Source organism: Arvicanthis niloticus, chromosome 11 (genome assembly GCF_011762505.2).
Source record: "Arvicanthis niloticus isolate mArvNil1 chromosome 11, mArvNil1.pat.X, whole genome shotgun sequence".
Classification (NCBI taxonomy): Eukaryota; Metazoa; Chordata; class Mammalia; order Rodentia; family Muridae; genus Arvicanthis; species Arvicanthis niloticus.
The window spans coordinates 64,033,634-64,177,812 of record NC_047668.1 but is presented as its reverse complement, the minus strand read 5'-3'; the positions used below and the strand labels follow the sequence as shown (position 1 = coordinate 64,177,812).

The window sequence follows — 144,179 nt, the reverse complement described above, 5'->3', positions numbered from 1 at the left end:
ATGTATGTATATTTTATAAATATATATTATATATATTATAGGGATATATATAATATATAGACTATATATATCTATCTAAACCATGGGTGCATTTTACTGTTTGTGTCTTCACTTTGGGAGGTAGTATACTCATAAGTTGATGAGTCCGACGAGTGTTGTGCTGTTTGCTTTTACAGTATAATATATAGTTCCAAGTGTTTAAATACTGTATATACTATATTCATCATAGGCTAGCATGCTTGTTTTAAAGACTGTCATTCTAGTTTATTAAAATCTGAATGTAAGAAAACCTGGCTATTCAAATGTGAATTGAAAAAATTCCATTATCAGAACTGAACTATTTCCATTGAACATTCAAGCTTTTTAACAAAATGTGTCATTGAGAAGGCAATAGCTAGAAAGTGAGAGGTGCCTTTTAAAAATTCCTACAAATGCAGCCTTACAGTGAGGGTGAAGATTGAATCTGTGTCAAGGGGTGGGAGGGGGAAGAGACAGTGTGAGAGAGAGTGTGTGTGTGTGTGTGTGTGTGTGTGTGTGTGTTTGCCAACCTGTGAAGATCCTGATTTGTGATTGTCAGTGTCATTTAATGTATCGATTCTACTTCCAGGACTTGAGGGGGCATTTCTGCATAGTCGCTGTGCTCCTGGGAGCACTTGCTGTGCTGTCCAAAAGATTTGAATGTGAACTCCTAGAAAATTCAGTAAAGAATAAATAGCTGTTTTTTTTTTTTTTTCATTAAAATCAATTTCAGGTAACAAATTATTGGTTCCCCAGAACTATGGGATCCTTGTTGATATTGTAATTTTTTAAAGCTTGACTTTTTAGTGCTCCATGTGTTTCCCCTGTTCACAAGATGATGAGGATTGAACTAGTAAAACTCGCTTTTAGATGAAACACTTGAACTAACTAAACTCCACCTAACAGTAGTCTTGAGTTGAAATGGCCTCACTCATATCTACCTCACTGTCATTGCCGCCATTCTAAGTAGAACAGCCCTGTCTGGCATTAAAGATGATGGTTGATGCAACTTAAACATCTGTCTGTCGGTGCTTTCCTCGGGCGCTGTCATCTCTTGTATGTCACAAGCAGCCTGTAACATGCAGGGTTAGCTTTAGGGTTTTTTGCTTGTTTACTTCTTTTCTTTGTTTTCCTAAGTATGGCTTTAAAATACCATCAGTGTTCCTTTTTGGAGGGGGTTGGTTCCCAGTTGTTATGTCTGTATGATATTTTTAACCCAGAATCAAATTGTTACTGAATTTACCTGAAACTCCAGGCATAGTGGCACTCTCTTATGTAATCATCACAAGTTCGAGATCATCCTCAGCTGTATAAGGAGTTCAAGGCCAACCTGGGCTGCATGAGCTCTTTCTTGTCTCAATACAACAACAAAAAGTTTACCTGGAAAGAAAAGTATAATTTTATTTGACTTACTTTATTCTTTGAAAAGTATTTCAACACTCCTAGGTATATAATTATTCACTTTATTGACTTAAAAAATGCCTGTATAAGTATGTTACTACTTTGTTTATATTGCAGTACTTAGAATGTTTGACACTGGGATTCTGGTTGCACAAAAGTAGTATCTGATGAATAGTGTGTGTGTGATTGCGTGTGTGTGTGTGTGTATGTGTGAGTGTGTGAGAGTGTGATTGTGAGTGTGTGTGTGTGTGTATGTGTGTATGTGTCTGTGTGTGTATGAGAAATGTATTATTTCTTAAAGTCCATTTCAGTGGAAGGTCAGAAAACATTTAGCAGGTAAACATTTTGAATCAGTTTTGCATTTGCCTCTGAAACCTTTGTCCATATCAGGCATGCAGTTAGGTCTCCATGTCCGTGGAAGGGACTCCACATTGACCAAGTGTTTAACAGAACCTTTACATCAGTTTTATTGTTATGTGTTTAGTTTTGAAAAGGTTATGTTAGACCAAAAGAGATCTTTAGATCTCACTGTTTATTCTAACAATGTTTCTGAAGTGGTGCTGAGGATTTTTTTTTTTTTCTGGATTTTTCTGGATCTTGGCTAGTCAAGCTTTAGATTTCATTTACCTGGGACCACACGCTCATCATCCTTCTGGTGCAAATTAGAAAGTTCATGTTAATTTAGATTAACTTTAATGTCTGCCTGGGTTTTTACCAGGCTGTGAACCAGTGAGTGCCTTGTTAGTGTAGAATGATTTTACCCGCTGTATGTTAGGTCTCTCTGAGAGGGTCTCAGAGACTACATTGAGTTGACTGGCGAGCTGCTGAGGTTGGTTATACAGCATTAGGAAGTCTTGGTCTGCCATGTCCACTCTCCCTGCTTTCTCTTCATTGCTTGGCTGGTGTTGGCCCCTTGTGAGAAAACAAATGAAGCCCCCTTTACACTTTTTTTTATTCCCACTTAAGGAGTGTTCCCCCATTCCCACCCCAGCTATACGATCCAATGCCTGTTTTAGGAAGAACCACTTCTTTGTAATACTAAAATCTACCACTTATTTTATGTCTTCTCAGTATCAGTTTACTGGAGTGGATCTCAGGGTATCATCAGTTCAGATTCCTAAATAACCCTTTCTCTTCAACCCAAACCCCAACTGGTGAGCCCTGGGCCAGATTGTTTGATATTCAGGTATCTTAAACTTTAGTTATAATATCAATTAATGTAAATCCAAATGCGAATTTGTGTGGTGCAAGAAGTTTCTTTTGTAAATTCAGGGTATGGATAAGCTAATAATGATATCCAGTTTTGGTGGCTCTAAGTGTATTATTTGTTTTTAAATAAAGTGTACAAATATAGTTAATGTGTTCCTAGGTGTGTCGTGAATTGAACTGTGTGAACATTGAAATCTAGCCATAACTTTGCAGTGAGTCAGTTACAGTACATTAATACCCAAGGCTTTTGTTAGAGGGTGTATGGAGGATGCAGAGAAACTGAAGAGTACTAGACAAAGGATGCATGTGCAAAGTGACAAAGCATTCTCAGGTACACACTGAGAGAAGGCTGGAAAAACTCATTATTATGAATACTTTGGACCTGCGGAAAGCAGGTAAAATTCAAATACCTCATGAGATTAGTTCAGTACTACTTTCAGGGACGTGTGACATGTATACTTACCTAGAATTTCATATTTTCAAGTGCTGAGATAATTGCCTTAAATTGTAGACACATGTAAATTTAATCTTCTTCCCCTTGTTGGACTACTTACCAACCAAGGATCATTTATATCCTCTGACTCACAAGTCAACATTCCTTCTCAAGGCCTTCCTGTCCAGGACTCAAGATGTCTTTGTTACAATCTGAATTCACAATACGGTATAGAGTCTAAAAGAGGCCTCTCCCAGCACCATGGAGTCTTTTCTGTTATATATTGGCATGGTAATGGGGAGTATATCTCTGATGTGTACATAGCTGTTCAGTACTGTCAGAAATTCCCATTTTTTTTTTAAATAGGAACATGATTTTCTGAGACATGATTTGCTGGAATCATTTTGGAATAGTCTACCTTGGAAGGTCAAGAGTCACAGGGGAATTGCTGAGCACCCAGGGGTCCGTCTAGCATCAGCGTAATAGTAGGCCCTGTACTGGGTTTCCTAAGACCACTGAGGGTTTGAGAGACTCCAGCCTTGTCCTGAACTTAAGGTATTCTCAGAGACACCTGGGAGTCTGGTATTCCCTTTAATGCCAGTGCTACAGTCATGGAGCATGTCTCTTATTACAAACTTCTCAGTTTCCATGTGCTAGGACACTCCGTCTTGTAAAGCAATGATGCATGAGGCGCTGAAAATTTTGAATCCTTATTTTTTTTGGGACAGTTTTGGGGGAGTGCGGGAGGGTAGGTGGTGGGGGTGGTAGTTTTTATATATGTTTCAGTGCTAAGCTTTAAAACCAAACCAGTGTTTCATGTGTACTAGTCCAGCACTGTCACTGAACTGTATCTTTAATACTTCAAAACCTTAACACAGCTCCAGTAAAAGAGAACAATGTCGAAGCCCACAAAGTCCTAAGGCTGCCGGTGTCTTCCATTGATTCTAGATTAATTAAGGGTCATGGTAGCTGTAGTTAGGCCTGAATAAAGATCTGGTGATTGTAGTGAGAACAGTGTGCAGTACCTCACAGGAAGGTCTGTTTCTTTCTTGTTTCATGGACAGTTCTTTTCCTCAGTTGGCCTTAGTCATTCAGCTTCCATAGAGAGTGGTCCAGATGCTCACTCCACCTTCTCTTATCCAGAAGACTAGTTAGCCCAATGATGGAAAGAGCTCACAGCAAGATGTTTGCTACACAGCACTCAGAATGTTCTCCGTGTGCCATAGCATATGTGTTCCAGGTTCCCAATCTCAAATACTTACAAACATCGGCAGCCAGATATTTCCATAACAGCATAATCAAATTAAGGATTGTGTTAGAAAGCCCCGCCACACTCCCGAGTGAGAAAGTTCCCAGAGAGCACACTTGTGTGCCACTGGTGAGTTAGAGAAAGACAGCTTGTGCCTTTGCAGGCAGTGTGTGGAATCCTAACACATACTGTGATCTTCCTCCTTCCTGTCTAAGTGTGACCACGAAACCTTTCTTGTACATAAGCAAACTTGAGTTAGAGCTAAAGCAATGTCAGCAGCAGTTTGTTTAGAGAGTAACTTGGATGGTAACAGGAAGAAAAGAACTGCCACAACAAGAAAGAAGAGCTGCCAGCCCGTGATATGGGCATTGTGCCTTCTAGTCCTTCTTAAAGGGCTGAAAGATACCTCTTTTTATCTCCCCCCTCCCTCCCCCCCCAAAAAAGGCTCTAATTTTGTCTTAACATTTTTTCTTTCTTTTTTTTTTTTTTTAAATTACACCAAGAGGTTCTAAAAACCTGGCTAGTAAAGTACCAGCCATGTGAGTGCTGGGAATCAAACCTGGGTCCTGTGGAAGAGCAGTCAGTCCTCTTAACACTGAGTCACCTTCCAAGCTTGAACTCTTCCAGTTTACATTTGTGCATATTTATGAAGCACAATTTGTGTTTTGATTCATTTTTCCATCTAATAGTTATCAAGGTAAGTACATACCTGTCACCTTAAACATACACACACATCTGTGTGTGTGTGTATGTGTGTGTGTATGTATAGATGTATATACACACACACATATTCTTGAGATACATTATTGTTAATTCACCCTGATGTTCTTTAGAAACATCAGAATTTCTCACTATTTTCAGAGTCTGATAACAGCTTTGAGGTGCTTCCATGTTGCAGATGACAGGATGTCATGCCTTTTTAATGACTGGATACAAACCCATTGTGCTGGCAAGGACGTGGAGAAAGAAGTAAATGAAATTCAGTACTATTGGTGGGATTAGTATACAACCCTTGTGCATTAATTAAAACAAGGCAAAACCAAGTTCCAGGAATCCTAGTACTGGGTAAACAGCCAAAGGAAATCTCTGTGTTGACCCCAGTAGTGAGCATTTTAAACAAAGCCGTGAGCTCTTTTATTTCTGTAGACTGCTTAGGAATGCACACCTGGTTACAGGTGTTTTAGTTTTGTATTTGAATTTGATTATGGTCCCAAGCAGTGTTGTGCTCTCAGTGTACAGTTTATACACACTTTGTCTCTGCTGATGAGCGCATTAAATTTTTGTATATCTTAAAATTTATTTTGAAAGTACAAAATTAACAAGTAATTGATGACAAAAATTTGTGTATCGTCTTTAGAAAGCATTCAGAACTTTCTGCAGCATTGTAAGTAAGTGCCCACCATGAAAGTATTTAGTACAATGTCTTGGTTCTCCTCTATCCTCTGCTCACATTTTTGTATGTTACCAGCTGCTCATTTGTCACCTAACAAGATAAAACAAGGATTTGCTTCTGTCTCTAAGCTACATAGAGCATAGGCCATGTTTGTTTTCCCTATATTTCTCCTTTGCACTTTGCTTAGTGATGTATTAGCTAGAAAGGATTCAGTTATTTGTTGGCCAGATAAGTAAAAAACCTATTGCAAAATTCCAAGTCTGCATTAATCATCAAAACCCTTTAGGGGCTAGAGAGAAAGCTCAGAAGAGTACTTACCACTCCTGCAGAGGACCCTAGTGTGGTTCTCGGCACCCATGTCATCCACTCAAAACCACCTGTCCAGCTCAAGGATGGTCTGATGCCTTTGGCCACATAAAGCCAGCGCCCCCCCCCCCCCCGCCGCAAGCCTGGAGACCTGAATTCCATCCCCAAACCCAAATATAAAATGTTAGGATGTGGTCCTGGGGAGGCAGAGACAGGTTGATGGGGGAGGGAGCCTTGCTGGCAGCCATTCTACAAAACTTGGCAATCTAGCCTAGTGAGAATCCCTGTTCCAAGATAGCTCCTAGAGAACAGCAACTGGGGTTGGCCGGCCTTCACATGTATGCCCATGGACGCATTCCCCACCAGTCATGTGATAATCTTCATATGTATGTGCATGGACACATACCCTGCCAGTCATGTGATAATCTTCACATGTATGGGCATGGACACATACCCTGCCAGTCATGTGATAATGCTCAGATGTATTTAAGTATGTGGGTGTGACCCTAAGATTGAGGTCTCTGCCCTGACTTGGGAAGAATTTGAATCTTAGTTCCCAAATAGCAACAAACTACTCAAGGAAACTCTCTTTCTCCTCATCCTGTCCATCTTGGGCTGGACCATGCATATGGGAGAGGAGTTGTCTCTAATCCTGTCGAGGACATCCCTTCATTCCACACTCCCCTGTAGTAAATGCCTGCTGTTTGTCATTCTGGAAGCCTGACAGTGACCAGGCAAAATCTTTTCCTGACACACCATATGTACCTGCCAGAGACACAAATGATAAATAAAATACACGGAATATAGAGCTGGAGAGATGGCTCAGTGGTTAAGAGCACTGACTGTTCTTCCAGAGGTCCCGAGTTCCATTCCCAGCACCCACATGGTGGCTCACAACTATCTGTAATGAGGTCTGGTGCCCTCTGTTGGCATGCAGGCATATATGCAGGCAGAGCACTGTAAATAATAAATCTTTAAACAAAATACATGGAATATTACAGGAAAGTACTGGAAGAAAGTCATATTTGATGTATCTCTGACTAAATGTGACACAAATAGTCCACATAATTAACAAACTATTAAATGAATGCTTTTTTAAGATGTGCATTCAAAATTAATCCTCTTCAGCCATGCTCCTTCACTCCTGCCTTCCTGACAGGGCTCTAAAGTCTTTACATATGTGGATTATTTCTAAATGTCTTTGTGTTATTTGCTTATTTAATTTCTTTGCTTTTTCAAAGACAGGTTTTTAATAGTAGCAGTGGCGGTCCTGGAACTCACTGTGTAGACCAGGCTAACTTCGAATTCACAGAGCTCCTCCTGCCTGTTTCCCAAATGCTGGGATTAAAGGTGCCCAACTCCAAGACTCTTAACATGCATGTGTAGCCTTTTATAAGTAAAATGAAAAGATCTTTTGGTAAGCCAGTTTGCTTTAAGTGAAATCAAGTATTCTGTGCATCTTACTTTTTTTTTTTTACCCAGTAACAGGTGGGAATCCTTTTATGCCCCGCAGTTTTTTATTCTTTTAATGACTGTCTTATTCTCTGCTGTTGACATGCTATCATTTAGTAACCCTCTTCCTATATTGGTGGATAATTGCCTTGTTATATTTACTACTATAATAAACGTTCCTGTGTGTATATTTTTGATTTTGATGGCTTTATTTCTATGAATAGGTTCCCTGGAGTGCATTGATGCACAGAAAGATGTATGTACTTAATTTTTTTCATTGATATTGACAGATTGTGCCCAAAAGAGGCTGGAATAACTTATATTTCTATCATAAGTGTGTAGAAACACTTCTTTATTCCCACTGACAAGAGATGCTATAACAGGGAGGAAGGGAGGGAGGGAGAAACAGAGGGAAGAGAGAGAGAGAGACAGAGAGAGAGAGAGAGAGAGAGAGAGAGAGAGAGAGAGAGAGAGAGAGAGAGAGCACATAGTAGTAGTGGTGATTTTCTTTGTTAATTTCCAGTTAACTGACTTCTATATCTCTGGACATCACTTCTTGAATTTTTTGATGGTTTGAGTTGCCTCATGTGGATAGTGATTTGTATAAACAAATTACCACAAATTTAATAGCTTAAATATCTATTTATTATTTCATAGGTCAGTATGTTATAATTCTAAGCTGACTCCAGTGGATTCTTAGCTCAGGGCCTGAGAGGCCTAAAGAGGCATCCTCAGAAGCATTCACCTGAGTGTTGCAGAGTCAGGGGAGGGTCAACATCTCACTGGTCATTAATTCCCATGCTTGCTGTCATTGTGTGGTTTTCTTGGTGTCATCTCTGGCCAGAGTCATAGCGCTCCCCGTCCTCTGACATCGCTCTCTTTGTTCTGCTCTACTTTAAAAGCATTTGTGACTTGTGGGGTACACTCAGAAATCTCTAGAAAGGTCAGCTGGTGAATCTCAGCTTCTGCATCATGAGGACAGCTGCAGGGCAAAGTTCTGTGCCTCAGATTCCCACTACAGCAAAAGTTTATAGCTACACTTTTCAGTTAGCTTTCCTTTTGTATTTCTAACCAAATTTCTGTTCTGATGGCCTATTTATTTAACTGATTTATAGTGTTTCCCATGGTTGGAAATACATTTCTCTAATCCCCTTGCCTCTTGATCACATACAAGGGCCCATTTCTCAGGAAACTTAGCCGCTTGAGTTTCACCTCAAGCTCTATTGCATTTTCAATGTCACATCTCAAATCTCTATTTTTTTAGTAATCTAATTTATGAACAAAAAATGTTGGCCTTATTTCTAACATCTCTTTAAAATTTTAAGTTCTCCTTTCATATTATGTATCTTTTTACTTACATGTTTTGCTCAGTCTGTGATATTTCTGTTGATATTTATACCCTTCTGCCATTCGAAACATTAGATTAAGATATGAATACATATGTATAAACATATATATGTTTTCAAAACAAGATCCCATTGTGTAGCCTTGGCTGTCCTGGAATTCGATTTGTAGACCAGGCTGGCCTTGAACTCACAGAACTGCATCTGCCTTTGTGTCCCGAGTGCTGGGATTAAAAGCATGCACCAACACTGTCTTACAGGATATGAATATATTATTTTATGAAATGCAGACATTTTGAAAAAAGTCCATAAAAATTAGCACTTATTCAATCCTTTATTGATGCACACATGTCTCAGCACTTCTGTGGAGGTCAGGGTGTAACCTTTAGGAGCCATCCTCTTCTTCAGCCTGTGGGGTTTGGGGATTGAACTTGGGTTGTCAGCTTGGCAGCAAGCACCTTTACCCACTGAGCCATCTCATTAGCCCCACACTTGTAAGAAGTTTGTATACTTAAGGCTGTCATCTCCTATCTCATCCAAAGAATGCCCTCTATTTTAGGTAGTTGGGTTGAAGCTTTTTCTTTTACATTTAATAATTTAAATATTTAAAAATTTATTTTAAATTACATGTGCATTGTGGGAGAGGTGATATCTCTGTCAGTGTCCATGCTTAGGGTCAGAACTGGTTTCTCCCTACAGCTGGAATTACAGGCAGTTTGTGAGCTTTCAGTGTGGGTGATGGGAACCAAACTCAGGTGACCCTACAAGATGGTTCATACTGAGCCATCTCTCCAGCTCCCTACACTGGATTGTGAAATTCATTTAAACTTTATAAAGAATGAAAGTAGTTTATCAATTTTCCAAGTTATGGGTCCAGTACCCCCTTGTTAAATAAGGTTTTCTCAATGAATTAAAATGCCAGCATGATGAAGTTTTTATAGATAATGGCATTTCTCAGTGTGCTGTTATTCTTACTTTTATTTCTCTGTATAAGTGGCAACAAATGGATTTAATTACAGTAGCTTTATATTTATTTACAGTGTTATATAGTACAGCACAGCATAGTTTACCCCACATTTTACACCCCTGTTCTTTTTGGTAAGTTTTTGCATATTCTTAGGAATTTGAAATTTGTTATTTACTCTAATTTTATCTTATTAATGGTTCAAAGTATTTTGGAAATTTTGACATAGGATACCCTTTTTTCAGCTAAGAAAAACATTTTGCTTCTATCTTATTAATAACTTTAATAAGATTTGAGGTTTTTTAAAAACCTTTTATTGGTCATTATGAGCAATGAATTTCCTCATTTCTATTTTTAAAGTTTTATAACAAAACAATTGTTTCTACATAAATATATATTGTTTAGAATAAAACATATATATTAAATTTTATTAATTCTGATAGTTTTTTCCCTAGAGTACCTTGGCGGTTTAGAAATAATACTTGGTAAGAACACTCTGCTATTTTTCAGTGTTTGACGGGTTTCCTTTACTGCAGTCTTAACCACCCGGGACTCCCGTCCAGTGTTAAGTAATGAAGACAGGAGGCACCATCTGCTACCAGCTCTAGCGGAGATGGCTTCAGCACGGCATTGGAGATGTCTGTGCTGCTAGTCATTCAGTCTCCATAAAGCATTCATGAAGATAGCTCCGATTTTATTCAGAGTAGATGCTGATCTCATCAGATGCCTTCATAGCATCTTCTGATATGATGGTGGGCTACTTCCCTGCTGAAGTGGGGCCTCACACTGCTCTTGCAGAAGATTCAAGGTAGGTTTGCAGCACTCACATGTGGCTGCTCATGACTGCCTGTAACCCCAGCTCCGGGGAATCTGTTCCCTCCTGAGGCACCTGCATTCACATGCTTGCACCTACACATAAACACACAATTAAAAGTGAAAATCTTAAAACAAAGGTTGTTGGCAAGCTTGATTATATGTGTGTAAAGTTCTGACACTAGAGTACCCCTTGGAATAAAGCCCTTAAGCACAATGTGTTTTCCTAAAGAATAATCTATGTTTTAGTTGTTAATCTTTTAGTTACAGCTTCAAAGCTTTCCTCAGATTTGCTTTTCATATATAAGTGTTTTTGCCTGCATGTGCACCAAGTACATGCTTGGTGTGTGCTCAGAAGAAAGCATCAGATCCCTGGAATGGGAGCTAAGGATGGTTGTAAGCATACATATGGGTATTGGAACTCGAACACAGATCTACAGGAGTGATAAGTGCTCTTAACCGCAGTTACATTGGCTTGCCCTTTCCTGAGGACTGGGGCTATAGCCAGTATCAATATGTGTAATACTCACGAGGTCCTGGTTCTGTTCTGAGACTCATGTTTCTCTCACTCTTCCGCCCCTTCTTGCAATCTCCCCCCACCCCCAGTTTAGTAGGAGTAACCAGAGGGTTCAAATCATTTGGCATAATCGACTAAAGCTTCCATAGTCTCACATGGGATCTAGAAATTCTGCTTCTGGTGTACACCCTATAAAAAGCATTCATACATTTACTAGGAGAGATGTTCTGGAATGGCACCAGTCTTCAGCTCAAGCCAAAGACTGCTCATGTGTTCATCTGTAGAATGAACAATAATACCTTTGTCTGTTCAACATGAAACACCCAGCAGCAAGAATGAACACTCTATTTATATGAACAGTGGTGCATCTCACAATCTACACCAAGCAGGAGAAGAAACACATTGGATGCTTCTGCTTCTGCTTCTGCTTCTAAATGGATGGAAATGGACCAGTGTGCTATTGTGAATCCCGGGGGGTCTGTTCTGGTAGCTTCGGCATCTGGGGAGGAGGCGACCAGGTTAGAACAATGCCTCCTCCCACCCAGGAAGAACCTGGTGCTGATGAGAAGTGCCTAGCCCTTCCCTAGGTGCTGGGAGCAGTCTGCTTCCAGAACCAAAGAAAATCAAACATTCTTCAGTGAGTAAAGAACCCCAGGCTTCTCCCTCCTTCCAGGAAAGTTCTTTTTAATTAGTGATTTGGCAATACTTTGTAATGGACTGTGAAATCTGTTTCATATTTTCTACCCTTCAAAGCTAACTAAGTAAGATCACTCTTAAGCTCGTTTCACACTCTGCTAATCAGGATGTATAAATTAACACTCAGAACATTGTTTTATTTTGTTCTGTAACTTTTTAGATTATTTATTAAAGAAAGGGGAACAGACATTTTTCTTAAGATATTGGTAAATGATTTTTACTGTCTTCACTGTTAACATACTTGGTCTGAGGAAATGCCTACATGTGAATTCTTGGTGTCTGTATCTCTCTCCTTCCTGCCTAATATCTGACCACGATGTAGCTAGAAGTTTCTGTGACTCAGTTCTGGCTCTTAGGGCCATGTGATTCTCAAACTGTACTTCATTCAATTAAACATTGCTAAGTTTGTTGGTTTTTTTCCCCCCACAGTAATTAATAATTCTTGAGATGAATTTGGTTTTGAATCTAATATTTAACAAATATGTGTCCCTGGGAAAGTTACATGACCTTTCTAAGTCTCTATTTTTTATTACTGCTGGGAGCATCAGCATGGGAATTAATTGGGGTAATATATGTGAGAGTGGTTGAGAGGTTCCCAGGCATCTGAACACTGCGCAGGAGGGGCTGACCCCTAGGGTTCTTTTTTCTGGCCTTGACCACTGAAGCCCAGGACGGTTGTTAACGGGCTGGCCCTGGGTGAGAAACTTAACTGAGGAGTCTCAACCAGCAGATCGAAAGCTACACTTACAAAGACTCCTTAGTTCAGAGACACTCATAATCTGACTATTTCCAGGTGATTTATTTAGATACCTCCCTGGAAAAGAAATCAAACCAAAGGCAAACTAAGTTTTTCCATTCCTAGTATTTTTCCAGAAAATGAATAGGGTTTATGGACAGTGCCTTATTCAGGAAAAGCTAAGAAAGCTGTTTTTTTAATCCCTGAGCACATTTCTTTAATCCATAAGACCGTAGAAATGGGTAAACAGGGACTTTGAGGGCTGGCTCATAGACCACGTCCCATCTCTTCTTCTCACAGCAAGCTGTGTCCTTGGAATCTTGGCTTGGTCCTTCAGAATCTCTGACGCTTTGATCTCTTAAGGTTAACATTTTCTATAGTCCCAGACCAAGGTGTGTGTGAGAGGGCACCCCTAATATGAGGAAGTAAGTGTGGTTGGCAAGTCATAGGTTGAAGGAGAGACTTTAAATGTATATGGCCACTCACTGGCAGGTCACCTGCTGTTGATGTGGGTGAAGCACTATAGGATTGGAAGCCTTTAGAGACCATGTAGCAGCCAGCACTTCCTAGGGCAACTGAAACAACAGTGGCTGTTGTGTGACCAAGCTCACTGTCACTGGGTGGCTTGCCATGCTGCTGTAGGCTAGGTAGGTTCAGATACAGTGCACCCAAGGGCCCTCAGATAGTTTCTTCCTTTCATAGTAAGCATGCCAGCTCCATGTCCCATGGGAAAACACACAAAAGGAGTCAAGTGACAGGCAAAGGAGTGGTGGCTCACCAGTTGGAGAGGGCAGAGAATCCATCTGTAAGCCCACAGCTGTCTGTTGAGAAGGAGTATGGGAGAAGTCCTAGGTGTCATGGAAACCAGGGACACTGAAGGTAATGTGCTTGGTGAGATCTTTGTTAGGCAGAAGGGATTGTGGAACAGCTCTTCACAGACTGCCTCTCCTGCTGGGCTCCACAGACCATCTCTGCTGGCCCCCTAAGGCTAGGGTCAGAGGGCAGCTGCTCCTATGGCCTGAGTAGAGGTGCAGAGTTTCCGGGATTCTGAGGCAGAACCATTCCCCCCACCCCCCCTCATACTGTATGGAGGGAGCTGGGAATGGGAAGGTCCCTGAGAATCCTGGTTGTCTGAAGGAAACTAGCCATAGATCCTGCTAAGAGTTAGTGTCAATTAAAACAAAATACTCCTCAGAGCTACCTGTTTCTAATATGGCTTGTTCTTGAAAATGTTCAGAGTCTCTTGAAATTTAAAGACATTTATTCATTAATGAGATAAGTCTTCTTTAAAGTGATGAGAAGCCCTCTGAGTGAGGACTCCTGCTTTTCCTTTTCCTCGGCCACTCAGAGCACACACAGTCACTGGCAGTTACTCTGTGAACAACTTTAAAAGGAGGAGGAGGAGGAGGAGACACATGGAGATATGTGTGTGGAGCTGAGGAGATGTTGGGAGGGAAAGGGGCAGGGAGTGGGGTGTGGTGACTGTCAGTGAGGGAAAAGGAGACAGCTGCAGTGGGCAGGACAGAGCACTGTAATCAAGCAGCACTGAACCTGCAGTCAGGAAATGTGGACTCTTGGAAGCTTTCCTTCCTACCTGTGTGAGCTCAGGCAACTCCCTCTCTGTGTCTCACTGTCCTCCTGAGAAAGCAAGGAATACTCATGGAATATATGATGATCTATGGAAATATATTTGTCCCATGGTAGACTCCCAGCTGTGGTTAATGTTAAGGTCTAGGTAAAATAGTAAGGCCTAGATGGAATATTAAGGCTTAGGTAACTTACCTGTCTAGCCTGACATCTTGTGCTGTTACTAATATTATAAGGAAACTTTCTCATATGTTGTTTCTGCTGTTACTAGGAAACTTTCTCATTAAATATATAATATATTAATATATAAGCTGATTATATATTCTGTTACATCCTGTGCTCTTAGAAATCAGTCACTATTGAAGTCACTAGAACTGCTTTTATAGAATTAGCCACAGTAAGTTTGGACCTGAACCAAGCACCCAGCAGCACTTCCTGCACCTGTGTATAAGCTTTTATGGTATTTGCTTTTATAAGCTGCCCCTTGGAGGGACCCAACATAAGAGAGATACCTGCACCAATATAGAAAACTATTTGAAGTTAGACTTCCATTTTGAGTAAGGGTCAAGTAAAGTTTAAGTTCCCAAGACCTCCCTGGGAACTGACATCCTTGTTGGCAGGTTAAGACATGAATGGTAGACAAGTGCCCTGCCAGTTGAATACCCCAGCAATGGGAGCAGGATAAGTATACAACAAAGACATGTTTCTAAGGAAACCCCCATCCCTAAACCCTGATTGGTGAAATAACTTGGCAGAGATGTTGGTAGATCTCAGACTTTAAAAGCCCTGTAGGATCTTGACTTAATGTCAAGTCAGCTCCTTAGTCTGACCTGTGGCCCTGATTGATCAGTTGGAGTATGGCATTCAGTAAACCATCCCTGTTTGACTAAGATAGGTGTCTGGGTGGTTTGTGTGGCCATTCCTGGACCCCAACAGTTGATAGACAAGCAAAATCCATCTCTTCTAGAAAAAGCTTGCAAGGCCGGGCGGTGGTGGCGCACGTCTATAATCCCAGCACTTGGGAGGCAGAGGCAGGCGGATTTCTGAGTTCGAGGCCAGCCTGGTCTACAGAGTGAGTTCCAGGACAGCCAGGGCTACACAGAGAAACCCTGTCTCAAAAAACCAAAAAAAAAAAGAAAAAAAGAAAAAAAAAAAAAAAAGAAAAAAAAAAAAAAAGAAAGAAAAAAAAAGAAAGAAAGAAAAAAGAAAAAGCTTGCAAGAAAGATGGTTTTGAAAAGCATTTCTTCAGCAGCAGGGATGTTGAGTGGGTCCAATGACATGATGAGGATAAATCCACTTGTTTGTCCCACAACTGTAAGTGATGTCAATGATTAGATGCCAGTGTCACCAAACTGTCCCTAGGCCTCTCCAGCCTGTGGATGTGAAGTCACATGGATGGTAACCACTCAGTGGTGTTGGCTTGCACTAGTACACTGCAGCATCCAGGCATGCTCCGGATCTGCTTGTGAACAACCCAGTTGAACCTTCTCGGGCAGTCTTGGCTGCTGCCTTCATGGGCAGCTTCCCAGAAACTGACACTACACCTCCAGTGTTTTCCTGGAAGTTCTCCTTGCTGACTTCTGAGGTCTCTAGGAGGACAGGTAGCTTTTCCATGGCAGGAAAGTGCACTCCAAAAACACAAATAAGAATGTGTATGTTCCCTTGGGCCGAAGGGCTGGGAAGCCACCCCCTTGAATTCCATGTTGCAGTTGTCCTCCGGGGTCAAGGGGCTGTTTTCTGTTTTTGTTTTGTTTTGTTTTTTGTTTTTGTTTTTTGGGTTTTTTTGGAGAAAACAAATCACCCTACCACTTTGCCCTTTAGAAAACTGCTTGCTTATTTTGCCTGGTACATGTCTTTCCCTGTTGTTACCACAGCAGTTTGAAACCTTTTGGCTTCTTTCCTCTTTGGTTTAAAAAATGTGGCACAACTCTCCTATTGAGGTAGGAAAGAAATTCCCTTTCATCAGCTCCAAGGGGAACAAAGGCAATGGATAAAAATCAATAGGGTGATGTCAGGATACAGGTTTACAGATGTCCCAGGATGTCAGCGGGACAACAATTAAATTGATCTCAGGTCTTGTTACAGCATCTGTGTGGTTTTTATGGCTTTTGGCCCCTATGGGTATATGTACTCAGGGCAGTCGTGTAAAAGCTCTTTGTAGGGAGCCCAGATTTCAATTTACGTTAACCTGAATACACTCCACTCACCTCAAGAAAGTGTGAGGCTGGAGGGGGTCACAGAAGGGAGCTGTTAAGCAGGGATGTATTTGTTAGCAGAGTCTTCGCTGCCAAATCAAGTACAGTATTTGCTTGCTCAGGCAGCTTCCGCTGACAGGCCCTGTTTGTGTCAGGGAGAGCAAGGAGAAAGCTCAGCTCAGTATTTTTCAATTAGAACATAGACAGAGAGACAGGAATAAAGGAAAGAAAGAAGGATATTTTGCCTTGAAATTGTAATCTTTTGACCTTATTTATTCTGTGTGCTGGTGGCTTAGTAATTTTCCTTTTCTTTTTCTTTTAACATATGAATCTGTTTAATTAGGTTGTAAGCAATTTAGAACACCAGTTTGTGAGGATACATCCCGTTTGTCAAGGAGAACTGAGATCGCAGGTAGCCCTGGAGCTGAGGAACAGCTTTAATCTTTGGCAAAATCTGAGTCCATAGCTTGCTTGCTTGCTTTTTTTTTTTCCCCCTTTGGTTTTTCGAGACAGGGTTTCTGTGTAGCCCTGGCTGCCCTGGAACTCACTCTGTAGACCAGGCTGGCCTCGAACTTAGAAATCTGCCTGCCGCTGCCTCCCAAGTGCTGGGATTAAAGGCGTGCGCCACCACTGTCCGGTGAGTCCACAGCTTTCTGATCAGCCTTTCGCTGCTCTGTAATCTCGTATTTCTCCTCTGTGTCGAAGATTTCGCCCTCCTGATGCCTGGGCTTGCGCAGCTGCTTCTTCTTAAAGTAAGCGTCAGGTGTTTGGGGATTTTAACCTCGCTGCTATCAACTTTTGTAGAGGTGGCAATGACAAACTTCTGGTGCGTTCTGCGCAGAGGAACTCTGTTGATAGCCAGAGGTCCAGTCACAAGAAGCAAGCCACTGCCCAGCTGCTTCAGGAAAACCACTCTCTTGCCTCTGTGGCGCCGGGTGAGGATGATCAGGACAGTCCCGGGGGTGATACTGGAACGCAGCCTCCTCACGTGCTGGCTGAAGGGCTTTTTGTTGTGGCTCAGCAGCTTACAAGGCACATACCTAGGCATTTTCCGAAGCTTCACCACCCTTCACCACCCGGGTACCACCATTCTTGTCCCCACCAACTGTTTTTGTGACAGTAGCAAGGACCTTCTCCTTTTTCTTCTTCTTTTCAATCTTGGTCTTGGCAGCTGAATATTTCCTTTTGTACAGGGCCTTTCTGGAATACATAGCTGATCGGGAGTACCTGCCAATTCCTCTAACCAGGACAGGGTTCAGGCTGCAATGGGGCTTCGCCTTCTTGAGTTTTTTACCCCTAGGTTTACCCTTTTTAGCTGCACCAGCGGCACGAGGATCAGAGGCAGCAGCCTTCTTGGCCGCAGGTTTCTTCCTTCTCCTTTTTATTGGGCTTCTCCGCCTTTTCATCCGCCATTTTGCAAGTCGGGAAAAACTAGTAACTTTCCTTTAGTGGGGCCCTCCTAGAGAAAGAAATGGGTCCTAGAACCATGATGTCTGTCTCCCTGGGCATATGAAGGAAGAGCTTTGCAGCAGTCAATAATATACAACAAGCAGGAGTTTGTCATCATAGGGACTAAGGGGAGTGACATGCAGTTTTAGACAGACATTGGTTTTCCTGATTAATACACAAGGCAGAACAAGACTCAGCCTGCTTTTAGATGTTGAACACACTAGCATTCAGCCTGATGCTTCATGGACTCCTAAAGCTTATTAATGAAGCTGGGTCTGCTGGCACATGCCTGTAGGCTGAGCACTTGGAAGGTTGAGGCAGGAGAATCATACATTTGAGGCCAACGTGGACTACATAATGAGACCATCTCGAAGTCAATAAAATAGAATTATTAAATTACAATGGTCACTGGGTTGGTCGCTTTGCTTTTATTTAATTCCAGCGCCTGGGAGACAGAGGCAGGCAGATCTCTGTGAGTTCAAGACTAGCGTGGTCTCCATAGGAGTTCTAGATCAACCAGACATGCATTGTGAGATCATGTCTCAAGTGAATAAGTACAAAATTATGGTTATATAAAATGAGCACCAGCTAGGAGAACTGGGTGGCCATGTTGGGGGCCTGAATCTTGAGGTTGGTCCCTTAGTAGACAGAAGCGTTCCTGTTGTCTCTCAGCAGAGCTGTGAGTCTATTTCCAGATGTTGTAGAGAGAGGTATGGCAAGCTCCTGTCACATTAGCTAAGACATGTCTGTGTGTCCGAGCATCTCTCACTTGACCCTGTAAGCTCCTGTGGACAAGGACTAGGTCTCATTCCTCTTTTTACCCTAATGCTGAGTCTATTGTCTGGCATGTAATGGGAGCTTAGCAATGTCTATTAAATGAAAGTTAAATCTGAACACACACACAAAATAAAGATCCTCGAGGGAATGAAAACAAAAGGGAGGGACCAGTGTAGCCCTGAGGTAGAGCCCCACTAAGGACGTTGGCCTTAGAAATACAGCGAGGGTGCCATGCAGGAAGGGACCTGAGAAAGACATGAGGACAATGGAGGAAAACAACTAGGGTAGAATTGGACTCTCGCATTCATCCTGTTTCTTCTAGAAACATCTGCCTCTCATTCTACTGTGCCACTGGGTTGGGTACCATCATCAGATGTTTCTATCAGGTGACTTGAACACAAATATTTCACTTCCTGGATTCTGTGACCATGGTAATGTGTGTGTCCACTGACAAGAGAGGACCACAGGAGTCTGTGGAGAATAGGCAGGTCAGGAGAGAGCCTTCATCTCTCTGAGCAAGTAGAGGAAGCTCTAAAGGGGAGCCTGCATGCTCAAGGACTTCATGGGACTGGGGACAGCAGATTAGTGTTGTCCACTTGAAGTGAGAGCAAGGTGGCCAGTCAGAAAACCAGGGAGAGTGGTGGAGAAAGTGGTGTTTGTATCAGCCATTGCACACTCTTCTCAGTGTCCATGTAATAGTCCGGAGAGTGTACTTGATGACATTATAGGGATATTTCGAGTTTCCAAGCTTACTAGAGAATGTCTGATGCAGCCACTTCATTCATCTTATGTCACTGTCATTAGAAGCATGCTGGGCTAGAGTCTTAGTTACTAGATGTTCTTTATTTCCTAACTTCAGAGGTTTCAGCCAATAGTCACTCATTTCTCCTGTCTCTGGGCTGTGGTGAGGCTGAGCACCACGACACAAGAGTATAGGGGAACCTAGGAAGTAAAGAAACAGAGAGAGGCTGGGAACATGACATCCTCCATCCTCTCAAGGCATACCCCATGACCGACTTATGCCAGTTAGGCCCCACTTCCCAACAATGACATCAGATTATAAATCCATCATTGAATTAGCCTACTGAACAGTTCAGAGCCCTTGTGATCCAATCATCTTTCCTTGATTGGAGCCACGAGCTGGGGACCAAGCATCTCACACAGGAGGCCTTGGTGGGAACTGTTCATACCCAAACCATATTATCATGTACTGAGTCCATGGCTTTGGCCATCACTGTGGGAAAGAAATCTCGTGGGCAGGGGGAGGGAGTCTGGCGGCAGGGTCCCAGGCGGTCCGGCATCAGGGTCCCAGGCGGGCTTCCCGAGCTGCCAGCAGAGGATCCCACATTCATGCAGCTGTCGGTGGGTGGGCCGGCGGCTGCATCGGCAAGGTTCCAGGGTTCCAAAAGCTGGGAATCAGGCAGAGAGACCATGGACACCGGTTTTCCGGTTTTCCAAAGCTTTTATTGTTCATGGCATGGTGAATGGACACAACTGGTACGTGCTTCCCCCCCGCCAAAAGCCAGGGGAGACCAGTCTTATAGGGAAGGGAGAAAGGGGAGGGAATAACTTAATTAGCTACGCCCCTGGCCTTTTGATAATTCATTAATATTTAAATCTCTGGAGGTGGAGACTTGTTAGTCACACCCTCTACCTGTCCTACGTGACTGAAGGTAGCAGGTTAAATGGAGTTACCTAGTCCAAGGCCCAACACATCACCATGCCTTAAAGCAGTGGTTCTCAACCTGTGGGTCAAGACCCCTTTGGGGGACACATATCACATACCCTACATATCAGATATTTACATTATGATTCATAACAGTAGCAAAATGACAGTTATGAACTAGCAATGAAAATAATTTTATGGTTGGGGGTCACAACAACATGAGGAACCGTACATAGTAAAGGGTCACAGCATTTGGAAGGTTCAGAGCCACTGCCTTAGAGGAATGGTCTGTGAATCCCAAGTAAGAAGACTTCCCCAGCAAATGGTAGTGGAAAGTTCATGTGTGCAGCCTTCACGCAAAGCTTAGTTTATGACAGTCACTATTGGGCATAACTACAATTTTATTTCTCATGAGACTGTTTGTAAGCTAGTCATGCATTCAAGACATAACCCCATGGTAGTAATTATAGATTTCTAATTCATTTGTCTGTGCTTAACCATTGGACTACAAATTCCCCAAAGACATTGGCTGAATAAATGTCTTTTTCCAAAGCAATTTAACTTGTCCTTTCAAGAAGAATATTTCCTACTTACCCATGTAATCTAGTGGGAGACCTTCTTGGGACTTGGACTGGAAAATAGCATTTGAAAACTCCTTTTAAGCTGAAAAAAAAATGTCTTTGAACACAGGGAGATTGTCTTTTTTGTAAACTCACACTGGTCCCTGAGACAGCAGCTGGGGAAGAAGGACTTGCCCTGTTCAAAAAGGGTTATTTAAAGAGCTAAGAGGAACAAGAAATATCTGAACTTTTCAGTGTCACTCAATTTTCTTTTTTTTTTCAGATTCTTGCTGCAAAGCTTTCAGCCAAAAGTAGCCAACCAACTTCTACCAGGGGTTGTCAGTTTCTCAGAAGTCAGAAAATTAGCTTGAGCGGAGTTGAGGTGGCATGGGTACCAGAGAAGCTTGGTTGATGCTCCTGTCTATCTGTGCTGATTTCTCTGAGAGAAAAGGGCAGGGAAGATATACATACATAAATATGTGCATGCATGCACACACAGACACACACAGACACACACACACTTTCTATTAAGGACACATTATGAAAGGCAGAGTTGGTTGCTTTACGAGATTGGCTGGAGACCCTGGGGCCTCTAGAGAGTAAGACCAAATGTAGACCAGAGCGTCAGGAGTGTGCAGGTCTTAACTCCCAGCAAAGCATGGCTGAATGAGCGACCCTGACGTGACTGTCTCTCTGTATCTGCACAATTTGCTGGCTTGGCTCTGACTGCGTCTGGATGACTGTTTCTTGGGTTTTCACAGTCATCCTGTTTTTACAGCACTGGGTGTGGCTTAGGTTGCCACGGTGGCATTGCAGCCAATCCCACCCCCATCCCCACCCCTTGCCCATGTAATTCCATCATCTCCAAGATCTGGATCTCCCAAGTACTCTGTGCGCACTCAACGGCACTCCCCATCAGCTCCTCCTGGGTCAAGCTGGCGGAGGACATGGCTCTCACTTCATTTGTCACCACTGCCTCTTCCAAACTGTCATCTCCTTTAGTTCTGTGTGTGCTGTCCCCTGCGTGCCTCCCAGTCACCTTCTCTCAATGACTGGAAATACCATAGCTTCTCTCACTATTTTTCTTTCAACCTGACTCCTGTCATCATTTCTGCTGAGTTGCACATATGCACAGATAAATCTGATGACATCACGGCTTCATAGTGCCTCCACTATCTGAGGTTCTTCCCTCTATCCAGCACACACACATAATTGTTGGCACCATTGGAAGAGATGCCATTTCCCCATGTATATACATAGGACTATGCACATATATACACCTGTCACTCAGGTGACTGTCATGGTTCATCTTTATTATCATCTCACTGTACTTGGAGTCACCTAGAAGGTGGCACCCTTTGATGTATTACTTCCAGAGGGGTTTAAGTCGGAGGGATGACAGACCATGAGGATGCATGGTATCCTCCCTTAGCTTGGGGTCCCAGACTGACCCCAAGTGAAAAATGAGGAAGTGAATTATGGCAAAATTTCTTCTCCCTGCATCCTTTCTAAGGACACAGTGTGACTAGCCACCTTACACTCCTGGAGCCATGCTTTCCCACCACAGTGGACCACATACCCTTTGATTAACCATGAACCAAACTGAACCTTTCTTTTTTTAAATGCAAAGAAGCTGTTGTCAGGCATTTTATCATAGCAATAAGGAAAGTAATATTGATGATTGTCTCAGTTAGGGTTTCCATTACTGTAAAAGAGATACCACCATGACCAAGGCAACACTTATAAGGACAACATTTAATTGGGGCTGGCTTACAAGTTCAGAGGTTCAGTCAATTACCATTAAGGCCAGAAGCATGGCAGCATGTAGGCAGACATGGTGCTGGAGAAGGAGCTGAGAGTTCTTCATCTTGATCCAACTGCAAACTGGCTTCCAGGCAGCTAGGAGGAAGGTCTTTCAAAGCCCACCCCGACAATGACACACTTCATCCAACAAGGCCACAATTCTTAACAGTGCCACTCCCTGGGCCAAGCAGATTTAAACCATGACAAGGATCATCTAATTTCTAAGCTGGGATAAATTTTTTTTCTGCATGAAAGTATGCACCAAAACAAGATTACATTATTTTTTTTAAAAAATGTTTGTTTACCGGTGACAATGTTTTTATTAAGACCCCTAGAAAATAATTGGCATTCCATATCCACGGATTCAATCAGTCTTGGATAAGAATATTTTTAAAAAATCTGTCAGCACTGAATATTTGCAAGACTTGTAATTTTCTCCAACAATACAATGATGAATAGTTTAAAATTTTATGTTTTGTGCATATGTATGTGTATTCACATGTGTAGGGTATGTATGGGGCGGGGAGTGCATGCACATGTGTGTGCAGAGACCAGAGGCTGATGTGGAATGTCTTCCTTAATTGTACTACACCTTATACATTGAAGTAGAGTCTCTCATTTGGACCTAGAACTCACCGACTCAGTTAGAGTAGCTATCCTGCTTGTTACAGGTGTCCTGCCTCCACAGCCTGTGTCCTGGGATTAGAAACCTGTCACCACACTCGCCTGGCATTCATGTCAGTACTGGGGATTTGAACTCTGGTCTTCATGCTTGTGTGGCAAGTGCTTTACCCACTGAGCCATCTCCTCAGCCCCATGAAATATGTATTTACATCATATTAGGTATTATAAGAAATCTAGATATAATATGTATGGGAGAGAGGATGTGCAGAAATTATATGCAAATACTATACTGTTTTATATAAAAGGCCTTAAACTTCTGAGGATTTGGAACTCACGGTGGGGGCGGGGCACTGGATACAAAGCACAACTGTAATTATATAGAACATCTTCCAAAACACAATTTAAAGAAAATTAAAAACCATATTTACAAACATCAAAGCAACACTGAAGACAAGCCTTTATGTATAGTATCTCGTCACAGACAGGCAGAGTGATTGCGCCCTTGTCCTTCTGTGTAGTTTAATTAGCCTCTGCCCCTTATAGAGCGTCCCTGGTACTTCATGAGGAAACCGCTCTGTAAAAACCGTTTTCATATTTTGAAATTTGGAAGCAAAAAATGTTTTCAATTGTCTTCAAAATAAATTTTATGGTTAGAAAACTTGAAATTGCTGGTAACTTTTAATTGATTCTTTACTGTGAACCAGAAGTGTGTGTCTGTCTGTGGACTGACTATGTGCTCAGTCATGTAGGCACATTTAGAAGCCAGAAATTGGTATCAGAATGTTTCCTCAGTGGCTTTGCCAACTTATATTATCGAGATTGTCTCCACCCAAATATGGAGCTGTTTTGGCTAGAACGGCAGGTTAGTGAGCCCTTAGGATCTGCCTGTTTCTCCCCTCTGTTGTTAAGGGTAGAGATGTGTTGTATCCATTCATTTTTTTAAAGGGTTTCTGGGAAGCCAAACTCAGGTCCTCGAACTTGCACAGCAAGTACCTTCTCCACTGAGCCATCTCCCAGCCCAGACCACAGTAGTTTTAATTGGTGCTGTATTGTTTATGGGCGTTAAGATATTTGGTAAGCTTAGTGTTGAAGTAGTTGGTTAATCTGCTCTAAACTCTCCAGTGGGTATGCCCAAATGTTTTGGATTCATGAATGCACACGCACACACGCACACGCACACACACACACACACAGCTTATTTTTAATATCCTCTAAGTAGCTCAACAGCTGGGCCACTCCCAAACTTCCATGCTGCTGTTGCCTCCTCTCTGATATTCCTGAATTATTACTTACTAAAATCTATATTTTATCTCTGCTACCCCAGACCCAATCAGGGTAGTGGACCCTGGGGCCACTCTTCCTCAATTCTAATGTGGTTGTTTGCTTTCTCTCCTGAAGCTCTCAGGCTTCTCAGCCCAGGACAACCCCCCTCAACCTTTCCCCTTCTACCCCCCTCCCTTCTTCTCCCTTCCCCTCCCTTACCCAACCCCCCCCCACCCCATAATGGCAGTTCTCTTTTTCCCTTGTGTTCCTTGCCCAGGAACCTCAAAGTCTCACCTTTGTCTCCCTCCCACCCAATAGCCACTGGCAACTTTATTTACCTATTAGAACCTATTAGTGGGCAGGAACCATGAGTGTCTCATGAGCAGAAGTGTGAATTCTCTTGTAATTTCGGAACCTAATTAACATAATATAAGCAATAAACTGAGTCTGCAACATAAGTTCTGCTCACTGGATAATAGCCTCAAATTATAAAATGAAAACATCACACACCAAAATCAACCAGACCCAATGTCTGATGTGATGTTTTTATTTATTTGCAAGATTTTTTACTTTAAAGTTTATAAAAATTTAAAAATTAGAAAATATTAACGTAAACTTTTGGCCCAGGTATTAACATGGGAATTGTTTTCTTGCCTCTAACCAGAGCATTATTCGACATATTTTTAAAAAAATATTCCTTTATTTTTATTTTATATGTACAGATATTTTGCCGGCATGCATGTCTGTTTACCATACATAGGTCTGATACCCTTGGAGGTCGGAGAGGACAGTAAACCCACTGCAGGTATTGGAGTTACAGATGGTTGTGAGTGGCCTTAGAGGTACTGGCAGTGGGACCCAGGACATCTGCAAGGGTGCTTAGTACTCACAATGGCGGAGCCATCTCTCCAGACCAATACATATTTTCATAAAATAAAATAAAACTTTAATAAACGGTCATCTTTTTTTTAGGAATCCTTTGAACGTTTTTTAAGTTCTGAGGTTAAGACCAAGCACCCTCTGCATGTTGGTCAAGCACTCTACCACAGAGCCACACCCTACTCTTTTTTGTTTGTATGTTTATTCTATATTGAGACAGAGTCTCATTACGTTGCCTAGTCAGGGCATGAACCTGTGATCCTCCTGTCCCAGCCTCGAGTAGCTGGGATTATAGGAATTCATTCCCCTGTCCATCTCTGCATCCTCCTGTGCATATACTACGTGTGTATTTTGCAAGCTAATAGATGTGTCCTTGGGTGAGGACATGCAGCTCGGCCAGGCCCCTCCCACTTCACTTTAGTGCACACCCACATGTAGTAGTGGTTTTTGTTTTGTTTTGCAAGAAAAGGAATGGTAAAATATGGCCTCATGACAAACGGAGAGACTTCTCATCACACCATTAGAAAATGTCCATGTGATTCTTTGAAACATTTATTTAAGCAATTCCTACATTCTCATGACAAAAAAAGAAAAGAGAAAAAAAAGGAAGAAAACAATAAAAAGAAACTTACAGACAATTACAGAGTTCTAATGAGAAATATAAACAAACTTCTCATAAACGCCCACTTCTGTCCCGTCATAGGAGCTGCACTTGCCTCTGGTGTCACCAGAGCCGTACTCTCCTCTGGATATGAATTTGAAAACAAAATGTGGGCTCTTCAGTACACGCAAAGCAATGCAGTGTTTGAACCCAACCTGAGAGCTGATAGCCAGCTTTTTAACCGGTAGGTTTTGAAGCATTTACACCGCCAATGGCAAAGAATAGTAACACGGAATGCATTTTCCCAAGCTCTGTCAGAGCCCTCCCCCCCACCCCATCCCCCCAGATAGGGACAATGCTGTCGATAGTCCCAAGGACCAGTAAGACATCAGCAGTTGCCATGCTCTGTCTGCTCACAACTCAGTTTCGAGGCTGTGAGTTGAACTCTGTACAAATATTCTGGATGATCCTGGGGACGAATTTGTAGAGGTTGTCAAACTCATCCACAAAGAAGGAATGGTCCCTGGCAGGGTGAGTGGCAATTACCTCCAGCTCGTCCTGAGCAGCCCATGCGATGCCTATTGCGTAGGTGATCACCCCTGTGGAGACAAAGATGGGATGAAGCAAATGTCCCCAAGCAAAGGCGCTGACAATGAATATTTTTTTTCCGGGTTCCCCAAATCAGAAGTGTGCCAAAGAAAACAAATGAGAGCATCCCAGTGAGTTCTCTAGTTTCTAGAAACAGTGTGACTAGCTATTCAACAAACACTTTGGATATCCACACTATGGCAACAGCAGCAAAATTAATATAGCTGATGTCCTAAGAGTTTATAGTCTTTTGATCTTATTTTAACCTGGGGTCTTTTACAGCCTTAATGAAGAAATAGGTGCCAATGGGGCCATCCTGGAGTAGCATGGACTCCCAATTCAATACTACTAGGTCCTCAGAAGCTCAAGAAAGGCCTAGTGTTTCAGTCTTTTTCTGCCGCCTGTGTATCAAGATGTAGGTCTCTAAGCCCCTCCAGCACCCTGTCTGCCTGCACACCGCCATGCTTCCCACCATGATGATAACAGACTAAACTTCTGAAACTGTAAGCCAGCCTCAATTAAATGTTGTTCTTTATAAGAGTTGCCGTGGTCATGGTGTCTGTTCTCAGCAATAGAAACCCTAAGACAGAAGTCATTGACAAAAATAGTATTTTTCATCTAAGCATTGTGGATTGTACTTATAATCCCAGCACATGGGAAGCTGAGGCTGGAGGATTCTGTGTTTGAGGCATGGCTGAGTCATATAGAAAAAAGCTCCCTGAAAAAAACAAAATCAAAAACAAAAATCAAAACAAAAAATGAGTATTCACTTTCAATATTACATTTTTAAAAGCATTACTGTTCTATAAAAGTTATGAGCACAGTTTGGAGTTAATAAAGCTAGAGGTTTGGCATCTTTCATAAAGCGATAAATCAACTTCCCCCTTGCTGCTTTCTGCCCATATGGAAGGAGCTTTAGGTCACAGCGTGTTAAAGAAAGGGTTACTGTTCCATCACTTGAGGCTCTGGATACTCGAGGAATACTTGAGAAACCACTAAGCAGAATCCTTTCGATCCTGTGTCTTCTCAGAGATCCTATGCTGTTTTTCCCTACCACTTCTCCCTGTGGTTATGAACAAGAAGGAGGAGGAGGAGGAGGAGGAGGAGGAGGAGGAGGAGGAGGAGGAGGAGGAGGAGGAGGAGGAGGAGGAGAAGGAGAAGGAGAAGGAAGAAGAAGGAGGAGGAGGAGAAGGAGGAGGAGGAAGAGGAGGAAGAGGAGGAGGAGGATAAGAAGAAGAAGAAGAGGAGGAGGAAGAGGAGGAGGAGGAGGAGGAGGAGGAAGAAGAAAAGGAGGAGGAGGAGGAGGAGGAGGAGGAGGAGGAGGAGGAGGAGGAGGAGAAAGAAAGATCTGTTTATGTGCACGAGTGTTTTGACTATACGTGCAATGTGTAATGCATATATGCATGTAAGGTGCCCACAGAGATCAGAAGAGGGTACAAAATCCCCTGGAACTGGAGTTTCAGATGGTTGTGAGTCACCATGTGGTGCTGGGAATGGAAACCAGGTTCTCTACAAGAACAGCAAGAGTTTCTAACCAATGAGCTACCCCTCTGGTTCCCTGTGGATATTTTCTTAAGTCATAGACAGAAACAATACATGAAAGGGCAGATCCTCCCTGTGCACCAAGGACACTGGTCCTCTACCCATTCGAGAGATGCCTCTGGTCCCACGTTTATAGTAGAAGTGCTCACCCTTCTGGTAGGCAGCCATGGCTGGGATCCGCACATCGTCGTAAGACCTGCCGTCAGTGATAAGGATCATTACCTTCCTCTTGTTGGGTTTGGACTTCTTAAAGAGCTGTTCGAGGGCGTACTGGATGGCAGCCCCTGTGCTGGTGCCTCCGCTCCAGTACCCCACCCTCCTGATGGCACTGAGGATGTCGGGTTTGCTGTTATACTTGTCGAACCCAAATTCCAGCCGCTGTTCATAGGTGTACTGCACAGCCCCGATGCGCGTGTCGGTGTCTGAGATCTCAAACTCCTTGCTGAGGTTGGCCACGAACTGCAGGACTGTGCGGAAGTTGCTTGTCCCCACGCTGCTCGAGCCATCAATGACAAAGCCTATGTCCGCAGAGTTGAAACAAGTCTTGCTGCAGGCCAGGCGGTCCGTGTCACAGACTCGCTTCACCAGGGGCTGCACGGTCTTGTGGAGGCTGAGCCAGCTCTGAACGTTGAAGGAGTAGAAGCCATTTGTTCTGCACACTGCCTGGAAGAGAGAAAGGATCTAGTCCAGATCAGAAAGTCAAGTCCTTTAGCCTGCCACCAAGACCCTTGAGCACCCGACAGGCTTTTCAGAGTCCTACTTCCGATATTAGACTTCAGAGTACACTTTTCTCTATTCCAGTTTCCTGGCTGGATACCACTGAGGTCCAGACCCCTCCAGTAACATCTGGACTCACTCCCTGCCTCCCTCCTCAGCCTGGGTCCTTGTCTCAGTGGAAAATGGTCCAATGAACACATTCACAGGGAGATGTGCAGTGCTGGCTTTTAGCTTTTATATTTATATCCTCAACTCATCTGTGCTGGAAACCAGCCGTGTTGCGGCTTTGTGGGTACCAACCATCACAGGGGATGGCTAAATAAAGCTATTGTTCTGATACACAAACAGGGATATTTCCACGGCAGCCCTGTACTCTTCTAGAAGGGATTCAGACTCGCTGAGGCGACACACATGTTGGAGTCACACTTGATGCCCCTACAGTCTCTTATTTGGTTCCCACTCTCATTCTGCAACATGAGCCCCTCATCACAGAAGTAAGGGCCAGCTGTGAAGGGACATCTCTGAGTCCCTGAGAACTGGAACGCCAGCTTTATCTGCCAGTAACCTCCAAGCTCTGCCTGCCACACAACCCTGCTGCTAGGCAAATGAGTGTTTGCCCAAGCTTGTTCCAGGAAAAAAAAAAAAATGGAAAGAAATGGCAAATAACCCTGAGTAAGTTGGTTAGATGTTCTTAGAAGTGATTAGGCTCCTGTCCCAAGAGTGGGTCGTCACTTCTCCATCTTACTAACCTCTGGGGATCTGACAAGGTCAGACCTGATGGCCACAAATAAACTTGTATAATGACAAAATTACTTTAAGCAAGAAGTAACTTAAGTTTTTCCTAGGAAATCTTTTTTTTATTGATTTATAAACACCTACATGGTTCGTGAAACTTTCCACAGCCTAGGTAGATGAATGCTGAGACAGAGCTGAGTTCTGGCTAGTGAGTAGAGAGAAGGAGTCCCACAGAGAGTCTGTGTAAAGTCATAGCAGGAGACAGTGGTGGTGCTGACTGTGGATGGAACACAGTGTGTATGCGGAGGTCAGTGTCAGCTGACCAGGAAGGGAGGTTGGCCCTCATTGCAGGCGCCTCAGCTGTAACAGGTAATGGTGAAGGATTTAGATTAAGAATCCCAGAGAACTGGCAGGGTGCTTCAGAGTAAACTGGGGAGACTCAGCAAGGGAACGGTCCCGTGACATGGTGCTATCTTAGGCCTTGGGGTGGTTTAGGCCTGGATAGTAGTGGAGGGCAAGAGCTGTGATGTCAGTGTCCAGGAATAATTCTGGGATGCCACTGCCTTTGGGCCTTCCAGGAGTGGCAGCAGAGCTGGCTGATCTGGGAAATGTAGAATTCCTTTGTTTCGTTTGTCAGATGGATTCTCTTGTAGCATATGTGTGAGTGACAGCATGTGCATGTGTATGTGTATGTGTGTGTGCGTGTGTGTGTAGTGTGCATATATGTAAGTCCATGTGTGTGTATAGAACATGTATACATATATGCAAGCACATGTGTGTATAGTGTGCATATACATATATGTAAGCCCATATGTGTATGTGTGTGTCTATAGGATATATATGTGTGTATATATATGCAAGTCTGTGTGTGTGTGTAGTGTGCATATATGTAAGTCCATGTGTGTATATGTGTGTGTATAAAATATATATACATATATGCAAGAGTACGTGTGTGTATGTGTGTGTGTATAAAGTCTACCTGTCTGTTTGGGGTCCTCTGATGCTGTGAGAGGAACATAGGAAGGTTTAAGTAACAGTTTGGTGACACTTCTCTTGCCCTCTGCTTGCAAGTTGCTGGCTCTGCAGTGAGAATAAAGTTTGACTTTGAAAGGACAAATCCAGGTTCCCCAGGGGAGGCCCTACTACGTGCTTATGAGTTTCGTGAACATTTCAAGGTCCTAGAAAGTAGCTCTGAGGTCACGAGAATGTTTCAGGGCACAGCGGCTTCTGCGCTGGAGTGGCTCTGCGGACACCCCCATAAATGTACCTTGCTGGCAAAACTGGGTTCCACCACATGCTGCTTCTCCCTTTCAGCAGCGCCTTCAACAGTGACAAAGAAGACGTTGATCCCCGACTCTCTTGCAACTCGTGACACCTCTTCCACTTTGTCTGTGGGCCAGCCATCCACCATGACCACAGCCACATTGGGAGCCCCACCCCTGTTTCCATTTGCTTTGGAAAAGAAGTTCTTGGTTACAAAGGAGATGGCACGACCTGGAAGTAGAAGAAAATTTGCTTGAAATGATAGTGGTAATATGAATGAATATAAGAACAGATCACAGCCACCCAAAGAGGCCTAGAAAAGCATACTCATTCAGTCCCAAGGTGTGTGTGTGTGTGTGTATGTGTGTGTGTATGTGTGTGTGTATATATATATACATACACATATATATCACTTTAACTATTTTTATGCATATAATGTAGCAGCAATAAACATATTCACAATGCTGTACGACCATCACAATTTCTCCTCAGTCTTATTTTTTAAACCCAGAACTTGTCTCTTGTTTAAAAAGAAAAGGTTTTAGGGTCCAACAAGCAGAGGAGAAAGACTTCCATGAGATCAAAAGGGCCCCTTCCTGCCTGGGTATTAGACTCTTATCAGGCCCCTAAACAGGCCCACGCTGTGTGTGAGAACAGGGGTGGGAGGGACTGGTTTGGAGTGACGTTAGTCTCCTCCTGGCCTTTCACAGCCCAAGTGGGCCCAGTGCTCCAGCTGTTGAGGGAGAGGCTGTTTCCCACAACTAGTGATGCCCTTTCTCTAGTCCCAGACCAAGAACACAGGTCTGGCTGGCTGTGGGTGGGATGTATCTCCTAGAAACGAACAGGCTGGGTTCAAAGCCCTAGTGGTGACAGGTCAGCTCTATAGGTCACTCATGGTCCTGGGGCCTGGAGTTCCAGACCAACAGTCTCCTCCATCTGAGTCTGAGTGCCACAGTCCATGAGTCATACTGGAGTCTCTGCATGCTTTTCTCATGTGTGTTTTTCACACTGTACAACAGTCTCGGGATAACTAGCTCAGCCTACTGCTCCAGTTTCAAAGACCTTTCTTAGTTTTCTTGTTGAATGTCCTGGGTCCTCCTGAGCACACGGAAATGACTGGCTGCTTTTGAGCTAGCATGGCTGGCATAGCTCTTAACTTAGAGTCTGTGGATTCGTGTGTGTGTGTGTGTATGTGTGTGTCTGTACACATGCACACCCACGCACATCCCCTGAAGGGAGTTTTTGTCTATATGAATATGTAAAAGGTCAAAGTTTCTAGGAGATTCCCAAATGGGTTCTCATTTCATTTACAGTTCAATTTGCCTTGTTTAGACTTTAGACTTTAGAATGAACACAGTTTCACTCAGTGCTCTTCTGGGTTTGGCAGCATCCTGGCTCCCCTGGCTGTTTCGCTTGTCAATTGAAGCCAACAGGTGGTTACATTCAAAGCTGCTGGAGAAGCATCTCAGACAAGCACATGGACTGGCTGCAGAGACCCTGTTGTTAATGGAAAACCATGGCTGCTGAGAACTCAAGGCCCAAAGTCCCCAGCAGTCTCTCCAGTGTAGTATTAAGTACACGTAGCAAAGTGTGTAAGTTGTAAGAAGCCATGAGATTTCACACGACCCGATCAATCTTAAATATGGAGGCCAGAGTGAATCAGTGCTTAGCACACATTCCATTTACCTACCCATAGTCCTTAGTGCCTTACGCATCCAGCTTCATCTTAGTTCCCTCAGCTGATGTGTTTGATTCCTCAGCTGATGTGTTTGATTCAGGCTTAGAAGATGAAAGCCAAGCATGGATTGTGACTTGTTTCTGCTACTTCTGCTGATCAGACTGTCTTGTAGTTGGCTTCTCTGCACTGGGATTTCTTGGTAGTTTTGATGGTGTTTTTGTTGTTGTTGTTGTTTTTTTTTTTTTTTTTTTTTTTTTTTTGATGAGAATGGGGAATGTAGGGCGTGGTGCTGGAGCTGTGAGCTGTCACACAGCAGCACTCTGGATGGAGCAGGTTCATGAAAAGGCCTTGTTGACAGAATTTGAGAACTGGTTTTCTGGTCTTAGAAGAGGTAGCAGTTCCCTTAACTGTCCCCTGTTCAGCACAGTGCCTTGAGAAGTCATTGTGAAAGCTCCAGCTACATTTGCTTGGTCAGTCCTTTCTGTGCTCCTCCACAGACTAAATCCCCATGTGCCTCAGTTACACAGACTATGTTCACTGAACTCCGGCATGATGCAGAGGCAGAGTGAGAACATAGCACTCTCTGAAAATGTATACCAACTGGGTTAGGACTCCTCTCTGTCCTCATCAGGGGAACTGAATCCTTGCCAGGTTTTTCTCATTGAAATTTTGCTTGTGTAAGTGATAAATTGGACACAAATATGAAATCTCTTCTATCATGCTTATGATGCAGCTAATGTGGATTTACAGACATGAATATGGTGACTTGGCTAGTGGTTATTCAGCATTGCACTGAGGTGAAGGATTCTGCATTTGCCAAATACTAATGTTCTGGTCACTACAGAGATAACGAGAGGAGGGAACTAATTATTCAGACTCTCTACAACTCCAAGGATGCTCTGTGGAATTTAGTACCGCTCACTGCTTCACTCCACACAAACTACTGTAGCTTGCACTTGAATTTCTTTGGCCTTAAACAGTTGGGAGTTCTGGGAAGCACAACTAGCCTTCCTTCCAGTCTTTGGGCATGGTTGGTGTGGAAACATTCCATCTTGTCCAGCTTCCCCTGGGTAAACAGGTAAAATGGAACTTTTGGAGCTGTCCCACTGAGGACTAGATTTTGGAGTTCTAGTGGCATCCACCCCTCTTAAGGTTCAGACACTATAGGAGACTCATTTTCAAACACGGGACCCACCTCTCTGCAAAGTCACCACTACGACAACTTTGATGGGAACAAGACCCCCCCTAAAGGACCTCCTGGGTGGAACTGGTGACAAAATTTAGTACTAACTGGTTGGTAGCTTATAGGCCAGCCACAAAGTAGTCACAACAGCTGTCCTGCTAGGCCTGAGGAATTTGGCAGCAACTAGAGAACCAGATGGGTAGGAAGTCGGAGTCACTTCCCATCGGAGTCATGAGTGTTCTGACCATTTTGTACCTGAATCTATGGTAATACATTAGGGAAGATACAGAGGCTGGGTGTCATTCCTTGATGGGTTATTTTTTCCACCTCCTCCAATATAGAATATTATAAGACAGCCACATAGAAGGTGCACCATGGTAACAAGGAAGAATTACTCAAAATCTGGGTCACATACCTACATTAGAAAGGCCTCCTCTCTGGGTAATTTTCTCTATAGCTGTCTTCAGATCTTGAGAATTCATGTGAGTTTTGAGGTTAAACTGGGTAGCAGGGCTGTCTCTAAAGAGAACAAGAAATGAAAGTTAGCTGGAAAGTTACTCCCTCTGGAGGAAGGTAGATATCACAGTGGGCTTCTTCATGTACAAACAGAATGGATGCTGTGACAACACCTGACACAGTGTTCATGAAGTGCTCCATGGAGGACAAGGTGATGAGACAAGGGAGCCTGGGGTCCTCCACAGGGAATGCAGGAACAGCAGGCTGCTGGGGACAGGCTTGGAAGGTTGAGTTCTACTTTTAACTATGCCACGTCATGGCTCTGTGATCTTTTCATTTCTTCTCAGAGCAGGAAGAAAACTTTCTTTAGTTTATTTCCTTGGTGATGGACTTGCCTTTACTTTTCTTGACTTTGTGCTTGACAACATCTTACATGTATATGTTCTTATGATGTGTTCTCACCATCTTCCCTCCTCAAGCCTCTTATCTCCCTCCCATCCCCCTCACTGCCACCCACACCCCCATCCAACCTTTACTGCTACATACTCAGATTAATGACTTTTGGTTTGGTTTTGTGACCCATTTGGCTTAACTAGGGCCACTGTGCGAGCATTGGATTGGAAATGCATAATAGCTTGGTGGGGTCATCAGAGAGTATACAAGTCAAGACAGTGATTTCTCCATTCTCAGGATCTGTCAGTCTAGCTGTGTAATCTTGAGGAATCATTTAAATCTTTGGGTTCCAGCTTCTTTACAGAGAAAAAAAGCATCATCAAAACAGTGCCATTGCTAATGTCCGGTGGGATTCTACCATAGGGAGAGGAGCAGTGAGTTCTCAATGTCTCTTGACTAGACCCTCTGCAGGAAGGGTCTCAGCTCTTAGCCATGCCCTGGATGGTCCCTAGCACTGGAACCAATAATGGTGCCAGGAAGACCACTGTACCCATCTTGTGACTCCCGCAAGTAGGTGACAGGCATAAAATATCACCAGAAGGTCAATGTCATCTTCCTGAAGGCTGAAGAGAGACAGCTAGGACAGATCTGCAGTGATTTCACCCGTGAGACAGAATAAGGACCCTTCCCTAGAGATGAGTTATGCATGCGTGGGAGAGCAACGAGAACAGGTTTGAAACTGTCAAGCAGAGGGTGTGGAGGACTACCAGAGGGGTGAAGTTGGTGCCAGGTGTGTGTGCACCCCCAGTCATGGTGCAGCAAGGATATGTCTCTAGAGACAGAGGCAGAGCAGATCCCCTTGGTGCGCATCCTGTGAAGTCACACAGGGCTGCAAGCTTCCAAAGAGCCCTGGCTCGGTTCAAACATGCTGTCTGTCATCGTGAAACTCTTAGCTTCTGAACCAGGGAGCCTGCACATCACAGAGCCAGGGCAGGCTGTGGGAGCAAGTCCTCAGGAGCTGGGAGGTCTTTTGAAAACTTTTCCAGCACCAAGTGCTGCTTGGACAGTTTGGGGTGAGAACTCTAAGGTGTGTTCTTAGCATGATCTTGGGACTGCATTGTGGTCCACAGGGGACTAACTAGTCCTCAGGACTTCAGCAAAGGAGGCCTTCTCTGACTCCTTCCCATCCCTCTTCCTTTCCTAGTTCCAACCTTCTTCACTGTCTCAAGCTGATACTAGCTAGGCCCAGAAGGTGCGCTTATCCAAGTGGCAAGCATTATCCATCTCAAGGGTCTGCTAACTTCAGAGCCATTCTGTTTGTGCCTCTAGCCACTGACCTCAAACCCGGTACTTGTTCACATGCTGCTCCCACGTCCCCATCCACCATGTCCCAGCAGTTCTGCCTGCCTCAACTTTTATTCCTAAATCTATTACGAAATTCTATTAGCTATGGCAGTGCAGGCAATAGCACTGCCATATCTGCCAGAGGGCCCTTCCTCCTGTTCTAACTCTGCCTGTAAGACTTCTCTCTTTGAAAATCCTCAGGGGCTCTGGATGTAGAACAGGGGAAGAGAATGTGCTTAGCAAGTGCAAAGCTCAGGGTTTGATCCCCAGCATCAAAGTTAGCTCATGCCTGGTTAGCATGTGTCAGGCTCTGGCTTCAATCCCCAGCATCAAGAATGAATTAATGAATGAATGAATGGATGGATGGATGGATGGATGGATGGATGAACCAAGCCCCTTGCTGTACTTTGAGTATTATTTTGGGTTTGTATCTTGGGAGGTTAGTCCCTAAGGTGGCAGGCAGTAGTAATCGACTGTGAGACCTTGATGAGTATAGGTCTGGTGAGATATGCTGAAGTTACTTGAGGTCACTTGGAAGGGATTGTGGTGACCATGGTGACCATGGTGACCATGGTGGGAACCTTGAACTCCTGTGCATCATCACAAGAGTGACGTCGAACTTTGAATTGCTCTCTGGCATGCTGATTGGCAATGTGATGGCCCCACCGATTTGTACTCTTGCTATCTTCTGAGAGATCCTACCAGACCTGAGTTGCTGCTGCTGTCCCTGCCCTTGAACCCCAGAACTATGAGATATTTGCTTCAAAAATGAATTGTTTTATCATTGTAAGAAAAAAAAAATGTACTCCCACTGTTTGACTTCATATTTTGGTTTTCAAAGCATTCGTGATTAAGTTACAACTTACCAATTAACTCTCATCTTCTTTCTTTTATTTATTTACACATCCATTTTAGGATTTCCTACATTCTAGTGAGTAGTCTTTCTGTCTTCTAGTTTTGTGGTTTTTATTCTTCCTTCACCCCCAGCCCTAGCTGACTCAACTCTCTAATTCATAGCATATCACATAGTGCATGGTACATAAAGGTCCCTATGAATAGGACCAACTAAACAACATTTCTTGTCCCATTTCTGAGCATCTCTATTCTGGGTTTCCTGGGTGCTCCCATCTGGGACACCTTCTCAGCTTGTCAATAGCGGTCAGTACACGCTGGCAAGTTCCCTCTCCTGAACCTCAGGTATACATGCAATGGCTCTCACGCATCGCCATCAGAAGGTACTCAGATTTGGTAGTTCCCAAACTGAAGGTGTTTCTCCTCCTGGTCTGCTCTGCTCAACTCCACTCTTCTGTCTTCCTTTCTCCCTGAGCCATCCAGTACTTAGCATTCTCCTCACCAAACGCCAATCCAGTCAGACCTACCTCGTACCCATCTTTCATAGCACTTCTATCCTTCCTAGTCCCAGCTTTAGACTTTGGTCTCACTGATTGAATTAGGTTCTATTTGGATCTGGACTGTCTCTCAAAGGCTCACGGGTTGAGACTGGCGTTATTAGGAGGTGGTCAAACTCTGAGGCAGAGGGAGGAATGAGGTCACTGGGAGTGTGTCTTTGAAGGGAGTGTGATAAATAAAATAGTAGCTAAAAATGTTGAGCATCTCCTCATGATGTGACTTCTTTGACTTTTAGCCTCACAGCAAGGCAGACCATGAATCTTTTCTCTTCTGTAGTGGACTCAGACTGTATGCATGCATTGTAAAAACTCAACTGTTGACTTGATACAACCTAGAAGAGCCTGGGAAGAGAGGCTCAGTGAAGGTTGTCTACATCGGGTTGGCCTATGAGTATGTCTATGTGGGATTGTCTTGGTTGCCTTAATTGACGTGGAAAAGCTCAGTCTAAAAGTGAAGGGCACCACACCCTGGTTTGGGGCTCTGTACCTTTAAGAGTAGGGAAGGTTAGCCAAGTACTGGGTCTGCTTCCATCTATTGTCTCCATGCTTTCGGCTGTGTTGAGCTGACCTGAACTCTTGCCTTGACTTCTCCTCAATATGGTACTTTTACCAGGAATTACAGGATGAAGTAGATCCTTTTTCTCTTGAGTTGCTTTTTGCCAGAGTATTCTGTCACAGCCACAGAAATGACACTAGAACTAGTGCCCCCCACTCACCCACAGCCCATTCCCTTTTCTAGTTCTTTTTTTTTGTTTTTGGATAGTGTCTCACACCATGTAGCCCAAGCTAGTCCAAAACTCTCTATGTAGACCAGACTGGCCTTGAGCTCACTGGGATTCACCCTCCTAGCTCTGCTTCCCAAGGTTTATGATTTAAGGTGTGTGCCACCACCCCCATACCTTCTGTTTCTTTGCAATCAGCTCCTCTCTCATGAGTCTATGGACTCCGGCTTGTTTCTAGATCACACCTTTATTACACGGTAGGCGTTTCTTCAGTACTTTCTGGAATACAGTCACCTCCAGATTGGCACATTTCCTCTCCTTTTCTTAAAGGACCAAACTACTGACTCATGAACATTGAGTCCACAACCAACATCAACTGTTACTCTTGCCCACCTGTGCTTACCTGCAGGTGACTCATGTCTACCTATTCTTAACTGTAGGTAAATTATGCTCACCTGTGCTTACTCACCTATGCAACTCATGCCCACCTGTATTTAACATAGGTGACTCATTCCCACCTGTGCTTCCCGGCAGGTGACTTCTACCCACATGTGCTTACCTGGCAAAGATGTTTCTCTGAGCCACATATTAGCTTTCTTTTTACTTTTAAAATAGTCTCAAAGCAAAACGTGCAAGTATACACACACACACACACACACACACACACACACACACACACACACACACACACACCACAGCTGTAAATTAACCATTAAAATGACTCTAGGAAAGAGCAGAGAGAGTAAGGCCATCTGTTACCTCGTTCAACTGTGTCTAGTCAGGTAACTAAATATTTTCCCCCACCTCCACATATTACCAGAAATGACTGTGAAAACCTATTAATGTGGTTTTAAAATGAATGTGCATTTTAGTGAGTCAGCCAATTTGCAGATAAGTAGATACACAAATCCTGAGGCTCAGCTGTAACCCAAGAGCAGGTGAACTTCCTGACTTTGGATCCCTAGTGCTCAGCACACAGGAGGGACCACATACAGGGGAACACACCCATAAGAGGAGAAAGGCCCAGCTGTCTTCTTCCTTGGCTCACTGTGTAGTTGAGCACTCTGCCTCAGAGCTCCACCCCAGTCTCCACCTTCCTGCATTACATCATGCGTTTGCACATCACACACAGATTAGTCCTTAGAGGCACATAGTCCAGCTATTCATACACTTGATGAAAGATGATTTTCATTTTATTTAATGTCATCTCTTTAAAAATATTGCCTCCTTAACTAGATTGTGGAGTCCTAAAGAGAAGAAACTCTATCACATATCTTTATTATCTTAATGGGTTAAAAGGTTGTACATGGGACCTCTGAATAGTTCCCAATAGTTGAATTGATGGTGATTATGATTATGGGCAAAGGCATGGAATTGGTCCACCAAGGGTCTTCCTGGAACATGTAATCAAACTACTTAGATAAATCTTATATCGATATTTCTTTTCAGTGGCACAGGGAAGAATGGCTTATTACGTGGTAAACAGTAATGCTTACCAAATTTTGTTCTGATTAAATCAAGGGAATGAGTGGATTGTTAACCTGTAAGCTTATGGTGGCTCTTAGGATAGAACGTAGGCATGCATGGGTGTGTTTGTTCTTTTCCAGGATGGATAGGCTGGCTACCTGACATAGTTACCTGCTTCTTCTTCAGACGGGGCTGCTTTGGCTTAGATGCTGCTTCTGAACAGTTGATGTGTTGGGGGCTTGGTCTTCAGAGTTATGGTGTTGACATGGCAGAATCTCTATGATAGGTAGGTGTCAGACGTGACCCTAGTGGAGGGTATCTATGTACTAAAAAAAACTATCTTTGGAAGGAATTACTGCAGACCTTTAAGGACCGGATTGGTTCTCACAAGAATGGGTTGTTATGCGGAAGCTGGCATCTCCTCATAGTTCTTCAGAATGTGTCTCATGTGTCCCTCTGGCCCTTATTAACACCCTCCACAAGCTCCTCACCAGAGTTAGGCAAAAGTTGGTGACAAACTCAAACCTCTGGAAATATGAGCTAAATAAAATTATCTTCCTTATAAATTAACAACCATCAGGTATTTTGTTATGAAAACAGAAAACAGGAACAATAACACTTAAAAGATTATGTCCATAATATTTTTTTGTGTAGGCAATCTTTGAATTTTTAATTTTATTACAAGTTCTCATGAGATGAAACTACCTTTTTCTGCCTCAGCAGGATCAGAGATGTACTTTGAAAACTAGAGAGGTTTATAGTTTAAGGACTAAATATAAAATTGTTCTACATTTGGAAAAAGAGCTAGGCCTAATGTAAAGAAAGTAACACAGAGAGACAAGACATATTCTGTGTATACAAAGGGCAGATTTGCTCGCTAGCAAATGGCTATTGGGAGTAGGTTTTGGAAGCAAGGGCACCTGACAAAGGTGAGTACCAGTGGTTTCTCTGAAGGCTTTGGGTCAGGGAGCAGGTAGGTTGAGTCCTACCGCCTTGATGCTAAAACTCACTAGGTGCATTTGTTAAACCGCGTGGGTTACTTGATGTATCTTCCCGAAGAAAATCAAACACTTGCCTGGGAGTTTCTAAAGTAAAGAATCTAGTGATTCATTCTCAAGGAGATTCAGGAGGCCCTAGACTTTGGAAGACTTCTGTTAGGTCTTAACCCTTTTGTTGATCTCCCAGAGTCTACTGGTCTACCTTCGAACGCTGTCAACAAATGGATGAACTTCTCAAAATAATTTGTTTTGCCTGTAGAGAAATATTAGCCAAGCATATTTCCTCTAGTAAGGCCCTTTTAAAACGGTTTTCTCTAATTAGGATCTAACTGTTTCCTCCAGAAGCAACTGGTACCTGCAGATTATTATGAAATAATCTATATTTAGCCATTTAATTTTCATCGAGGGCTGAAACAGGGATGGTGTGGACTTGGTCAATGAAACGAAGCATGGCCGTGAGAAACGAAGCATGGCCGTGAGAAACGAAGCATGGCCGTGAGATGTTACAGGGAACGTGCTGCTGGGTGCAGGGAAGGTGACAGACTTACCCCTGGAGGACTCATATTGAAAATGATCCTGGCTCCAACCCCTCAGCAGCTCTGAGCTTCACTAGAGAAGCTACTGCCAGCCTTAGTGCATATGGCCTGGGCCAACAGGCTGAGGGACCTTGTACAGCAATGGACACTGGTCTTTTGATTTTGTAGCAGCAGAAAGGGTGGAATAGAGTTGTCCAAAATTGAATTTTTTTGTAATTAATAGCAGTATTATCCAAAGAGAAGAAAATAAACCCATCTTAAACACTCTCTGCTGGAGTGTTTGGAAAGTGCTGCTAACATTGAAGTCTGACGTCACTCGACAGCCCTGAGCTTGGTGCAAAATGGCAGACTCCTTCCCTCAGTAGGGTTTCTCCTTCTCTGGAGGATCCTGGACCCCACCTGAGGAATGCCACCTAGTCCTGCACATGAGATTCCTGGAATGCCTTCCCATGCTAATGAGGCATCTCAGTACCTTAGCTTTCAGCCAATGACCTTTGTCTACCCTGGATATGTTCACCCACTTCCCCCAAACTATATAACCCTTTGTTTGCCCCAAATAAAGTGTATCCATGTAAGCCTACCTTAATAATAAAGGTATATGCACAAGCTAAGATCGTGTCAAAGAGCTAACTCATTGAAGAGCAGCAGAGAACCCCACCACACACACACTAGGATCCTTCCAGCCCAGTGTGCAGCAGCATCTGGACATCCTGAGAGGGAGAAAGAGGAGGATATGGAACCACACTGGAGAAAATGGGACATTCCATCTGATGACTTGGGAGTCCCTCCAGAAGCAACTGGCACAGCAGATGTTAATCTGGAACCACTCCGGGGGGCCTCCCCAGGTGAGTGCTGGAATATCTAGGCAGCATAGCTTCCTAAGCTCACATGACTCTGGTCACCTTGGATCCCGTTGAAATGTAGGTTTGCTTCGGGAGGAGGAGCATGAGGTCTGAGGTTGTGTCTATGTGGATCACTAAGTAGCAGAGTCTTAGTGGATGCTTTACAAATCCAAAAGAGAAGCAGCAAGGTTGCCAGTGATGAAGAAGGGAGAAGAGTGAACAGAAGTCTAGAGAAGGGGAGCTGGAGGTATGTCTAGTAGTGGAGAGGGTGCATCGCTCTTGCAGAGGACCAGAATTCCGTTCCCAGGGCTCCTGTCCACACCTGTAACAGGCTTTGACAACCTCTTCTGGCCTCCATGGGCAACTATACACACACTCACATAGCCCCACATAAATACATGCGTACACACAATTAAAAATAAAACTAAGTCTTAAAAGAGAGAAATCTAGAGAAGGGAAGAGAAAGACAGTGAGGAATGGGATGGAGCCCCACAGCCCTGTGATTGGTCAGAGGAGGAGCCCTGTGGTCAGTAACAGGACTCACATGATGGCGGCACAGGCTGTAGGAATCATCATACGTTCCCCCTCTGGCAGCATGAATTATTACCTGAGAAGCTAGTGATGTCTTGGCTCCACATGTAGAAATTATGATTTCGTAGAACTGATGCTTGGCAAGGACATCAGAATTTTTAATGACTCTCTGAATGGTTCCAATGTGAACCAAGATGGCTGTCCACTTTTCAAGAGGGAGGATAGTCTCAGAGGATCCTGTGAGAGGAGCTCACAGATATCACTGGCAAAGCCAAGTGTGGCTGTTTTGTATGTGCCTCAAGAGAACTGCACAAGAGAGTATTAGGGTTATCTAAAGGAACAGAACTGATAGAATGAATATATATTATGTATAATATAGTAATATATATATATATATATATATATATATATATATATATACACACTATATGGCCTGGTCTAATAAATCCCCTTTTAATATATAACACATAATATATAATATACAATATACTATATATCTATATAGTAGATACAATATAATTCTGTCAAATATATTAAAAAGTATATATCATATTATATATATGATATATTATATATACAATATAATACATATTTAAATATATATCACATATATAAATATATATAAATCTCATATATATGTTTGTGTAATATATATGTGTATATACATAAACATATGTATACATACACACATATATATATATATATATGAGATTTATTAGACTGGCTAACAAGATGTGGTCTAGGTAGTCTACAATGGGTGTCTAAAAATAGAAAGGCTGAGAATCTGGAATGAGGCTGGATTTTCAGTAGCTGTAATATGGTGTCAGAGTCCTGGAGATTCCTGGAGAGCTTCTGGTCTTCAGTCTTCATTGACATCCTGAAGAACATGGTTAACACCAGTCACAGCAACAGGGTAGATGAACTTGCCAGCATGAATGAGGGTAAGCAGGCAAAGTGCAAAGTTTCCTTCTTCCGTGTTGTTTTATTTGGGGTTGCCACCGGAAGGTATAGCGTAGGTTTTAAGATGAGTCTTCCTACTTCTAATAATCTTATTAAGACAATGTCTCACCAGAGCACCCAGTAGCTTTGGTCCCAGTTAATTTTCAGTGTAGGCAAGTTGACAATTAAGATTAGACCTCACAGAGAGAGAAGAAAACACTCAAGATTGTTTTTAAAAATGTCCTCTCTCTGTATCATGTATGTGTGTGTTATATGATAGATGTATATGGGATTTGTATGTGCATGTGTTTAAGTATGGGTAAGCATGTACCATGGAACATGTGTAGATGTCAGAGGACAACCTCTCCTGTCAGTCTTGGCCTTCCACGTTGTTTTGAGGCACAGAGTAATTTTTGTACTGCACATGTCAGGCTCCAGCTGGCCCAGAAGTTTCTTGTATTGCCTTTTCTGTTTCCCATCTCCTTGTGGATGTACCATCATTGCAAATTCATGATGCAGTGTCTAGATTTTTACATGGGTTCTGAGGATAGGAACCAGGGTTTTCATTTTTGTGTGACAACACTTTTACCCTATGAACCATCCCCCAGCCTCCAATATTCCTTTGGGCATTGTGTTTTCAGGTCGATAAGCTTGAAGACTCTGTCTTTCTAAGGACCAGAGCTTACCCGACTTGTCTGCCTGTCTGTCCGAGAATGTCTGGGTGGGGTCTTTTCAAGAGGCACAGAGTCAGCTCGGGGAGGTGACAGGCAGTTGGCTGTGTTAGTTCCTGGAAGCTTGGGTGCTCCAGGACTTCAATGCTGCACTTGGGAAATGAGGCAGCACTTTCACCCCAACCTTGGGGCATCAACGCTTCTCACACTGGTCACAGATCAAGTTCACAGGAACAAGAGGTTAAAGGATCCATTTCAAGTCCTTATTCTCTTGTCTCATTCTGTTCTGCAAATCTAGGAGCGTACCTACCACAGCCTGGGAGGAAGTAAGAAGTATTTCTTAGAAGCAGTCTGAGTGATGCTAAAGTAAACTTAGAGCCTAGGCTGCTGCTTCTCACTCAGGAAGGTGCACATGTGCACGGTGTTTGTGTGCTTGCATGCGTGTGCCGTGACTCACATCTGCCAGCCACAGCCCTGCTGTACTGCATGCCCAGTCCCTCCCACTCCTTGCTTTGGCACAGACACAGACCATGTGGCAAGGGGAATACATTGCCAGCTGTATTTATTTCTTATCGCTGCTGTTGCAAATGCATGGCCTAAACAGTACACGTCAGGCTCACAGTTCCCAAGGTCTGGAGCCCAGAACTGAAGGTGTTGCCACCGGTGCACACCTTCAGCTGAATAACTGTGCACCTTGCTCATGACCTCCTCTGTCCTTAAAGCCTGCAGTTAGCATCTCTCTAGTCTCCTAGTGGGTGTCCTTGGTGGACAACAGCTAGAAAAGGTCGTCTGCTTTCACAGACTTGTTATATTGGGTTAGCTAGGTGGCCATCTCTCTCTAATTATGTCAGCAAGGTCTCTTTGGTTTAGAGCCTCCAGACATTTGTGTGTGGATAGCTGTTAAGGCCATTATTCTACCACACTTGCAATGCAGCCTTTACCTCCTTCCTCCACTCTGACTGTCAGCCGATAGATGGCGCCACTGATCCACAGACGGCTCCAGCATGCCTACTGCTTCACTGTATGTGACTGCAAGTCTTTAGTTCAAGGCTGAAAATCTCGGGGATGAAAAAGTAAGAAAATATAGGAGTTGTAGCACAAGGCACAGCCTACAAAGGAGATAGACGATGTAAACCCAAGGGCAAAGGAACCAATTTTCTTATTTTGATGTCCTGGAGGTGGTAATGAAGTCCAAGAGAAGATAGACAATTCTCTTCCATTTATAGGACTGAAATGAAAAAAGAAATCTGAAGTCTAGAGGGCAGTTAGCATCTGTAGATGTTCTAGGGGCAGTTAACACCTGTGGATGTTCTAGGGGCAGTTAGACCTGTGGATGTGGGCTGAGCTACAAGACAAGCCTGTATGCTCGTGGCAGTCACCCTGCCTGCTACAGTTTACCTAATAACAACAAACTCTGGCTGTGTTTTCCTCTGTGTACCCCTTGGTATGCAGTCACACGCCTGTTGATTGCATAATTTTAATTTTAATTTTAATGCGTGTGCAAGATGGAGGCCTTGATCCATGACCTTGGGTTCCAGCACCGAGTCTCTGCCTTTGCACTGGTGGGAAGCATCAACTGTAAAGTGCCTTTCTACTGGATGAGCAATAGTCTGCTTTTGAAGTCAATTTTGTTTGACATTTGAGGGATTAACGTGACTGATAGATAACTTTCTTCCCCTGGTTGGGCATTTAGTAGGTGTTCTTAGGAAAGCTGTGTGGTGCTTCTGAGTCTGCACCAAATGCCACCTGTGCTGACCGTGGGAGGCAGCCACGGTGGCTGACAGGATGTCATGATTATGGGTATAAGTTGTGCAGGGAGGAAAGAGGGGAGAGAGACCTGGTAGTGAATGCCAATCTCTAAGAGGAGAATAGAACAGGCAAGGAAAGAGCCCAAGAGACACTCAGAGAGTGACCAGTGACTCCTCAGTCTTGTGAACACACCTCAACAATCAGTTCTCGTCACTAGGCTACCTGTGGGCCTGTTCTTTGTCCCCATAGGCTCTTTCGGTTAGGGTTCCTGAAGAATCCAATGTGTTACATTTCACAGCTTTATACATTTTGAGTTTCTCTTATTTCCTGTTACTACTTGGCACAGGACTTTGAAGTTCTTAATTGAATTCTTGTAGTCTAAACTTCAAAGTCTGAATTCTGACTCAGCTGTCCCGAGGAGCTCCTCGGGAAAGCTGTGTGGGGCGGCAACAGTGCAAATGAAGGTGGGCGCCTGAGAGGTGGGTGATTTGTCACCGGGTCTCTTCAACCTCCGCTCCGTCCTCTGTAGCTGTTCTTCATGGGGGTAGGCATCTCTTGGCAGAGCCTGGAGACCTCACCACAGCAAGGTAAAGCGAGGAGTCTTTAGGCTTCATGATTCTAAGGCGAAGGGATGATTTTATCTTCATGTGGGGGGCACAGATACCTAGCAATAGGCTTGGCATATGTCCAGGTGCATCTCGAGAGACAGTGCATCTAGAGAATTTTGGTACGTGGGTATAAACAGACTGAGGAAGAGCCACCCAGGGTGTGAATGTTACTGTTGGCGTTAGTCAGTCTGGGGGCTGGGAAGGAATAGAAGAGCAGAGAAACGGAGGCACAATTTCTAGATACGTAAAGGTTGCTCGCTGTGCAAGTCTGGCAACCAGGATTTGGTCCTTAGGGCCGTGGTGGGGAGGGCCACCTCTTGCAAGTCGTCTTTTGACTTCCACACGTGTGTGTGTGTGTGTGTGGCATGTGTGTAGCTACATATTCTCTCTCTTTCACACACAGACATAAATAATAAATGAATAATAAATATTTAAAGCGGGAGGAGGGGGCTGGTGCCCACATCATCATGAGCTGCTCGCATTATTCTGCTGCTGCCTGTGGATGGCTGCTTCTTCAGTGTTTGCTGTGGACTCAAACCAGCAGTTCTCTGCAAAGCAAGCATTTGGCCTCAGATGGAGTTTCAAACTATCATTGTTTTCTCTTACTCTGAGGCTGCAGCTTCCTGGCCTGGGTAGCTACTGACTTCTTTGGCTCATCAGTGTGCAGGCGGCTTCTGTGGGACTGTCCCCAGCTCTAATTGTGTAAACCAATCAAATCAACCCATTCATTTCCTATTGGTTCTGTTCCTCTGGAGAACCCCGACTCACACAGAAGGCAACTGGATCTGGTGAGAACCCCAAGGCTGTGAGTGGAGTCAGATTCCCACCTGATGAGCTTTCCCCCCCCCCCCTGGCGCAGCTCCGCAGACCTAAGCCCAGCAGCCGGCACCTTGCCCAGTCTCACCCACCCACTCTGCTCCTCTGCCGGAGCTCATTCCATTTAGTGATGAAAGGACCGAAGAGATGGGAGGTGGGACCACTGTGCATCTTCAATAGAGAGTAATTTCAGCTAGATAGCTTGACTCGTTTTGGCCTTGTCAGGCCACCCTCCAATCTGGGGTTGTGAGCAAGAGGAAGCAGCTTGCTGGCCTGTTAGCCTAACATCCATTTATTGGCTTTCTCCGGAGCCAGCCATTGAATTATACAATGCCAGGGCTGGCGGAGCCCTAATAAATCATCAGTTGACCCCATATTTTACAGGTGTCAGCACTTACACGGAGAGGTTAAGTGATTGCATAAGGTCCTCCAGCAGGGCTAAGGTCAGAACTCAGATCCCCTGTCAGCCGATTCACAATGCTTCCCTCCCCACCCTGCTACTGGCAAGGTGAAGATGACAGATTAGTTTCTATGAGCATGAAACAGAGGGACAGACACACATTTGCCCTAAATGCTTTAAATTAAATTAATACAGTTGGAGAAAAGGCAGACACTGGAGCATATTTAGAAAGTGAATTGGAAAGCAAGGGTACGGAGGCTTTCTTCCAAATGGTGATCACGCCCGCCCGGAAAAGAGAGGAGCGAGTTGGGGGAGGGGCGGTGCTCCTTTCGTGTCACCTTATGAGAATGCTACAGGTGGGGTATTTCATTCAGAAAATTAATTTTATTCCTTATGTTTCTGGAGGTTGAAGACATCATTTCTGGGGAGGGTTTAGTGCTATGCCATCCCTCGGCAGATGGTGGAGGGTAAGAGACAGCAAAGGCAAGAAGAGACAAAGACATTTTCCTAACAAACCTACCTTCTTGATAGCTAAGCTGGTTCGTTGATTACAGCATGTGTCTATGGCTAAGTACCCCTGGCCATCTCCAGTGTGTCCATCACTAAGTACCCCTGGCCATCCCCAGTGTGTCCATTGCTAAGTACCCCTGGCCATCCCCAGTGTGTCCATTGCTAAGTACCCCTGGCCATCCCCAGTGTGTCCATTGCTAAGTACACCTGGCCATCTCCAGTGTGTCCATTGCTAAGTACCCCTGGCCATCTCCAGTGTGTCCATCGCTAAGTACCCCTGGCCATCCCCAGTGTCCATTGCTAAGTACCCCTGGCCATCCCCAGTGTGTCCATTGCTAAGTACACCTGGCCATCTCCAGTGTGTCCATCACTAAGTACCCCTGGCCATCCCCAGTGTCCATTGCTAAGTACCCCTGGCCATCCCCAGTGTGTCCATTGCTAAGTACCCCTGGCCATCCCCACTGTGTCCATCACTAAGTACCCCTGGCCATCCCCAGTGTGTCCATTGCTAAGTACCCCTGGCCATCCCCAGTGTGTCCATTGCTAAGTACCCCTGGCCATCCCCAGTGTGTCCATCGCTAAGCACCCCTGGCCATCCCCAGTGTGTCCATTGCTAAGTACCCCTGGCCATCCCCAGTGTGTCCATTGCTAAGTACCCCTGGCCATCCCCAGTGTGTCCATCACTAAGTACCCCTGGCCATCCCCAGTGTGTCCATCACTAAGTACCCCTGGTCATCCCCAGTGTGTCCATTGCTAAGTACCCCTGGCCATCTCCAGTGTGTCCATCACTAAGTACCCCTGGCCATCCCCAGTGTGTCCATTGCTAAGTACCCCTGGCCATCCCCACTGTGTCCATCACTAAGTACCCCTGGCCATCTCCAGTGTGTCCATTGCTAAGTACCCCTGGCCATCCCCACTGTGTCCATCACTAAGTACCCCTGGCCATCCCCAGTGTGTCCATTGCTAAGTACCCCTGGCCATCCCCAGTGTGTCCATTGCTAAGTACCCCTGGCCATCCCCAGTGTGTCCATTGCTAAGTACACCTGGCCATCTCCAGTGTGTCCATTGCTAAGTACCCCTGGCCATCTCCAGTGTGTCCATCGCTAAGTACCCCTGGCCATCCCCAGTGTCCATTGCTAAGTACCCCTGGCCATCCCCAGTGTGTCCATTGCTAAGTACCCCTGGCCATCTCCAGTGTGTCCATTGCTAAGTACCCCTGGCCATCTCCAGTGTGTCCATTGCTAAGTACCCCTGGTCATCCCCAGTGTCCATTGCTAAGTACCCCTGGCCATCCCCACTGTGTCCATCACTAAGTACCCCTGGCCATCCCCAGTGTGTCCATCACTAAGTACCCCTGGCTATCCCCAGTGTGTCCATTGCTAAGTACCCCTGGCCATCCCCAGTGTGTCCATCGCTAAGTACCCCTGGCCATCCCCAGTGTGTCCATTGCTAAGTACCCCTGGCCATCCCCAGTGTGTCCATCGCTAAGTACCCCTGGCCATCCCCAGTGTGTCCATCACTAAGTAAGCCTGGTCATCCCCAGTGTGTCCATCACTAAGTACCCCTGGCCATCTCCAGTGTGTCCATCGCTAAGTACCCCTGGTCATCCCCAGTGTGTCCATTGCTAAGTACCCCTGGCCATCTCCAGTGTGTCCATTGCTAAGTACCCCTGGTCATCTCCAGTGTCCATTGCTAAGTACCCCTGGCCATCCCCAGTGTCCATCGCTAAGTACCCCTGGCCATCCCCAGTGTGTCCATCACTAAGTACCCCTGGCCATCCCCAGTGTGTCCATTGCTAAGTACCCCTGGCCATCCCCAGTGTCCATCGCTAAGTACTCCTGGCCATCCCCAGTGTGTCCATTGCTAAGTACACCTGGCCATCTCCAGTGTGTCCATTGCTAAGTACCCCTGGCCATCTCCAGTGTGTCCATTGCTAAGTACCCCTGGTCATCCCCAGTGTCCATCGCTAAGTACCCCTGGCCATCCCCAGTGTCCATCGCTAAGTACCCCTGGCCATCCCCAGTGTGTCCATTGCTAAGTACGCCTGGCCATCTCCAGTGTGTCCATTGCTAAGTACCCCTGGCCATCCCCAGTGTCCATCGCTAAGTACCCCTGGCCATCCCCAGTGTCCATCGCTAAGTACCCCTGGTCATCCCCAGTGTGTCCATCACTAAGTACCCCTGGTCATCCCCAGTGTGTCCATTGCTAAGTACCCCTGGCCATCTCCAGTGTGTCCATTGCTAAGTACTCCTGGTCATCCCCAGTGTCCATTGCTAAGTACCCCTGGCCATCCCCAGTGTCCATCGCTAAGTACCCCTGGCCATCCCCAGTGTGTCCATCACTAAGTACCCCTGGCCATCCCCAGTGTGTCCATCGCTAAGTACCCCTGGCCATCCCCAGTGTGTCCATTGCTAAGTACCCCTGGCCACCCCCAGTGTGTCCATCGCTAAGTACCCCTGGCCATCCCCAGTGTCCATCGCTAAGTACCCCTGGCCATCCCCAGTGTCCATCGCTAAGTACACCTGGCCATCTCCAGTGTGTCCATTGCTAAGTACCCCTGGCCATCTCCAGTGTGTCCATTGCTAAGTACCCCTGGTCATCCCCAGTGTCCATCGCTAAGTACCCCTGGCCATCCCCAGTGTCCATCGCTAAGTACCCCTGGCCATCCCCAGTGTGTCCATCACTAAGTACCCCTGGCCATCCCCAGTGTGTCCATTGCTAAGTACCCCTGGCCATCCCCAGTGTCCATCGCTAAGTACCCCTGGCCATCCCCAGTGTGTCCATTGCTAAGTACACCTGGCCATCTCCAGTGTGTCCATTGCTAAGTACCCCTGGCCATCCCCAGTGTGTCCATTGCTAAGTACACCTGGCCATCTCCAGTGTGTCCATTGCTAAGTACCCCTGGCCATCTCCAGTGTGTCCATTGCTAAGTACCCCTGGTCATCCCCAGTGTCCATCGCTAAGTACCCCTGGCCATCCCCAGTGTCCATCGCTAAGTACCCCTGGCCATCCCCAGTGTGTCCATTGCTAAGTACCCCTGGCCATCCCCAGTGTGTCCATTGCTAAGTACACCTGGCCATCCCCAGTGTGTCCATCACTAAGTACCCCTGGCCATCCCCAGTGTGTCCATCGCTAAGTACCCCTGGCCATCCCCAGTGTGTCCATTGCTAAGTACCCCTGGCCACCCCCAGTGTGTCCATTGCTAAGTACCCCTGGCCATCCCCAGTGTGTCCATTGCTAAGTACGCCTGGTCATCCCCAGTGTGTCCATTGATAAGTACCCCTGGCCATCTCCAGTGTGTCCATTGCTAAGTACCCCTGGTCATCCCCAGTGTGTCCATTGCTAAGTACCCCTGGCCATCCCCAGTGTCCATCGCTAAGTACCCCTGGCCATCCCCAGTGTGTCCATCACTAAGTACCCCTGGCCATCCCCAGTGTGTCCATTGCTAAGTACCCCTGGCCATCCCCAGTGTGTCCATTGCTAAGTACCCCTGGCCATCCCCAGTGTCCATCGCTAAGTACCCCTGGCCATCCCCAGTGTGTCCATCGCTAAGTACCCCTGGCCATCCCCAGTGTGTCCATCACTAAGTACCCCTGGCCATCCCCAGTGTGTCCATCACTAAGTACCCCTGGCCATCCCCAGTGTCCATTGCTAAGTACCCCTGGCCATCCCCAGTGTGTCCATTGCTAAGTACACCTGGCCATCTCCAGTGTGTCCATTGCTAAGTACCCCTGGCCATCTCCAGTGTGTCCATTGCTAAGTACCCCTGGTCATCCCCAGTGTCCATTGCTAAGTACCCCTGGCCATCCCCAGTGTCCATTGCTAAGTACCCCTGGCCATCTCCAGTGTGTCCATCACTAAGTACCCCTGGCCATCCCCAGTGTCCATTGCTAAGTACCCCTGGCCATCCCCAGTGTCCATTGCTAAGTACCCCTGGCCATCCCCAGTGTGTCCATCACTAAGTACCCCTGGCCATCCCCAGTGTGTCCATTGCTAAGTACCCCTGGCCATCCCCTGTGTGTCCATCGCTAAGTACCCCTGGCCATCCCCAGTGTGTCCATTGATAAGTACCCCTGGCCATCCCCAGTGTGTCCATTGCTAAGTACCCCTGGCCATCCCCAGTGTGTCCATCACTAAGTACCCCTGGCCATACCCAGTGTGTCCATTGCTAAGTACCCCTGGCCATCCCCAGTGTCCATCGCTAAGTACCCCTGGTCATCCCCAGTGTGTCCATCACTAAGTACCCCTGGCCATCCCCAGTGTGTCCATTGCTAAGTACCCCTGGCCATCCCCAGTGTGTCCATCACTAAGTACCCCTGGCCATCCCCAGTGTGTCCATCGCTAAGTACCCCTGGCCATCCCCAGTGTCCATCGCTAAGTACCCCTGGTCATCCCCAGTGTGTCCATCACTAAGTACCCCTGGCCATCCCCAGTGTGTCCATTGCTAAGTACCCCTGGCCATCCCCAGTGTGTCCATTGCTAAGTACCCCTGGCCATCCCCAGTGTGTCCATCACTAAGTACCCCTGGCCATCCCCAGTGTCCATTGCTAAGTACCCCTGGCCATCCCCAGTGTGTCCATTGCTAAGTACACCTGGCCATCTCCAGTGTGTCCATTGCTAAGTACCCCTGGCCATCTCCAGTGTGTCCGTTGCTAAGTACCCCTGGTCATCCCCAGTGTCCATTGCTAAGTACCCCTGGCCATCCCCAGTGTCCATTGCTAAGTACCCCTGGCCATCCCCAGTGTGTCCATCACTAAGTACCTCTGGCCATCCCCAGTGTGTCCATTGCTAAGTACCCCTGGCCATCCCCAGTGTGTCCATCGCTAAGTACCCCTGGCCATCCCCAGTGTGTCCATTGCTAAGTACCCCTGGCCATCCCCAGTGTGTCCATTGCTAAGTACCCCTGGCCATCCCCAGTGTGTCCATCACTAAGTATGCCTGGTCATCCCCAGTGTGTCCATCGCTAAGTACCCCTGGCCATCCCCAGTGTGTCCATCGCTAAGTACCCCTGGCCATCCCCAGTGTGTCCATCACTAAGTACGCCTGGCCATCCCCAGTGTGTCCATCACTAAGTACCCCTGGCCATCCCCAGTGTGTCCATCGCTAAGTACCCCTGGCCATCCCCAGTGTGTCCATCACTAAGTACCCCTGGCCATCCCCAGTGTGTCCATCACTAAGTACCCCTGGCCATCCCCAGTGTGTCCTTCACTAAGTACCCCTGGCCATCCCCAGTGTCCATCGCTAAGTACCCCTGGCCATCCCCAGTGTGTCCATCGCTAAGTACCCCTGGCCATCCCCAGTGTGTCCATCACTAAGTACCCCTGGCCATCCCCAGTGTGTCCATTGCTAAGTACCCCTGGCCATCCCCAGTGTGTCCATCGCTAAGTACCCCTGGCCATCCCCAGTGTGTCCATCGCTAAGTACCCCTGGCCATCCCCAGTGTGTCCATCGCTAAGTACGCCTGGCTGTGGCCCCCTTGCATCACCATTGCTCTGAGAGTTAAGTTGCTGGCACATAAACTCAGAGGCCCCATCCACACCGCCGTCTATAGCTTTAGCTTCCCTTCCATATCTATTATTTAATCCTCATTTTTGTCGGCACACAACACTTCTTCGGTCATTCTTCTTTTCCCTCGACATATTCATCACCTTATTTTCCCACCACACCAGAAACCCAGGTACACACAAGCTTTTAAATCAGCTATTTTTGATGCAAGCTAACACAGCAAAGCTTTGACTCCTCCAATAAAACTGACTAGGACATCTGGCACTAAATACTTATATGTGCTCTTTATAGGAAGGCTTGCGCTGTGTTTGTTATCTTAAAAAAATAACAGAATGAAAATGGGTTGACATTTGGAGAACAAGAAAATGCTAACCCAAAAAGCCACCTTTTCTTTTTTTTTTTCTTCCAGATTCCAAGTCAAAACCACACAATAGGTCACACACACTGATTGGTGGCATTTGCAGCGTTTGGTTATTTATAATTGACTCTTAACTATTTATAAGTGCCAGTTAGCCAAGCTACTAATTTTTCCTGACAGGAATAAGAAGAGAGGAACAAATGGATTCAAATTTAATTCTGGAAATACACAGGTTATAAGTTATTTGACAAAGAAAGCATTTTCACTTATTTTTTTTTCATAACTCACAGTAGAGTAACTAGCATGTTTCTAGCAACCCAAACACCTGCTAAGGTCTTTGTACCACAACCTAACTAACGCACTGCTCCGGGTCGCCCCCGGGATGCTTGCCAGCTGGCGACAATATACAGGTTGGAGCACTGGGATGCTTATTTTTATTCAGAAGGAATGGCACTGCTGTCACTGAAGCTTTAGAGCAAGGGCGCTGAGCTCTGTCTTGCTTTCCAATTCCAAGGGCTAAACGACAGGTATGTGAGGAGAGGAGCATCATGGGTAACCAACTCCCCTTTATGGCTAGCATATATAGCTGTTGATCAGTCAGCCCGTTTGAAATGTGCGTACAGATGGAGATTTATGTGTGTTTTGTTCTTTTGGTTATGATCTGTCATGTCTGGGCTCTGAGGTAGGGAGAAACACATTTATATTTGAACTAAGATTGATTTATTATTCCGAATTAGAGAAAAGAAGCTCAGGTTTGGAGCGTTGCTATGGCCCCTTACGCCCTCCCCTTCATGAAATAACAAGATGGATGAGGATCAGTCAGCCCAGTGCTCAGCCAACTGGTGGAGCCCCCTCTCTGTGCCCAGGGATTCCTTGTCACCTGGTGGACTTTATCAATACAGTGTGGAAAGCCAAAGGTTGTTTGGAGGGAAGAGAAAATACAACCTAAAGCAAGCACCGTGGCTGCTAGCATCTTATCTAGGTTGTAGCCTGTCAAACAAATGTCTTCATAGTCAAGGCTAAAGGGAATTTAGCTTTCTTTGTTTAGAGATAAAGAAACTGGTGATAGCCTAACCGGTTTATTCATGGCTTGCACCTGTACTCTTAATCCCTACAAACGAATACTGTCTACACCAATCACGAGCATGTATTATTAACCTTTTCTTCCCTGTGGGAAGGCTCATATTTCCTCAGTGGCAGCTGGATTGCTTCCATTTGTTTTTTTTTTTTTTTTTTTTTTTTTTAAATATTACATTAGAGAAGAGAATGTGTCAGTGCTTCAGGACACATTGTGGCTTGACGTTAGGGGTGCGGCGATAGCCAGGCTCAGCATGAGTTACACTTACCCGTACTGAACAACACCCACGAGAGGACCGGCAGGGCCGATGTCAAGAGCCTGGACGACGTCCACTAGGAACTGCTTCTGGATCCGGAAGCGGCGCTTGCCGATGCTGGTGCTCCCATCAATTAAGAATGACAAGTCAATTTTGCAGTCTGAGGGATAGAAAAGGATGCTGTGATTCCGCTTGGCTCTCAGTGCTCCTACCTACGCCTCTTGACTCTCAGTGCTCCCTCTCAGTGCTCCCTCTCAGGGAAAGATAGAGAAAATATGAATTAAATGATATAATTTAGTAGTTTTCACATATATATGGGCAATATTTAGACATACACTCACTGGTATGAATTAAACTATATATATGAATGTATATTACATAAGTTATACTATGTATAGCATATATATACATATATACATATATATAATTTAATTTATAAGTTACACACACCAACAGACTGACAATAAATAATAACAAAGCAGAATGATTATGGCAGTATACTATAATAAAAACTAATAAAACTTTGGGGGAGGTTACTTTTTTGTTGTTGTTGGTTTTTTTGTTTTGTTTTTTTTTGAGACAGGGTTTTTCTGTGTAGCCCTGGCTGTCCTGGAACTCACTCTGTAGATCAGGCTAGCCTCAAACTCAGAAATCCACCTGCCTCTGCCTCCCAAGTACTGGGATTAAAGGCGTGGGGCACCACTGCCCAGCGGGTTATTTATTTCTAGAATTTTCCATTTATTGTTTTTAGATCTCAGTTGATGACGAGCAGTCAAAACTGTGGAAAAGTAAAACCAGGGGTAAAGTGGTTTAGCTGTGTAGGAAGCCAATGAGAGTTGTAGGAGGCATGGCAGGCAGAAGGCCAGCTTCAACCTTTCAACAAAGGCTACACGGCTAGCAAATCCATGTTTGATATCCTCCTCTGAGTGGCACTGACTCAGTATGATAAAACTGACTGTTCATTGCTGAGCTGAAGCCCTTACTGGAGTTCATATAGCCTTAAGATTAATTTCAAAATGAAGAATGGATTATTGAACTAATGCACTTGGGAGACAAGAATATTTCAGAAACACTTCCAAGGGAGACAGGAGAATAAAGAATTTTGATCTACAGCATCCAAGAACACCCAATGGCCCGCACCCCCTTGTGGGCGGGGGAAGAAACTGCACATGTCCTAAATTGTGCATGGCTTCCTTGGGGCTGGCGTTGCCTGTCCTCCATTAACAAAAGTGGTATAGGTAAATGCTTCTGAGCTGACGAAGTTTGAAACAAAATTGGTTAGAAATGATTACTGATGCGTCATGATGCAAATTCGAGGGTGGAAAGTTGAACCTGAGAACGTGCTGAAACGGCTATTGAAACCAGAGGAGGTTTTGAGGAGACCTCAGAGATGCTTGTCTGCCTCTACTCCATCTATTTTGTGTCTTAGCTCTTCAGCAAATCTCGGAACTTTTTGCCCCAGTCTATGGGTGCCTTTTAGCCTTCCCTGTCCAGCTGGTGTCTCCCATGGTGCCTACACCTACGCATAACCCCTGAGATGAAGATTTCAGGAAACAAAGGAAATCCAAATGTGGCTTAAAGACACTAAAGACAGAGATGAAGCAGAAGACAGAGAACTGCTATAAGGCTTCTTTCTGATGGTCAACGCATGTTTGTCTAGGCCTTGCTTTGCAATGTGTATTATAGCCAGCAGGTGGCAGTAATGGTCTTCAGGGGTTTCAGTTTACCAACGCCAACAGGATATGGGAAATATGGATTCACGGGAACCACTCAAATGTAGAGAATCAGATTTGCCTTTAAATATGACCCCTAAGTTTGAGAAACACTCCTGAACAAAGGTTTTCCTTCTAGATGCCAGGAGATTAGTTCGATATTGCCTTTTAAGATAGAGGAAAATCGATTCTAGGAGGGGACAATGGGGTTTCCCCTCTTCATTTATTTTCCGCGATAACAGTACATGGATTTGGTAGCATCCGTTTGGGTTCCTCAAGGACATTTTGCTCATTTTTTACATCTTGAACTATGTTCAGGAACAATGTGTTCAGTTTTGAAGCAAGCAATTTATCCACTAGTTCTTCTGGCTCTCTGGCCTGATTGTTGATGGCAGACACAGAAGTCTCCTTTGTTACCCTTCCCAGGATTTTTTTTTTTTTTTTTCATCACTGGGACCAAACGCAAGGCCTTGTTGCACTTTCTAGGCCAATATTCTATTACTGAGTAAAAGCCCCTGCCTCTAAACTTAATATCTTAATGACTAGGCTTCTATCCCATGGCATATGCAGGCTAAGACCCAGCGGGTTTCTTCTGTGGAAAGACAGCAGGCTGATGTGAGATTGACGTCAGTATTAATGGGTGGAATTGTGCCAGGAGGTGTTCAGTATTGCTGTCTTATTTAAGGCTACAGGAAAGGTTTCGGATGAGGATGGAAGGTCACGTGTGGTGTCTCAAGGAATCAATGCACCAATTTTCCTAATTCTGTGATACATTGCTACTTTGGTGCAATTCTATAGATGAAATCATGCTTTGGGCTATATAATACACCATGTTTTGTGACTTTGGGTGATATCTATCAGAGGCCTGCACAGGTCACAGGTGTTACGACTTCCCACAAGATAACCTGCGAGCCCCTCTCAAGGACCGCTGGTGACTTTGGCTGCAGACTCAGTCAGTGGGTCTGGGATGGAGGCTCTGGCTCTACCTTTGCTTCAGAGTCTCAGGGTGACTTGCTGATGCTGTTGGTCCTCTGATCATATGGAAAGTCACAAGGTGGAGCGAGAGTGTGACACGATGGGTATGAGGCAAGAGATGGTCATCTGTGGTCTCAAAACATCTTCAGGTGTTTCTTATGAACAGCAGAGGTGAGACGGCCCACTGGCGGCGGCTTTAGGAGGATTTGTAAGTGCTATCTTTTGGTATATTGGAAGGGACTACACTTCTCCTTGTCCCTTGTCTCCCCAGACCCTCCTTTGTGATACTCCCTTGTATTTTCTGCCCTGCCTACCGAGGCTCATGGTGTGTCCTCTGTATGTTTCAACCTTACCTACAGCCCAGGTAACAGCTACATAATCGAGTCTCTGCTTTGAACCACAGTTCATCTTGCAACACTAAATTTTTTTTTTTTTTGAGGAATTTATTACCCATTTAACATTCTTTTTTCTCTTTAACTTGATGAAGAATGACAGAATATGTATATTCACTGTCATCTTCTTCCCTCACTCTGAATCTGACTGAGTCGTCCCATCTCGAGTATTTACCTCTTGTTACTGGACTGAATATCTCGGCCAATGGCAGAAATAGACAGCCTTCTTGTCCCCAACTCTGGTCCAACCTGTGTTCCTCACCACAGGACATTTATCCAGTTGCACAAGGGTCATTCTTTTACAATATGAATTAGACCTATGTGTTTACCGAGTGCGTGTGGGAGAGCATACGTACGCTGGCAGTGTGTAGCTCAGAGGATGACTCCTGGGAGCAGCTTCTCTCCACCATGGACAGAACCCAGGCTGTTAGGCTTTGCAACAAATGCCTTTGCCAGCTGAGTGACTGGTCCCCGGAGTCCTGCAGATGTCATTTTTAATTGTCCTGTCTCTCGCCCCACCCCAACCCTATAGATTCTTCTTTTTCTATATCTCTTGACTCTGCCAATTTCTCTAATTTCTGGCTAACTCCAAAGCTCATCTTCCATTACTCCGTGGTACCCCACCCCTGCCGATCAGCGTGTCAATTCTTTTCATCCACCCTTGCCCCCATCCCTTCCCATTCTTTGCCCCGTTGTCATAGTGACTGAAAAAAAACCCTTGATCCTCTCCCCCTCATGCATATACTTGAAATCCTTCAAAAAGCTCTCCATTCTCCTTAGAACAAAGTGTCAGAAGACAGAAGCTAAACAGATCTGTGGTAGGAGAGAGGTGGGTCTGAAAGGAAGTCAGTGCGCAGGGTCTGAACGGAAGTCAGTGCGCAGAGGCGAGAGATGTTAAAACCACCCCCGGGCTTCCCACTCTCAGTGAACTCACTCGGGTCTCCCTGCGACACCGGCTCCAAAGACTGTGTGCTGAGTTCTTCTTTTGGCACCAACCCTGGAAAAGAAGTAAAAGCTGTTGTGATTTCCAAGCAGAGGAAGCACCTGGCCTTACCCCAGAGAATGGGACAGAGCAGACATTCATACCCAACCCTGGAGCTTGGCTTAGAGCTGCTTCTTCTCTGCACCAGGCCCATCCTGAGAAAAATAAGTCCCGACAGCCTGCCCAAGGGTGCTCTGTTGGGTATTCAGGGGGCCTGTTCTGCTTTCATTTTAACTAGTTCTTTCTGAGTCCTGGTTTATTTATGTGAAAACATTACGAATGTGTTGGTATAGATTATCATTCTTTAAAATTCTGAAAAATTTGAGGTAAAAAAACAAAAAACAAAAATGAGTCCGGCTCATCCAAAGCTTTCCTATGCTCGGTACATATGGGTCCTTGGCCAAATTTTGGTGACAGAGGCATTGAACAAAGATGAGTTAGACATGTGAGGGCAATCTGGAAAAGGTTGTGTGTGTACCGGAGGGGAATACAGTTCAAATAAAAGGGGAGGGAAGACAGCCTCTCACCCCCCCACCCCCCGACCTTCAGGCTGGAGGCAGAGATGCAGTACGCTCATGTTTAGAGAGGTTGTGTGAGGGTGAGGTTCAGCTAGGTAGGGGTAGGATGGCTTATTAGGGCTGTGGACACAGAGGGTGACAATAAGCCACAAACACAGTACACATGGATCTCTTAGGATGGCTGTGACCAGTGGGTTTCTCAGAGGCAGCAACCATGTGCAGGAAGCAGGTCTCCCAGTTTTCAGGATGCCTAGTTCTGGAAGTTTCCTGCTGAGGGGGCAGGTGTGGAGGTCTGTTTCTGCTCTTAATTGCAGTGAGCTCTCTCTCTCTCTCTCTCTCTCTCTCTCTCTCTCTCTCTCTCTCTCTCTCTCTCTCTCTCTCTCTGTGTGTTCAAAGCACATGATTTCATCTTCCTGTTAAAGGTCAGCCAGCTTGCCTCACCTCCTCACATCATTTGGAAATACTGTTCTGGGTGTTCAACAGGATTTCTCAGCCAGATGCTTTGCAGGGACATGTCTCAATGCTCTACATTGTGTGTGTGTGTGTGTGTGTGTGTGTGTGTGTGTGTGTGTGTGTGTTAAGTTCAGAGGTTGGGCCCTTCATATCCCTGTCTCACCTTGCCAGTAAAATCTTGCTTCTTACCAAGAACTGGAAGGCTTTGTTAGAGGGTCAAATATTTAATGTGGTATTCAGTGAATCATACACACATCCACACACCCTCCCCCACACATTGATGAAAATGGAAAACCTCATACTATTTTCCTTTTTCTTTCTTTTAAAAATTTTTTATTTTATTTTATTTTTAAAGACAAGATCTTACTATGTAGCCTTGGTTGGTCTGGAGCTCACTATATAGACCAGACTGGACGCAAACTGCATCAGCCACCTGAATGCCAGGACTAAAGGCATGCACCACCAGCAGGCAGCCCTTCTGAATACCATTTTCCCAGAGCAGACTGAAATAAAGAACTACAGTGTGTGCTGCCAGAAGAAGTGAGGGTCTAAACCCATCTTGCAGTGAAATCACTTACTCCAGCCTTTGTCTTCATGCCTTCTCTCTCCCTTTTGGAAAAGCAATACTGCCCAGGCATCCCTAGGAAAGTTTGGTAGCCCCATCCCTGGACCTGAAAGTCCCTGGAGAAACTCTTTACTTTGGCTGGGCTGGACCACCTGAACTACCAGGTGAGCTGTTAGGCCCTCCAGATGCTGTGTTTCTGGTCTGAATGGTGTGAAGAGGTCAGATGGAGCTTACCTGAATCTAAAAGGACTGGTCCAGACTTCCACGAGTCCATCTCTTCTGAATTTCAATAAAAGGAAACAAAGTTACTAAAACCAAACCAGCATAAGCTCCTCAGCGAAATTCCTATGGTGTGGCTTCCCAGTCCAGGCAGAAGCTGCACTGGTGGAAGATGGGGCTCAGATTCTGGAGGAAGCAGTGTGAAATTCTTGGGATTGTTTCTCCCACAAGGCAATCTTAAAACCAAAGGTATGTACTTCATTCCCTCTGTACTGAGAGGTGTGACTATTCCCAAAAGGCTCATCTTGTCCAATGCACCTAGCATACTGTCATACAGTCCCTACCACATTAGCGGCTGGCTGGTACTTATTGCTTCTGGAGACCAGGAGTCACCATCTACTCAAACAAAGTAGAGTGTGCTAACCTTGTCTTATACTACTGAGAACCTGGAATTCTTTTCCTTGTAACTGTCTGAAGTATTCTGAGCTAATGCTTGACCGGTCCACTGGCTCAGTCATTTTCCCACCCACTGGTCCATACTTACTAACCATTCAGTATGTGACTGATGTTATGTTAATTACACTGTTCCGCCTGTGTGGATTTTTTTTTTCCAGAGCCGACCCCTTCCATCAGTTTCTGAGTTTCCTCTTACTGTGTGCTTCAATCGAGTGTGCTGACTGGTTTTTGTCAACTTGACACAAGCTAGAGTTATCTGAAAGGAGGGAACCTCCTTTGAGAAAATGACTCCATGAGATCTAGCTGTAAGGCATTTTCTTAATTAGCGATGACAGGGGAGGAGCCAGCCCTCCTGTTGTGAACGGTGGTCCTGGGGTCTATAAGAAAGCAGGCTGAGGAAGCCACAGGGAGCAAGCCAGTAAGCTGCACCCTCCATGGTCTCTGCATCAGCTCCTGCCTCCAGATTCCTGCCCTTAAGCAGGTTAAATCCAGGTCCTACCACTAAAGCTGGACATACAAGAGTGTGCTAACCTTTTCAAATTTCCCTGGCCTCTTTGTATACAGAAAAAAAAAAAAAAAAAAAAAAAAAAAAAAAAAAGACTCCTTTTGAGTGATTTAGTAGTTCCAAGCCCAGCAGGACAAACGTCCTTTAGGAGACAAAAGCTCTTCATGCCTTTGAGCTTCTGGGGAGAGCACAGGTAAGGATAGAAAAGACCAGTCATCTTTTGTTGGGTGAGATAGTCTCCTGCCATGGAGTCCTTCATTATGATCTTTAAACATTGTTATTTTACCCTTATTGCTCTACTGCCACCTGCTGGTGAAAATCAACAATGTGTTATTTTCCTTTTTAAAAAGATGCTGCCCAAAACTTTGGGTTTTGCCCAAAGTTCTTAAAATGTTGTTTTAAATTTTCCTCAGCATAAAGGCTACCATGCTGAGTATATTATTATTACTTTGGTGACCCCAGCTTCTTACTGTTGTCCCAAAGCCTCTTTCATCCTGTTGGGTGACATATCTGAACAAATTCATATTCATTTAATGACCTGTCCTGAAAAATATTTGGACAGCTGAGATTCGGTGTATTTTGGACTTTGTGGTAAGGAGAAGTAAATGTGTAAAAGGGCCTTTGTGTTCAGGTGTCAAAGAGGGACAGGGCGGTATGGGAAGGAGTCAGTCAGAAGACTATTCTGAGGCTGCCAAAAATAAGCAGGTGTGCCACACCCACCTAGTCTACGGCCCACCTATGGCCTTCTCCTATGGAAGGCTGAGGTTGGGACTTACCCTGCCCCGACTCACACAGCAGAGACTTGGAAGAGGGATGTGTGCACATAGTCACCCTGAACGTGTCACTCAACAAAACATGGAATTATTTCAGTGACAATGTTTGGTTGGCCATCTCACAGATGAGTTAGATCTGAGGAACGTATTGTGTTCAGGGCAATTTCCAGTGTGAAGAACATCCAGGAACTGTCATTTACCTAGTGCGTGTTCATTGTCAGCCAGAACCATCTTGAGCACAGTAAGTCACTCTGAGCCTGAATTAGGTAAAGCTGTGATCCCATTGTGCACTTGAGGAAACTGGGGCACGAACATTTGCTTTAGTTGTAGTTTGAGCACAGGTCAGCAGGCTCCAGAGATTGAGCCTGGTCTCCATCCATCCATCCATCCATCCATCCATCCAATCATCCACACACCTATATATCCATCCATCCATCCATCCATCCAATCATCCACACACCTATATATCCATCCATCCATCGCACACACACACACACACACACACACACACACACACACACACACACACGGACCACTATTATTCCAGCATCTCAGGGTACTTGATTGCACCACAGAAATCTTGGCCTGGCACTATTACCTAACACTCCCACTAATGTGGTTAAAGTCTTCAAAAGGACCTAAGATGATGGTCCCTGCCCCTCTGACATGTCAAATGTGATACTGAGGCAGGTCTCAGTTCTCTCTGTTTTCTTGCACATCTGGAAATCACTAGCATGGGACCCAAGAGGGAGCTGCAACATATAGCCATCATGACTATAAAGTTTTATGGGCCTGAAGCCCAGGTGGCCTGACAGGACCCAAGTTCCTCCCTGGTGAGTCCCTGGGGTGGAGTTTGGAGGAGGAAATGGAAGTTTGATGGTGCAGCAGGTCTCTAGAGCTAAGGGATGCTAGCAGCCTCCTGTCTCCTTTCCTGGTTGTGTGTCCCTAGGGCAAGAGGGCAGCATGTTTCCCTAAGACTTCCTCTTGTTGTACTCACACAGGAAGTGCTAAGAGAATACAGGCCCAAGGTATTGGTTTGCCAGTAGCCTGTTGCACAGGCACTTTTAGGTACCACTGGGGACATTTTCTATCCCTGGTTGTGAGTTCCTGCCAGGGAATCATCAATAGCCCCAGGTTTACAAACGGGATATCCTCCAATACACACTGTGGGATATTTATTTGGGACCTGGAAAATGTTTTTCATGGAAACACTAATTCCATGCTTAGATTTTCCAGGCCAGAGAAACTTATTTGACTCAAACAGAGCCCATGGGGCCACGATTGATATTCTGACCTGGGCACACACACTCAGGTATTCGTAGACAGGACTCAGGTGGCCTGCTGATTCTAGAAGCAGTAGAACAGAACGATTCCAGGGACTTGAGTTGTTGCAGGCTCAGTAGGAGAGGAGCCAGTTGTGAGGCAGTTTGCCCAGTTGGAGCCTGCACTGTTTACAAAGGAGCAGTAATTCTCAGACACAGCGTTGTGTTCTGCTCTGGGTGCAGGGCTCTGCCACACACTGCCAGTCACGGAAGGATTCATTGGAGGAGAAATCTACTCCAGAAATGACAAGATGTTAAGTTGAGGCTGATAGATTTGAAATTGTCTCTTGAATTGAAAGTCATTCAGAATCTCAGACTTCCTCTGGAAGTCTAAGGATGATTTGGTTATTGAAGGCCTCAGAGAGGTTTTGTTTCCGTGGGGATTAATTTTTGGGTAGGGAGTTAGTCCAGGTGCATTTTATAGAATTCTTTGAAATTTCAGGATCTTACAGTTTTAGCGTTGAGGAACTGGGCAACTTGCTTGACATGTATGACATGCATGGCATGTATGAAATGTATGACATGTGTGGCATGTATGACATCTATGACATGTGTGGCATGTATGACATATGTGGCATGTGTCACATATAACATATATGACATCTACAACATGTGTGACATATGTGGCATGTGTGACATGTGCAACAGGTATGACATGTGTGGCATGTATGACACATATGACATGTGTGGCATGTATGACACATATGACATGTGTGGCATGTATGACACATATGACATGTGTGGCATGTATGACACATGCAACATGTATGACCTATGTGATATGTATGGCATGTATGACATGTTGATGTGTGACATGTATGACAAGTATGACATTTGTGACATGTATGACATGGTAAGAGCTGACTGGAGATTTGCAGCCCCAGATGTACTTACCCGCCTTGACTCAGAGTGTATAGATAGTTTGTCCCCTCTGCAGGGACCTTTGTGAGATTCCATTTCTGCACATCTTTGGGCTGGCATAGTAACCCCGGGCAAGGACATGCTGAGAATTATGGGAAGGTCTGTGGTTCAGGGCAGTTGTGTGGATGATGGCCTTCTAATTTCCTTTCTGTTGCTGTAATACAGTGCTCTGAGCAAAACCAACTGGGAGGAAAGGGATTTGTTTGTCTCACACTTTCACGTTATAGTTTGTCATGGAGAGAAGTCAGGGAAGGATTTCAGATAGGAACTCAAAGGCAGGAACCATGAAGGACTGATGCTTGCTGGCTTGCTTCCAGATTCAGGCTTAGCTAGCATTCTTATGGCTTTACAAGGACTACAAGACTGGGGAATGGTGCTGCCTATGGTGGACAAAGAACTCCTACATCAATTAAAAATCAAGATGACTCCCTAAAGACAAGTTCACAGGCTATTGTGATCTGGGCACTCCTTCCATCGCGAGTCTCAGGTGAGTCTAGGGTGGGTCAAACTGACCGTGAAGCCTAACTAGGATAATTAGTGAGATGGAAAAGAGCTGTATTAAATGAACAAGATCTAGGTAAAGGGAACTAAGAACAGTTTTGTAGGTTCAAGTATTAGAAACATAAAGGAGACTGAAGAGGAAGCAGAGCCTCAGACGACAAAAGAACTGGAAGATGATTTGGTTAGAAAAAGGCAATGGGCCCAGATGCATTCAATAGAACAAGCCCTCAAATCAATCTGAAGGTGGTCAGGCTGCCAACAAAAGGGAGTTGGAGACTGGAAGTGCGGCCTGGCTTCCACCTACTCCTGTTGCATGTCTGATTCACAGGCTGCAGCTTGGTATTTGCACTTTATCCCAGAAACCAGCCTGGAGATTGCTTAGGTGGGAAATCTCTGGAGGGGACATAAGGTAATACAAATCCCTAGGCCTCTGGCTTGATCATGGCCTCCTCTTTGTCTTACTGAGAACAGACAAACCAAAGATATTTCCTGAAGGCGGAAATGACTTGGCGTGCCCTGAAACTCTGTTGACCTAGAGTTGAGCTGGAGAAACCAAGGACCACAATGGAAGTACATTAGTACATTTTTAGGATACAAGACTAGAAGGAGTAAGCAGTTTCTCCAGGCTGATAACCTGCTCCTGTAGACTTCCATAAGAAGCCTCTGGAACTTTGCCTTTGGGAACCTGTGGGGATTCTACAGGCTCAGCAGATCTACATACAGCCAGTGACTGCTTTTTTTCTCTTATTTTGTCCCCAGCTGAGAGTGGCTCTGGTCCAGATAGCATTTGGAGTCAGCTGAGTTATCTGTGGTTGGTGCCACCATTGGGGGCTACAGAGAAGGCAGACATCTTGGTCAGGGGAACAAGAGGCGCGAATAGCCCGTGGCTTGGGCAGTTCTGGTTCTGAAGCTAAAATGACAGTATATATAGGCAAAGTGTTGTTGTGCAGCTTATGAAAACCCGTTAATCCCGATGGAGGTTGGGGGTGGGGGTGGGTGGGACGGGGGATGGATCTTATTTTCTTCTCTTGTGTCAAATAAGACAGAAACTATGGAGCTGGAGAGGCAGCTTGATGGCACTTGTTCTTGCAGAAGATGAGGCGGGAGGAGCTTAGATTGCCAGCGTCCACATGGTGGCCCACAACCATCCCCAACTCCAGTTCCAGCAGATGCAATGCCCTCTTCTGACCTCTGTAGGCACCAGGCACACATGTGGCGCACATACACACACATGGGTAAAACACCCACACACATACAATTACATAAATAAGCAAAGAATAAACAGTGGGGGTGGGGGCAGGAGATACAAATACCTCTTCATGGCAGTCCTGGCCTCTATTCCTCATGCCCCATGGCTCAATGGGAATAACATAGTTTTAACCAGCCACTCAGCTCTCAGAGCAGGCCTGATGGGAACTTGTGGGAAGCGAGTGTCCTGTTCTGCTCTCTGTGAGCTTCGGCAGAGCTGCAGAACCCTGCTGCAGCCTCTGTTGCAGCCCCAAGTCATTAAAGGCTGCGGGAAGTGAAGAGAGGCGAGCCCCATGTGTTGTGACTCACAGGCATGCTCCTGGGAGAGAACATGTTTCTTTCTCTGAAGCACAACAGATATCCCCAAGCAAGATGCACTCTGCCCTTTCTTGGGAGATGATAAAATTTTCCCTTGGTCTTTTAAGTGAGTTTCCCCAAGCATGGGCCCCAGAGAGTATCTCTTTTTAGGCTTCTAAGATCCTGGTTATTGAATCCTTAGGAATTGCCATCACAACTGTACGAAATCGCCTCTGGGAAGGGAGATCAGGCTTACTTAATGTCTTCTTTGCTTTCCTTACCGGTTTATTCACAGGTCTAGACCTGAGGGCAGAGCATTCTCCTGGCCCAACTAGTTTAAGGCTCTATTAACTCAAAATCAAATGGTGAGGATTCGGGTTGGTGGAAACACGCAGGGCAGCAGCGAGGAAGACAGTTAAAGCTCTCACCTGGACTGGCACCAGGGCTGTGTGGGCTGCTCGTGTAGGTGGTGGGGGACCACAGACCTGGAAGCACAGTTGGACTGGTCAGAGCATGAACGTGTATCTAGCTAGTTCTCATTCTTTCCATGAGCCAACCTAGCAAGTCTAGACGAGGGTCAGAACCAAGGCAGAACCTTTATGAAGTTTGAACCGGCCCTGGAGGAGGTGTTGGAATGGAAAATAAATAAACGGACAGATGGATAGATAGAATGATAAATAGATAAATAAATAAATAAATAGATAAATAAATAAATAAATAAATAAATAGGACTGAATTTAGTCCAGCCACTAAACACCCTTATGACTGGCAAAGTAAGTCCCTTATTCATAGGAGCCATATTTCTTAATTTTCCTTGTTCTCAAAAACAATTCCCCCTCAGCTGTGCCACTTGTTAAGAGAGGTTAAGGCAATCCCCCAACAGAAACATCGCCTAACATCTAGCCATCTGCCTAAGCTGCGTAAACACGGAGTTGATACGAATCATTAGCTCTTGGCTGTTTTCTAGAAGCATCCACCGGGTTAGCCTTGATCACTCTGGGAGAGAGTCAGCTGCATTTCCTTGCTTCCTGGGCAGCGTCTCTGAAGGAAGGCTTTACAAGGGGAAGGGAGGAGCTTGCTAAGAGAAACACAGAGTCCTTGGGAGGGAGAAGTCAAGGGAGAGAAGGGAAAGGGAACGAGGAGATTCTAGTTTCTTTCAGGGCTGCTTGTGGCGGATTTTTTTTTCCTCCTTTTGACTTTGCTTTGGACATGTGACATGAACCTCAAAGCGGCTTTATTATCTGTACAAGTCATAAAAACAACATAGGCGCACTGTAGGCAGTTATCTCCACATACTGTGCATGACAAGGAGCCACCCCTGGTTGTCTATCTGGCAGTTGCTGGCCTCTGATTTTGGTATGTAGCAATACAACCCTTGCTCTGTACACATGTTCTCACGTACAACATACACACATGCAGGACCAGGCTGGAAGCCCGTGTTGTACCTCACTTCTTTACGACAGGCCAGTCTCACGCCAGACAGTGCTCATGCATCCCAGCCTTTTAAAGGTTAGCATTGGCAGTCGTAGGTTTAGTTATAGCGTTTTATAGTTTTATATATACGTATCATTATTGCTGTTACTCCCCCCCCCCCGTCCTCATGTCCTTCTCTTCTTGGGGCCCCTTTCCTTAATTGTAGCCTCGGCTAATCCCCCCATCCTGATGTCACACACATCCTGCCACCCTCTCACCTTCTTGGTTCTGTTGTCTGTCTACCTTCCTTCTTTCAGACTATCCTCTCCCAGCCTATCTTCTACTGGTGTCTCTCTCTGTCCCTCTCCCAATCTGGAGTCCACATGCGGGAGAATATGCAGGATATTTCACTTTTGGGCTCTGTTTTATTTTGCTGAAAATGATGAGTCCCCCTATTCTCCTCTCCATTTTTCTTGAAAATGCCGTAGCTGCATTTTTCTTTATGGCTGAATAGCATTTACCAAATACATGTCGCTCATTTTCTTCTACAGTTCACCCGAGCAGCTGTAACTTTAGCTGCATTTCTAATGATGGGCGAGTAAATCTTCATTTCCCTCCCCGTGAACACATCCCATGATCCTTCTTCTCACCCTCGGATAATACTTACCTTACCCTTCTTTCTTGGAAGCGTGAATTCTGTGCCCAAACTGTGTATTTCAGTTTGCAGTATGAATTCTCTCTGTCTCTCTGTCTCTCTCTGTGACTTTTTTTTCTGTTTAAATGGCATGTATTTGATTCCTGATGCAGTTGCATATATTTTAAAGAATATATTTATTGGCCATTTGTAGTTCTGGTATAGCTTGCCTGGTCATGGTTTTTCTCCATTTTTTTTCTTTAAGAATGCTTGTCTTTTTTAAAAGATTGGGTTCTAAGCAAAAATTTTCTCCAGACACTTTATGGAAAGAAAGCTTTCACAGGTGGCAGAGGTATCAGCTAGGAGGGAGAGTGTGTGAAGGGGCTCACTGACAGACACTGGTCTCCTGCCTGTCCTCCACCTCCTTTTCTTCCTTGTCATTTCTATGCCTTGTCACTAGGCGGCGCTCTCTACCCCATGGTATATTTGTATCATGCATACATTTCTGATACTAATCCGTAGTGGCCACCCAAGTGAACCTGACCGGGAAAACAATACTACAAACAACCACTCCTCTGCTCTATAAATCTGAGATATCCAGTTGACCTGACAGATCGTCTCTCTTTGCAGACATCTTTTCTAACTATTGAGGTGGGTGGATCTGACTCTCTGGGTGGCTCTCTCTGGCGCTGGGTGCTCCTGGGGGCCTGGAACCACCTCAGCCTCTCCTATGAAGACAGCCTTATTCTTGTCCCGTGAGCCGGCTCTGTCTCTTTGGCTCTTGGCTTAGTACTCCTACCCTTGGCTTATATATTCATGGGTCAGTGAAAAGACCCCAATGCTCAGCCTCCTCTTCCTGGAAGTCCTGTCACACCGGAGCCTTTGTTCACATGCTGAGAGAACTCCTATCTTTCCTAAGTATTTACTTTTTTTGTCAACTGCCTGCTAAGGCAATGGTTCTCAACCTGTGGGTCACGACCCCTGGGTATGAGATATCAGATATCAGATATCTCATATATCATATACATATATTTATATTATAATTCATAGCAGTAGCATAGTTATAGTTATGAAGTGGCAGCAAAAAATAAATTTCTGATGGGGGGGGGGTCACCACAACATGAGGAACCAACCGTAGCAAGTTTTGCAGCATTAGGAAGGTTTGGAAGCACTTGGAGTCTAAGGTGTGGTGTTCTGTCTAAGGAGAAGCTTTCGACCTCAGTGTAGAACAAAGATGACTCTCAGGCCTCAAACACACATAACCCCTGTTCCAGCTACACACACATGTCAGGTGTCCTGAGCTGAAAGGATTAGCTATGGATCTTTCTGTGTTGAGGTGGGGTATTCACTGAGATAGCCCAAGATCCTAGAACGATTTCTGATGCATAATAGCCGTTCAAAATAATTCTTAAACGAATTAGGCTCTGCTTGAGCATGTCAGTTACATTGACTTCTAGAATCTTTCCGTTTCAGTCACACATATAAAAGGGAAAAATACAGTAACAACTGACTTGTTGGTTAATACTATAAGGAGTGTTTTCTTATCCCTGGCAGACTATTTTAGCTTTTTAGAATTAAAACATAGTTATTTATCTACTAAATATTATTTAATGTGGTTGGGTTAAAATGTCACAGCAAGTATGCATAGCTATGCTTCAAGAAGACATCTGTAACATTGGGACTGGAACCTGGGGATCTCACGTTAAGTATGTATTAGATTTTATAAAAGGAGAGAAGACCACTTAAATCATCATTCATGATCAAGCTTCCTGGTACTACTGAGCAATGACACACGGTAGAGGGGGTAGGTTGCAACAGGATGCAGGACCCACAAGGTTCACATTGAAAACTACAGACCCAAAGTACAAAGTGAAATTCTCATGCTTATATAAGTTTTTCTTTTTTAAGAGAGTCAGTCCTAAAAGTAGATAGATGTTTATCTAGGACGGTGTTTCTCAGCCTTCCTATTGCCGTGACCCTTTACGACAGGTCCTCATGTTGTGGTGACCCCGGCCAGAGCATCATTCTCATGGCTACTTTAGAACTGTACTTCTGCTACTGTCATGACTTGTAATGCAAATATCTCTATTTTCTGATGGTCTTAGGCGACCCCTGTGAAAGGGTCATTGGGTCGCAACCCAGGTGTTAAAGACTGCTGATCCAAGACCAAGCAGGAAGTGGCTCAGGTTCTGGTTCATAGGAATGAGGTTTCTTTGGGAGTTACGATGCTGTTCTAGAATTTGATTGTAGCGATGGCCGTGTAACTGTAGGGATAAGAGCTCTAAGTGGGCGGACTACATGGGATGTGAGCAGCATCTCAGTACAACTGTCCCACTGTTCCTTTAAATGAGCAAATGCATTTGGACATCCCCATCTACTTTTTTTTTTTTTTTGGATTCGGAATGCCTTTGAGTGGACAATGCCACGTTTGAGAAGTCCTCCGTCCCTGCCTACTCAGGCTCCTGTCTTAACAGCTGTGGTGCCTGCTGCACAGAGGCCCCTCTCTCTCCAAGGACTGGCCCAGCAGTGTGTGGGTCGCAGAGAAGCGGGCACTGTGTGAGCATGGACAGAGAACACTGGCGGGCTGGGAGGTTGCTGTCCAAAGCCCCCTGTCCCAAAGCCAGGAGTAACAAGGCTCTGCCAGGTTGGGACTCACTACTTCAGGTTTTTTTGAGGGGGTTTCAGCCAAATTGGCATCAAGACTTCCAAGCTGCCAGTATAGCCAAGAAAACAAGCCACATACTCACTGTGCTGTTACATAAGACGCCCTCTGGGAGAGACAGCTACTGATTCAGATATTCGAATGTATTTGAAAGAATGGGGGACTCAAAAGCCAAGCACTGAAGATGTAATAGAGAAAAATCTCTGCTTCCAGGGACTCCTGCAAGCCCTGGTTACCCAGCACCCCAGAATATTTCTCTTTTGCTGCCAGGTATCAATAACTTGTGTTTATATTAATGTAATAGAAATAAAGAGAATAGGATGGGTTGGAGAGCATGTCTGATGCGTTTCAAACCTTAGAAAATTATTTTTATGATTCTCTGATTTGGGACCTTTAGGTCACAACTTCCAGGAGGCAGCTATGAAATGTTTACAGTGGAATCACTGATAAGAATATGATAAGGTGTGTGATGTACCTGGCCTATGGACTGCATGTGTGGTGTGCATCCGGACAGTTACTATTATTTACTAAATATTAAATTAAAATAGGGCAGCCCAGCAGCCTCCAGTCTTGCTTGCCACTTTGTCCTGGTCCATGTGTGGTCCTCCCCAGCTCCGATGGTACTGATGTGTTTGCTCATGGCAGGGATTCCAGGTTGGAGTCCTGCTCTGCTTACTCATCAGTGTGACCTCGGGCTCTTTCTCTTACCGCCTTCATCCCCAGTTTAGTCACCATAACAATGAATTTGTTCAAGTTAGAAGTCATATAGCTCTGCTCCGTGGAGTTCTTAAGACCCAGTAAACTAATATGTGGGAGTTACTCAGAAAAACTCGGGGTGCGTTGAAAGTGCAACTTCTCCTGTGGAAAATCAAAGGATGGGTAGATAGACGCTGGGAAGGGGAGGGTCAGGCTGCATGGCAGTGATGATTGAAAACTGGACCAGGCTGAAAAAAGTAAGCCCTGGGAACTTCCTCCCAGAAGGAAAATGTGTCAGCAGACAGGAGCTCCTCAGAGAAACCTTCTGAGATAATAGCGAGCCCATCGCATAACTTCCCTTCCCCTTCCTCCCCTCCCCCACCAGAAGTCTATTTGAACTGACACAGGTGCTTTTTATCTCTGGGTGGTGAAGACAGAAGCCTGTGAATGTGACCAGCAGATACAGGCTACCTGACCTCCTAAAGGGAGACTTTTGGTTTTATTCTTAACATCTAAAGACTTGTGGGTGCGGGGCATTTATTGTTTAAGGAAACGAAATCCAGAGCACAATAATGGTCGGAGTGCAGCCTGCTGTCTTTTTCAAATGAGCTTTTGAAGGAATGGTGATGTTTGTAATGGGCATGCTATATCTTCTAGAGTATGACAATGATAATTGTGTTTTGAGCCTGGAAGACAGAACCTGCTGCCTCCCACCCTGGTGAAGGTCTCACACACTCCTGAGTCACTAACTGAAGTGGTCATAGCTGGGCACTGCATACCCAGATTCCTCAATAGCTGTTCCTCTAAGGATATACCATTCCGCTCTTGTGGTACAGAGATACATGGCCAATCTACTCACCCATCTCCTGACTCCTGTGGCCCACAGGCTGGGGTCTGGGGCTGCTGGTGATAGATGCTGCAAATGGCTTTGAGGTGGCTCTGTGGGTGGCTTCAGCTACTGGAATAGCTAGAGCCTGTGTCAGGGTGACAGGCTGTGTGGTTGTCCCTGGAATAGATGGCTTCTCATAGGCTTTTGTGGTCTCACCTGTAAGAAACAGAATTGCATTGGTGCCCACAGAACCGTCTGTGGGACTCAGAGGACCAGAAGTCAAATAAACGTTCACTGAAAACCACTGGCTTCTAGCAGAGACGTGTACTAGCCGCAGTGGAGGGTGGAGTCTATATAAACAGCCTGTACAATCTCAGAGCAATAAGCCAATCAACAAAGATTAAACAACACATTTAGGTTACAGTTCAAAACCATAGCAACATAGAAAAAGTGGAACCTGATTAGTTGCCAGATTCCTTCGCCAGGCCCCATGAAGCAATGGTTTGTTTTTCTTTCTAACATCTATTTCTCTTTCTCCCCTTTCTATAACCTTGCTATCTCAGTTATAATTGGCCTATGGATACACAGTACTTCCAGCACCCCCGCTATGGCTCACTCTTACGGAATGCATGTTGGTTTAAGTTGGTTCCTGAGCAGTCAGCTGACTTCTGGCCTCAGATGTCTTGACAATAACTGGGATGATGGAACTAACTCAATGGTGAGGACAGTCTAGGCTCTCCTAAATCATGAAGGTTTAGCTTGTGTCTGGCCGTTATCCTTTAACCTCTCACATGTGTACACTGATGTTCCATCACTCTCTCATTGTCTCCCTGCCCTGGAGCCCCTTTTCCCAACAAGTCCCCTCCTACTTTGATGTCCTATATTTGAGTCACTGAGTTTGGTTTTGGCTGCTTGCATGAGTATGAGTTGGAGGCTGTTATTTTAAGATTTATTTGAATTCTTAATTATGTATATGTGTACATACATATATAATTATGTATATTATGTAATGCATTTGAGTGTAGTGTCAGGGAAGGCCTCAAGAGGGAGTCAGATTCCATCCCTTAGAGCTAGAGTTGATTATGAGTTGCCTACATGGGTACTGAGAATTGAACCCAGGTCCTCTGAAAAAGCAGCAAGTTCTTTTAACCACTGAGCCGTCTCTGAGTCTGAGTGGAAGGTCATTTTCCAGAATGTGGGGAGCTGACCCAAGGCTCTAGATGCAAAGCAAGCCTCAGTTTGGAGACCTTGGACCAGGGCCATAAAGAGACATAATGTGTCCCCTTATGATCAGCCCCCTCAGCTCTGGGTCTAGTGCCAGTGGTGATTGGGCACCAAGTGGAATATGTCACCTTCTATAACTGGGAATCTGGTGTCCTGGTGTTGCTGTAATACACTGCCCTAAACTCGGAGGCTTAAAGCTACAGGGTTCCATTTTTTTCTTATGGTTCTGGACCCAATTTCAAAATAAAGAGTACTGGGCCAAGCTTAATGAATCAGCAGCACTGAACTTCCTCAAGGAAGATAGATGTGTTCCGGCCTCAGCGGAGTTCGTCTGGATTGCTTTGTGGCTGGCTTTTAAGGATAGCATCCTCAATCCCTATTGTAACATGATGTCCTCTTTGCAGGGTCTGTCTGAAGGAGGAGATGCATGTGATCGTATTAGGGCCTACCCAGATAATCCAGGAAAATATCCAGTGCCAAGACCCTTAATCATGTTAGCGATGTGCCCCTCTCCATTTAAGGGCACACTCAGGTCCCCGCTCAGTGATAGGGATTTCAGTATCTTTTGGAGGGGACTTTCTCAGCTCGCTGTAGCATCCTGGCTCTGGTTGTTCCTCTCTGTTTGGGATTGCTACATTTTAGATGTGTGGAAAAGCAGGCCAAGGGGGTAATGCCTGAGGGCAAAAGATGCCTCTTTCCCCATCCTATTTGCTCCTTGATGTCATGTGACAGCATGTGACAGCATCCTAGGAGAGTGTCAGAGCTACAGCCCTGCAGACAACATTTGACAACAAGGGGTATTCCAACCCACTGCCCGGCACTGGCACCCGCTCCCTTCCACACCCTGACACTGTCACCTCCTAGAGGCGAAGTCAGCACTAATTCTGGAGAGTGGGCCAAATGAAAAGCAAACCCAGGATTGGGATTCAATTCAGCCATTCTGTCTGCTCTTGTGGGTAGGAAGCACGTTTCTCATTTTCATTTACCCTGTTGCTTGCCAACAGTTGGCCATCTTTAACTCAGTCAGGAGACTGGGCCAGACAATCATTAAAGAGCCATGGAGGGCTTCTGGGCTTCAGCCAGCATCTGCACCATCCTGGGGCAGAGCCAAGTCTGCCTAATGTACGACATTTCTTTTACTTTGAATGATAGCCATTCATAATAAGTCTTAGAGAAGTGTTTAATTTCTCGGGAGGGATCCTCTGCCTTATGCTGACTTGAGACGGCCTCTTGAGGGAGATGTGGGCCTGCCTTTGGGATGCTTCATCTAGGGAGGGGGTACCAAGTAGAACGGCTTGTAGATTTCAATGGACAGGATCCAAGTATTTATTTCGAGAGGCTGATATAAACCACCATGCAAGTATAGTTTTACTTTCAAATCATTAATTCATCCACAGTGCAACAAAGTAAAGCTTTTACTAGAACATCTTCCTATCATAAACTTTCTATAGTCCAAAAATCAATTATCTTTTTCTTACTCCATTGGTGAGATCCTAGGCTCCTGACTACCCCAGTCATCTCTGAATACCCATTTTCAAGAGAGCCAGAGATTAACTATCACAAGGGTAGGCAATGATCCTGGACACAGCTGCTTTCAGATGCTTGGTCAGTTTACTCAAGAGAAACATGTCTCTATGTTTTTGTTCATTCTCTGTTGCTAATTAGAACCATCTTTAGTATGGAGGAAGAGGATGCTACTGTTCTGATCCTAATTCGCCCAGTTCCTTACTGAATATGGAACTCTTGCTTCATTATGGGCAATCTGACATAATACTCTGTCAAATGGTTTCTGTAGGTGGTGTCAGATATATGGAAGTATTTTTTTTCTCCTTTCAAAATCTTTCACAGAAAGCTCTCAATGCATTGCTCTTCTGGGCACGGCCAAGATCAGCTTCCCCAGCAGCTACTTCTCCACGGCAGCAGGTGGAGCCCCAGGCCTCCCAACACCTGACAGGCCCATGGAGTTGAGCTCGAGGGGTTACTAATGTAGCCTCCAGGTATTGCTCCCCGAGAAGCTGTGTCAGATGGGCAGTGGAATTTTTGATATAAGATCTGCAGCCCAGGCCGGACAGAGCTCCTAGCCCTACCCTTGCCAGCCTTGCTTGTAAAACTAACTGAACCTGTCTTTTATGAATGGAAACAGCCATGCCTACTTGTCAGCGCTGCTGCCGTAATTTGGGAGAAATGTATAAGTCCCCCACACTGTGCATTGCACATGTAGGAAACCAATAAGTGGCAGGAGTTGACACTTGACATCGTGCCATGTATGCCTCTTCCTCTGCAACAAACGTCACTGTGCCTTGTAGCTGTGACAGGACAGAGCCAAGATGCCCATAGGTCTGAGTGTTGGCTCTTCTCACAACTAGCTTATTCTGAGCCTTAGGGCTGTACACTAGGGCAGGAGGTCTAAGATCCGCTGCCTATCTACGGCTGTATGCTGCCGCTTTGGAGGATTTTCATGTAAACATTCCTGGTGAAGATGGTCACAGTCCTTCCTGGAAGTGGACACAAATATTCCTGTTAAGATAAGGGACAGGCTTTTTCCGAGATCAAGAAGCATCCCCACTTACAAGGATAAACAGAAGTAGAGACAAGGTTTGAATTCAAGGGTGGTTGACTCTAAACCCACACTCTTTGTCCACAAGAAGGGAAGAAAGTGAAAGATGAACCTTGGTCATGTGAGAATTCCTGAATGTATCTCAAGGTCTCTGGAGATCTCAAAGCTTACTGACAGAAGTGGTGACAGTGTGTGTGTGTTGTAGTGGAATGGGCATTGAGGACAGGAGATACCTGGGAGGTGAAACTTACAGTGTAAGACCCAGCCTTGCCTCCTCCAGGGCTTAGCAAACAGTCCAGGGGAGGCAGGAGGGTGCTTTCCTGGCATTCTCTCCTAGCAGATTTCCTCAGCCTTCTTTGACACCAGCAATGTGCCTCCCCGGTTTTTTCCGTGCATTTATGCAAATCAACACTTACCTGTTTTTATTTGCTCAGAGCAAATAGAGGCTGTAGCCTAGTAGCAGCTGCCTGCTTAAAGGATGCTAACTGCCTGGGAGCGACAACCTTTACACTTCAGGTAATATCTGTCCCCAGCGTGAGCCCTGCTAGGCAAATCAGATTCTTTCCAGGGTTCAAGTGAGATAATTTGCCACTGAAGACCTTGGCTGTGCTTTTGGGGGTCATCCTAACCTGATTACCCATTAACTCATTCTTTGAGAGCCTGGTAAACAAGGTATGCAGCGTGCTGTGACCTGAGCCATAGCTGGCCTTGAATCTACTTTTCTGTTTTGCCCACTAAAGGATTTTTTTTTTTTAACTTAGCAATGAGGCCATTCTTTCATAGTTCTCACTGGAATATTTTATTTAAATTAGTAAGAACTCGTCCCATGTGGGCACATCCTTTTAAAGACAGAATGAGACACTAAGCGTCCCTTTGATTTGGCAGACTCATCATTTAGAGTGGGTCTGGCACACAGAAGGTACTCAGCGCATCTGAACGGATGGATGGATGAAGAGGGGATGTGCTCCTTGGGATATGGACAAGTGTGAATGGTCTAGAAATAAGGAACAGACCATAATACCTGCTGATATGCTCCAGAGGGTTGAAGTGGTAACGGGAACAGGTGACACCAGCAATGGTTGTGTTTTAACACTGTGACTTTTGCATACTTCATAGACTTATATAGAAGTGGGAGGGGCAAAAGCCCTGTGACTCACCAAGATACTGGATACTTCAAAGATGCTACATAAGCATGCAGACAAGGGCTTGGTGTGTGGAGACAGATCTCTACTACCTGGGGCTTCAAAACCAAATGGATCCCAAAATCTAAGGCAGCATCTCTTACCTGTACCAGTTCCCTGCTCTCTCCTCACTACTGTTACCTGCTCTAGGATGCTGCAACCCATCAGTCTCTAAGGAACCAGTTACTGTCAATCACACCCTTGGGCAAATTGCTAACCTCTTCTTTGGCCAGCTTCTTTATCTGAAGCAGGGAAGATACTGGCTTTCTTTGCCTCAGGCTCTGGTAGTTCAGGGATCTGGCACAGAGAGAGCTCGGAGCTATGGTCACTGGATGTTTGTGGGGCTTCTCCCCCTTTTCAGGTTTGAATTGAGGGCTGAAGCCAAAGGACCTAAACACTACTTTCTATACCAGGGAATTTGTCCCTGCGATTTCCATGCTTGTGACCTTTCCAGGTTAGTCTGCACAGTCACCAGACCTAAGTCTCCCCACATAGTGAGCAGAAGAAAAGGACCAAGAAAAATATAGGGAGGGGCCAGGAGCCATGCTGAGTAGGGGTGTTTAGATGGGAGTGTGCTTCTTTCCTTCCTGTGGGCTCTCCAAGCCTAAAGAACAGGTGAAGGTGGCTGACCCATTTCCTGCCAGTCTTTCTGAGGTAGAGCAGTCACAGGCACACCCTTGACCCCTTGGGGAAGCTTTTGCAGAGGCACTAGGGGAATATTCTGGAAGGCTAGAAGCACTCTTCCATCAGAGTAAAAAGGGAGAGGGTCTTGACACATATATCTGAAGTCAGGGGCTTACCTGGCTATGATAACTCTCTCTACACTTGAGATCTCTGAGGTCATCAGTGCCATTAGCACATCCTGGCCAAAGACCCTCAACAGCTACAGTCTGTGAGAAAGAGGATAACCTCACCTCAAAGCAACTCAGGCCTCGAGGCAGTCCAGAGAGAAAAAACTCAGGGTTCTGAGTGCAGGGACTACCAGTTTCTGGGACGGTAAGCCAGGAATGGCAGAAAGGGGTGGGGACTGGATGAGAGTAGACTCGATAAAACAGAAGCCAGTTATCTACACAATTCACCTATTCAGGAATCACGATAGGAGCAGAGGCAGTAAACTTGGCCGAAACAGAAACTACCAGGAAGCTCTGTCACTCCTTCCTTGTGTCCTCACCAAAAGAAGACAGGGCTGGTTCTTAAGGTATCTCCCACTGAGAGGAACCGGGACAGCTATGTGCCGGGGAGAGCTATGTGCTTGCAACTCAATAAATATGTCACAATCATGTCTGTGATCAAAATGTCACTGAAGGTATAGGTGAGGCAGTGACAAGCTGAAAGACTGTCAACCTCTGGTATATTTGTAAAGGCTCATCAGATGTAACATTGTGACTTAGAGAGTGGTGTTTGGAGCCACACTGTCTGCATTTGACGCTTGACTTTGCTACTTCCTTGCTGTTTGTCACCAGAAATCTACACAACTTCTCTCAAGCTGTGTTTTCTGTAAAACTGTGCCTTAGGGCTAAGAATGGGGGCATCTTGGTAGTAATTTGGGCTGACTAAAAACTACCTGGGAAAGATCTTGTCACAATGCCTCGCACACACCAAGTATTCAAGAAACACCAGCTCTTGAAATTCCAGAGCCATGTCCAGCTTACATCATGAGCAGAGCGTGAACCAAATCCACTCACTGCCATGCTTTTGGAATGCCAAGTGCCATGAGAGAGCAACTGTGTGAGAAATCAAAGCACCTCTCAAGAGACCACCATGGACTGCACTGTTCTGGATTTAGCATGGAAACTCAGGAAGAGGAATTTCTTAGTCTCTGCCCTCCTGAGGAGGCTGACTTGGCTAAGCCCCAGGGACCTGTGCTTTGCACTGATTCAGACTCATTGTTTGGGTTGCTTGCTGTTAGTGGATTAGGCCTCTCCTGCCCTTTGCTTTATGGCCAAGTAGAGGCAGCCTTTTCCCTTTTAGTTGCCAGGAAACACTTCTAGGCATAAGGTCTGATCACGGTCTAAAGTAACAGTACAATAAAATTTAGGGCCATAGTCATTCTGAATGAAAATGACACAAATGTAGACAATATCGAATCGTGAGAGCAACAACAAAAAACCATTCCACTCCAAGCCATGTTGTCTGATGGCATTGATTTCGGTGCCAGGTTCCCGGCATCGATTAAAGCGTCATGAAGGTCAGCAGAGCTTGACTGGGTAAGATGTTAATTTCCATACCATCTTCTAGAACACAACACTGTGTGTTTATGTGCTCAGCTTGGAGGAAATAACACATGAACACTTGCCTGCTTTGGCAGCTGCAGTTTTGGATGATGAATATGTAAGGGTCGATGGATAGGTTACACCCTTTTGAGGCTTACTTTCTGTAAAAGAATAAATAAATAAATAAATAAATAAATAAATAAATTTATTTCTGGGGTGGGTTTTCAAATCTCTCAGTGGTAGTAAGTAGAATATCTCTAACTTATCACTCTTGAGTTCAGTAACATCTGTCACCCTTGCACGGAGTTGCCGATTACCATAAGAAAGTCAAGTGGCTTTTTGTTCTTCCTGTAGAACATTTGTTTTTATTAATAATAGAACGGAAGTAATAAAAGCCCCACGACTCAGAGTTGCTTAACATTCACAGTTTCTTATTTTGCTCCTGAAGATATGACATGGAAGCTGAGTAGTTTTCATTCGCACGGCGTTGAATGATCGATTACGATGGTAGACGGATGAGAAGCACTGTATTCATGCTCCTTTTAGGTCTTGGACTGGCTGTCTGTGGGTGGATGGCTACCTCTCACTTCCTCAAACCCCATGTGACCCATTTGAATCCAGAGCATCACAAAAGCTTGAAAGTAGGTGTATGTAGGTCCTCCTTGAAAATAACCATCGGTGGTCACTTGGGGAGAGACATTAGATGAAAGGCAAGGAAAAAGAGCAGTCTTATCTAACAAGGACACAATAGAAGACCAGAGCTGGATCATCAATGATCCGGCAGAGTAGTAGGTAGTAGTCAGTCCTGGGATGACTAAAATTGCTCTGGAAGGGTATTTTCTGTGAATCCATCTAATTTCCAAGAGGTGTCCCACACTGGACTTTGTTCTACAATTACATTGGAAATGCCAATGCACTGCAGATAGTCTCCCTGACCCATGACAAGTCTTTGCATAGCAAAGTCTTTGCATAGCTGTGAAGATCTCAGGGCAATGAACAGTGTTTCATGTAGTTATGACACGAGAAAATAGCTTTAAAGATCCCCCCTCTCTGTGTGTTTAGAGGCCAGAAGAAGTTTTGGATCTCCTGGAGCTAAAGTCGCAGGCATTATTGAGCCCCTTCATGGGTTACGGGGAACCCAAACACCAGTTCTTTGCAAGAGCATCAAGTGTGCTTAACCACTGAATGCATTTCTCCAGCCCCATGAGGGATAGATCAGCGCTTAGCCCCTTGCCACAATCCCTATGCTCTAGCTGTGGGGAGGTGGCAGCATGGCTTGCTGTCATTTATATAAAAGCATTAATCTCTCAACACAAGGAAATACTTCGAGAGAATGATAAAGGGTGGTGTCATGTGGAGAACAGAGTGAGGGGACAGAGGACAGCCTAAGAATGTGCCAATCATCCTAGGGCACAAAGGTTGTGAGGCCTCAAGGAGCACCAGAGACTAAGAAAAACTAGGTTTCTATTTCTATTTTATGTTTTCTTTTCTTTTTGTTTTTTATGGTCCCAGGAAGCAACCCCGTGGCTTTGTGCATGGTAGGTGAATACTCTACCACTGAACTACACCCCAGCCCTTATTTTTACTTTTAATCAGCTGCTAGAATCTTCAAGACTCTATTTTTTTTTTCATTGAGAAAATATAAATAATGACATGGCGTCTACAAAGTTACCAAAAATGTAATGAAAAACGAAATTAAAACATGTTTGGAGCTGCACATGTCCACAAAGATGCAAAACTTTATTCAGACATTACCTGTAAGTGCCACTCAGAGGCGGAAGTGAGGCAACACTCTGGCTTACAGGTGCCTCTTACATCACTGCATTAAAATCATCTGGGAGCAGAATGGGTCATTTCCAAGTCTTCAGCCATGTGGGGGCCTATGCTGAGCAGATCCAGGGTGAAGCTGTTTGGACCCCATGAGGGGCCTCCTGGCTGTGGGCCACACTGAGTTTGCAGAGAGGGAGGCAGAGGTATCCCTCCACTGGCTTACTATTCTTATGACGGAAATTAGGTAGTTCTTTGTGTTTCTGTTCAGAAGGCAAGTGAGCATTGGCTCAGCTGTCTGACGTGAATCAGAGGACAGCGGCAGTTATTAGGCGACCTTCCGTGTTCTCTCACAAGCCTGCACTGTCCCAGGATGGTGCAGACCAGAACCACACACCTCATCTCTCCCTGACAGCTCCCAGATCCCCAAAGTAGATTAATTAAAGAAGCAAAGTGACCTATAAAAATTAGAAGTAAAACCCCAGAGAAAGGTCACACTGGCACCTGAGCCTTCTGAGGAGGGTTCTGACCCAATCTAGTTATGTTTGTTGGCTGTGAACTTCTGAATCCCAGGGTGTCCTTGGCTACAACCTTATGAGACGGTGCCCTCCCTACATCTGCTTGAGAGAGGACTGTGCACACACATGTGCTTATTATCTTTGGCCACAGTCATTTTCTGTAAAATGTCACAAGGTAGAATGAGGGGCGGAGGAAGTTGAGATTCATGGAGAGAGTATATCTAGTAAGCTGCTTTTAGTGCAAAAACAAAGAGCAAATGACAACATCAAAAATCCCCAGTACTCACTGACTCTCATTTCTAGGGATAAAGTCTTTCTTTAAAGTCCTGTGTGGTGCCTGGATTGCAGGCTGAACTGTGACTTTGAGAGCTCTTCCTTAGGCAGGAGATGCTCGCATACTCCTGTGTGGAAGCTGTATTTCTCTCCGCTCAGCTAGACATTGACTTTGGTCTCTGCCTGGGAAAATTCTTTGTCACGAGGCTTTGTGACAACTTACTCTGTGGTTGATGGCCTTCCATGATCTGATAAAGAAACCAAGCTCATTTGTGTCATGTAACGGGCTCAGAGATGTCCCAATTTGAGAAGAACCCTAAAAGGTCTGTTTTCACTTTTGTCAATTCTGAGGTGGAGGAAATATGGGTTTGGAGCCTAAGATGTCTAATGGAGGCCAATCTAGAAGAGCCAGGGTGTGTCGAGACCTTTCTCTTTACACGGGGGCGGGGGGAGGGGGTGGGGTGGGGTGGGGGGGGGTGGAGGGATGTTGGGGGATTCCTCCTTAGGATAATCTCATCGAATTCAATCTTGCTGGGAGGTCAGAGAAAATAGGAGACTAGGGTCTTGGACAACAGAAGGGTAAGCTGAGCATAGGATGTTAGCTTGTGCTCCAAATCAAATGTGACACAAGGAATGCCCTCAGGAGACATGAAATAAAAAAAAAAAAGTCCATAATGATTTGTCGTCTGTGGTAGATAATAACATACTATATTTAAAAGAAAAAGTCCTGAGTGAGTCCATAGTCTATATTAAAAACAACATCGTGTGGGGGTGTTGGGGGAGAGAAGTTAGCCACTAATGTGAAAGGAATGACATAATTAGGAAAATTATAATTTTGTGGTTACAGTTTGCCTTGTTTCTGTAGTATCCAAATTTGTGATTCAACTAATCTGCAATTAAAATAACTTGGAAACAATTTGTAGCAGCATAGAGCTTGTCTGTGACTATTTTCTTGTCATTATTTCCTAAACAGTGGAGTGGAATAGCTACTTACATAGCATCCACCGTGTTAGATACTGAGTGAATCTAGAGACGACATCATGCTTGGAGAAGATGTGCAGAGGTTATGCAGACACTGTAGCACTGTACAGAAGCCACTTGTGCAAACTGCAGACTTGGCACCGCGAGGAGATACTGGAGAACTACAGATTAATAGTGTCTTATTTGTGAAGCTAGGATGGGCAACAGGTGTTAAAACTGCTGAGAAAATGTAACTAGGTAATAAGTTACGCAAGTATCACTCGGCTTGGTAATTAAATACACATATCTTGGCCATGGAGAAGTATATTATACTAGCCAAGAAATCAAATTTGGTATCAGCAACAACTAAAGAAACTGGCAGTATAGTCCTTAGACAAGGCCACTGTACCACGACACCAGGGAGATTTGACCATATAATCTATCCTTTTCAAAATATCCAAGTTGAAGGGCTGGAGTGATGGCTCAGAGGTTAAGAGCATTTGCTGCTCTTGCAGAGGACCTGAGGTGGGTTTCCAGTATCCACATGATGGTTCACAACTGTCCATAAGTCCAGTTCCAGGGGTTCTGACACCCTCTTCTGACCTCCCTAAGCATACACACATGCAAGCAAAACATTCATGTGCATAAAATAAAAACAAACAAATATATCTTTAAAATATGTATTGAAGTTGAATCCAATGACAAAAAAAACAACCGGCCCAGTTTTTGGTCCACAGTGTAGGGCATACCACTACACATCATAGATGTCCTTACTGTTCGCTGGTGACAAGATGACATGTGGTAAAGTTAAAGGAGACTGAAGAGGCAGCTAAACACTAGGCAGAATTTTTGATCATGTTACAGATCCAAAAAAGAGAATAAACTATTATGAGGGATATTTTGGATATTTGGAGGTGTGACTAAGAACTCTTTATCAGACAGTGTGGCATTTACATTAGTTTTCAGCTGCGGCACCACCACAGTTACTCAGGAAAATATTTGCGTTCGTAGAGACAGGTGGGGAAGTATTTTCAGATGACATGTTGGAGACTCTATTGTAGAGTCTCTCAGATAAGGGTTCTTTAAACGACAGATGCGTGAGTACGTAAAGCATCAGGACAAAATACTAACAAGTAAGGAGTCTGGGTGAAAGAAAGACGGGTATTCATTAGACTATCTTTTACATTTTCTGTAAGTTTAAATATTTTCCAAATAAAAGACTGGGCTGGAGAAATAGCCAAAAATGAAGAAGCAGGCCCGATGGCTCTGAGAGAGCTTTTCGTTGTGAAACTAGACTATTGGATCACTCGTATTATCTTTGTGAGAGGAGAGAAAGAGTAAAAATTATTACTTGTAAGACTTCAGTGGAGCTAGGAAGCTGAGCTGACTTAGTAGTAAGGCAATTAATTGAACAAAAATTCAAAATAATCTAAAATAGAATTGTGGCTCAATAACCCTCCAAACCTCTGCTTCCATCTACCCACCTCCTAGAGAGCTCAAGGAAGAACATTCTAGGTATGGGGTACATTAGTCACCTGAAGGACTAGGGTTTCAAAAACCCAACTTGCTAGATGTATTTCACTTTAATCCAAGTTTAATTGGACTTGCAGACAGCTGTGATGCATAAGCAACTGATGTGTTTAGTATTTCCAGGTTTGACTTGGTGCTCTGTTTCATAATTCTCGTTTTTAGACTAATGCTTGATATATTTCTGAAATGAGTAGGTTATAGCCAAAAAAAGTAACAGCAATCGAAAGATCACACTTCATCCTGGTGTCACCTCGAAGGCCTGTAGCCAGCAGTGACCTCAGGGTGTGGCATACCTGAGATGATAAAGGACTCTCTCCATCTGGGTAAGGATAAAGACTGAACCCCATTCGAGTAGCTTCCTTTGTAACCGGACTGCCCGGCGACTTTCCGAACAAGGATTTTTCCTCCTGAATTATCCAGCACGCCGCTATGAAAAGAAAACAAACAAAACGATGACAACAAAAATCCCACAAAAAACTTAGATGAAAGTATAGAACTATGGCCCAGCCTGACAACAACATACCAACCAGTCTCCATCTTTACCCAGACACTCAGAAGCAGTGAGGTTAACGGAACGTTTGCTCTGGTTTGCAGTCAATCCCCATGTGTACTGTTTAGCTGAGCATGGTGGCACACGCCTTTAATACCAGCATTCGAGAGGCAGAGGCAGTCGGATCTCTGTAAGTTTGAGGTCAGCCTCGTCTACAAAGTGAGTTCCAGGATAGCCAGCACTACACAGAGAAACTCTGTCTCAAAAAACAAAGATGGGCTAACTTCTATTTTCCTTCTCCTGTTGTTGTTGTATCCCAGGCTAGTCTCAAAGCTTGCTATGTAAACCAGGCTGTTCTTGAATTCCCAATCTTCTTCCCTAGCTCGCCATGCCTGGCTTACTAATGAGTTTCCTTTCTCTTGTTGCTTCTGTATTTGTAGGTCTTACTATGTGGCTCAGGTTGGCTTTGGACTCCTGAACTCAACCCATCCCCCTGTCTCAGCCTCTGGAGTGCCTAGGACTACGACATGTGCCACTAGATTAAGCTTCCCACTAGCTATTTGAAATGAAAACTTTGTACCTGAAAATTTCTAATTTGGCTTCGGGATATCACAGGACGAATTCAGTCACTTTAAGGAGCAGGATAAAATTGTTAGAAGTACATGGTTCTTTGATTTAGGATTAGAGAGGGAAAATATGCAGCTAAATTAAACTCATTTAAAAAGAATACTCAGGGCCGAGGATGTAGCTCAGTGTTAGGGAGCCTGCCTAGCATGTGTGAGGCCCTGGGCTCCGCTCTTAGCACTGCAATAAGAAAAAAAAAAAAAAAAAAAAAAAAAAAAAAAAACGGAGAAAGGAGGAGGAAGAAGAAGAGGAGGAAGAGGAAGAAGAGGTGGAGGGAGAGGAGAAGGGAGGGAGACCAGGAGGGAGGGAAAGGAGGAGGGAGGGAGAGGAGGAAGAAGAGAGGGAGGGAGAGGAAGGGGAGGAGAGGGAGGGAGAGGAGGAGGAAGAGAAGAAAAGAGAAGAGGAGGAAGAGAAGGAGGAGGAAAAAAGAAGAGGAGGGAAAGGAAGAAGAGGAGGAAGAAGAGAGGAGGAGGGAGAGGAGGAGGGAGAGGAGAAGAAGGAAGAGGAGGAATAAGAGAAGAAAAAAGAACAGGAGGAGAAGAAGGAAGAGGAGGAGGAGGAAAAAGAGAGAAGAAAAGGATCCCTTGATGATTGAAAATGATTCCTTAATGTCCTGATGTCTTGGGACTGGTATATCTGTTAGGCAGGAGGCCCACCCCAGGTCCTAAGTAGCACATTTAGTGTCATTACCTTGCTCCAGAGTCTCCCATGGCTCCTCTGAGTATCTATATTTTATGGCATATGAATAAAAAGTAGGAGGATTTGTTCCCATCAACACATTTTTTCCCTCTAGGGGTGAGGCTGCCATTTCCTTGCCCTCCCAACTCCACAGTGACTCAACAACTTTCAACACTCAGATTCCCGAAGGCCTCAGACAGCGTGATGATAACATTTGATGTGTAAAAACACTTAATGGCTCTAAAACCACCTCACTCAGGTCTCACTGTGCCCTCCCAGCAAACCTCAGAGGTACCCAGTGGGGTGGAGGGAATGTTGTGCTTCCCTGTTCCATAGAAACAGGTGGCTTCAAGAGTGAGTCACCCAAGGTTTGTAATGCATGCCTTGCAATAGCTATTTGGATGCAGGCAGCTCTCACTGATCTCAAATTGACCCTGTTGGTTCTGGTACTTCCTTAGGGTTCACAAGCACAAATGCCTCCCCTATCAATTACTTGTCACTCTGTAGCCTTCACTGCTCCACCATGATGTCTAGCTAGCCTCTGCTGCTGACCAACATCCATTTCATTCACATGGCTAACTCTGTGCTGCTGTCTTCTCTGGGCCCCTCTCTTGCCATGTCCTTCCTCACAGAGAGCCTGACGCCATCTTGCTTCTGCAGTCCTCTTTGATTTTTGCTCTCATAACATACTTGGTGATTTACTGTCTTGTACTACCTCTAATGATTTCTGGAATTAATTTGGTTTCTTAAATAAATAATTACTTATTTAATTAAATTATTTTTATGTGTGTAGGTATTTTGCCTGTATACATATATGTGCACATGCATGCCTGGTGCCCACAGAGGCCAGAAGAGGGCATCTAATCCCCCTGGAACTGGAGGTACAGATGTTTGTGAGCCCCTGTGTTGGTTCTGGAAACCAAACATGGGTCTTTTGGAAGAGCAACCAGTGTTCTTAACCAGTGAGCCGTCTCCACAGCTCCTGGTAAAATTCCCATGGAAAGGATAATATTTTAGTTTTCTGTGTAAGGATACTTCTCAGTGGGCTGGGCAAGGAGTTCTTATACCAGCCTTGGGAGCCAGTTGTTAACCTTGCAGGATTTCATGACCCAGTTGACTTGACATTGGGGGGTCTGAGGTCAGTCATTTTAAGAATGTCTATATGTGGAAATACACTAATGGGACCTGTCTCCTCTCTGACACCTTTGTAGAGAATTTATCTCTAAACTCTGCACAGACATGTGCATGGCCTTAAAGTTCACCTCCCTCCTGATCCTGGTGCCTCGGGTCTGAGATAAACTTAGGGCCAGTTTCCCAGCTTGGAGAGGGAGGTTAAACCACCGAGCCAGCTGTTGAATGGCAGCTGTTCTGAGGTTAGGCACACACTTAGAAATCTTCAGAAAGAGGGCCTTGCACAGACATGGTCTCTTCATTGATCCCTCTTAGGTAGAGCTCTCTTTTTTACCAAGTGCTTGCTTCTCTACCTTTACATATTTGGGTTAAGAACTGCTAGACGCTTAGTGTATAAAAGCGGTTGCCAACTGTGAGGAGATTTTCCTTTCCTTTTTCCTTTCTCCTTTCCTTTCTCCCTTCCTTGCTCCCTCCCTCCCTCCCTCCCTCCCTCCCTCCCTCCCTCCCTTCCTTCCTTCCGTCTTTCTTTCCTTCCTTCCTCCTTCCCTTCCTCCCTCCCTCCCTTCCTAGGTAGTTGGCCCAGCAAGGACTCATATTTCATGAGCATTTCCTGACCGCTTTGCATGAATTAACCAATCATGCCAGACCCCAAAGTCAAGCTTCACGGGTGGGATAGGATGCAGTCACAAGACATGTCAGGAATAAAATACTGGAGCCGTGTTGGCCCCAGTGTGTAACTAGCCCGGTTTGGGTTATTTCTGAAACCAACCAACCCCAATGGCCTGAGATAGAGCCCAGAACCCATGTAAGGAAAAGCTGTGAGAAGTGGCATGCATTTGTAATGAGGACTTCTACTGGAGGTGGTAGGAGGCAGGGACTGTAGAGTGAGTGACCTTCAAAGTAGCTCATGGGTCAGCTAGCCTGAAGCATACAGGATGGCAGAACCAAGAGACCCTGCCTCAATAAGGTAAAAGGAATAGAACTCCTCCAAATTGTCTTCTGGGCTCCACACACAGGATATGGTGTGTGTATCTCATGGTGTGTATAAATAGATAAATAAATGAATAAAGATTCGACTGAGCCCAGATATGATGTCTCAGTGTGACAAATATCTCTTTGTTTAGAAAGAATAAATGTCTCATGAGAAAACATCTGTACATGATATGGTGTATGCATATTAACTCCTTTAATTCAAATTAACTTGAGTTTTTGAACCCTAGTCTGTTCTTGCCCATCTCCTGTTCTGACTCTGGCAGGTTAGGGACTGATGTCCCCAGTGCATGCTCTCTTCATGGCATCTCTCAAATCCTGCTTCCTGAAAAACAGATTGTCTCTGTTTGTGGACAATAAAGCTAATCACACCCCAAATTCCTGCTTGTCCCTTCAGACCTCTACTCATCCTCCAGATGCATAGTGATACCTCTTCCTGAATAGCTTCTACTGTCTCAGACACTGGTCCAAGGAATACATAGAAGCCTTTGGTTGCTCAAAGCAAGCAGTGAGTCTTGTTTTTGCCTTATCTGTATTCTTTTCACAGACTTACACACACTCTGCACACAGGCTTACAGAGCCCTGTTCCCCTGAACACCCTTCTCGATTCTCTCTCTCTCTCTCTCTCTCTCTCTCTCTCTCTCTCTCTCTCTCTCTCATTTTGTTTTTTTGAGACAGGGTTTCTCTGTGTAGCCCTGGCTGCCCTGGAACTCACTCTGTAGACCAGGCTGGCCTTGAACTCGATTTTCTCTTTAGGCCTTTTCTGGCCAAGACGCCTGCAACAAATTCATACACCTCCCTCACTCCACACACTGAGTAGGGCTGAGCCTTTTATGTTCTTATGTAAACTGTGACCTGGGCTCTGGGCTAAAAGTCCGAGACACAGAGGAGCTCTGATCTTCACTGTGTAAGTGGCTAGCAATTATATTAACTTTTTTCTTTTCTTTTTTTCCTTCCTTCCTTCCCCTCTTCCTTTATTCCTCCCTCCCTTATTTTTTCCTTCTCTTTCTTTCCCTCTCTCCCTCTCTTTCCCTCCTTCCTTCCTTCTCCCCTCCCTTCCTTCCTTTTCTTCTTCTTTCCTTTTTTCTCTTTCCTTCCCTCTCTCCCTCCCTCCCTCCCTCCTTCTCCCCCCACCCCCGTTTTTTCCAAGGTAGTTAGCCAAGCAAAGACTCATACTTCATGAGCCTTCCCTGTCCCCTATGCATGGTTTAGCCAATCACGCCAGATTCCTTTTCTGACTAATGAGAACACTAGCAGTACCGTTGAAATGAAGGATTGAAACAAAGCAGGAAGGAACAAATCAGAGCGTCAAAAGGTCACTTGCTTTTGTTTGAATGGTGTCAGTGGTGAGGTCAAATGTACTCGTGTGGTCTGTTCCACTTAAGAAAAACAACAGATGAGCGATCTCAGTACTGTCCCACCTTATTCCCTCCCATCATTCTGGACAAAGAAGAAGCATGTCTAATGCAGTCTACTGGTAATTCTTAATCTGCATCTTATGCACAATGTTTCCTTGTTGTCTTTGTTTTCTGTCTGCTTCCTCCAATCTTCAGAGTGTAGTAACCAGCTACCTTCAAAGGGGGTTTTACCACCACCTCCTCTCATTCAACAGAACAGCCACAGCCAATTAACACAAAGAAAAGCAAAAGGATAAAAGAAGCCTGAATAATTCAGACATTATATAGCATCAAGCCCCTGTATCCAAGGCTGTATCAGCAGTAGTTTGAGCAGTCATATGTAGCTAGATCTGGGTCACAATACCTCACTCTGATGTTTGACAATGGAGCTTTAGGAGAGCTATCCAGACTATATCCATCTGCTGTCTTATTGTGTGTTCGTTTTTGTTTTTGAAGACAGGCTTTCATGTAGCTCAGGCTGGCCTTGGATTCTATGCAACAGAAGATAACCTAGGACGGCAGGTTCTCCTGCCTCCCAAATGCTGGGTTTCAGGTTCACACAACCACAGCTGGTATCTTGAAGATGTGTCTAATAACAACAGCTACTTCACAGGGGAATTGTGGTGAATAAGTATGGTATCCGGGAAAGTGTTTGCCACATGCATGTTAAACTTGGTCACCAAAGACATTAAACAAACACACATCTCCCTGTGTTTGGCTCTCAGTCTGAGGAAGAGAGGTCTGAGGATCCTGTGAAGGCCACTTTGCTGTTCGTTCTTCATTTGAGCTGTGACTGAGTTCAAAGCATGCCATGCCTTCTGTCATCCTCCTCCAATCCCAAAGTGACAACTGGGCAAGCGGTACCACCTGTCACCCCTTTCTGTCTCTGGTCCATCACCACAATTCTGATAGATATTTCCCCTTCCAAACTCTGGGTCATTCCTAACATTTTTTTTTTTTTTTTTTTTTTTTTGCACGTAGTAAAAAAAAAAGTGTTACAAAGGATCAAGAACTTTATTTTCTTTGCCCCGATTATGAAGGAATAAAATTCCTCCTTCCTCACCAAGGGGAAGGGGGAAGCTTAGCTTTATGTTCATTTCTATAACTCACATTTATTATCTGCCTCAAATTCTAATATTTAGCCTTTCCTGTTTTCTTCTCTACATGTTATGTTGGACCCACGTGTCCAGATATTATTGGCTGGATTCAGACTATGAAGTCTCATTTTGGGTGGTGGATATGGGGATATATTCAACAGTGAGAGTATAGAATTCGATATGAGGCTTCACGGTTCTACTCCACATGACTCTTCTCACTGTACAGATGCTTACAGAACTGTCAAGTTTTGGGATCTGGCGAATTTTGGTATGCAATTTTGCTCTTTTATTTACAATTTTTTTTAAAAAAATAAAATTTAGAATAAAAACGTGTGTGTGGGGGTGATAAGTCAGTCAGTTTTTCTAAGAGTGCTAGGAAAGGAGACACAGGGTCACGAATGACTTCTGGGACAAATTTGCAAATGGAATGCGGGAGGCTCAACTAGATTTGTACATGTTTGCTTGCTAATTACAGCAACCCTGCACCAGAAGTTCCCAGAAGTGCTTTGATCACTGGGTGCTGAATAGGTCATAGCCACCCACCTGTGGATCGCGGCGCCACACACGCTGGAGTAAGACGCATAGACGCCAGTGCCGTAAACGTGGTATTTGGGGTCTTGGCAACCCGCTGGACATTTCACCATGAACTCAGGATTGATGATCTTTCCAGCTTTGACATCACAGTTGATCTGAGGCACAGCTGGGAATACAGAATGAGGTCAAAATTACCCCTGCTGTGTCAATTTACAGATGAGGTGACACCACAGGTCAAGTCGTATGTATTCATTTACTTAATCTGTAAAAGTCTGAACTGAATTGGCCCCGTGTCCCTTCCATATAATGAGGGTAAAGACGTAGCAAGGACATTCCTCAGACCTTAAGAATAATGACATCTATTGCATTTAACATGCTAAAAGGGGGGAAAAAATATAAAGGCTGACTCCTGTTCTTGTTTGAAAAATTAATTGAAAATAATTCTGAGAAAAAGGTCCAGATCAAGATTCCAAGATGTGATCTGGAATCAGTGGGAGGAGGAGATGGCAGATGCTCTGTGATTACGACAGGAAGAGAAAACTCCCAAGGGAAGCAGGGAAGACAAACAAGTGGAGACTGGGCTGGTAAGCCTCAGATAACTGAGATTTGATGTCCTTGTAGGAAGAGGAAGTTATATTCAAGGCCACCTTTTTGTTTTCATCCCAGAGGATTTCTTTGGCCTAGATGTTGAGTCACAATAGGGCCCATCATTTGCCTCTACGCTTGAAAAGATTGGTACAGCATTGAGCATTCAGGAGAGTGCATCCATTCTGTTCTTGTCTCCTGCCTCTTCCTCCTTGTCACAGCTACAGGGAGGCTTTCTGGAGCAGAAACCTTGCCCGAGGATAAGGCGAAAAAAACATATTTTGCAGACAATATCTGAAAAAGAGTCGGATCCTTCCTTTCTGCAAATATTTTCCTCCCTCAAAAAAAGAAAGCCCCCCCGCCCCCAAGTGTCAATTCCTTAAGCTGTGGGTTACACAGTTTTGTGAGTTCAAGGATAATCTGTTTTACACCGTGAGATATCCTCTCAAAAAACCAAAAGAGAGAAAGAACATGAAGTTGTGTGGTAGGGAGAAAAAGTAGATAAAAGTTTTATTTTATTTATATGTGCATGCAGGAAATCACATGTCTATGTATGTGTATATGCACACATGTTTTCAAATGTCTGAGGAGATCAGAAGAGGGTATTAGGTCCCTTGCAGTTGAAGTTTAGAGGTGGCTGTGAGACGCTCGGTGGATGTGCTGGGAACCAAACTCAGGTCCCCTTGATTGAGCAGCTGGGACCCTCAATTGCCAAATCATCTCTCCAAGCCTCAGGACTGCATGTTTACATGAAACAGAGCTCTCAGTATGGGTGATTTAAAATTCAAATGTTGATCAACTCCTCAAAATATTGAAGGTTCTCTACAGTATCAAATATTTAGCTACGATTTAATTTTTTAAGTGTAAAAATTAAATAAGCATATCCCTCTAATTAACATGTAAATTTGCTTAATAAATGATAGTTATATGAATACCAAAGAATGTCCCTAAGATAATTTTTATGAATATTAGTAAGTATATTATGTATATATCTATTTTATACGTCAGTATACTCAAGTGGCATGAAAATTTCTGACCCCAAAGGTTTGTGCGTGGGAGTTTAAGAAGCTCACTCCAAAGGTGTGTTGTGTTGGTTCACTCCTTTAATCAGGAGGCAGAGACAAGCGGATCCTTCAACCTCCTTAATCTACATAAGAAGTGCCAGGCTAGCCAAGGCTACCTAGTGAGACTCTGTCACAAGTAAGCAACATGCAAGCCTGCCTCAGGTGACTGTGTAGGTAGCTAGGAATGTGTTCAGTTCTGGGACCAGCTCTTTAGAAAGATTCCAAACATGATTATAAAACACAGTTCAGCACCGGCAGGTTCACATGGATGCTGGAAAATACTAACTGGGAGTCAAGATGGACAAGAGAGGGTCATTTAGCCACTAGAAGGGAAAACTCAGAGGCCATTGTCTCTATAAGCAGCGCTGTCATAAACACCAGAGGGCTGAGCTGCAAGGGTGAACTTTCTATAGAGGTAAATTTGCCAAGAACTTTCTAGGAATTGATGCTTGGACTGTTCACATGAAGTGATGAACAGGCCTTTGGTGGAAGTGTGGGAACAGAACAGTTGTAAGGGGTTTCTGTCCTGGGTGGGAGGTGGAACTTAAACCCCTCCCAGTGCTAAGAGCTGGTGATTACACTCAGATCCAGGAGCTTTTCCAGGCCACCCACTGTTGAGGCCCACACTGCTTCACGCTTGGGCTAAGTGCTCTGGTCCAAGGGGATCAGACAACAGGGTCTAGCAAGAGAGAGAGAGTGGGGATGGAGGGGCAAGAAACTGGAAGAATGGAGACAAGACAGGGTGTTATCTAGTCTCTAGTCTCCTCTATTGAAAGGAAACCTGGGGTATTTCCTCTATTGAAAGGAAACCTGGGGTATTTATACGATTTGCCACGCGCCTTGTAGTCGTGGATACCACGGGCTTCTTGTGGGTGTGGATATCATGTGCACCTTGCAGCTGGGGGCACTAAACAGCAAAACAAGATATGTGGGATAAACAAGATGTTTATCAGAGTGTGCTCAGCTGTTGTAGGCTGCTGAAAACAGGTCTCTTGTCAGGGTATATGGCTTGAGATGGTTGCAAAGCTGATAGCCGCTTTCTGCTACGAGTCGGCTCCTAACAACCCACCCTCTGAGTTACTGAGATACTCACGGAGTTGTTAATGGTTTCCATCTGTATCCGAAAGCAGGCAAACTCCCCCGTCCCTCCCCTTAACCCTAATGTAACCCAATGAGCAGTTACATTTCATTCAAGTTGGAGAGAGAACGGAAGTTGAGCCCCCGCCTTTTCCCCACACACCCCTCCCATAAGCTTTGCCACTCAGGGCTAGGCCAGCATGGCGCTCCTCCTGGGAGCTTGATCACAGGCTTAAGCAATTTGTGGTCTACGTTAAGAACAGGAGCTCTATGCTTAAAACTTTTAGTTCCATCCTCCCCACCAAAGTTACTTCTTTTTAACCTTTTGTTCTTTACACTCTGATACCCAAGGTTGTGCTTACTCCTTTGAGTCTTAGAGTGTATAATCTTTAAAAGGCAATTTGGGGACAGAAGATACCAGCTTAGTCTCTTCTCAGATTAGCTAGTTGCTGGATCCCTGGGTGTAAACGGTATGTTCAACTCCCATTCCCGCCCCCCCCCCCCCCCAGATTACTCCCAAATGCACTCCTTTAGAAGTGAAGAAAAGAACAGACTTCTTGGCCTTAGTTATTTGAAATAGGAAATAGCAAACCCAGTGGGATTACATTCTGATGACACCTTGACACTCTGAGATTTTGGATCTTCTGGATCCAAGGAATAGGTGAAGCCAAATCTGGAGAGTTATTGGATGAGTGTTCAGGGTGTGTGTTCAGGGTGTGCACAGTACAGTGCTGCAGGATCTTTCATGAAATCTATAGCTTGAAACACAAATGGAAATGCCCCGTGGGAGTGTTTTACATCCTGCAAATCAATTTTTTCTTTGAGGTACATTTGGTTTCTTTCTCCTTCTCCCTCCCTCTCCCTCTCCCTCTCCCTCTCCCTCTCCCTCTCCCTCTCCCTCTCCCTCTCCCTCTCCCTCTCCCTCTCCCTCTCCCTCTCCCTCTCCCTCTCCCTCTCCCTCTCCCTCTCCCTCTCCCTCTCCCTCTCCCTCTCCCTCTCCCTCTCCCTCTCTCTCTCTCTCTCTCTCTCTCTCTCTCTCGCCTAGGAAGTATTTCAAACACAGTGTCTTGTCTGTACAGAACCTGCTTAGCTGAAGTCATTTTGTCCCAGAGGATGAAACAAATGAGGTGCAGATGCTCACATGCTGCTCAGAAACAAGGAGCAATGGCGAAGTGTGGCTAAAGGTCAAATAGTTGTTACATTTATACAGAAAATTAAGCCAGAGAAAGTGAGCTAATTAAATTTTGCCAAGAGTAATTGCCAAGATCATTGGAAAGTGTGGTCAGTGTCCAGCCAGGAAAAAGCAAGCCATTTTATATATTTTTTTCTGACAGCAATTCTTTGAGTATATGAACATCATGTTGTTGTTTTTTTTAATTTTTAATTTCTTCATAATATTTCTTCTGGTTTGCTTGTGCAGAGATGTCTTCTTGTAACCATCAGTGAATCCTCCCTGTCTGTACTTGGGGACAGATGAAATGTCTTATCTTTGCATTGTGAGTTTTACCATCACAATACATTATTTACATTGTTTTTATACTTTCTTATTCACAACTCTGGAGTTTATCCACAAAATACCTGGTGTAGATTTCTTTAAAGGGAAGAAAAATTGAATGAGGCAAACCCAGCAGTCTCCTGCTCAGGTGGGAGGGATCGTCAGACTTTGTGGACAAGGTTACTCTGCAGTTTACCCCATGCATTTACTTACAAGTTCTAGAAAGGATTCTTCCCAAGGGGGGGAAAAAAAAAGCAAGACAAAAGCTTCTTCCACCTTGCTAGTGGGGGAAGCCAGGGAGACAAAGGGTGGAAGTCACAGAAGTCTGGGTGAAGCCACCGAGGTCTGAAGCATCCAGAGATGATTCAGCTGCACCGTGGTCTTGAAGCAGGCGTGGCCATACACTCAGCTTCTGTGCTCCTTTTCTCCCCAGCTCCTTCTGATGGGTCCTTACAGCTACCTTGCTTCTAGTCGCTACCATCACTTCCATACCATAGCATCTCAGTGCCAGCTGAGAATTACTTCCCAGAAGCCTTTGGAATCAGTCATGGGGAAAAAAGGACAGAGTGCAAACCAAGTGGGTATCGCTGTCAGGTTCCTTTCAAGTGGGTTTCCTGTCAGGTTCAGTGGTTCTCAACCTTCCTAATGCTATAACCTTTTAATACATGTTCTACATGTTCTGGTGACCCCCTAACCATAAAATTGTTTTGTTGCTACTTCATAACTATAATTTTGCTATTGTTATGAATCATAATATAAAAAATCTGATATACATATTATCTGGTATGAACTCCCAATGGGGTCATAACCCACAGGTTGAGAACCACTGCTTCATATGATTTATGAGGCCTGTATGTCACCAGTTTTATCATAGATGTCCCATTTCAGAACAGAAAACCGATGGTCTGAGCCAGTAGTTTAAAGTGTGATTTCCACCTTAGCAGAGGAAGCCTGGCATGGTGGTGCACACCTGGAACCCCAGCACTCAGGAGGCAGGGATAAGAAGATCGCATGGGAGAGGCCAGCCTAAAGTACCCAGGGAGACCCTATCTCAAAAGCAAAGCAAAACAAACCAAAAATCTTTAGAGAGAGCGCTGCAAGTGTTCATGCTGTGTATGGGCCGCCCGCCTGTTCTGATAATGGTAGGCTTTGACAGGTGCCATACCCAATGAGCCAGGTGTGTGGCAGGCCAAACCAGAGCACACATAGGCTTCTTAGTCACCGCTCATCTTTTCCATAATCCCGGAAAAACCACGCTACTGCCTGGATAAAATTCCTTATTAATTACGGAAAGCCTTGGTAAGCTTGCTTCATGCTGTTAATGAGGAAGAATTACTACAACATAAAAGGGCTTACGCATGAAAAGTTTTAACAGCAGGCTTTGCTTTATTGAACTGCAGTATTCAACCAGTTTAAAACTGTACTTTAAAGAAAATTACACAAAAATGTATTAGTTTAATGAAATAAAAGGGACATCAAGTTGAAGACAAGAGTGTGTCCTTCTTGGTCCTGTCCCCCAGTGAACAGGTCATGCATATATTTTTCTTCGGGGAAGACTTCTTTTGAAAATTTTTCTTTTAATTGTCTTAAACAGTTTTTGATTGTGTTGAATCTGCCCAAAAATTATCAGTCATTTTTTTTGTTGCCTTTAAGGAAAAGTTAAAGATCATTGAGGCCTTTTTACAATCTCTTCTAAAGGAACCCTGGGCTGGCCAATGCTGGACTTCACTTTTCTAATTCGAGCAATCTTGAAGTCACTGCCCACACCTGAACTCCACCCATCTGTTTACCACTATCATAGTTTTCAAGGTTTTAGTTCTAGAATATAAACTTCAAGAGGGCAGGGATTTTTCTTTCTCTTCTGATTCTTCTATTTCTCTCTATACCAACCCTGGTTCAAGATGCATTTCATGTCTGGACTGCTAACTTAATTGCCCTTGCATTTTTTTTTTCTTGTGCTAGCCCTACCCTTTATCCCAATCCTTTCTTCATGAACAGCTTGGTGAGATCTTAAAAAAAAAAAAATACAATCAGATTTTACCATTTTCCTGTTCAACATTCCTCAGTGACTTCCTCCGGCCCTTGGACTAGTGTCCAGACTCCTGAGCTGCAAGGGATTGAGGGATTTAATCCCCGCCCTTCTGCTTAACCTCTTACCGCGGCTACAAGGATGGTGAGAAGACTCCAGTCAGCAGAGGTCTAAGGGAGCGAAACCAGGGTTAAGACTTTGATGTAGAAATAGTCTCTGTGGTTTGGAGAACATGAAAATGCCTGGGGGCCTGGAACAAGATGAGGGAGGAGATGCCAGAGAGGACCAAACCACACGGGAACTTTGCAAGTTCACAGCCTTTTCATGGTCAATGCAGCACCTGTGTCTCCACCAGAGGTCTTTCTGGGGCCGTGTAATACTCATTATCGAGGGAAAAGAAAAGGTCTTGACAAGCCTACTGAACTGTGGAGGGCTTGTTGGAAGGGAGATGTATTGTTCTGACAGGGAAGAAGAAGGAGATACTGTACAGTGGCCTGCTGTATGGTCCTCTGAGGGCAGAATGTGAGAGAGACAGAGGGGCAGGAAGTATGAGGTCCTGGAAGATCCTCCTCCATGAGGAGGAGCCCACTGTTGGGCTTTGGAAATCTATAGCAGTGGGTCAGGATATGACAAAGTGTCATTTACAGGAGGGTTCCTTCTTGTGGGCTATAGTAGAACTGAGCTGTATTGGGGAACAGGACAGGAGGGCCACAGGAACGAAAGAAGGTCTGAATAGAGACAAGTTTGAGGACACAAGCCTCCGATTCTGCAGAAGCCAGAGGAAGAGTTCCAGACTGCTAAAAAAAAAATGGGTACAACATTGCTTTTGCCTAACGTCTGAGGAATAAGAGACCCAGCTAATATCTGATGATGTTCTAAATTTAGAAATTACAGCTGGTCAGTGGTCGGGCTGAATCCGAACCCCACAAGTCTTAATCTAATTCCACTCTTACAGTCAGGGGAGCTGAGCTTTTACTGAGAGTGTGCAGCATTGGAGACCCTTGGTCTTAAGAGATTTGTCAAGAAGAATCTACGTAAGAGGCAGTTGGAGGAGAGACAGATATGTAATGAAAATGATTTGAAAGACAATCTAAAAACTTGTCTTGTTTCTTTGTTTCTTTATACAAGGTCTCACTGTGTATTTTTTGGCTGGCCTCAACTCACTATGCAAACTAGGCTGGCCTAGAATTCATTGACACCTTCCTGCCTCTGCCTCCCAAGTGATGAGATTAGAGGTGTGTGGCACCACGCTTAGCAAAAGGTACTTAAAGTACATAAAGACATGCTCAAGCTTTAAGCCCTTTAAAGAGTGGATGAGTTGTTCTCATCATTGTTTCCTTCCAGGTTGAGGACATGTCTCCATTCTCATGGAGGAGTGACGGGGTATTACCTGTGGCAATATAGCTTTGGGGTGGCTGTCACTATTTATGACGAACCATGTCCTACTTGAGGTGACAAGGGGCCCAAGTACAAACCATTCTACGTTATTCTTACCAGATCATGAAAGATATGTCATCTTCATTTTTCCAATGAGTAAGCTGACTGCACATGCTTACAAGCAGGGCCAGAGTCAAGATCCTGCCCTTCCAGCTATAAAGCCAAGATTCTGTTGGTTTAGTCTGGCTGCCTCTTCCACAACTGAAGTGAAATAAGCCATTACTTCTCTAGTGTAACCTTCCAGGGCCTTTCTGAATCCAAATGTAATTAACAGTTACTAGTGGGTGAATATAAGATATATACAATAAATGTATTGTATGCATCAGTGTGTGTGCATGCATGCACATACACCTGCTTCTATATATTCATCCCAAACATCTGCAAGACAACTCGCTAGTGTAATTTTTTTCTTCTGTTGCTTTTATGTTATTTCTAAGAACTGGTCATGTTAGAGTTTACTTCACTGAAAGTCTGCAACATAGAGTTTCAGCTTTCTTTCTTATCCTCACATCAAAAAGAAGCCTAGAAATGTAATTTGTCTTCCTCATAATCTGAGAAAAGGTACACATGGCAATCTGTGTTGAGAATGACCAGCATTGGTACCATGTGTCTCAGAAAGGGGCAAATATTGAAGACGAATTACAAGTTGCTATATGTGAATCTGCCCAAGAACCTTCGTGCCTCTTCTACCAAATCCGTCACCCAAAGACCTGTCTTTTTCTTCATCCGTGTCCAAGGCACTCAACAACTAAGTCCCAGAACAATGACTTCTTCACGCTCAAAGCAGAGTGTCTGGAAAGCTTCCATCCTCGAAAGGTTGATTGCTAAAGTTTTCCCATACCTCACACACAAGGTGTTAGGATTGACTGACTGGAGTGGATGTACAAACTAAAGGTTGTACATTTCACCCCAAGTTAAGCCTATTTCAACAGAGTCCAGCATAGTGGAACTATTTCGGGACGAGGTTTCTGCTGGTGGAGAGCATCTTCTTCCCTTTGCTGACTGTTGTCTCCATTGGGTAAATTTCCTGCTCATGAACCCCTCAGGCGTATCTGTACTTCAGCCGCCATGAGGAAATCACAACTTTTAGAAATAGTACCTGCCTGATGGGCTCTGACCCACTTTCCCCTTTCACCCCAGCACTTCCCTACCCTTAGAGCCCGCCCTGCCTTCCCATTGTCTCCTGACCTCACCCCACATTTACTTTCCATGACATCAGCTCAGTGCAGCTAGACAGCTCCAAGACTTCCCTCTGCCTATAAAATTCTTGTTTTTCATGTCTTGTTTTGAATCTTATTTTGTGAAACCGCTAAGAATCCTATTGTAGACTCCTAGTTTGTTATTCTCAACATAGCCTTTTCCACATTTTATGGTGGGTTTCTGTTGTTCGTTTGTTTGTGTACCCATCTGACAATGACCTAATGAGGCACTAATTATATATTCTTGATACTTTTGGCCTTGTTGGGAAGACAGACTATATTAAAATGCTTAAAATAATATGTGGTAAGACTCAGAGGGTGTATGACACACACAGGAGGCATCCAACCTAGTTTTAAGTATGTGCGAGAGGAAGGCACTGGGGCCAGGGAAGCTTTTCTCGTAGTTTTTGGAGGAGGGAAGGGCATATTTTCATTTTGATTAGTGTGAGATTGGATGCTTGCTGAAGTCTGAGCATTCTAAACACATAGCCAGTGCCGTGCCGTGTTTTGTCAACCGGAGTGGCCATCATCTGTGGAATGCTGTCTATCCTGACGCTGCTCTGCTTAAGCTCAGCATTTCTGAAGCTCTGCTGGGGCTCCTGCATGTGTGGAAAAATCTTCTGATGAGATTTTACAATTTAAAAACCTATTCTGCCTCCAGCACAGACACTCTGCCAGGTACAGATTGTTCGAGGGCCTTTGGTGGCCATAATTTATGTGGAGGCGTAAGATGGGTTTCTTATAGTAGGGCTGAGATGCTTGTGTTGAGGCACAGGCCTGTCTCACATGCATAACCTACACATAAATGAAGTTAGTCTCACAATCCACAACCACCCTGCCATTATTTGTAGCCTTCAAAAATCAAGAGAAATGGAGTTGCATTTGGGCGATTTGTTAGAAGCGGTTTCAGCAGGCTCCTGCTGACTGAACCTACCACGAAGGTGCCTCTGGGTAGGGTTAGATTTATAGCTTCAAAATGTACCAGGAAAATGAGAGCCTTGAAAAAAAGTCACCTCTAAGAACAAAGTGTTAAAACTCCCATTAGTACAGCAAGGCAAACTTTACCTTGGACTACATACAGAAAGTTAATTTATTGAGTCGCCAACATGCTAATTCTCTGTATACATAATTTTTCCTTTCTAGTATTCTAAGACAGCGGCCAGGCTTTTGTATGCTCTTACCTCTTGGGTAGCACAGGGCACAGAGTGGCCCAAAGACAACCGTCTCTCTGTGTTTTGGAAATTACTATCTCCAAATCCTTCTTATTTGAAGGAACTGGCTTCTTTCTGCTCAAAAGGGATGGAGAGGAAACAAAACCAAAACCAAAACCAGTGCTCCAAGGCTGAGTGGGTCAGTGGGTTCCCCGGGGGAAATGCTCCTATGCGCTGGTAGCTTTTAGGGGAGCACTGTCTCAGAGTAGCACCTTGTATGGTGTCTCCTAGGGAGATGCATTACATGCAAACTGTCCCCATTTCTGCCAAGATCTCATGTTTAGGAAACAGTAGAGTTACCCACTATCCACTGAAGACAGGCTTGGGCTCTAAGCCACCTGTACAGTCTCCCTAATGTTATAGGGGCTGCAGCAGGGGACCGGGGAAACCGCTGTAAATATGGAATTTGAATCCCAAGCCCTCTCTCAACCTCCATGACTGTCAGTTTGGAGTCGGACTTGATTTGATTTAGAAAGTCAAGTAATAAGCCAAACTCCTTGGAATAAAAATTCTATCAAATGCAACTATTCATATGAAAGCTAAGCATTGGCTTGGAATGAATGCTCACCTATGAGCCTGAGGAGGGTCTGGGGGACTCTATTGCGTATCCCATCTCTGTTCCCTTTCTGAGGAGCCTTCCTATCAGATTGTCTTCAGTGCTGAACTCTAGATTCAAAAGGCCCTCAGCGAAGCTCAGGGAGTTCTATGAGGACAACTGGAGACCATGGGTCAACCAAAGAGGTGGAAAGGAGATAAGAATAAAAAGAAAAAGAAATGAAAAGAATCACAGCCGGTAGGGAAGAGAGGAGAGCTCCCCATCAAAGCAGTGTCAAGCCTGTGAGTAGGCGGAATAGATCCACTGGTATGGCAGCACTTGCAGCCTGGACTAAGGGACTCTACACAGGCTTCTTCTCCTCTATATCTCTTCTTCTTAGTTTGCTTCCCACGTCATCACCTGTGGAATGCCGTCTATCCTGATGCTGCTCTGCTTAAGCTCAACATTTCTGAAGCTCTGCTGGGACTCCTGCATGTGTGGAAAAAAATCTCCTGATGAAGATTTTCAGCTCTCGATCCTCTATCCCCCATCCTGTTGCCAAGGAACAGCTTTCTTCTGTCACCCTGCTCCCTGCCATGTGTCAGCCCACCTAGCTAGAGTTTAATATCTGCCTTTGACAACTAGTAGAGGTCCTGAGCTCTTGAGCCTCAGGAGTCTAGGATAACATTTGGTGTTTTGGAAGTACCTGAAGATGGCCAGATGACCAACACTAATGCATGGGCTCCTCGTTGAAATTTGAACTCTTTGGGATTAGAAGATTTTTGGTCTTAAAAAAAAATCACCGGTGAAACTTGAAGGCTTCCAGAAGAGAGGAGGACAGAGAGAACTATAGAGGACCTAGCTAGATGGCTTCACATTCATATCTATAGAAGCACTGGGCTTGTCTCAGCCTCTCACACACTGACTCTCAATGGTACGATGCCTGTCAAAATCCCTTTGCTCATTAAACCACAGATCACTGGAGTTTCCCCTGTAGTTTCTGATTCAGCAGGACTAGAATTGGTAGGACAGAGGATTCAGTTGATGTTGATATTGCTGCTCTTGTAATTTTGAGAACTTCATCTGCTCTCCCACTGTGCCCTATGCAGTGTGTTCAAAGCCCCAGTTCTATTATTTTTGCATTTAAAAATCCAAGTACCCCCCTGTAAGATAAGTTCTGAGCTCTCAACCATAAACATAAGATGGTCAGGATCTCTTTGTTTAGTGACAAGGAAGAAGGCTTCGACCTCTGTTGTCTTTGAGAGAATGCCTTCTTGAATGTATTATAGGTCAGTAAAATAGGTCATTGTAGGTCAACTCTTGGTCTATATTTAAGCCAAGGAAAAAGGTTAACATTCTGACTTCATGGTTCAGTGCCTCCTTAGGCATTGGGATCTTTTGACACATAGAAGCACACAGAAGACAAGCACAGTTGCATCTAATAACCTCTCCACGAGATGTGAAAACATGGTTCTGTCTTCCACTTGACCATCGGCTGTCCAGATATGTGTAAACATGTCCATCTGTCTACCCATGTACACATGGACATGTCATGTCTGCTCACTAGCTGGCTGTCTTCTGTCTTCTCCCTTCATATTCTGGCATTCCACATGACTGTGGCTGGCAGGGCTATTTCATCTTCCTAGTGCAAACTTGGCCAATCTTATCTCCTTTGAGAACGACACTATCCTGATGAGGACATGTCCCAGCCAGCTTAGATGGATGTAATTCAATGCTCTCTCTCAGAATGGGACCAGAAGAGAGATTAAGGGAAGTGGGGGCAGTGGGGTAGGGTGGAGTGAGGGGAGAGGTAGGAGGGAGATGCAGATGTAGAGAGACAGGCAGAGGTGTTGGCTCTTTGATTTGGTTCTTGTAGCCTTTCCATCTGGGAACCAGTCCCAGGGAACACCAGCTGTGCTTCCTGTCTTGGTTTCTGTGAATTACTCCAGGTCCCGTCCAAATCCTCTTTTCTACTTAAACAAATTGGGCTTGGATTTCTGCTAATTGCAAACAAAACAACCTGCGCTGAGATACTCCCCATTGCCTTATGATGAAGTCCAGATTCCACACAGTAGTGAAGCCCCTCCTTCGCAGTTCACTACGGCTGAGTCTCCGCCATCCACCTGAACACCTTCAACTCACTCTGAATGTTTCAGCCAAACTGAATGTTTTCTTTTAAAAATTTTGGGGGACTGGGACGGAATCTTGTTATGTGGCTCTGGTTAGCCTTGAACTCGTGATTCATCTGCCTCAGTTTCCAAAAGGGTTGGGATATAAGCACGCACTGCTGTGTTTGGCCAGCTTTTAATGCTCTTTCGAATCTTCCTGCCTTGAGCATGTCCTCTGACCCTGTTTGTAATACCACACCCTCTTGGATTTTACCAGCGTAGAAGCATCATTCCTCCATACACAGTCTGTTCCTTCATAGTCTCAGCACTACAAGGTGTGATAGGCTTGCCTATCACTCATCTTCCTGCTTGGTTTGTGAATCAAGAGTGTGTCTTGATTCCAGTTGTCTCTGGGTAACTAACACCAGGCTTGGTGCTTAGCTGGCCCCTGGAAATTCCTTGCTGGATGCTTGAATGCTGGGCCTTCCCTGCCATAAGTTACCTAGTCCAGCTGCAGACAACAATTGGAAAAATGAAAATTACTCTGGCCTCAAGCTATAGACTATAATTTGCAAATACTCCTGAGGTCAAGAATCAGATATGTCCCTGGCCTGGGAATATTCTATTACATCCATTGCATCTTTTCCTTCCCTTATTTAATGATTGTGCTAGAGTTTCTAATTAGAGAAACTACTTCAGGCATTTATTGATTCAAATGTGCTGCATCACGAGGGAGATTTTGAGAACAAAACTAGAATTTAGCATATCAGAAATTCAATCCATCTGAGATCTCTCCAGGGGCTTTGCCTTTGGGTCAACTATTGCAGACTTTCATAGTCACTGAGAACTGTTGTCATGGCAATCATGGAGCCTTTCATGATTTTTGTATCAGAGTTAATGAAGATACTGGAAATAGCCCAAAGGAACCCACACTTGGGTGTGCATTTGTCTCCATATTAACCCAATCACTGTTTTGAACGTGCTTCTGCCCCAGTGCTGTTCCTCTTGGCTCTTGGTCCTAACAGGGATAAATAAAAAGACTGACTCTTTTTTAGTATTGTAACCTAAGAGTCTGTGGATGGATGCTCTTTTGGTCTCATTTCAGCCGGAAATCCCACATGGTAGCTTTTGAGAAAACCTAGAAAGGTGTGGCTGTATGAAGCAAATTTCTTTCTTTCGTTTCAAATTATAAATGCCACTGATTTCAGTGCACTTAAATTTAATGCCTGTAAGGAAAGCCTTTGCTGGGGAAAGCACAGAACATTGACTCTGTCTAAAGCCTTTATTTTATGATCTCTTATAAACGTCCATCATGCCTTCATTTCTGGATCCAGAGATCCCAGTGGGCTCACAGTGCACTGTTCTCCATCTGTGTCCTGCTGTGATAGCTATTTCCCAACATCCACTGTGTCCTTCCCTCCCAGGAAGAGAATCCCTTGCCTTCAGTAAAGAGTGTGTGTGCTGGCAATTAAGACATTTCCTCTGTCCCTTACTGACCCTCGTGGCACTTAAGTAGAGGTATTTTATTTAACTTTCTGGATAGTGTGTGTGTGTGTGTGAGAGAGAGAGAGAGAGAGAGAGAGAGAGAGAGAGAGAGAGAGAACTAGTATGAGCCTTCTTTATTCCTTGTTGATTGGAATGCAATGAAGGCAAGGTGGCCATTTTGGACCACTGGGAGCCATGTCAAAAATGGCAGACGTATAATCCAAAAGTCTGGAGCTTCCATCAATTACAGCTTGATTTTACTAAAGGGAAAGAGATTCAGTCTCGTGTAAATTTTGGATTTTTTTTTTTTTTCAGCTGATCTTAATTGACATGCCCAAAATAAAATTTACTTTTCCTTTTCAATGTGTGAGTGTGGCATCCTTCAGGCATTTCCATGATTTAACCTCCTGGACCCAGAGCTTCAGTGGGGGTGGGGAATGCCCCAGTACTGCTGCCTGTACAGCCTGCTGGGTTCTCTCTAGGGACTTCCACTCAGATACAGCCAAATCTTGACCTTCACCACAGAGAAGAGCTTCACAAGGAGTCAGTGTGAATCGAAGTTGGGGTTTATTAGGAAGACAGTGCGTACTTAAGGATCTCACTTAAGGCGGAGTTCACTTAAGTTCCTTAACAGTAGTTTGTACGCTATCTGTAGTCAACAATCTTTTGAAGTTAGATTGTTTAAAGTGTGTAATTTACAAACAAGTTCAAAGATTAAGCAAAGCCTAAAAATTAAGTTAAAAACCACGAATTTGTTTACTTACTTCTCTCACCTTCATGAATTTCTTTTTGCAAATTAAACTAAAAGTTTTTTTTGCAGGGAGTGATACGCATTGTTCAGCTTTAGGGATGAGAGGAGGGTGCTTAAAGGATTAAACTCAAAGGTCCTGTAGGTTTTAGCCTTAAGCACTGTTCATTAGCTGTTTAAATACTTCTTTGATGCATTTTTTTTTGGGGGGGGGAAGGGGAAGAGGAACATTGTTTCTATGTAAGCAATCCATCTCCCACCCCACCCCAGTCCCACCAACAGTGAAGAACATTGATTTTGGCTTACAGTTCGAGGGTGTACAGTCCAGGATAGTTGGGAAAGAAGTGTGAGGTAGCTGATTAAACTGTGTCTGTAGACAGGAAGCTGAGGACAGAGAGACTGTGGTACCAGAGCCTCTCTGTCTCTTGGTCTCTGTGTCTCTGTCTCTCCTTGTCTCTGTCTCTCTCTGTCTCTCTCTGTCTCTCTCTGTCTCTCTCTGTCTCTCTCTCTGTCTCTCTCTCTGTCTCTCTCTCTCTCTCTCTCTCTCTCTCTCTCTCTCTCTCTCTCTCACACACACACACACACACACACACACAAACTCTCAAGGCTTCCTGCAAGTCCCCCACTTTCCCTGAGAGGTTCTATTGCTTAAAGATTCCAGAACCTTCCAAAATTGCACTGACACTGAGTATGAAGAATTCCAGCATGCTAGCCCATGGGAGACATTTACATTCAATCCAAATATTCTTCCTCTTGGACCCCTACACTCATGTCCATCTTATAACACAAACTATACTTATTCCAAGTTTAAAAGTTCTTATACCTGTTCACACTCCCAACATTATCCAACAGCCCAGTTTCTTATGAGATCCATGGTAATCTCTTAATTGTGAGCCATTGTAAAGTCAAAATCAAGTTACATGCTTTTCAGATATAATGGCTCAGAATAAGATTTCCCATTCCAGAAGAGAAGGATGGAAGAAGCCTTACAAGGAACACCAGGACCAAATTCTTCGGCTCTACGTTGGGTCTCTAGGATTAGTGATGGAATCATCTGGCCTCCGCAGTGCGCAGGCAGCCTCTCTCCTCCAGCTCTGCTGCTTGCAGCACATGCACCACACGCCAACCCGACTCCATGCCTGTAGCTTTCCTTGGCAGATCTTGGGGTCTTCACTGCAACTTGGGCATCACATTCCCAATCTCAGGCAATGGCTTTTTTAGACCTGCCCTGTAGGGATTCCAACCCTGCCACATTGTCTGGGCCCAGGAATTTACTTGGCACAGCCTTCACTCCTGTATTTTACTTACTTGCAAAGCCAGAAGCATGTGAACAGTGCTGCCTGCTAGAGATGCTGTCCATCCATCTCTCTCACAGCTACAGTGGCCTCTGTGTGCCTTGCTATCTCAGTGAGAAAAAAAAAACCCTAACAAAAACAAACAAAACACTACTTTTCCTAGGCACTGGAGCAGGGAGGACTTTCAGAGACATTCTTACTTTAGGTGTAGTCTCTTCAGATGAATTTTTGTTTTAACAGGCTGAAGACATTGCTAAGTGGGGTTGCAGAGCAAGAGGTTTCCCCTCCACAGAGCTTCCTAATTACAGCTACACATCTGCAACTTCTGTCCACTCAGGTTCCTCTTCCTGGCAAACTGCAGTTTCCAGGTCTTTCTGTTTAACTTGTTGCTCCCTCAGTGTAGCCTGGGAAGAGCATCGAGCAGTAACCCTGATACTATCTGATACTGTCTTGTTTTGAAATTTCTTCTGCCCAAACAAATTGCTTCATCACTTTCAAATTTGGCCCTTACTCAAGTTCTTAGAATGCATGAATGACCTCTAACTCTGTTCTCCACTGAGTATCTTATTCCCCTGTGGAGAGGTGGGACTCAACTATGCATATTTTTCTCAGCATTCTGATCTTACAGACTCCCACAAGAGTGTCCTGTTAAGTTTTGCTTACAGCACCATAGCGCTCCTCTGAAGGAGCTCACGGCTTCAAACTCTTCAAGATTCCTTTTACCAACCAGCTTTAAAGACTTACAAATCACATGATCGTCTGTTTATCAAATCGATGGCAGTTGGGGTGAAAGGTGGATGGACAGACAGCACCCACATACAGACATCGGAGTTCTGCATGCAATCATACAATAATCTGGTTTCATCAGCTGAAACTGCAGCCAGTGAGAAATGTAGACCAGGTCCATGTTGGGTGTGAGGGCAAGGGATTCTTCCTTCTTCCCTGGTCTTTCTGTCTCTCCCACAAGCATGCTGGGAAACAGGAAGCCTTGATGGACTTTTGCACTAGCCATACAAAATCTTCTGACATGGAGAATTGAGACACCAGCCACAGCAAGCCAGTTGCCTGGTTTTATGTGTAAAATTTGAGTTTTCCTGTGCAGAGGAACCATATTTCTTTTACTTTTAAAATCAGGACTCATCCAGTGTTTTTTGGAATGAGGTAGGTAATGAATATGACACCTCACCATTTAAATGTAAAGCAGCTGACATAGAAGCAATAACCGTGGCCAAGGCCAAACTCCGCCCTTCACATCCTCTAACACAAGTGGGACCGCTCTCCACTCGGGGTCATAGCCTTGTGCCAGAAAGGGATTTGGATTTTACTTACTGAGTTTGGGCCTTTTAATCTTCTTTGCCGTTTCTTTATCTGAATGTATTCCAGTTACCAGCAAAACTAGGTGAGGAGAAGAGAAAGCAGAGTTAGTCTAGTTCATGTCACTTTCCCCAACCAATGTTTTCTTTATAGCTGCACTCATATTTGCAGTGGTTATGTGTGAGGTGTTTTCACTGGTGGAACGAATATTTTCTTATACTGAGGGAAATGAGAGGTCCAGTCCATAGAGTGTCTTAGCCTCCGCTGAAAGGTCTTTTCAGAAAACCACCTTGGTACCTGCCATGTCTGTTACCTTCTCATTTCAACACACCATGTCTGCTGCTCCTTTCCCAAAGGAGGGAGTGTGAGCCTGGTCCCAGGAATGAAAATGTACATGTAGGATGAATATCCATGCCTTGCTTGCAACGTCTCCTCAGTTTCACAATGGGCTTCCAAGTGTCCAATTTGCCAGTGCCCGTAGAAATACACACATACACGCATGCGCACATGCACACTCATGTGCACACACACAGACACACAAGTGAGCACGTGAGTGTAAGAATGACTGTAGGAAAACTGAATGGCGGGATCTGTAAACAACCTCAGCAGAGGCTGTATTTGAAAGGAAGACACGGGGAAGCACTGGGGAGAAGGGAAACCTCTCAGAGGCTGAGGATGGACCCCTGGTGCAGCAGTCGAGTAGCTCTGGTGCTGCACATGCTTCAGAATCAGAGCCAGGCCCTCAAACAGTCGGATTTAGAGCCTGTCTGCCTTCACAGATTCAGTAACCAGTAAATCGGTGGGCTGAAGAATCTAAAGCTACATTTCTGGGCTCCTGTTCAAGTATATAGAATAATTCTGAGCCTTGTGCTTCAAAAACAAAAACAAAAGCCATTGGCTGTTTTTCTTATTGCAAAAATGATGCTTGATTCTTCTAGAGAAGTGCAAAAAGCAATATAGGAGATACAGATGAACACATGTGTGTTTTCTGTATGTATATTTCCATGCATTTGTATAGGTACTTTAAACATTTGGCACGCTCATACTATTTATAGTGCTTTATCACTTATTTCAACATATATATATATATATATATATATATATATATATATAACTATATATATATATAACTATATACATATTAAACATACATGAAAACACACATATACATACATTTTTTGTCATTAAACTTTTTCCCCACAATCATTTTAATGGCCTGCAAAGTAATGCATCATAAGCATGTATCTCAACCTTACGGATCCCCCATTTAATGTAAATAGCTTCATCTTTGCACAGATCTGCCATTATTTCCTTAAGATAAATTTCTTAAAATAGAATTTTTGTTTAGAATTTATATCCACTTAAAATTTTGGTATATACCACAACATTTCTTTATAGTAATTTCTTATTAATGATATACAGACACTCTCTTCTCCATTCCTGCACGAATTGCACTTGTAACTGGAAGGGCCGTTTCATTGTTCTCAAAATCCCAGGCAGTCCCCTTCCTCACTGCTCCAGGGAGGTGTGGCCTCGTCTTACTTACTGTAGCTATGTTTGGGGACAACTTGTTTTCTGGCTAGAGTTGGGGTTCTGAAGGTGGACCTGGAAAAACAACAATCCAAACCCAGGCACTTAAACCCAGATTGGGGACACACACCTGTAGTGTTAGCACTTAGAAAGCCAAGGCAAGAGGATCATAAGTTCAAGGCTGCACAATGAGGCTCTGTCTGAAAAACACAAGGCAATTGATCTCTCTTTCCTCTCTCAACAGAATATATATGTATGTATATGTATATTATATGTATATGTACATTATATGTATGTATATTCAATGTACAAGTGGATTCTTAAATTGGCATCTAGTTTTGAAAGAAAAGGCAATAATGTCACCAAGTAGCTAAGAAAATTAATTGGCCACTGTTACAGCTGCTCTCCCTTAAAACTGTTATGTTAAAACCTTAACCCTTAGTGAGACAGTATTAGAAGCAGAGCCTTTGGTAGGTGTGATGGTTCCTATATGCTCAGCCCAGGGCATGGCACTATTGGAAGGTGTGGCCCTGTTGGAGTAGGTGTGGCCTTGTTGAAGAGGAAGTGTGTCACCGTGACAGTGTGCTTTAAGACCCTCATCCTAGCTGCCTGGAAGTCAGTCCTCCACTAGCAGCCTCCAGATGAAGATGTAGAACTCTCAGCTCCTCCTGTACCATGCCTGCCTGGATGCTGCCGTGTTCCCACCGTGATGATAATGGACTGAACCTCTGAACTTGTAAGCCCCAATTAAATGTTGTCCTTATAAGAGCTGTCGTGGCCATGGTGTCTGCTCACAGCAGTAAAACCCTAAGACAGTAGGGGATGAAGACATAGGCAGCCCTGTTATGAATGAAATCAATGGAGTTGCTGTGATGGTTCCATGGGTAAAACACTTAAGTTCTAGTGCCCCGAGCCCAAGTAAAGCTAGGCAGAGTAACTTAACCCTGCAGTCCCATGTCCCATTGCTCCTATGGTGAGATGGGAGGAAACAGGAGACTCCCCCAGAAGCTCAAAGTCCAGCTATCCTGGGGTTATCACTGGCATGCAACAAAGGACCTCTGTCTCAAGCAAGGTGGGAGGCAAAGACCTATCTCGAAAGTCGTTCCCAGCCTCTCCACGTGCACTGTGGCATGCTCAAACTCGCTCACACACAAGTCATACATATACATACAAATGTATCATATACATAAATAAAGACATGTAAATAAATGGCATTAGGGCCTTTGTGAAAGAGATCTCCAAAAGCTGTTTTGCCCTTCCATCTTATCAGGGGATGTCAACTGTTGGTGTCTTTATCTTGGTCTTGCCAGCCTCCAGAAGATCTGCAGATTAGGTTCCTATGACAGTTGGCTACAGCATTCCAATCACACTAAAAACCAGGTAACTTGTACCAGTGACACAGCTATCACGTTAGCCTCTTCTTTGGTTCTTGGCACTAGCTGAGGGGAGGACAGTCGCCTGCTTGGCCATGAAAGAACAGAAACATGAAAGAGAACTGGGTGAGAACAGAAAATGTAGCCAAGAAATGTGAAGGCTGACATTTTTTTAGGTGTTATTTACTTCTGGGGTTTGTGTGTGTGTGGTGTCCTGGAGGTGTTTTTTTTTTCCTAGTAGTTTCTGTGCCATTTAATTCTGTATAAAGACCATGCTTTCATCTTCTATGCAGAAATAGCCAGAATCTAGGAATATTTTGTAAAAGATGTACTAAGCACATTCCAAATAAATGAATAAACAAATAAAAGGTAACTTTGAAGGCATAAAGTGAAATCAATTTGAGTGTAAGTTTTTTGGAAAAGATAAATACTACCCATGTGGGCCTGTGGGTCACTGGGAAGTCTTTATAAGTCTTGGTGTCATTAGAACCATAAATATTTCAGAAAGACCACCTCAATACTTGTTTAGACACCCAAGACCCTCCAGGATGAGTGAGCACGTGCATGCTGTCTCAGCTTACCAACACAGGGTAACAAGGTTACTATTGTCCACACCCACACAAGCCCTCCCTGCCCCCGGTTTTCCTCGCAGCATATGAACTTGTTAAAGTACCCTCTAATCCTGTCCTCCATCGGAGGGCTATTTAGCACAGCCTGCAGATGTGGTGAAACCCGGAGGCAAGTTTTCCTTTCCCATTTGCAAGGAATCTCTTGCTATATTGAACCTGGCGATGCTGGCGAGCTGGCTCAAAGCTAAAGGGCCAGCTGCATAAACCATGCGGACCTGAGTTTGGATCTTGAGCATCCAAGAAAAAGTCTGGTACAGGGGTTTGTATCTCCAACAGCAGCACTTGGGTCGGAGGCAGAGACAGAAAGATCTCTGGAGCTCATTGGCCAGGCAGCCGAGCCAATCACTGAGCTCCTGGTTCAGTGAGAGACCCTGTCTCAAAAATAAAGTGGAGACCGATAGGGCAAAGACTTCGGATATCAACCTCTGACATGGGCATATATATGCATTTTAAGGCACATTGGTACACATACTTGCATATGCATAATTGCGAACATACATCACACCTTCCACTCATGAACAAAAAGAAAGTGGTAAATGTTGAACTTGGGTAGGAGGAAAATTAATCTTGTATTCATTTTCCTGGCAGCCTGGCAGAGCACTAAAAGGCAGACCCCATGCCTATGTAAAACAGCAGACAACTCTGCAAGCCAGGTCTTTTCGAATGGTAGCTTTAATTACCTACCTGCTGAGACTATTGGTATCTACAAACCTGGAGAAAACTGAGGCAAGAATGCGAAGCTCTAATGCAACCATGACTGTAATGCAACCATGACGCGATGCCCCTCGGTGTTCCACTGTGAACATCCTAAACCTTTTCATCTTTCTTTTAGTAGCTCTTGGAATTTCAAGGAAATTAAATATTAAAATTATGTTTTCTAATTTTAAAAGTTCTGCTGCTTTCTGCCCTCGCTTCTTCTCTGGTGCAATAGCAAACTAACCACAGTTAAGGTACCTAAGGTGTAATTGCTTTTAAGTTCAATTTTAAGAAAAAGCTGACCATACAGATAATCCATAAATAAAGAAAACACAAAGGATAAGCTTGAAACAATATTGAATTAATGACTCAAAATGCAGACTAAAAGATGAGAGATTGTTTTTCTGTGTTATGTCCCTGTGTATGGAACAGAAAATTACACTTAATCCTGGTGGGGAATTGGGGGTAGTAAATTTCTCTGCTCTGTTGGTGCAGCCGGAGCCATACAGGAAAGCAATTTGGTAATAGGTTTCAAGAGCCTTGAAAATTATCTTCTCTGACACAGAAACTACCCCCCTAGGAATATATCCCAAGTTAGAATCTTTGATATAGACAAAGATTTATGCAGAGATTCTCATTAGAGCATTTCTAATGGCAACCAGGAAAAAAAAGAAAATGTTGGGAGTGTCCCAACAATTGGGAAAGGATAAGCATTTATTACAAACGATGTGTAGAAGGTGGCTAGATTAGCTGTGAAATGCTTGGCTCTAACCTTAACAATTATTTTGACAGCTAAAATAGAGACAGAGAAAAGAAACCCCCTGGAACAATATACCAAAATGTTAATAACGAGGAAACCATGATTTATATATTCTGTGTTCTGTATTTCTCCCTACTGTATCATACCACTTAGATATAAAACATAAATTTCATAGGGCATATGTTTCTTTTACAATTAAAAACAGCCTTTATCATTAAATTATTTTTAATTTTGTCATATTAAAGTCATATGGACTTATGATGAAGAGTACATTCTAAAGTTATTGGCATGAATAATTTGGGCTCATGTTTTGTAGTAAGTAATGGATTATAATCTAATTTCAAGCGAAGACATGAAATATCCAGATAGCTCATCAATAATCAAGTCAGTAATCATTTAGGTGCCTGGAACATTCACAGAAATTCTTCATTCTTGCCCAGAAATTCCTTGGTAAGTCCTTTAGACATCCAGTCCACTAGCACAGTAGTGCCCACAACACCTTGAAGCACTGTTCTATAAAGCAGACCATCTTAAAGTCGTTCAAGCTCCCTAACGCTTTAACATGTGATGAATGTGCTCCTGGGGACCTTGTGCATCGAGCAGGTCAGGTTTACAGCAAACACGGGACTTCATTTCCTATAATCCCATGGAATATCAAAGTAGGCTTCATCATAGAATAGTAAACCTAGGGGGAGCCTCAGAATTTATCCTTTGCCCTTTGTTTTATGGAAAGGAAATCCAGGTCAAAGCTAACAGCTTGGCTACATCTGAAGCTGGAACAGAAAGCAGGTTTGGTAGCAAAAGTCTTAGCTTTTTAAAATTTAACTTCTTCTTTGTGCTACCCAAAATTATAGTTAACTCAGTCATTCTGGATTTCTGACGGGGTTGAAAACTTATAGCTATTTACCGTAAGAGAAAAGATTTGAGTGGATGGTCGTCAGCTGACATTCATCCTAAAGCCAGGTTCAGAACTAAATGTTTTAGTTAGGATAGATGACAGAGGTGCTGGTTAGTCAACAAAAGGATGGACTGGGTATTAGGACTATCTTGTACCTCACTGGTACAAATTGGCATAATTATGCTCTAATTGTATTTTGAGAGAAAAGTTTCATTTTAACAGGAAGGGTGATGTGTAGGAGGAGCTAAGGTAGGAGGAGTACTGAGAGGAAGAAAAGGAGTAAGAAGAGGAGGAGAAGAAGGATAGGAGAAGCTAGGTGATGAAAGAGAGAAAGAGGGGGGAGACAGGGAGGCAGATATTCATGTATCTCCACCAGTCAAAGATAGTTGTTATATCTAGGTCGGTCAGTGGGTTACACCTCTGATTGAACAATTCCAAACTTATAACGCTTATGATTAACATTATTTAAAAAAAATGTATAAATGCAAAAAGGAAAAGGGGGCATGGGATAGGGGTTTTCTAAGTGGGAGGGAATGGGGAAAGGGGATGGCATCTGAAGTGTAAATAAAATATCTAAAAAAAAATTTTTAACTTCTTCCCTCTGGGTAGAAATGTTCACTAGTCTTGGGACCCCTAAGACAATGAGTATTGTAAAATTCTGCAGTATGCTTAGGGATATCTCAAAGGTACAAGTCAGACTGGAGAGATGGCTCAGTGATTGAGAGCACGTCCTGCTCTTCCCGAGGACCTGAGTGCATTCCCAGCAGTGACATCAGGCAGCCTGCAATAGCCTGTCACCCTAGCTCCAGGGGATTTGAGACCCCTGTGGGCACTTGTATTTGTATGTGTACACTCCCACAGAGACTAGTTCCTCTCCTGGTTCTATTACATTATGACTCATAAAAATTGTGATATTCAACCAGTCGATCTCATCCTGAGCTTCTGAGGATGTACATGTGTATGTGCATGGGCAGGTTTGTGAACATGTATGTGGAGGCCAGAAACTGATGTTAGGTGTTTCACTTGATTGTTCTCCACTTAAAAAATTACAGTCATATGTATGTATGTGTATATACATGCATATACACATACACATTACATACACATTACATATACATACACATACACATACACATTACATATACATACACATTCACATACACATCATATCCATATCCATATCCATATCCATATCCATATCCATATACAGTTGTGTTAGTGGATTCTCTCCTTCTAGCATGAGGTTCCTGGGGATTGAGTACTGCCCACTGCAAAAAAGAAGGTGCTCTGACAAAGGCTGAGGAAGCTCAGGTCTATGATTATAAAGATAAATAGTTGGGAAGCAGTTTGACAATGTAACTATTTAACAAACTGATAATTGTAAGCTCTGCTCTAGGGCTTATGACCTCTTCAGTCATGGAATTCTGACCAGGTTTATAATACCAGACATGAATGCCTGTCTATGGAACAGGCCACAACTCCAATCAGAAAGAAGTTGGTTACTCCATAACAGTTGTACCACTGTTACAGCAACGTGTTATGTCTTGCTTTGCAGGTTGGCATTGAGTATGCAGCATACAATGCTGGGTAAGACCACTGACATCTTTTCTACCCCAGAAGCTTGTAGAATCCCTTCTGGCACTATGAAAGCTAGTTAGCACAGAGAAAGTTCTCTGGTTGGTTAGAGACTAATTTTTCTATGTCTGCAACCAAATTATAGTGTGTGGAGACATTGCCTAACTGAAATTATCCAGATGTAGAAAGACAACTGGGCTGGGAAGATGTCTTAGCGCCAAAACTCTTGTCACAGAAATAAGTACTGTGACTGGAGTTCAGGTCTTCAGAACCCACTAAAAGCTGGGCAGATATAGTGCTGGCTGTAACTCCTCTCCCTGAAGAGAGAGCAACAGAGGATCATCTGGATGAACTGACCAGCTACACTAGCTGAATCAGGGAGTTCTGTGCTTAGCAAGAGATTCTGTCTGAATGAAAAAAAAAAAAAAAAACACAGAGAGGGTTGGAGAGATGACCCAGTGTGTAAGGGAGAGCCCACTGCAAACCTGTGATGGAATTTTGGCAGGCTTGACTTTGTTCAGGACCTGTGCAGGTAACAAGAGCTGCTGTGAGGACCTCAGTCAATGACCATGTCATGTTCAGAAAACAGCGTCCCACCCACAGCCCTCCTCCCCAGCACCTGGCTCTTATTTTCTTTCTGCCCACTCTTCTTTAACATTCCTATTCACCATCAGTGGAGACATGGGCTAGAAGTGCAAATATCTTGAAATGCATGGATTCTGTTTCTTTGGGGTACATATCCAGAAAGAAGACTGTAAGATGACAGGCTAGTTTTATTTTTCCATTTTTTTTTGAGAAACCTCCATACAAATTTCATAATTAGTGCCATCATGCAAGTACCATTTTATATACACGAGGGAGTGCCATCCTACCCGCCACTGGCAGGCAAGAGCTGATGGTCTCTTTTCCAGATCCTCGTCAGCTCTTGATTCCTTGCTCATTTGATGAAGGCCATTCTAATAGACATAAAGTGGTATTTCATGGTGGTTTTGATTTGCATTTCCCTGATGACTAGTGATGCTGAACTTTTATAAAGTACATACATTTGCTAACTATTTGCATACATATCTTTCTAAGAAACATCTTTTCTAGCTTATTTTTAAAATTAGTTTATTTTTATGCTAGTTAGATTTTTGAGATTCGCTATCATATCAGTATTAACCTGTCATCAGATATATGGGCTTGCAAATACTCTTACATTTCCTAGGTTGTCACTGTTGAGTTTTCCCTGTGCTGTGCAGAATTTGTTTTAGGTCATTTGTGATTCTGCTTCTGTTGTCTGAGACTTTAGGGTCATATCCAACAAGTCTTTGCCTGGACCAATCTCAAGATGAATTTTTTAGGCTTCCTCTCCACCCCAGTATCTCTTCAGTTTCAGATCTTATGTTTAAGACTTTTTTTTTTTTTTTTTTTTTTGGTTGATTTTAAGACTCTGGTCACAGCTAAGCATCTAATTCCATTCTTGTGCATATGAACATCATATTTCTTCAGTGTCATGTATTTAGGGGATTATCCTTTTCCTGTTGTCTTCTTAAAAGATCATTTGACTATAAATTTATTTCTGGGACATCTTTACTTCCTCGTCATTTTTATTCTAGTTCCATGCTGGTTTGATTGCTAGATCCGCTGTGGTTTGAATGTGAAATGTCCCTCGTAGGCTGGTGTCTTTCCTTACTTGGTCCCTAGCTGGAGGTGATGTATTGGAAGGTTGTAGAACATTTAGGTGAGGGGGATCACTGGAAGAAGTGAGTCATTATGATGAGCCTTGATGTTTTTTAGTCCAGTCCCACTTCCTGTCTATCCTCTGCTTTCCGACTGAGATCACCCTATAATCAGCACCCTCAAACTCTTGTTATGGTAACTTCCCCATTATGAAGGAGTGTGTCCCTTGAACTTAAGCCAAAGTAACCCTGTTTCCATTAAGTTGCTTCTTTTCAGGTACCTGGTCACAGTACCAAGAAAATCAGTTAATATAGTATTTTTGAAAAGTATGTTGAAATAAGGTATCAAAGTGCTTGCTTGGTTTTGCTCAATAAAGGAAAAGTAGAAAACATGTTGTTTGGGGGCCAAAAAGATAGTTCCTTTAAAGTAACAAAGAAAAAGTAATTGCTAAAAAAATGAACATTGGACAAAGGGCTGCAGGGTTTTCATGGGTCTAGGATTCCAGGCATTCAGAGGTCAAAGCCATGGTTCAAGAGGCCCCAGCTGCTGCTCGAGCTAGCCTCAGAATTTAGCATTCATTGTCTGTGTCCTCTGAGAATTACAGGGCCATGGAGGCTTCCACCAAGATTTTTGAGAAAAGCCTAGGAGGTCAAGCAATGTGTAGATAGGTTTGGACACTCTGCAGGGATCTTAGTAAGTGACTTCAAGCAAGTTCCTAAGATTTTGGAACTGCCCATAACATGGGATATCTGCTAAGAAAGTATCAGGCCAAGTGGAGATGTCCAAAAAGAGAGGCCATGTTAGCTACGAATGCCAAGGCCATAGCTGCAGTGATGTCCAAGCCTGTCAGAGCCCAGCTACCCTGTATGCCAGGGGCTTGGCGTAGAGCTACCTAGTTTCCTGTTTTCCTTTGGTCCCGCCCTTTCTCCCTGTACTCCGTCTATCTGTTTTGGAATGGAAGCTTCTATTCTCTATCATTATATATTGGAAGAATGTGACTTTCTGATGTTATAGAGACTCACAATTAGGAGTTTGTCTTGAGCCTCAAAAAGACCTTGACCCTTGGCCTTATAAGCAGTGTTGAGACTGGGCAAGGCATAATATATTTTGAATCTGAAATGTCTTCCATAGGCTCTTTTTTTCTTGAACAGTTTTTCCCCAGTTGGTGGTGTTATAGAGACTGGGGAACCTTTTGAGGGCCAGACTTTTAGCTGGTAGAATTAGGGCTCAGGTCACAAAGGTTGGCTTTTGGAGGTTGTGTCTGGCCCTTTGCTCTGTTGCTCTGTCTGCTAACTACGTTGCCATGACCTACAGAGCCTCTGCTGTAGTTCTCCAGTGAACAGAGCAGCCCGGCCCCACTAGGCTTTTCTTAACTTCATGCTCTGAAACCACAACCCAAAGCAAATCTTCCCTCCATTCATGTTGTTCTGTCAGCTAGAGTTGGTCATAGAGATACAAAGGTTACAAAATTCTGTAGATTTACTGAATCTGTTTACTAGTTCTAAGGGTTTGTTGCTGTACATGTTTGACATATCATGTTACCTGCTATGGTAGATGATTTTAAGTTTTTTTCCAAATATAAATAGTATTTTCCAATTAAACTATTAATTTTAATTATGTGTGTGTATAGGGGTTGGTGGGTAGGAATATTGGATGCAGGTTCTCTGTTCCAGAGGAACAAGGGTCCTCTAGAGGTAGAGATACAGTGCATTGTGAGCCGACTGATACAGGTGCCAAGTCATCTGTAGGAGCAGTATTATTGCTGAGATGCCAGCCCAGTGTCTGTCTGCCTTCCTTCCTTCCTTCCTTCCTTCCTTCCTTTCTTCCTTCCTTCCTTTCTTTCTTCCTTCCTTCCTTCCTTCCTTCCTTCCTTCCTTCCTTTCTTTCTTTCTTTCCTTCCTTCCTTCTTCCTTCCTTCCTTCCTTCCTTCCTTCCTTCCTTCCTTCCTTCCTTTCTTCCTAACATTTTCCTTGCATAATTGATCTGGCTATAATTTCAATACAGAAGTAGCCTCCTTTTTATTTATCTGACTCATCATCACAGTGGAAGGGTACTTTTTTTTCTCCCAGTCCAAATTGTGTTCTTTGGAGATAAAAGAAGATTCAAATATTTCATCTCTAAAATATGAAGTTATGGCAGGAGTAAACCATTGTCATGATAAATTTTCTTGAGAAATTAAGAAACAGGAGGATCTCAAATTCATAATCTACAAACATGCTATATCTGAAGTATTAGTAACTGAAAAATACAAAGATATGTGTGTATAGCATCTGTAACATATAAACAGTATACATGATATAAATATATGCTTTATATGGACACACACACACACTCAGCCTAAGGAATCTTGAGTTTGATCTATACTTAACATTCCTTTCCTTGGCCATATCAAAGAGTATCCAGATACACATATAAAAGTACTTACCAAGCAACACTTCAATAACAGATGCCTTCATCGTGAGAACAACAATTCCCATAAATATCAAAATGGCACCCTGGAGAGGAAGAAAAATATATCAAGCTTCAGCCAGGAGTTCCGAGCTGGATGCACAAAGTATGTGCAGACATTCTGCATCATTTGGCACTGCTCCACGGAGGAAGCCAGGATTTGAAGCTTCGGTTTTCTATAGGAAGACATGTAGAAGGAACTGGATAGCCACACTGATACCCAGAGGGTCCATTCTCAGAAAGCCCATCTAGTTATCAGCCTCTGATTTTCTATAGATTTGATCTTAGAACTGACAAATGCTCTGGGATTTTGAGACTATGTCCCAGTAGTCCTCAGATTTGGGCAGTAGACATATTTATGGTGTCAAGAGAGCAATTTAAGATTACAAAGAAACCATTCCTTTAGTAAATATTAAATTCCTATAATATGGTTGCTTTGTATGGAAGAAGGTGGTAACACTGAGTTAAAAGCCAGTGCTCTTAAAATGGGATAGTTTAACAGAGGTAGGAAAATGTATGTGTGTGAACACAAGCAATTGCAGCATGAGAGAGAGAGAGAAAGAGAGAGAGAGAGATAGAGAAAGAGAGATAAAGAGAGAGAGAGAGAGAGAGAGGGAGAGAGTCAGAAAGCCTCATATGGAAGTAGGAGGGGCATTTACAGAGCAGGTCTCTCACATCACTGCACATAGGTATCACTGGGAGTTTTCACAACACCAATACCCAGGCTGTGCCCAGATCAATAGACTCAGAAGCTGTTGGGAATAGAGCCTGGGAATTAAGCTTTAAAACCCCACTGATAATTCGATAGGCAACCTAAGTTTAAGAAGCAGTAGTCAGAATAGGGCTTCTCCTCACAATGCATACAAAGCCCCTGGGCTTCTTGTCAAAAGTACAGATTTTTGCACAGTAGGTCTGGATATAACAACAGGGACACTAAAGGAAGACAGGAGAGTCTACAGCCAGGTCACTCCACAGGTGCCCAATCTTAGCTGATCTGCAAAGCTTAGCAGGGGCTGGCCTGTTTAGTACTTGGATGGGAGGAAGGAGGAGGATTATGTTATCTGTGAGCATAAGGAAATGCTTCGTGGAGCTGGGAGCAGCTGGCCCACCTGGCTGGGACCAACAGACTTTCAGAACAGAAATAGGGAAAAGGGACACCCAATGTATGGATCAGCGTAAACAGAGTTCTAGGAGCTGGGAAGCACCGTGAAAGGTAAATGTTATGTATGGGGACTACACCTCCCTTCTCCTAAAGCTATTTGGGGACCTTCAAAGGCTCACTGACACTACCATGCACTATGCTTCATCTTGTTCTGAATTCTTATGGTAAATCGGTGTGGTGGATTTGAAGGTTGTCGTTGAATATGGAAGGGAAACAAAGATGTAAGAAGTTCAAGATTATAACCACAGTCCCACCAGAGTGAAAACAACAGAAAAGGGGACGAGGTGGAGAGCATCTGCCTGTGGGTCACGCAATAGGAAAGAATGTGGCGGAGAATCCAGACATAAAATCGGCTTGCATTTTATTAGCATATCAATGATAACAAAATACTCTTTCTCTCTGGGCAAGTGGCATTCCACTGCTGGGTAGCCTGAAGTTGGCAGTCATAACTCTAGACCCTGCTGTAGACCAGTTTTTTTTTGTTTTTTTTTTTAATAAATCTACTTTCTGGAAAGGAAAAGACCCTGAGTTGTATATTATGCCTACTTCTTTGATAAAATTCTCACAAAATCTCATTTTTTAAGCCACGAAAATGATGCTACTAAGGAGGAAATGTATAAACTTATATTCAATGCTTAGATACATGTCTGTAAAGAGTTAACACAAAATGTGCTTGTCAGTTATGATTGAAACACCAGTACAAATACCAATGAATTTAAAACTGTTGGATATATGAAAGATTTGTTCTAAATAAATTAAGCACAGATGACCTCATCCAAACACTGGGCCACTTCGTTGATTTTGAGCAACATTTGTGATGTTCTCAATTTCCCAGTTGAAGTAGGCTACCAGTACCTAATAGTAAAGCAATGGGCTTTAGCTTCCAAGTAGAGACATATAGCCTGCTTGCTAACTCAGTGTTGAAGTAGCTGTAATATATTTTGGAAGAAGTGTAATAAATAATTTTTACTAATTTGAGAGATACAATAGGCATGAGTTTAAACCTAAAGAGATTCAGGGGCAGATGCAGGATGCTAAGTGTCCCTACTAGATGCTTATGGCCAGCACTAGCCACTGTTACCACGAAGTGTTACTCACCTTCCCTCTCTTACACTCCACTTATTGGAGACCCACTAAGCTTGTTGGCTCCACACCCATACAACACCCAGACTCAGTCAGTTCTCACAGTCACTGATCAAGGCCACACCCTGGTCCCTCCTCCTAGATTAGTTTTGTTAGCTTTATAGGGAGGTTAACTGGCATGGCCATGGTTGGAGCAAATGGGTTCCTGCCATCTCTCTGCTTAGAACTCTACAGTGGGTCTCCACCATCAAAAAGAGAACCCAAAGTCTACAGGTGGCTCAAGGTTCTACTGGATTCATTCACCATTCACCCCTCTGATCTAATTTTGCATTATTCTTCACCTCACTTATTAACATACTTCTCCCACATGAGCACATGACTGTTCCCATGTTTTTCTCAGATCTTCACTCGAATGTTGCCTTCTTCTGGAACATTCTGCAATCAGCCTATTTAAAGTCACAATCTCCTTTCTGTCCACCTCCATGGCTATGCCCTATTCTTGCCTTGCTATGTTTTTTTTTCCTTGTTACTTATTATTTTTGACATACTCTATAATTTACTTATTTTATTTTCATTTGTCCACTGTTGGGTCCCCAAAAGAATGCTAACTCCATAAGGGTAGGAATTTTTATTAGAGTTTATAGATTCTCAGCAAATGCACGTTAGATGAATGCCTGAGCACTAAGAGCTGCCTCCTTTCTCTAGAAAAGAAAAACAAAGAAAAAAAAAAACAAAAAAAAGACAATCTGGAAATACACCAAAACAATCAAATCACACATTTTAAATGGCATACTTTATAATCTGTGAAGAGTGATATGTAATAAAATTACATTAGAAATTAGTTAACAAGTCATTATTGATAGTCGACACACAAGCCCAAGGGATCTGAAACCCAGATTGCAGAGAGGAATACTCTCAGATCTTAGAAGTCATGAAGAACACACGTGACCTTCACAGAGTGGCCTGCATGGATTGCCACCAACCAGTTCCAAGAAACGAACACTCTAATCCTGGTGAAGACATTACGCATGTATGACTCAGCAATAGAACCAACCAGAAACTCTGTGTTTTTGGAAGCAGGGTGTATTGAAGGTTCCTTCTCAACCCTGTGCTTGCTTTCCTTGCTTGGTCTGTTTGTTTTTTTTTTCCATACTCTTAAATGTTAATGTGACTTTTGAAATGAGAGGGAAAACCTTGAAACCCTCTCTCTCTCTGACACCCCAGAGGCCAGGGCTGAAGGCTGCTGAAGTTCCGCTAAGCAATTTCTGTAGAGGGGAAGGCAGTCAATATCATGAAGTCATGGGGTGTTCAGCAGCTAGGGAGCCTTAATTCCTCCTGTGCTCCCAGAAGTGCTGACGAAAATTGAACAAGAGCTTCCAAAAGAATGTTACTTGTGCATGAATTATGGATTGTGCTGTGAGCTATAATTTAAAAATTCCCCAACCTGGAGTTCTGGTGAGGCAGATAAAGCCCAGTTGTGAAAGAAAAATATACTTTAGTGTAAGGAGATTAGCATAGCCAATTCAATTAGATATTGTTGCCTGAAGTTAGAAGAGGACAAATTTGTAATAAATAATAATAGCACCTTGTTCTAACTTCATCTCTCTTTCTGTGATAAGACACTGACCAAAAACAACTTAGGGGAACAAAGTGTTGATTTTGGCTTATAGGTCATACCTGATCATCATGGGAAGTCAGGGCAGGAACTGAAGTAGAAACCAAAGAGTAACACGGCTTTCTGCACCGAACACAGCCCAGGACCACCACCCTTTGCCCAGGGAATGGCGCCGCCCACAGTGGGCTAGTCTTCCTTATATCAATTAACAATGAAGATAATCTTTCACACACATGCCCAAAGCCAATATAAACTAGGCAATCATTCTGACAATCTCTTCTCAAAGCTGTGTCAAGTTAACAGTTAAAGTTAAGTAGGACATACCATATATATTCTCCATTGTCTTTTTAATAATTAATTACTTAATTATTTACTTCTCAAATGTGGCCTCCTCCTCTCGGTCTTCCCTCAAAGAATTCATCCCCCCATTGCCCCTCCCCTTTGTCCCTGAGAGGGCAGAAGGCCCCCATAACCACCACCCTGGTGCATCAAGTCTCTACAGGATTTGCTACATATGTGCTGGGGACCTTGGACCAGCCCGTACATGTTCTTTGGTTGGTGGCTCAGTCTCTGGGAGCTCCCAGGACTCCAGGTTAGTTGACACTGTTGGTCTTCCTGTGGGGTTGCCACCCCCTTGAAGGCCTTCAATCTTTTCACTAACTCTTCCATAGGGGTCCCAACCTCTGTCCAATGTTTGTGGGTATCTGCATCTGTCTCAGTCTTTAGAGAAACTTCACGTGTGTTTCTGAACTGGGAGCTCCTCTGTTATTGTTTTTCTAGTCACTGTTTTTCATCCTCTTTCTCCTTCTCCTTCTCCTTCTCCTTCTCCTTCTCCTTCTCCTTCTCCTTCTCCTTCTCCTTCTCCTTCTCCTTCTCCTTCTCCTTCTCCTTCTCCTTCTCCTTCTCCTTCTTCTCCTTCTCCTTCTCCTTCTCTTCTTCCTCTTCTTCCTCCTCCCCTTCCTTCTCCTTTTCCTCCTCTTCCTCCTCCTGAAATTCACTATGTAGCCAAGAATGGCCTTGAATTGTATATCACCACAAAAGGTTTCTGCAATGCAGGGATGAAAGCCAGGGTCTTGTGTGTGTTGGGCAAGCACTTTACAAAACCTTTGTCCCTGCCGGTGACTTGGTTCCTGAACACTGGCACATTGCTTGTCAATGAGGCCCACACTCTGTGGTTGAGAAAATAAGTAAGGCTTGTTCTTAACAGTGTGACCTTGTTCATGAAGTGGAGGTTTACATCTTGGTTTCCATTTTTTGTTTGCTTTTTTGAGACAGGGTTTTTCTATGTGACCTTGGCTCTCCTGGAACTCACTCTGTAGATCAAGTTGGCCTCCAACTCAGAGATCTACCAGCTTCTGCCTCCTGAGTGCTGGGATTAAAGGTGTGAGCCACCACTGCCCAGTGCTTGGTTTCCATTTTAAAGAGAAGGAAAGCAAGGTCTCCAGTGAGTGAGTGATTTCTAAGGTCATGTACTCAAGTCGGGCCCAGTTTGATGGTTCTTGCTTCAGTACGGTTTTTCCTCTTTGACACGTGTGAAAGTGGAAACTGACTGTTTCTGAGATCTCAGCTTGATGCTCACAAGTGAGGAGGGCAAGGTTTGTAAGTTAAAAAAGGTCAGAGAGGAACAGGTTTCTTAAAGGTGGAAGGAGACTGAGAGGGTAAGTAGAGTAAAAATGACTTGTGCAGCCCATGAGGAATGTGTTGTATTTGCCTGCTTAAGACTTATCCTGTGCACAGAAGCTGACAAACGACATTTATAAGGCCAATAAAGGTAAAACAGTGATCAAACTCTCCAATTGGGGAGGAGCATTTAGGGACCATCTTATCACCACTTTCTCTCTCTCTCTCTCTCTCTCTCTCTCTCTCTCTCTCTCTCTCTGTGTGTGTGTGTGAGTGTGTGTGATGCATTTACCTGTATCACTAACACAGTTACTGCCAGATTTAATAGTTATACAATAAGCAGGTCCCGACCTGAAGGTTGTCATAAGATGTGACCTGTGGAGAAAAGTTATCACTTCACACGATGACAGCATCAAACAAGGAGCAACCACAGCCTCTGACCTCTGACCTCTGACCTCCTTGCTCACTGCTCTCCCTGTTCTGAACTCCACTTGCCTTCCAATTAGAAAGGGCCAGTTTCCTAAAGCACAGGACTGAAGGAGCGTTCACCTGTCAAAATCTTCACAGCCCACCCATTCTCTAAATAACAAAGCCTAAATTCCTTGGGGAGTCTTTAGAGACTCTGAAAATGTGGCCCAGGTGACCCTCTAACACCATTAATCTAAAATTCTCCGTCATAATCCTCTTCTCTGGTCCCAGCACCCACAGATCTTTACTTCTGCACATTAGTACCATGGGTCTCACGCCTAGTACCGTCTCCCCAGAAAACCTCACCACCTCTACCTGCCTCTTACAAGCCTAGCTGTCTTCCAGGCTTGAGCCCAGAGCCCACCCACCCACATTTTATGCAATTCTTCCTGGTTTCCTAAAGCCCAAACCCATCTTCATTCATAAATGAGATGATTCAAAAATGAAAGAAGAAAGAATGGGAAAGGGAAAGGTTGTGCGTGCCCTACGTGCTAAACAGAGAGACAATACATAACCAAGTATCAAGTTGTTGCAGGTCTTCCAGAGGGAGATGGACATGTGTTTGGTCATAGCTGACGTTAATGGAATACCTGCTAAGTGAAGATGATATATTAACTCACTAATCTTTACAACAGCTTGGCAAGGTATTGACTATTTATTGACTTAATTTAGTGGTAAGGCCCTGGAAACACACAGAAGTTAGAGACTTTGCTCAAGGTGACATGGCTGGAGGAGGAGCAAAACTGCCCATACTAGAAATCCCACACTTCTCACTGCTTGCAGCAAGCAGCAAGCAGCAAGCAGCAAGCAGCAAGCAGCAAGCAGCAAGCAGCAAGCAGCAAGCAGCAAGCAGCAAGCAGCAAGCAGCAAGCAGCAAGCAGCAAGCAGCAAGCAGCAAGCAGCAAGCAGCAAGCAGCAAGCAGCAAGCAGCAAGCAGCAAGCAGCAAGCAGCAAGCAGCAGGAGGAACAGCAACTGCCACATCTTTTTGGGGGGCTCTTGCATTTATATACCCTCTCAAGAGCATCCAGAATTTCAAACATCATACACTTGCAAAAATTATCTACTTCTGGCAAAACCATGCTCCTGCCAGAGTGCGAGGCAAATCACGACCTGCTGCTGTGGACAGTCTCCAGTAGCCCCATGTACCACACCTGGATTTAAAACAAATACATTTCCCCCCAAAACATTTCTATGTTTTAAAGAAACCAAGATTCACACTGCAGGTCACAGAGATAAACCACTCCAGAGCTGGTTTCAGGAAACAGTGTCTGCTTGTTTGCACAAGAGGAACCACTTCTATAGTGGAAATCTATCGACTACTATTGGTCGATAGCACATTACCTCGAATAGAATAGTGAGCACTCATACAACCAGGGTCTCTGTGGGGAAGAAGTTACACAAAGAGTGCAGACTCATCCAGAATGCCAGCTGCTAGCTACTCAGGCCACTTCAGAATTCAGTGTTCTGACTTCAGGAGCATGTGTGCATTAGAAGCAGAATCTGCTAAGTAGGTTAGCCACCAGCTCATGCCTGCATTTTCTGCTACACTCCACTGGTCGTTGCTGGCTCATGGCAAGCAGGTGCCTTTAGCTATGCTCTGACTCAGTTGGTCTAAGCTGGTATCATACTGTTTGAATGTTTTCATATGGATTCCACTTGACAGCCAGGGTTGAATCCACCTGTTATCTGTTTTTTATCTATCTATCTATCTATCTATCTATCTATCTATCTATCTATCTACAGCCCAAATGATGACCCCATCCTGGTGCCCCCTCACAAAGTTCCTCCTCCATGTCCCCTCCCTTATTTGTCCGAGAGGGAAGAGTTCCCCTGGGTATCCCCCCTCCCCCCCCCCCACCGTGGCACATCAAGTCTCCGCAAGATTAGGTACGTCCTCTCCCCCTGAGGTCAGACAAGGCAGTCCTGTTGGGAATGGATACCACAATCAGATTACAGCTTTGAGGAGAGCTTCTGCTCCAGTTGTTGGTGAACCCACATGGAGACTGAGTTGAACATCTGCTACATATGTGCCTCAGTCCAGCATGTGCATGCTCTCTGTTGGTGGCTCAGTCTCTGAGAGCTCCCAGGGGTCCAGGTTAGCTGACTCCATTGGTCTTTCCTGGAAACCACCTGCACTTAAAGCTACAAGAAGGAAACATTGAGCAGATGATACATTGGCTCAGGTAAGGGGGCTGGAAGAGGCTTGAACAACTTAACTGAACTTCAGGGAGCTTCAGCCAGGCATGGAAGAGGAATGAGATTATTATACAGAATAGAAGGGGCTACATAAGCCTTCAATGTCATGCCCAAAGAATGTGAGATCGATCCTGTAGGCAACAGGGAGACATGGAAGGCTTAAGAGAATTTTTTTTTTTTTTTGCATTCGTCATTTTGATAAGCCTCATGAAGGTCTACTTTAGCTACCCACTTGGGAAAAAAATCTGCCCCATTGGACATATAGAGGTGATATAATGCTGGTGTTTGTATGATGTAGGTGTGGCGTGGGAGAGCACCCAACCGTGATCCATCCATGAGGTGAAGAGAGCCAGCTTCCATCTGGAAACATTTAGCAGTTATGAAGTGTTTGGCTGTTTGCTTCCAACATGCTGAAATCCCTGGGGACAGATGTCTCTGTGTGAAGAGAGGCCACATCTGCAGCCTTGCTTTCTCTGTTCCAGCTAGCCTGTCAGTCCTCAGCCACTTGCTGTTGGATGTAGGGTGATCAGAATAGAGAAAAAAAGGGAGGTTGGCATTTGGGGAGTGGTCCTTTGTAAGGTAGATGTGGTCTCGGTATGGGCAGTAACATTTACACAGATTGTAGACCTGGGGGCTAGGTCTCAATGATGCTATTCAGTATTGCTTCAATACCTGCAGGCACCAAGAGGAGGGTACCAGAATCTTCAAGGATTTGAAGGGCTGGGGGTGGGGCATAGTAGTTCACTTTCCAGTTCTTCCTGTCTCCACCCTCCCCTTTTGTCTTTAGGAAATAGTAACAGAAAAGTGTGTTGAGTCAAAGAGGCAGAGCAGACAGAAGCTATCTTACTTATTCTTAATATACATTGCACTGGGTATAGATAAGTCAACCCACAGATGTGATGTCAGGTTACACAGTCAAGACTGAGAACACCCTTCCAGGCTTCACTCCCCTTTCTAACAAACCTTCTGAAAGACAGATTGATTCCAAGTTAGCAACTGAAGCAGCTGCAGCTGGAGATATCAGGGAAGTATCCCGGACCAGTCAGCAAAGAGCTCAGGTATTGTCAAAAACTGAGCGTCGACATGAGCTCTGATAACTGAAACATTTTGAGAATTAAAACAGCGCCATGGCTGGAAAATTTCACATCAAGAAATTTCATCTCGTGCACATTGATTTTCAGACATGGCCTCTTACTTGGCCTGGGTCGCATTGTGTAGGTAAGGTTGGGTGGCCAGTAACCTGATGGATCTTCCTGTTTCTGCTTCCCCAGTGCTGGGATTAGAGCTGTGCCGTTTTGCTCAGCTTTAAAAAGCAGGCTCTGGGGCTGGAGCGAGGCCCTCATGCTTACATAGCAAGCACTTTACTGATATCGTCAATTCTCTGGCTTAGACCGCTTCGTATTAATCGTGTCAAGCTTCCCACACAACCACTGCTGTACACCTCAAACAGTGCTCCGGCAAATCATTATGAAGCGCGATCCCCACACTACTTCTCTGTGGTGAGCTGTTCACTTTCAAAGCCCAGCGGCATCTATAGCTTCAGTCTTACAAGACGCAGGACCAGGACCGTCAGCTGCTCAAACATAGTCTTACGGAGCACATTCATTCACCTGAGTTGAGGTGGCTCACTGGTCAAAGCCTGTAATCTAGCAAGAAACGATACCTTAGACCAGCGGGTATCTCCCCTGGGCCTTGAGAATTGAGACTTTGAGAGTCTTGAAGTGTGTGACTGAGGGGCTGCAGGCCTTGTGGGGCCCTGCATTAAGGGGGGGGGGAAGAGAAAGGAGGAAAGGAGAGAGAGAGAGAGAGAGAGAGAGAGAGAGAGAGAGAGAGAGAGAGAGAGAACACAAGAGTGGGAGTGTGACGGTGGGCACAGCGTGGGAGGAAGCAGGGAGGGGCGTCTTCATTTCTGGCCGCATCCCAGGTCCCACTTCCAGTCTGAGGGACATCCAGCTGGACCTGGCTCTTGTGCATAATTGAACGTATTTCTGGGTGCCTTTACTCCAGCCAATTTGAATTAGTTTCTGTCCCTGGCAGCTTGGATCAAAACCCCTTTCCATGTTTAGTTTTGTTTTGTTTTGTTTTGTTTGTTTGTTTGTTTTTTTTTTTTTTGGTCTTATTTCCCTGAAAAGACGGCTGATGGAATGAAAACTCTTCAAACGAGAAGGATGCACACAGTTCTTTCTGTTAGCATCTGAGCAGGGGCTTCGTAGGGGGGCTGAATGGAACCCTGTGGCCAGGCTCTGGGAGGAAGCATGGCGGAGGGTCGCAATGAGCCCTGAAGACTGGCGACCTCAAAGCGAAGCTGCCAGAACAGTGTTGTGGTGTTTCCCAATTGTGACAGTACTGTGCCAGCACAGATGTTTGACAGCTCTGAAGACACTTTGGTTGCTACAGTTTGCAGAGGTGGGGACAGCACCACTTGGCACCTCATGGATGGAGGGCAGTAGCTAAGGCATCCCACAAGGAACAAGCCAGCATTTCAAATAAGGAGTTAACAAAGTCTAATTTGTGGGAATGATTATTTTTCAAGTTGTTTACGAAAATGTTGCATCAGCTGATATTACCACCCAGGAATTTCCCTTGAATCTCTTAGATGAATAAGGTGTGAACTATTTATGGATATATTCCTTTTGTGGGGACTGTGTGGAGGGGGCTGCCCCTAAGTGGTGTGTCCTCTGATGCCTCCTAGATGTGGAGTTACAAGGGGTTGTGAGGTGTCTGACCTGGGACCTGGGAACTTAACTCAGGTCCTCTGGAAGTGTAGCGTGAGATTTTAACCACTGAGCCATGTCCCCAACCTGGGGATTGCTGAGAAAATCCCCCAGCAGAGGTATCATCTGTGACCACCAGTTGCACTAAACAGCTCATGTATGTGTCATGATGCACACATGTACATGCATATGCCACTCGTCCATGTGGCATTTTTTGCATTTTAGCAACCCTGAACGGGAAAGCCCTTCTTGGTATGTGTTTGAAAGCATCGTTTTGTATGTCATTAAGAACCTGCCATATGGTAATGCTTACCACATCCACAGTCACTTCCACCAACAGTGACTTCCAGTGGCACTGCAGATAGCAATTACAGTTCTGAAGTGGTAGTTTAGATCTTAGACCGCCAGTGGAGGGGTGGGGGTGGGGTGGGGAGTGTACTGGTTTGCAGGCATGCACTGATGAACTCCTCCCAAGAGCAATCCATCCTGGGTAATGGAAAGGGTATCAAGAGCAGAACATCTGGGGAAGGAAACAAGGCCCTCTGAGATGAGGTGGGGCACTGGGCACCTCCCAGTTACCCTGGAAACCAAGAAAGGCTTACAAAGACTCTCATGCTGCTGTTAAACATGGGTTTCTCTCATCAGAGATGCCTTGGCCTAATGTGTTTGACACTGCTTTAGCTCAGCTCCTCTTTGTGAGTTCTCCCTTGGGATTTTGTGGTTAGTGACTGCCAAGGGCTATCTACTGTGAATGCAGGGCTGGGTATCTGTTTCAATTTAACTGGAAATCCGTAGGGCCTTCACTGGCGTGAACACGTTGTGCTTTGTTGCTCGACCTTCAGTTCTGAGGCACAGAAAATCAGGTCTAGCTCTGGGCTGGCCTTCCAACTGAGATAGGAATAGGAGAGCATGTTTGTGGGACCTGGGCTTTCCTGACTGCCTCTTGGTAAAGAATGGGCTAATGTCAGATGGCAGACCTTCAGCTTTCCCAGAGCAGGGTCAAGGCACATTCTTGTGTAGAGGCTAGTGGAAAATGGAGGGTGTGGAGGCGTGTGGAGGTGTGGCTGTGTCTGTGGGTAGAGAATTAAGGACTGTGGAGGATTAAACTCTGGAAATTACCAGGGACAAACAGAAAGAGTCATTTAGAGGCAAGACATTAACCTCTAAAGGGAGCCCCCTAGCCTCATGCTCCAGAGCTCCAGAGAGCGTTCTCAACCCCGACAGAGCTTTCAGCTTCACCCACATGCCTCTCCTGATAATTTTTGTTATGTCAGGAGGGATTTGTTCCTTTATCCCTCTTCATGAAATTATTTATTTATTCATTTATTTTTATTATTACTTTTTTTTATTGAGATAATGTCTTACTATGTTGCCCAGGAGATCCCCAAGCTCTGAGCTGAAGGGCTCCTCCTGCCTCAGTCTCCCTGAGTATCTAGAACTGTAAGCATGCAACAGTGGGCCTGGGTTTTTTTTTTTTTTTTTGCAGAAAGTTCTAGAAGTTTCAGAACCGTCATTTCAGAATGCCCATTAAGTGCTAACACCACACTCACTAGGACTTGCAGACTTCTCACGGTAATAGTCTTAGGAGAGTGCTATTATTCCGTTTGCTTTCCAGAGAATGGAGACTTAGAGAATGTTAGCAAATTGCTCAAGGTCGTAGAGGATATGTGACTATCTTAGAACTCGAATGTCAGACTTGGACTCCTTCATGCCTTCAGCATCTCATGTCCCCATCACTCACAGCATGGGTCCATCTTCCCTTCCACCTGACTCATGCATCACAGGTGTTTAAAATATTCGCTTGACAAGAGTTAAATTTCAGGCTGTAAAGCATACACATTGGATAATAAAAGCTGTCATAATTATAAAGAATCATACTGCGGTCTGAACTCACAGTGTTCTCTTCCTTACAAACGTTAAAAATGATGTACAGGGATCATTTTTACGCTTAATCAGGCATATCACCCCCAATATAGAAAGATACTTGAGAATATTACAGTTGACTGTATGGTGGGATGTGAAAATGACAGGCCCTCACACGGCTCGGGACTCAGTGATGACATCTGTTCTCATGTCCCAAGGTGGCCTTCTTAAAGGTCCTCTCACTGTTTCCCAATGTGAGGTGGGAGAGAGGAACTGTCAGGAGCAAAATGCCAAGACATTTCCCCACAGAAATTCTAGTCCCCAGTCTCTGAGCATTTTTCTTGGTTTCCATGTCATTTTGCACAGTCTGGAGGAGGGAGCAAGCTGGGGTTCCAGTTTTTGTCTCTTTAAAACCCCATCTTGGGCTCCCTGGAATGTCACTGGAAGCCACCGAGTACCAGAACTGCAGAACTGAGACACAGAGAACCTGATTTTGACTTATGACTTACTTATATAAATTCAAGGAAGAATATGCACCAAGTAAGACTCCTTCTGTAGCTGGCACATGCCTACAATCTCAGCATTCAGAAGGTGGAAGCAGGAGGCGCATTGCCAGTTTAAGGCCAGCTTGGTCTACATAACAAGTTCCAGGCCAGTTACTTCTACATAGTAAGACACTGTGTCAAAATCCAACCAAACAAACCAACAACCAAACAAAAACACAAATAAAACCAAGCAAACAGACTTCCTGTGAGAGTCTCCTTGAGGTGAGTGGGGGTTGGATCCTGGAGAATCAGGAGCATGGAAGGCAGAAAGGACTGCACAGAAAGCAAGTGGGCACCAATCAGAGGCTGAGAGAGAATCTGGTAACCCCAAGCCAGAGCACCTACAACCAGGTGGCTGCAGGTAAGGGATCCCCAATAAAGTGAGGGCATCTCCAAAAAACCCACGGCTGTGTGTTTTGGGACCCGAAACAGCAATAACCTTCATAGGTTAGGGAATCTGACGCCAGCCCATAACAGTGATAATCTTACAAGGCCTTTCTGTCACTGTTACATTGACTACATTTCCCCTCCTGTGCCTCCATCCTAGACACAAAGCAGTCATTATTGCTGGCCGACTGAGGTATAAGACAGAGGAAGAGATAATTCGGTCAGCACCCACGTGGGGTGTGAGGATATAAACTTCGAATGCCATCTTTCAGTCTTGCCTAGTATCATATACAGGCCAATGAGGCCCACACACCTAAGTTAAAATATGATCAAGGTCATTGAAAACCTCAGGGGACCTAATCAGATTCTACTCAGGGCTGAGGCAAGAGCTACTCCAATGTGAGTTCATAGTGCGGGTATCTGGGGAATAAGGAAGGGTGTGAGGAGGTCACCCTCTGTGTCCCTGAACCATAACACATCTGTGATTTCTCCTGTCCTCACTCTGTCCCAATTGCCACCCTAGCCTCCCAAACATGAACGAACCCACCCACTCAGGGCCTTCGCCATGACTCTGTACTGGTCTGCTGACATGAAATGCTCTGCCCAAGGACTTTACAGCACTTCCCAGCTGCAATCATGCAATGAAAATTATTCCCCCATCTCAATGCTTCTATATTTCTGTCATTCTTCTTGCTTGTGTTTTTCTGCAGCTACCCCACCACCAGCTACACACACACACACACACACACACACACACACACACACACACACACACATTTCCACAGTTCTGAGAACCGTGAATACACATGGAGGTGGCTCAGGAAATAAATAGTAGTGGGTACTGTCATCGAATACGACTATCTCAGTTTTCCTGAGAGACTTATTTCTATTTGAGTACAAATTTCCTCACAGTATTGCACAAGCACAGGCAGCCCGGGCAAGCCAGCTTGCTGCACCTTTATGTCTAAAGCATGTTTTCTGTGCTGGGACACAAAGAACCCCAGAGGGAATGCACTCAGTATTAAGACGCCAGTGACCTGATCCTCTGGAAACTGCACACACTTCCTCCCTCAAGGAAAATAATCCCCTCCCTGCACTTTTAAAAGCTGAGCAAAGAAGATGAAGAAAAACTGGAACAGGATTTCTTTCTGTGACAGCTCAAGGGTGATTTCCCACCAAGTTTTGCTGTATGTCCACACAAAATTTTAGCCTTCTTCCAACTGAGAAAAATAACCAGAGATAGCTTTCCTGGAGACTTGTCAATGTTAAGAGTGGTTTTCTTTGGTCTGTGCTGTAGGGAACGGGGAGTCCTTCTATAACAAGCTGCTAACCACCCTAGTGAAGATAAAGAAAATCTTTTGGAAATACCATAGGCTGTGAGGAAAGTTTCCCCCCACCAGCCACAGCCCTCCTTCCCCCCCCCCAAACTTGGAAAGGGACTTTTTTTTTTTTTTTTTTTTTTTTTTTTTTTTTGCTTTTTGAGACAGGGTTTCTGTGTATCCCTGGCTGTCCTGGAACTTGCTTTGTACAGGCTGGCCTCAAACTCAGAGATCCACCTGTTTCTGCCTCCTGAGTGCTGAGATTAAAAGCGTGCACCACCACTGCAAGTGAGTCCTAGACCAGGAGATTGTTCCAGGACTACAGCACCAAAAACCCCCTTTTGTAAGTCTCCCCCCCCCTTTTATTATGGAGAGGGATCTAGTCAAGATAGATAGCCTTTCTCGGAAGTTTGGCTCCAAAACTATGTGTTCAGAATAGCAAAGACTGATCTGATAGTAATAAAACAAACAAACAAACAAACAAACAAAAACAGGACACTTGGTGCCTGCTACGTTTAGAATGAAAGCCTGGTGTTACACTTCTTGAACTTGAACCTGAGATCTTCCTATGTAGGACCTTAAACTTCAAGGACTTCTCAATGCCTTAGTTGATTTATCTCTGTAAGGAGATAGCAACAACTCTCGTCTATTTGGTGGGGTGTTTAATGAGCTCTCATACGAAAGGGTATTAATATTTTTGTTATTACCCTGGTAATAATGAATTGTTCTGTCCACAGTGTCATTATCATTATAGTACATCTACTAGATATGGCCCACCTAGACAGCAAGTTAGGCTCCAACAGAGCAAGCAGTTGAGTCTGTCATCAGGATGATGCATCCTAGAGTAACCCACGGCTCGATTCTTGCACATCCTGGTGAAGGAAACTGGTATAGTCTGAATGTTAATATCTCTCAAGGCTCACATAAACCCTTGCCCCAAAGGCAGTAGTTTTTGGAATTGGAGCCTTTGGGAATGACCAGGTCAAGACCTCATGAGGAGGAGGAACAACCTCATCAAAAAAGATACAAGAGGCTGGGGAGATGACTCTGTAAGAGCATTGGCTGGGTAAACTTGAGGACCCAAGTTCAAATCCCTAATGTCTGTGTAAAATGTCGAGCATGGTCATGCTTATTATTCTGTGGGAGGTAGAGACAAAAGGATCCCTGGGCTGCCTGCCAGCCTATTTCCAAATTCAGGGAGAGACCCTGTCTCAAGAGAATAAAGTGGAAAGTGATAGAACATGTTTCCCAACTCCTCCTTTCACTCCACCCCCCCACCCCCCGACCCCATGTGCATACACAATGAGAAGATGCCCTGTATGAAACAGAAAGTTGACTCTCACCAGACATAGAATTTGTGAATGCCTCAATCTTGGACATCTCAGCCTGCAGAACTCAAAATAAAAATTTCTATCTGTAGGTTACTCAGCCTCTGGCACTTCTTTACAGCAGCCTAAATGGACTAAGATGCAAACAGGACTCGTGACTGCCGTTGGCTAAGGACTTGTGGGGTCCAGCACAGTACTCTGAATATGTGTGTCACCCAAAGTTCACAGCTGGAAATCCTAGCACCCACAATGTTGGGATTTGAAAGTGAGACTTCGGGTGGTAGGTAGGCCTTGGAAGGAGCCTGGATGAGATTGGTGCCTTATCTACAGACTCAATCTCCTGCTCTCCGCCATGGGATGACTTGATGAGAAGATAACCATCTTCTACAAACCAAACATCACGTCTGTATCATACTCCAGCCTTTGAGCAGTTTGTTCCTGTGTTGTCATTCTCCAGAGCTGCAGGAAATTAATATTTGTTGTTTAGGACAGCTAGGCTATGGTGTCTAATAGCACCGATTGTCCCAAATACCCAGAAAGGGAGCAATTCTGTGTGTTCCTTCTTCCTTTGTTCACAAGTTTGTAAGGATCCCCTGCCAACTCTCTTGAGAATCTTTGAGAAAGTTGTAGTATTTGGCCAGTCAAGTGGACAGGAAACAATACCTGTCATTTAATTCTCAAGAAGAGTTGAAAAAAAATTAATGAAGAAAATATGAACTAGAAATGGAGCTAAGTGTTTTCCTATAAATTCTAAGATCAGAGGGGAAAACACACTGTTAAAAACTTCTCTTTGTCACTCAGAAGCACAGTAGTGTTTCTGTGTTTCAAGATTCTGGCGGCAGCTCTGACTTGGGACAGGATGTGGGTATTTCTTCCTTCAGTTCACCCCTTTCCCTTGACCTGGAAGACAGTGGGGGATTTTTTTTTTTTTTTTTACCAAGTCACATCTGTTCTATGTGGATTTGCCATTTTCAGGTTGCCATGTAACATAATTTTTATGGATGGGCCCATCAAACATCATATGGTGCCTGCTTTGGATGCTTCCCAGGCAGCCTGAACGTTTCTACTCATCCCTGAGGACCTTGGGAAGGCTTACAGAAAAGTTTCTAGCTGATTAAAAACAAATTCTACAGCCAGTATCCACAAATGTTTGTTTTATGGATGAGGTAACCATGGAAAATGCAATAAACAAAACAGAAATAGTACTTGCTCCACTGTGAACATGTGACTCCCGGCATGCTGCCATGTGTGAGTGTGTGTTTGTGTGTGGGAGGGTGGGGGGTTGTTCTTTCAGCTAGGTGATTTCAGGCTGAAGTGCATGTGTGTGTGTATATGTGTGCATGTGTATGTGCTTGTGTATGTGTGCATGTGTGTGTATATATATATATATGTATGTGTATGTGTATGTGCTTGTGTGTGCATATATATATGTATGTGTATGTGCTTGTGTGTGTGCATGCATTTGTGTGTATACTTGTGTGTATATGTGCATGTTGTATGTGCCTGTGTGTATGTGTGTGTGCATATGTGTGTGTTTAATGAAGAACCTAACAATCAGTGCAAGCAAACAATAACTTCTAACCTCTGTAGTGATTGCTTAATCCCTGTCTTGATGCATTTTCTGTAAGAATGTAAGCCATGCACTGCCATTGCTCAAGTTCTGCCCACATCTGTGTAAAGCAGCACTTTCCCTATGTAGCTTCTCCTCCTCATGTCTTTCCTGTGTTTGGAGGGTCAGGAATTTCCCTATCTTCTGGCCACCACAGGGAGATACATCTTGATGCAGGGGCAAGGAGCTATCTCAGCTGCCACAGAAGTTGCCTCTTCAATTTGTCCTTAGCTGAGTGAGGGACCAGTTAAAACCTCTGAGAGAAGTAACAGCAACTGATTTCTAACATGTACATGAACCTCACAGAAACCCAGAAATCATTTGCTTATCCTGCCCCAAATGGTAATGTTTAAAAGGTTAAAGATACCAAAGAGTACACATGGAGGGTCCCATGGCTCCAGCTGCACATATAGCAGAGGACTGCCTTATCAGGCATCACTGGGAGGGGAGGTCCTTGGTCCTGTGGAGGCCTGATGCTCCAGTTTTGGAGGATGCTAAAGGAATGAGGTAGGAGTGGACAGGTGGATGGAGGAGCAGCACCCTCTTAGAGGCAAAGGGAAGTGGGGAAGGGATGGGGTTTGTGGAGAGGAGACTGGGAAGGAAGACAACATTTGAAATGTAAATAAATAAAATAAACAATAATTAAAAAGTCAAAGATAATTACAAATGACACAGCTGAAGCTCTGGCTTCTTGTTTCAGTCATTAATACAATGAAAATACTTGCTCCCATTTCGGTGCTGTCAGGGTGCCTTTTAGTGCTTTAAGCTCCTACTGAAGGCTCTTTGCCAAACGCTGTAGGAGGTAGGGACTAATTCGAGGTCTCCTTCATAGATGAGAACAGTGGGGTCCACAGCTTTTGAGTCACCAAAATTTGAAGAAGTGGCAGAGCCACTACACAACTCCCAAAGAGCCCCAAAGCATTGCCAGGCCAGTAAGCCTCAGCCTCAGCCTCACATGACAGCTTTAAATTCAGACATCTGACATTATCGTCACACGAAAATATGCAGATAGTCACAGGAACACACCAAGAATTGGAATTAAATTGGCCATACAGCTTGGACCACCCTGTCGTAGGTATGCTATGGATGGACACACACACACACACACACACACACACACACACACACACACCTTTTAACTATCTTGTAAAAACAGTTATGTTGAGTTTCATTTTCAAAATTTCAGTGTCTTAGTCAGGTTTTTCTTGCAGTGATAAATAGAGCACCATGACCAAAGAGCAAATTAGGGAGAGATAATGACCCTCAACTCATACTCCATCACTGAGTGAGGTCAGGCAGGAACTGAAACAGAGACCACAAAGGAATGTTACTTACTGGCTTGCTCCTCATAGCTTGATCATCCTGCTTTCTTATACCACCCAGGACCACTTGCCTAGGGATGGCACCACCCACAGTGGGCTTGGTCCTCCCACTTCAATCATAATCAAGAAAACACCCCACAGGTTTGCCTATAGCCCTATCTAGTGGGGGCATTTCTCAATAGAGGTCCCCTCGTCTCAGTTAACTCTAGCTTGTGTCAAGTTGGTTTTTCTCTCTCTCTGTCTGTCTCATACACAACACACACACACACACACACACACACACGTGCTCACTTATTTTTACATATTTATTTAAACACAAATATTTAGAATACAGTTTCTGAAAGTCTATTTTGGCATGCCACTGTTTTAATGTATGGCAAGCTGCACAATAAAATGGCCATGTGAGAAATCGGAGATGGAAGTATTAGCTTCCTGGGGTCACCTTTTACTGACTTCTGCCCTGCACTCACTACTGTAACCCCTGGCTCACCTTGGGGAGACCAAGCGGCACATGTGGGCACATACTAGCAGGACCTTCCTGGAGGCTTGCAAGCATTTATTGTAAGACGAATGACTCTTCCCACTCGATTTTTTTTTCTGACTCTATAAAATACATTCCTATAGAAAGTTTGTCACCTTTCAAATCCCCGATGGGGCTGCTAATCAATATTAAGCCTCATGTGTGCCCTAAAAAGGAGGAGATGCAGGCATTGCTGTCTCTATTTTTCAAAGTGGGGAACAAAAGTCAAGAAAAGTTCCACGCCTTTCCCGGGGTAGCACATCGAGGTAGTAGCAGGGCTGCTTTTGTTAGTCCAGACTCCTGGCTTGGCAAGTGGGTGAGACCACACGGCTTTCCTGTGCTCCGTGTGTCTTACAGGAATCCCAGTGGAGAGCGGCACAAGAATGTCTGCTTTTGCGACACTATTCAAACTCTCTGCTGTACTGTCTCTGAAAGAAGCTATTCTTTTTGCGATAGGCAACTTGCTGGAAAGATAATTAGATCTGCCGAAGGACGGCCACAAACACGATTTCAGCCGAGATACGGAGCGTTCCCAGCATTCCTAAGGTGTTTCCTGTTCAGCCTTTCCAGTGGTGAGGTATAAGGTATATTTAAATGAAGTCTAGCCTGGTAAATTAGCATATTGCAATAAAAATGCATTCCTCATAGTCTTAAAAGTCCTTGTCTAATGTCTATTTTTAATGAAAGATACTTAAATTTAACAAAGAAAAATTCTTCCAGCTTTCTACTAGCAGACACACACACACAAAGAGAGAGAGACAGAGACAGACAGAGAGATAGAGACAAAGAGACAGAGAGAAACAAAGAGACAGAAGCAAAGAAAAAAAAATATACAGTGTTTGATTCTGTCTTGCTTCGGGACATTCATCTTTTAAGAGACCAGGGAAAAAACAACCTCATAACTTTACCACCAAAACTTCTAAATTTATTGCAACACAACGTAATGGCAAAATATTATTTTCTTAGCAGAAACACTTAAAAAAAAAAAAAAACCAAACTACCATGGCCAAGAATGCCTGGTTTTGTTTTTACAATAAACTCCAAGAAAACCTTGAATTCCACTCTTGATTTGGGGATGGTTAGAGGTGCTGTGGCTTGTTTAGAGAAAAGGATCCTGTCTAATTGTTCAGTCTGAGCCTCTGTCTAACCTGTGCCTCAGGCATTTATTTCATGTTTATACTGGTTCCACACAATTGTGCTTAAAAGAGATTGTGCATCCTTTCTTCTTGTGCAAAGTTGAGCCACAATGTCCAGGCTAACAATGCCAACCCCGTCTTGGGCTTATCAATAACAGAAGCATTCAGCCTAAGAAAACATCACTATTGTAAACCACCAACGACTTGCATATCTCACCACATTCCACGGAGACCCACCTCAATAGAGAGACATGGAGACCAACTCTGAATTGTTTCTCTGTGAGCACCGCTGTGCCCACTCACATGGCTTTTCATACATTAAGCAGTTGCTATATTGTTACTGTACTCCTTAGAGAAAACAAAATGAACTTAAAAAGAAAGATGTAAATTACTTAAAGGCGCCATACAAACACCGCATTTTCAGACTTACTTAAACCATAATGAAGTTGCTTTAGTGACACAGCAAAGATCTGTTCTAATATTAATTCCTTGGCATTATAACACACACACATATGGTTAGCTACAATCATGCCAGCTAGCACCCACTTCTATTGAAACTCTCTTTAAATTGAAATTTACTAGCTGGTTTAGGCATTTATTCTTGTTTTTCAATGAAAAGAACTTTTTAGAATTATTATAAGATTGAATGGAAAGCAGCTGTAGATGTATCCCTTTAATAACTCGTCAGACATACCTTGTATGAAGAAAGCAGTGGGTTTTTCCCCCTAAACTTTCCACCACAAAGAATTGGTTATTCTTTTTTCTTTAAGCTTTTCTGCATCACAAATCCCATCCAAATTATTCTAAAGAAGAAGCAAGAGGAGGTCGAGGAATCTTTTCTCTTCTCAGGCGAGCTAAGCAAACATGCCCATCCACCTCTCAGCCCTTTGGAAAGCGCATTTTGTCACACACACACACACACACACACACACACACACACACTCGCCTCTCATACTGGGCTTAGTGCTGAATTAGGCGGTCCTCTTTCAAATTTCCACTCCCACTTGCTTTTTTTGGGAAAGGATTTCTAAATATTCTTTTCTAACCCGAAGCACACATTCAGTAAGCAAGTTCTACAGTTAGATATTCTGAGACGCAGAAGGGAAGTTGTAAGACAGGGACTTTTATTTCTTTAAAACTTTGCTTTAAAAACTATCTAAGAAGGGGCAGTTGGTTTTTCTTTCTTTTTTTGAGCACTAATGAACAGAGCTGTATGAAGACACTCCACTGCTAAGCTTATGCTACCGGACTCTCACCCTTTGCACCAAGAACACGTATTTTTCCTGGTTGTCGATGCTACTGCTTTGTTTTGCTTTGTTTCCATCCTTGCTGCTTGGGCAAACTCCATGAAATAATTGAGGTGTAGGCTGCCGGTAACAGGACACACGATAATAATAGTGGGAAGCGGACTCTGACTCATACAGAGAACGCCCCTCTTGGGTATCTCCCATCATCGGGGGAAAATGCCCATTTTAGTTACTTAGGCATAAGTGACATGAACTAAGCCAAAGAGAGTTGGGCCCAAAACATACATAAGAGTATCTCAGCATGAAAAAAAAAATCTGACCACAAAGTAAAACGAAAGAGTTCATCTGACAGTACTCCAGGCTGCCCTGTCTATCCGTGTGGTGGGGCATCTTTTTCTTCAGCTGGGCAGAGAGTAGAAAGAGCCA

General features: G+C 44.3%; 1 protein-coding gene and 1 pseudogene across 5 annotated transcripts; both read right to left on the bottom strand.

Annotated features, from left to right (window-relative positions):
- Nucleotides 1–16,621: 16,621 nt before the first annotated feature.
- On the bottom strand, nt 16,622–17,740 carry LOC117717156 (large ribosomal subunit protein eL6-like; annotated as a pseudogene).
- Nucleotides 17,741–25,863: 8,123 nt separating this feature from the next.
- Vit (vitrin) lies at nt 25,864–143,427 on the bottom strand. Of its 5 annotated transcripts, none has more exons than XM_034514413.2 (15): nt 143,201–143,427; nt 121,596–121,665; nt 110,063–110,128; nt 92,475–92,631; nt 85,818–85,951; nt 80,560–80,637; nt 73,332–73,517; nt 67,496–67,552; nt 61,060–61,101; nt 59,242–59,304; nt 55,241–55,388; nt 34,056–34,159; nt 30,784–31,010; nt 28,214–28,727; nt 25,864–26,533 (listed from the first exon to the last, which is right to left on the bottom strand). In XM_034514413.2, exons 2-15 carry the CDS (start codon nt 121,645–121,647, stop codon nt 26,355–26,357), a joined length of 2,007 nt encoding a protein of 668 aa, XP_034370304.1. In that variant the 5' UTR covers nt 121,648–121,665; nt 143,201–143,427; the 3' UTR covers nt 25,864–26,354. The 5 variants fall into 5 exon arrangements, with proteins under 5 accessions (XP_034370304.1, XP_034370303.1, XP_034370305.1 ...); XM_034514412.2 differs by having other exon boundaries at nt 61,060–61,104; nt 143,201–143,426; XM_034514414.2 differs by lacking the exon at nt 67,496–67,552 and having other exon boundaries at nt 61,060–61,104.
- Nucleotides 143,428–144,179: the final 752 nt, after the last annotated feature.

What these genes read in the sequence shown, in the direction of transcription:
- Vit (XM_034514412.2), bottom strand. Translation starts at nt 121,647, where the DNA reads ATGGGAATTGTTGTTCTCACGATGAAGGCATCTGTTATTGAAGTGTTG. An exon ending in CAGCCCTGGTGCCAGTCCAG is followed by an intron (nt 61,105 to 67,495) that starts GTGAGAGCTTTA and finishes ATTGAAATTCAG; the next exon opens with AAGAGATGGACTCGTGGAAG. An exon ending in AACCCAGTTTTGCCAGCAAG is followed by an intron (nt 28,728 to 30,783) that starts GTACATTTATGG and finishes TCTCTCTTCCAG; the next exon opens with GCAGTGTGCAGAACAAATGG.